This window comes from Lichenostomus cassidix, chromosome 11 (assembly GCF_008360975.1).
Source record: "Lichenostomus cassidix isolate B80296 chromosome 11, HeHo_3.0, whole genome shotgun sequence".
Taxonomy (NCBI): domain Eukaryota; kingdom Metazoa; phylum Chordata; class Aves; order Passeriformes; family Meliphagidae; genus Lichenostomus; species Lichenostomus cassidix.
In genome coordinates this window covers 14,166,753-14,276,113 of record NC_139492.1, presented here as the reverse complement: position 1 = coordinate 14,276,113, position 109,361 = coordinate 14,166,753, and the positions used below count along the sequence as shown (strand labels likewise).

The following is a 109,361-nucleotide window of genomic DNA, read 5'->3' as shown; positions in this document are numbered from 1 at the left end:
TGAGTGTGTATGTTGTTTTAAGAGGAATTCAAGTCAGTGTTGAGCTGCTTCTGTGTTTGTAATTAATTTAAAATATTTATTATAGCAGCTAGAATTTTCCCTGTTAATGGTGCTTTACTGAAATTTCATGATCTACAGCACACCCTAGTGATATCTGGAAATCATGAAGTTACACCCAGTCAATTTTATTTCCTTTGTGGTGAAGCACACCTTAGGACTCCAATAAGCAAAGTCCAGGAAAGTAAATGCCTAAATGCCTTTGTATTCAAGATAGGAAGTGGGTTCATAAAACAAAAAACAGCCTTAGAAATTGAGACTACAGGCTACTCCTCTGTGAAAAGAACATTGCACAATGAGTTCATCTGGCTTGCAATCCATAATGTTTGACATATTTAACAACATGGGGAAAAGCAGCCCAAGGTTATGTGAGAAGAGTGAGGAATGTCTGTTTTGTTCCCATTTAGACTGTAGAGAGAAACTAGATATAAATACAAGCATTGTGGAGGAAACCTGCAGGCAGATTTCATAGGTCAGAAGCACGAATGATCATTTACTGTCTTACAGCCAGAACATTAAAATTTATGCTATATATTAAATTCCTCCTTTTGCAGAATGTCAGGTCACTTGGTTTTTCAGGTGGTGCTTCCTGTATTTAGTTTTCAGTGGCCATCAGGCTCTGCATGATCCTGCAGAGGTATGTGCACCTTCCTTTCTAGGCTATCGTCCACTCAGTTTTTCCTGGATTTGTGTATTTCAGTCATTTGATTTCTTCTGATTTGTCTAAACACACAGACTGTCAAGGGTTCTGAATTGGCTGCTGTTGACCCCATCATGGGGTGAGAGGAGAAAGCAGGCTTGAGAAGGAATCTGAGAAAGAAGTGTAATTAAGTAGTCAAGAAGGAAGGCAAATATTTATCAGAGGGGAAATCAAATTGGTGACATGTGGATAATTGGTGACTGAAAGAAAGTGGAGCAAATGAGCATGAGAGAAGAGTATAGGCCCTGTAAGTTGTGGTGGTTGAAGTTAACCCTCATGTATGAATTCCCAGAGAGAAGCAGAGGGTTCATCAGAGCAAGATGAGTTAGCAATGTCTGAAGTCCCCGGAGGTGTGACAGTGCTACCAGGATCCCCTGCGGACGCTGCTGAGCACTCGAGCGGATCCTGTGAGCTCACAGGGTTGTAAAAGAGATGGTATTTGCTGTGTGTGCTCAAGCTGCAAAGAACTAAAGTATCCCAGAAGAAGCAGGTTTGGCCAGCAGACAGGCAGCACTGAGGCTGTTGTTATTTTCAGAAGCGGGCCATGAAACCCTGACAAGTACAAGACAGTCTAAACCAGTACCCTTGACCAACTTGCAGCTCCAGCTTGGCTTAACTGGAAGATCTGATCCCATATCTCTGTTTCATGTACAGAGCATTCCTTGTCTATGTAAGGCAAAGCTGAAGATGGGGTCCTGCTTTCTGGCTCTCTCACGCATGAAAAATCTGTAATACTTTAGGGAGAGACAAGTTTCCTCTCAGACCTCTGCATTTCACTCTTGTCAGGTAATCCAAACAATAATGGAAATGAGTATTTTGTTTCATGTAAATAAAAACAAAAAGTTTGCAATAATTTATGGTATTTATTTAAATGACATGCAGATTACTTTGTGAAACTTAGGGGGGAAAGCAGCACAACTGAAACAGCACAATTGTTTCCAAGAACATTCATTTCAAATCCACATACAATATTTCATTCATGCTTAATTATTTCCCCAATGCTAGTCTAAGCATTACTAGTTTCCTTTGTCTTTTTGCTTTTGCATGCAGCGTGATTAGCAAAACTGCTTGTGCTCTACCAACTCCTGCACATATGGGGTTTAGCCTCATTGTTCAAGGGGTGGAGCAACAAGCAATAGGAACACTCATGCTGCCAAATTTGGCACACGTGAGCCCTCCAAAGTATACAGATATCACCCTGTTCATTTAAATCCCTGTCTATATTTTGCATTGCTACCATAATGGCAACTCCATTGTCTGGATGTATTATTTGAAGCAGCTTTTCTCCCATTGTTTGTGCACTGTAATCCTGGAGGTTTCTGTAGTCACCGTGAGCAGCTTACGTGAAAGAAATCACTTAGCTCACAGTGATCACTCTCTCTGAACCTGCTGGCAAAGGAATGGGCCATGACTAAAGCATGAGACCTGTGATCTTTCTGAAGAAAATCTCTTCAGTAGATTGCATCATTTCTTGCTTTCATGCAACTCTGTTCTCAGGTTTGCAGTCAGTATTTTCTTTCATCACCTCTGAGGCATGATGGGAATATTGGCTAAAAAAAAGAGTAATGATACTGGCTGTGGATGTACTGTAACATTTTACACACATTTCAAATACTAGCAAAGAGACACAGCCACTGTTTGACAGAATTTAGGACAGTTGTTTATTCTAACTGCAGCAAAGTCTTGGCCTTTTATTCTTCTGTGGTATTGATTGAATTGGCACATCCTGCTGTGAGTCTTTCCAACAGATTTTGAGAACTTAATGCTTGTCTGCTTAGGGCAGAATAAAGAATTTCCTGGAACTTATCATAGAGAAAGGGCTGCACGTTCTCTCCTTTTCGAGCATTCAGTCATCTGCCTGGGCAGTGCCCTCTCCTCCAGTGGCACTTGCCTCTCACGATTGTTACTGTTGCCAGTAAAGCCACTCAGCATTAGCTGTTCTTTACACATTACGCCCATTACTGGTTTTGCATGCCCATCATTTTACTCCTGGCGCAGTCATTTGTGACATTTTTAAGGCAGTGGTTCCCAAGATGAGGGCTGCAGAAAGCTAGCAAAAGGTTCCTTTGTAGTTTGCAAAGCATTTCCAGTTAATTTTGTTTCTGAAGTCTAGCTCATGTTACAGAACAATATAAATGTTACATAAACACTGCCATACTCTTCATTTAGCTTTGTTCTTCAGACAACCGTGTTGCAGCCACAATAGGCATTATGTGATCCCAAATGGTGACACCAAAAGGTTGCAAATGACACTGAGAGGTGACCCAGGAGATAGTATTAAAATGTGCTAAACTCTGTGAGTCTGAAAATCCCATTGTAACTTAAAATTTGAGTATTTGCAGTGACTTCTGGAAGCTTCAAATCTGGTCCATCATTATACAGAGTGTGTCAAATTCACCTTTTCATCTTTTTGCCTATAACTTAGCACACGAGAAAAGAAAATCAGGTAATGTAATCCGTACAAGCTGCTCTTCCATTCTACTACCCATCTGACTGCAAGTTCCCCTCCTGCCTGCCACGTTGTCAGAACTCATATCCAGGAATGTTGGAGAGAATTTTTCTGTGCTCCTTTGTAAAACTGGGGCTCTCATTCAGCACCTGGGGTGTGGGTGTAAGGTGGGCAGTGAAGTCAGCCAAGGACCCGTGGCTCTGATGGGACTGAAATCACCTTTATGCTTACTGTGTGTCTCCAAAGTAATGTCTGCTGCGGGCCAGAATTACACACAGCTGAACACTTGTTCTCAGACTCCAGCAGCACCAGTACACATTATGCTGCACATCTCTCACACCACTGAATCGGACCAAGCATGGAAATGGATCACTGATGTTATTCCAGACACCTTCAAATGTCATCTGTCCTTGGGACTCAAATGTTTTGTTTCTTAAATGAATTTACAGTACACATTTTAGATCTGATTTTGGCATTTGTCTACTTTATGTATGTCCTGTAATTAGAGTTTTGATGAAACCTAATACGCACTATTTTAGATATATTCTCCAAAATAGTGGCTGTAGGAGATTGTCTCTTTTTTTAGCTGGGATTCTTGCAGGTATTTTGTGTAGTTTTTTTTTAACCAGGTTTTTATTTCCACGTCAGTGTTCATCCATGCTATAACATAAAAACATGTAAGCTAATTTCAGGACACTGACTTTTACAATCAGACTGCTGTAGCTTTTTTCTGAAAAGGTCACAAAATGACTGCTCTGTACCAGTAAACACAATTAGTGAATTAGGTTGCTGAGGAAGTAAAAAACTAGCATAAATGACTACTTTAAAAGTCTAAAAGAGCAGGAGATAGGTTATTCCATTTGTAGGTGAGGTTATGCCTGAAGTACCTTTAACAGTTTGCTTGGATAGCGGCAGCTAGCAATGTGTGCTCTATTCCAAAGCACCAGCCTATATTTTTGGATCATCTTTCAAGACTGAGATGATATAAGGCAATTAATGGTGTTTTGTGACCTTCTGCACTAGTAGTCCATCTTTTTGGCATTGAAACTGATTTTGCCCAACTTGGCATTTTATCACCTAGGAGTACATGGGGAGATCAAAGAGACACCTTTTACAGCAGCAGTGGAATGATTTAGTTCAGTCACACTGTTCTTCAAATTCACCATTTCTTACAAGCTGATGAGGCAAACCTTCTTTGCTTAATGTCACATAAGGTACATTGAAAGGCTGTGAAGAGGCAGATGTTCTATAGCTTCACTTCATATGCAAAAACCTGTTATTCTTTATTTGCATTCAATTAGAAGTCAGACCCCGATGAATATCTAATGTAGGAAATGGGGAAAAGATTTGCCATCAAGCATATGCTTTGCTTGTAGTGGATCTCAGTAACCTGCTATTGTGCCTTCCTGCAGTGATTCGGTCATTTCTACTGTATTTTTTACACCTTCCAGCCCAGGGGTAGAGTGTTAATAGGTGGCAACTGGAGTTACATTCCAGCTCTTAGAAACGTTGCCTTTTCTTATTCCTTTTAAAAAGCCATTCTGCAGTTGCAAAATTCCCCTTATGAAGGAACTTAGCTCTGTTAAAGGATTTAAGTGCTATAGCATTACTTTCATACTCATTTTCATTTTTTATATAGCTGTGCTTTGTTTGATCCTGTGAAGGCTCTCCTGGCAATCCTGAGTATAATATGAGGAGCTCAGAAGTTACGAAACTGTTGTGTTGTCAAGAAGGAAAGGTTCAAATGATCACTGTAATAGGAAGCAGAAGTGGAAGAGTCTGCCACTTCTGTGACCCTGTAAGAGCACACATACCAGGCAATTACAGTACCAAGGAAAAGACAGAAGATGTCTGGAGCCTGAGACATCAGACAGGGGTAAGCAAAGCAGCTTTTCATCACTGCAGCACAGGGTTGTCCAGACTTCGGAGGCAAATTAATCTCATACCCTCCTAAACTGGGATGTGATTAGAAGCTTGCCTTGTTACATCTTCCATTCTCTCCCTTCTCTTTGGACCACTCCTACCACATGTTCTGGAGAACACATGACATTTCTTCTTTTTTCCTCTTTTCTCTGCTTTAATGTAAGATTGTAAATTAAACCATCCTCGCCCATATCCAAGCAATGCATTGATATAAAAGGGAAACCTTGAAAGTATTTTTAGGTGCTTTGCAAACTTAGGCAAATAGGTCAATATTACTTCACACATGCCTCAAGTTTGGAATGGGTTTTTTGCTCTGCCATTGTTATAATAAAAAATTTAAATATTTTAAGGAAAAAAAAGAAAAGGTGCAGCTAGGTAAAATGATGAAACTAAGTCTGCTACTTACAGTTGCCTAATTCTTGTATTTTCTCTGGGAATCTCTAGCACAGAATAAAATGTAGAGAAACCTTTTTTTCTGTGCAACAAGATTAAGTGTCTCATCTTTAAAAAACAAACCAAAAAAAAAAAACCAAGCAAAAAACCCTGTCATGGTTTCCTGTGAAGGTAACAGGCATTTCAGGTAATTGGATCAGGTGTTTCTGGCCAGTTTCTCCAGACTCAGCCTGCTTCTGATGGGCATTTTCTCAAGATGCAGTAAAGGACAGGCTGAAAGCCAGAATGAATCATTGTTTTGGTAGCAACAGCCCATCTCCAGCTGAAATTGTTTGTGGTACCCTTTTGCCTATCTCTTAGTATGTCAAAAGCTGTGAAAACATGAGGCTGAGGACAGACAGAAGGGGCTTGCAGTTATTTGGGTTCTGCTGTATGTTAGGGAAGCACTTGACAGAAATCTGCCAATTGGCTCATCAGACCAGAATGCCAGTGCACCACTATGATTGGTTTCTGATGCCTGCTTTTGACACAGAATGAGGATTTTTGGGACTGAAAGAGAATGTGGTTTTTATCTTGATTTTTAAAAACATGGTGTTCCTAGTAACCTGAAGAGGAAAAATATATAAAACATCCTGATACAGGAAATGAAATAGTGAATCAATGCTGATAAAAGGGATGGGGGAAGAGCAATGACATCTAGTATTTATGAAGAGCACAGTGCTGTGAATATGGAATCACAGAATCAGATTGGAAGGGCCCACAGTGGGTCATCTGGTCCCATCTCCCTGCTCAAGCAGGGCCATCCCAGAGCACATGGCACAGCATTGTGTCCAGACAGCTCTGGAATATCCCCAGGGAGGGAGACTCCACACCCTCCCTGGGCAGCCTGTTCAGTGCTTGGTCACTGCACAGCAAAGAAATTCTTCCTCATGTTCAGGTGGAGCTTCCTGGGCATCAGTTCTGCCCATTGCCTCTTGTGCCATTGCTGAGCCCCACGGAGCAGAGCCTGCTCCATCTGACACCTCCCACTGGATACTGACAGGGATGAGGTCTCCTCTCAGTCATCTCTTCTCTAGGCTGAACAGCCCCAATTCCCTCAGCCTTTCTTCCTGAGAGATGCTCAAGTCCCTAAATATACAGAGAATGTAGTGAGATTATTGACAGGATCCGATTTGCAGCAGGACCGCCTTGAACTGCTCTCACTCCACCAGCTCCTAGAATTAAAAAGCATAATGAACGTCTGTACCCGGAGCAAAGCTGCCCCTGCCTGTGCTGAGGATGCCTTTGCCGAGGAGCAGGTGCGGAGATGCGGGTTTTCCCGACATCCATGAGAGGAGCTGCGGGCTCTCCGCGGTGCGGCCGCCGCCAGATGGAGCCGCCGGGCAGCGGGACCTGGGCGCGACAGAAACCCATCGGGGAGACCCGAAACAGCCCAAACACACCGCGGGAGAGCTGTGCTGATACACCCGCGGCGGTGGGCGCTCAGCAGGGAGAGTAACAGGCATATTCCATCAGATCCTGGCTGGGAACCACGGACAGGATCGAATATTAACCCAGCTGATGCAAGAAGCAGATTCCCGTTAGAAGCAGATTCCTGTTGACTGCAATTGAGTCAGAGTTTGTGTAAGAGTGCAGAGCGATTGCAACAGCATGTGCAGCATTAAAGCACAAACCCTGCACTATTATCTTACTTTTAGATTTTAGTAATTCCTATCATACTAAAAAATAGGCCTAATAAATACCCACTGATGTAGCCCTAATAACCCATGCCTATCTTTAACTAGAGTAGTGAGGTAATGATTCGGTTTGGCATAGTGATAAAAATTCCCTCCTTTGATGGTTGGTAGACTTCACTGCTTTTAATTTTGCCCCTTGGAAAGCTGCTTACAGCTGGAATTTGGGGTGTTACTTTTTAAAATGTGCATGGCATTTAGGTTCTTTGCTCATTTTAGGAATTGCATTTGTCTTTTACATCCAAATCATAAAAATCAAGAGTATCAGTAGACCTGTAACATTTTGAGTTGTTACACAGAGAGTTATTTTATGTGATCGTATAAAGCATGGGGAGGTTAAGAAGTCCCCAGTGCAGCCACAGGAAAGGGACAAAAATTGTGAGTTATATTTCTCCTTCGTTTTCTCATCCTACATTTTCATCTTCTGAACAAAGAGCTGACGGGAGATGGTTTATCTTAAATCAGAAATGAAATCATAATAATGGCTTAGTTTACAAAGCCAAAAACCTCTATTATTAAACCATTCTTGAGGAAATGGCAGCATTTTAAACATTAGGCAGTAACTTTTCCAAGACTGTACTGATATTATGAACCACTGTGATATTTCAGGAGCCATATGTGACACAGCTGTTTTAATGCTTGTTTGATTGCTCCTGGTGCTCTATCAGATTAGCACTCTGCATTTTACTGATCTGGTGACTGAAACAAACCTGGATGACAAGCATGCAAAAATATTCTGAGATTAAATTCTTCAGAGTAGAGCTAGGCTTGTCCTAACACTTCTATGGCAGGCAGGCCCTTTTCTCCCCCTTTATCCCAACTCAGCTGGGATTGCGATGTGCTGTTCCACAACCATGTTCCTAAAATCATGGCATAGAATGGTTCGGCTTAGAAGGAGACCTTGAGGAACATCTCATTCCAGCCCCGTGCCTTGGGCAAGGACACCTTCCACTATCCCAGGTTGTTCCAAACCCTGTCCAGCCTGCTCTTGCACACTTCCAGGGACAGGGCAGCCACAATACCTGTTCTTCCCTATTCCAATGCCTCACCACAATCAAAGAATATTTTCCTAATCTCTAATCTAAACCTACTCTGTCAGTGTGAACCCATTCCCCCTTGTCCTGTAATGAATAGTCTTGCCCCATCTCCCCATAAGTTCCCTTCATGCACTGAAAGGCCACAGTTAGGTCACCCCGAAGCTTCTCTTCTCCAGGCTGAACAATCCCCATTCTCTCCGCCTTTCCTCACCAGGAGAAGCGCTTTATCGCTCTGATCTCCTTGGTGCCTGCCCCGGGCTCGTGGCAGTGCGTGACACCCCGCACACAGCCCGGGCCGCGCCGCGCCGTTCCCAGCCGCGCTCCCGGCTGCGGGGGCGGGCGGAGGCGGTGGCACAAGGCGGCGGAGCAGGCGCGGAGGGCCCAGGCCGCGGCGGAGGCTGCAGGCCCCGCTGCCGAGGCTCCGCTGCCGAGGCTCCGCTGCCCAGGCCCAGCGCTCCGGCCGGCGGAGCTGAGGGCGGGCCGGGCCGGGCGCTGCGCGGGGCCGCCCCTTCTCCGGCGCTGCCGCTGTTTCCTGCCCGGCAGGCGGAGAGCCGGGCGCTGCCGGCAGAGGTAGGCGGGGGAAGGAGGCAGGGAGGGAAGGAAGGAAGGGCCGCGGCGGTGCCCGGCGCTGGCTCAGCCCGTGAGGGCCCCGTGCCCGCTCCGCTCCCCGGGCAGCGCCCTCGGCCCGCGGGGTTGGCGGTGCGGCCGGCGGGGCCGCGCTGGCCCGGGAGGGAGCGCCGGGGAGCCGCCCCGGTCAGTCCCTGCGGCTGGGCCTGGGGCCATCGTTCGGGTGCGGCACCAGTGTCCTTAAAGACCTTCAGTCCCGCTGAACTCCCCGTTATCTGCACAGAATCGCTAGGGTGGGAAGGGAGCTCTGGAGATACCCAGCCCAAACCTCCTGCCCGGGCAGGGTCACCCGAGCGGGTGACACAGGAACGCGGCCAGGTGGGTTTGGGGTGAACATCTGATTTCTCTTTCCCTCAAGTCACATTGCGGCTGGAGCAGTGCTTCAGCAATAGTAAGCCTGAAATTGGCAGGGAAATAAATAAAGAAATAGCTATAGCGTAATTAAATTTCGGCTCTTTGAAAGGATTTATAATTACATTTTAAGCTCAGCCTATTTTAGTCATAACATTTTTAATAAATTCTAAAACATTCAGAACATGTTGATTAATTTTAATGAGATGAAGTTTTATGTTTTTGCAGTGAGTCAGGGAAAACATCTTTAATTTTCAGGCACAGTTCAGATTTTGAAGATACCACTGCAGAGTGCTGCTCCAAGTACCTCTGTAGGGGAACAGCTCTGCTATTTGTGTTTCTGAGTGTCAGCTCTTTTCTTAACTCAAAGTCTGATTATTGGCTTCAGTGTCAGCTAGCTGATGAAAGCGAGCTGTAACTGTTGAATACAGCCCTCAAAATGGAGAAACTGGCTAGGAAATGGAAAAAAATACCCTTCGTTTATAATTAGAAGGACAGTGAGTAGGCCGATAAAAATTCAAGGGCGGAAGGAGTTATGGCCTGTCTTTCTCAGATACTTTGTAACTTAGCAGACTTGGTATACATCGTATCCTAAGTGCCTAGACAGGTTAGGTGCCAAATTTTCTTTTATCTCAGTGGCATGAGATCATTCCCATTGAATATTTACCTGCATTTTTAGGCATCTAAGAACCTTGGAAAATCAGCTTCTAGGTTCCTAGAAGTAGTCTGCTTATCTAATGAGTAAATTTGTTACCTCTTGTGTTAAAAAAACCAATTAAGTGCTTTGATTATATTACATGCTTTGATAAATACACAGAAGAGCAATGCTCTTAAGGTCTCAGTTCTTACTAAACAATATTAAAATGCTCTTTTATGCATTTAAATTGAATTCAGATTGAATACAAGAGTTTCTTACCATCTACTAATATAATTGAAACAAAAAAATCTGAATAAATATACAGTCAGTAACATATTATTACAGTAGATATTTGTAGATATAGTGAATCCTCATGGTTAGGAGACAAGAGTACTAAATGTTTAGATGAGAATGGCAGTAAGCATATTTTAATCTTTATGCCACCAAGTAGGAGTAAACCCTTTCTTAGCAAAATAAATGAAAATTATAAATGCAGAGTGACCACCTGCTTTGCAGATTTCAAGTACTAGACCAGGCTCTAAAGGTAGGATTTTCAGGAAGTGATGATTTAGGAGCACAGATGCTACTCATGCTTACAGGATGTGTATGGACCAGTGATGAGATAGTCCTCCTTTGCAGATGGGGATATTTTGAGTCCCTGTCTGTCCACCAGCTGTTATTGAAATAATTGATGAACTTCTGGCCTGTTTAATCATCAGGTGACATCTTCTTGCACACTGTTGTTTGTGAAGTCGTGTTCTTTAGTCTGTCTCAGTTGCTGACTACCCTGTGTTTGGTTTTGCTCCAGTGCTGTTCTCATATTTCTTACTAAAGGTTGCAGTACATACAGAGCTGTTGCTGCACAATTGAGACAGAAGAAATTGTCTTGGGATTTGTGCTTGCATAAATGTTTGCTGAGGTCTTGAAGTTTCAGTTTGAAGATCTACCCAGATCACTTGTATGCTTTGTAGCACTTGTATGGAGATTGTCACCTCACATTCTTGCTTATCACCATATGGTGTCCACCATGATAAAGACAGCTCCAGGTAAGGGGACTTGGCTCTATATCTTCACTGCCTGGTGGTTTTAGAATGTGTTGTGTTGGTGGCTTTTTGTGCTAGGTACATGTGCATGGCAGAGATGTTTACTCAGTTACCTCAGTGAGAAGGTGTGAGGAGCTCTGAGGGCAGCTCAGTGGTGGGCCTGGCTGCATGCTGGTGAGAATATCTCCTGTGTGGACATTTGGGAAAAGACTCATTTTTCTAGAAGTAGGACAGTGAGCCCAGGGATAGAAGGGTTTTTGCTTGTCTGAAGTCATCATTTGGTGAAGGGAGAAGTAGGGTAATGAGAGGGGAATGTTAGATTGGAAAGAGCTGAAATGAGGTTCATGCCGTAGAGTTATCTGGGGACCCTCTTCAGTTATTTGCAGTAACAGGGCTTTCAGTGAGTTGGGTACAATGTCGTTGTTTAAATTCTTTCTCTGGCATTTTTCTTCTAAAGAAAACCTGGTTTTAGGTTCAAAGTTGAGATGTTGTAACATGATGTTACCGTTCCCTTTGGACAGGGACAGCAGGAACATTGCTTACTTTGTTCCCCTGTCCCGGAATGAAAGTGAGAGAGGGAGCATTGACTAAAGTACAGAATCTAAGACTTTGGGGAGACCACAACAACACAGGGAAGGCAGCCACTGAATTGCAGTAGAACAGAAAAGTTACACAGCAAAGCTTGGTTTGTCAGTGATTTCATGTTCCAGAACATGTTCATGTTTGGCTTTGGTTTTGGTTTTTTTCTTGAGGTGCTGAAGGTTCTTGGTACCATGTGAAGTCAGTAGGAGCTGTGGGGACTCAGCACCTCTGAAAGCTGAGCACAGTTTTATGGATGTTAACATTTCTATCCCTTCATTAGACCAAATCCAGTATTTTACTATCCTGCTGTTTCCTAATGTCTGTGTGAATTCAGTAGGGAATCATTTGGTGCTAGAATCAAATTGCATTTTAAGTTACTTGTCAGTTACACAATCACAGTTTATAAGTCCTTTTGGCTATCATGTGGTTCTACCTCTAACACAGAAAGCTTACATCTCCTTCTGTGCTATTCTGGGATAGGATTCTTGCTCCCTTGTAGTACCACTGGCATTTTGCAACATGCCTGTCTTCCTATTCTGCTTGCCCAGTGATTCTGATCCGTAGGTTGATGTCAGATGCAACTTTGTACTCCACATTCTTGCAGTTGGCTTCTTACAGACCTTACCAGTCTGTGAGGTGTTAGAAGTTCGCAGCTGCAGAGCTTTGTAAGCCTTTAGTTTGACTTCCTCAGCCAGCTGACTGGCTGCTGACAGTTATTTAGTTGTTTTTTGAGGGAGGGCTACTTATCCCAATAGCAGGTTAAACTCTTTTGTGCAGTCTCTATGCTGCACCTTTTTAGAGTATTGCCAAAATTCCCTGCTGTGGTGTATGGTTAAAAAAAATACTTGTTTTGAAAATTGCCTGATCATCTTGATTCTTCATTGGAATGTGAATTTTTCCAAGGAGTTAATAATTCTATGTGCTGAATGTAGGAATCTAGGATTATTTTGTATGTTAAGACATGGTTTATATTTCACTGGCTCCCACTAGTGCTCTGTATGTACAGTTTAAAAAAAACAACTTGTATGTGCTGTGCATCCGATACTGTGTTCACTAATGTTCACTGCAGGACTTAAAATATAGTGAATATTATATGAAATCATAGAAATACTTCCAAGAGTTGAGAGAAAATGAGTGTTCCTTGTAAAATCTTTGAGAGTTTTGAGTGTGATGCTCACATCCAGAATTAAGCAGGAATGGCTCTGCTATGCCAAGAACCTTCTTCAGACAACCCAAAAATGCCCCAAAACCTGTTAATTTTGTGAGTGGAAATTTCCCTTGAGGCAGTTATAAGGGCAGTGAAACAGTAAATAATTTATAGAAAAACTACTTACAGTTTCTTGAGTTCTGGTATGTTTTTACCTTGGGGCTAATTAATAAGGAGTTACAAATATGTGTGCCAGAAATTCGTACGCCACCAGATAGCAGTGTGATTTCTATTTTCATTATGGCCTGATTTTTTTTTTTCAACTTTACATCAACTGCATTTTGAAGCCAGTCATGAAAGAGTGTTTTATTTATCCAGAGAAGCCCAGGGTAGCTTGTCACCTTTGCACTGTTTGCAGTGCTACGTAACTGTGAGGACACTTCCCAGTACTGGCTGTGTGGAGGATGAAGTAATGCAGGTGACTTTAGGCAGCAAGCTTCAAGCCACTGCAGGAGCCTGGCACTTCAGCTGAGGGTGTGTCTGCTCATAAGACATCCTTTCACATCTGTTACAGTTAGATTGGGTTAGGGCATTGTAGAGCTCCCTCTGTTTGAGGGAGGAAAAGCTGATTATGTTACTATCAATGAGAGCCGTGTGTTGTCAGCTGCCTGACTTGTGTTGTACTGCCTGTGCTGCAGAGCCTTCATACTGGAGAGCTCATTGAGACACTCACTGAATTTAGCCCAGAGAGGAAATGCAAACTGATTTCAGCACATTGGGTTAGTTGGAGGACATGCCAAGGAGGTGAAGGACAAAGACATACCAGTGTCTCAGAGAATCCTGCAGCACTTCAGACTGCTCGGGGCTGGTGTGAATGTCACTCTGAGTGGAACGCTGCTCACCTTTGCTTAGAAAGGTAAAAACAAACACTTAATTGTCTCATTTTCCATCATTCCCAGGGCTGGCAGTGGGAGCCGTACTGGTTCTGTATTTTGGGGTTTTTCCCTACTGCTCTAGGACAGACAGAGCAGCCATTTGTTCATGACTTGGAGCTTGACTTGTATTGAATGAGATAATGTGTAACTCTGGAAGCAGAGTGTGTAGCTCTGCTGTTGCTAACCAGCACGCACTGCCATTCTGAGCCACTGCTGTGTCATCAGCCTGCCAAAAACCCAAAACCAACAGTGGTAAAATTATGAACTTGGATGTTTTCTTTAGACTGGCACAAAGATGAATGAAGTAGTGAGAGAAATCAGCTATTTGATGAATTTCCTGCTGTGCCTCTTTGCAGCTATGGAGCAGATGTGGTCCCTTCCCAAAATCCAGACTTTTGCTCAGTGTCAGCAGTGCTTGGATCCTGCAGTGACATGGATGATTTGCAGTCAGCCATTTTAGTGCAAAAGAAAGCTTTCCCTGTCACAGTAGTTAATTTTTAATATGAAAAATGGTGTGATACCACTCCACTTTCACTTTGCACTGAGGAGGTATATTCGAGAAAGACTTGAAGACAGTTTGGCTTTGGCTGAGAGAGTATTGCACACACACTGGGATAAAAGGTCTTCCAGGGCCCAAAAATCAAATGCTCATCTGTTCTATAGTGCTGACATTACATGTACAACAAGAAATCTGCAACTTGTGTATATGTAATTTTATTTTTAATCCTATTGAATTTTGTTTTTTAATTATCCCTATAAGCCCTTTCCTCAGTTGGTGTGCATAGTGGGAAATACTTGCTTAATGAGCAGCAGCAGCAAGTGAATGAGGTGGAGAAGTTTTGGTCTCAGAGGGATTGTTCTCAGGGACAGGTCTGTGTCCCTTGCTGAGGACATGTGACAGCGTGTCATGGCCTGGGATTCCTGTGTCTCTGCTTCCTCCTACATGAGGCTCATCTGGCATCTGTGCTCTGAGTCCCAACTGCCTTACACAGACACCCCTGAATCTCTGATGGCCTGGCTCCAGGGCACTCCATTTATTCCCAGTACCAGCTCTCTCCTCCAACACTTCCTCAGGCTCTTCTTGGTTGCTAGAGACAGCCTCCTGTTTTCAGAAATCATCATGGAAGTGTTTAAGCATGTAACAAAACAGGGAGAAGAACTGATATGTGAAAATAATTGACTGATTTGTGGTAAAAATTAGGACAATGAGAAGATACCTGACAGATGTGTCAGTTTTAATCTGCTAGTTGTGTTAGAGTTGAAGCTCTGTCTTTTTCCTGGAGTTGTGTGATGCTGAACACACATGGGAATTGCTCAGGTCAAAAGCAATGTACTGAAGAATTAGACACTGTAGAATCTCTGAATTTGTCATAAACCCTTTTGTGGTCTACTCTGAGTTCTCATTTGCAGTTTCAGTAACCTTATGCAATTGGCTAGTAGGGTTGGAGTTCCCAGAAGTGAAAGAGAAAGCTGTTATTGTTTCCAATATCTGTTTTTGTACACTAGGGTTTTTTTTCCCCAAAAATTCATTTAGCTACTAGGTTTAGTCTCTGTTGCAGTGATCAAAAGATAACCTAAGCCATCTTTTCCAGGGTCTGGACTCGCCAAGATGCCCATCCCTGTTGATGATGTGATGCAGCTGCTCTGCCATGTCTCTGAGGCAAGGGGCATGAAAGCTGCTGTCAAACATTCTGGTCGGGGAGCACTGCTGGCAGGTGCAACAGCCTTTCTGGGAGGGCTCATGGGAGGCCCACCTGGCATCGCCGTAGGTAAGTGTGCTTCGCTTTAGGAACAAGGGGATGGTTAAATCCCTGAGTGAAGAAACAAGGAAGTCTGTCTGGGAGGTGTGGGTTGAAGGAAAGGGCATTCAGTGTTGAGATTTCCTGCTGCAGTGGGGAGTGGAGAGGGGTGAGGCAGGGGTATAGGGTGAGGGTGAATGAGTGTCAGCCTTAGCATGGGACAGGATCATCTTCCAAATGATCTTACTAGAAATGATGCTTATTTCTGTATTTTAAAAGTTCTTGTTATCCACGTCTTGATGAACTTGGTTTTTTCCTCTGGGATTCATTATTCCCTGTCACATTGCTTTTCTTCTTGTTATGGAAAGTTACAGGAAAGTCTAATAGTAAAGAGCTGTCTCTTCTTTGTAACTCTGGAATTAAGATTTGTCTAGTTTGAAAGCTGCCTTGTCACAGAAGTAATGTGGGCCCTGGCACCTGAATGTTCCTCACTCCTGGCAAGCAGTTTCATGGGCTTATTGACACGGGAGAGAATCATCTGCATGAGGTTGAGTTAAAAATGTGCCTGTGTGAAGCTGAGTTACAAAAATAAGCAAATAATATGTGAGCAGTGATAACAGAAAATGCAAAGTGAAGCTGTGTATTTATTCCTGTTTCAAGTACAAAGCTTAATTAATAGCCAGAATAGTATTTTTGACAAATACATGACAGAAGTTATTGGGAACAAAAAAAGGAAAATTAAGCTTTTGTAAGAAATTTGTAAGCTTTAAATCCAAAGTAAAGGTAATAGTGTAAATGGCCTCATTCTTGAGTGAGATGATGAGAAACACTGAAGTTATTCCTGAATGTGTTTTCTCTCTTAAGTGTTTATTTAAGCTTTCATAGTGTCTCCCAGTCAACCTCGATGTTCTTCCATATCTGTTCAGCCACTGATGAGGGCAGTGGAACAAGTATAGCTTACTTTATACTGAAAATATACAATAATAAGCATATATAATAAGAGTAATAAGTATTGACTAAACTAATAGCCATGACTCAGTTACAGTGCAACTAAATCATAACCTCCCTCATTTAACTTCTTAAATTGCAAAGGTAAATAAGCCAAATAAGTTAGGACAGTTAGTCATTTACAATGAAGTGCACTTTCACTTGCACAAACAGCCTGGATAGGTGTGGGACTAGGTGGCAGGGATTATCCCCCTTGCTGCTTTGCACCAAGACTGAGAGGATGAGTTACCTTCCATGTGCAGCATTGCTGGAGAAGTTTGCAGTCATTGTGCTTCCCAAGCACTGCCTGTTCTGAGATGAGTGGACTGTGGGTATGTTGCTTGGGGGAAAAAGTGGGATCATATAACAAATCTTATCTCAATGGACGAGGAGCTTAGACATCAATACTTTTAGTGGCTTTTGCATTAAGTGCCCCTAAATCAGATATTGATGTTCTCATAAAAGTCCCTTGAAGATGAATTCAGCCATCATGGGCTTTCAAGTATTTCTGTGGTATCATGGGAAAAATTGCTAACTGAGTAAAAGCTGCAAATTAAGAATTTTTGTCTAATGAAAAACTGCATCTCTGTGAGTGCATAAATGACTTTTTAGGAGCGGTTGTTGGGGGTGGCAGTTTTGGAGGTAGGATCAGGTCTGACAGCTCTCCACTGTGAGGGTTTCCCTTCCATCCTTCCTTCTACCCGGATGTGTGTGCTCTGGGCAAGGGTGTCAGTCCTGTGAATTGCTGTGATGCAGACTGGTGATGGAGAAGTGCCCTGTAGGGCTGCCAGGCTGATTTCTCAGCAGCCACAGTCACATCAGCTGTAGATGATCCATGCCTCTACTGTTATCTTGATAACCTGAGACCTTCTACTTACCTGAGCATGACTTGTCCAGCTGGGCTGGGTGGGCTGTGGATTTGGTCGATGGAAGCCTGAATGTGTCTAATGGGCTTGCTCTCTGAGCACCTGCAGGGTGGACTTCATGGGTGTAGGAGGCTGCACTGTGTGACTCTTCAAGAAGCAGAAAGCTTTGAGCAGTCTGGGAGTATCTAGTAAGAGATTATGTGTTAATGACACTGATAAGGCAGTTGTTGGTCTGGTGTTTTCCTTGGGCAAGGTTTTATTTAGTAAAAGAGCTTATCCTAAGAGAGTGTCCCAGGGAGTGTTTTGTTTCTGATCTCTAGCTTGAAGCTATTAGTGTTGATTGTGTAAAGGGTTTCTTTGTGATTGCTGTGGATGTAAAGAGTTTTTAAAATCCTTTTTGGTGCTTTGAATATCATGTGTAAATCTAGTTAAAGTAGACACATATACAACTGTGTGTTGATTTCTAATCAAGGTGGGAATGTTGTTGATGAAAGCTGTGGATAGAATTTCAGGCTTAAACATTAACTGGTAAAGACTAGTAACTCTCTTTTCTTTCCCAGGAGGAGCATTTGGTGGATTGCTTGGTGCCTGGATGACTTCTGGACAGTTCAAGCCAGTCCCACAGATTTTACTGGAATTGCCTCCTGTTGAGCAGCAGAAACTCTATGATGAAGCTGTGGATATTATCAGGCACTTAGACTGGACTGATGTTGCTCAGCTGACTGCTCTTGTAATGGGAAATGCTGGTCTCCAGCAGAAGCTGACAGCAGTGCTGATCAATTACCTCTCCAAGGAGCTAAGAGCACAAATAGAGTATGGAGAATAATCCTCTACAGAGCAGGCTTTTTACACTGGAATGAATTTTACTCTGACAGTTGTGAATCTTCAACACAACAATTACTAGTTATCAGTGCTAATTATAAATATAGGCCAATCTAAGCATTTTTTGGGTGTTGGGGTTTGGTGGGGGTTTTTTATTATTTTTATTATCGTTTTTGATTTGTGTGGATTTGTAAGGATAGTATTAGATTACTGCATTATCCTGACACTGACTTGCTATGTAATTTTGGATTGCTCTGCACTAGGACTAATTCAAATCACTGAAGGGAATTATGCTGCTCTTAGGCTAATGTGTGACTTGTGAAAATTTTCCAAGTAATTTTGTTTTATTTAGGGGACTTAATTCTGTTTGTGTAAGTGCTTTAATTTTTTTTTCCCTGTGAATGATGTGTAAGGTGCCAAAGTAGCTAGGGCACTTGGAAGAATTTTACCTGTTGTCTGTTTTAGCCCTGCTAAGGAAAGTTTTATAAGGAAGTGCATTATTTTACTGTGAACTCAAAGGACTCAATCCTTACTTTATTGTTTGTCACATTTTTACTGTAATTTTTGAGTTATCTTTTTATGTAAGAAGTGAAGCAAATACCTAAACAAGATTTCTAGCAACAAAACAAATCATGAACAATTTCAATCCAATTTTCACCAATTTCCTGGTGCCCTAGAATGGGAAGGTGTGGTAAGAACACTCTTAAAAAAATGGGGAGCTGAATCTGCCAGTTTTATATTAGCCCCAGGATTAGAGTTGTCATTTCAGAATTGGTTTCTTTACTGACTCTGAACAGCTGGTCCTCTGTTTTCATTAAAATACTCATAAGAAGCATCATAAGATCTGTGTGTTGCTTTAAATTAAAAGAAGTCTTTAAGAACTCAGCCAGGGCTGTACTGGGCACCCAGCAGTTGGCAGTAGCAGTGCTGGTGGGGTGGGGTGATGTGCCAGCTGCAGCTATTACTGTAAGCACCAAATGCCATGATGCTGAATGTCCCAGCCAGTTGTTCACATTGGGTTTCAGGGCACTCATAAGACAACTCTGTAGGTAGAAAAATGTGCAGGTGTACCTTCTTTTTACATAAAAAAAAGTGAAACTGCTCTGACAAGTCCATTTTTTGCCTAAAACAAAGATCTGTCTGTCTATGTACGATGAGGTTTCTGGAAGTTAAGGTTTAAATGGTAAAGCTTTAAACTCAGAAGTTGGTTGTGTAGACAGTTGATTCATTTACTTCTGCAGGTTCCATTTGCCTTTGAAAAATTCAGTGGAGTGCAGGGCAGTGATTGTTCTCAGCATTTGATAACACTTTTTCAGTGATATGAAAAGGAGGTGGAAATGAATGGTAAGTGAGCAGTCCTAACCTTGTCAGAGTTTCATAATGCCAAGCCTGAAATCAGTGGGGTTTTAGTTTCATTGACAGATTACACACACTGCAACTTTAAGATTTTAAAAACTATATATATCCATTTAAAAATACTATTTTTTATGAGTTCAGTTACTTTTACTTGCAATTTTCTGGTTATTTCACAAATTAAATTCAGTCTTTCCAAAATAACACACTGCTAGCAGTGGCAGATGATTGAATGATCCAGTAGGATGGAGCTGCCATCATAAGCTCAGCTGAATGAAGAGAGCTGATATCTGATTGCAAAGCAGGTCATAGGAAAAATGGGGGTTCCAGTTCATCTATAATAGTATTTAGTATTTAAACAGACCATTACAAGTTTCAGAGTGGTTTCAGACATCGATATCATGACCCCCATTTTACAGGTGTTCATAAATTTGGGCCCAAACGTAGGTAGTGAATTGATTTTTATCACTTGTATCAGTGTAATATATGTGGATAGAGTTTAGATGATGTTACTCTCATCCTCTGCTCTCCTGTGATACTCTGTTTCGTAGAGTATTCTTTGAAATGCTTTTTATTATACCCTTAGAAATTACAAAACAATAAAAACTACAGTCTTTTAGCCTTCACTGTAGTATAGAAGGGGCATGTGTTATATGGATGCCAACAGAAATGGGTTCCAAATAGTTCAGTTCTGTACAGACCTGTCTTATGTCAAACCCCACTGCTGCTGAGCCCCTGAGAAGCTTTATGCCACAGAGGAGCATCCTCTTAGTCATTATAATAAATTTAACATCTAGAGGTTTTCAGATGACTGAAGTAGAACCAGAAGAAGTTAATTCTGTTTGCTCTTTTATCTTTATTTACAGGTTTCATGCTCTTGGAGTTCCTTGGAAGGTGGCAGGTACCAGTTTTGAAAGTGGTAGCAATAGGTTTGCAGACTGGTCTGAAACATTTCACTGCTAGCAATGGAAGAATAGAAATGAAGTCAAGCATTCATTTCATGTGAGTTTAGACATAAGTGAATTAGGAAATGATCACTCCTGATGGTGGACACCCTGATACTCAGCTACTGAGGGAGAATGAGCATGGCACCCACAAAGGTTTTGTTGTTTGTGTTTCAGTGGTTTATGACATGTTGCTGGAAGACCAAACTGTACCTTCAGTGCTCTGACTGCAGCCCTGTGCTGTCATATCAAGGTCACCATGATATTTGGTCTATAGCCTTATGTGGGGATTTGTGCAAGTTAAAAGCACCCTTCAGCAGATTCAATCATCTGAGGGAAAAGAGCAGCTGCGTGAGAATGTTTAATATCCATCTGTTGCTGTTCTTTGGTAGAGACATGGCTGTCCACCACTGCATCCCTTGTTAGTGTTGGAAACAGCCACAGGCGGGGAATGGCATCTTCTGAAATCCATTCCAGCTGCATAATGTCCAGGCTGAGTGTGAGGCACAGCCATTGCCTAGGAAACGAGGTAAAGCAGTGCCAGCAGTTTTGGGAAGCAGCTGAAAGAGTCACTATGGGGAGATGTACATATTTATATAAAGAAACCATCTGTGATGCTGGTTATTAACCTGGTTTGGTTGTAGATGTGACAGAATTGAGCTAGGTTTTCACTGGCAGATGGTGTATTTTTAGTTAAAAATTCTTCTTTTTTTAATGTGGGTTTTTTAAAGCTTTTTGATTTCAAAATAGAAAGCGACATAAAGTGTCATGTTAGCAAGGACAGGGAATATATATGCTTTTTAAAAAGGCAATCCTGAATTCATTACTAATTGAGATGTGCCATCTAGTGGCAATTAGATTATTTCTTAAACTCAGCCTCTCGAGGTTGCCTCAGTATCTGGCTAACGCAATTAGTTACCTTTTTCCATCAAAAGTAAGGTTACATTCTTTTTTTTTGCTCTAACTCTTGTAATTTACCAGTGGGTAAATTCCTGGCTTTAGTGAATTTGTATTAGACTAAAAATATCAACCCAGCTACAGACTAGACTAGAATTTATATGCATTCCCTGCTGAAGTTGGCTCTTTGGTGATTATCATATGTGAGCTGTGACAGCACAAATATTTACTGCAGCTGCATGTCACATTTAATTATAGTGAGAAAATACAGAATCAGGCGGAGGAGGGCAGTTTACTTCTTGGTTACTGAAGGACAAGTGGATTTTGTGAGCTGAGCAGCAGCCAGTTTGCAAAGGCAGATTGTCCACAGTGGAATTGGCAAGTGAGGAGTTTGTTACTTGGAGGGCTGAGTTTCTTTGTGCCCCACAAAGGAGGGTGGCTCTTGGCTCAGCCTGTTCACATCGTGTTTGTCACATCATCTCTCACCTCTTACTCCAGTATGAAAAGTTACAGGGATTAGCAATTTTTCCAAGGACAGCCTCTCTCCTTGCAGGGCTGCACCTGCAGAAGGCTTTGCTGGGAAGAGCATTCCCAAAGGAGAGAGTCTCCTCTCAGAGAGGCTCCGGGGGGCTGCTGGCAGGAGGAGGTGCTGTGCAGCCATCTGTGCAGGGGCACAAACATGTGCCCTTGCTTGCCAGGGCAGCCTGGGCTGGGGTTCCCCCACAGGCTGCTGCTGCCCAGCTCCTGAGGCTGGAGAAGTGCTTTGCTGTTTGAGGATGTTTGTTTAAGGAGGCTCAATGTTCTCCTGCAGCAATAGTTTGCTGGGTGGCTTTGGACCCTCACACAGCTTCCCCATCAGCTGCTTTGGTGTGAGGGGCTGAGGACAGCACCCAGCTGGTGGTGGGGGCTGTGTGAGCTGGCTGACAGTAACAGTGGGCTGTGATGCTTATCAGCATGTTGTTAGTGTTTGACTATTCCTCACCACATCATTTCAGATGGCTCCAGCAGGGTGCTGTGGTCCCCTGTAGTCTGATTCCAGGCTGCTGTGCCCTGGCAGTACTGCTGCCCCTCTCATAGGTCACAGTTTACAGCTCCTGCCATATATGCTCCAGCACGAGGGGCACAGTGGGTAGAATGACAGCCATCACCTGCTCCAACTAACACTCAGCTCTTCAGGGAGGAAAGCTTGTGCTTCACAGGGCTGGGTGCACCAGGATGGCTGCTCTTTGGAGGCACAATTCTGTTTAGCACACGACATAAAGCTGTTGAGACCCAGTGTGTGTCCACGTTTCTTTCAGATGACACCCCCCTGATGATTGCAGCCCAGTGGAGATCAGCATGCCTTTTCTTACTTTGGTTGGTTTATAGGAAATTAGGGTTACAAAACTCACTGAAAGATTATTGGAAGAGGATTGTAATATTCAAAGTCATTAAGCAAATTGATTTTACACAGCCTTACTCTCATGGCATACCTGCTCACATGGTCTGGCCAGAATTGCTTGTGCACAATGTGGAAGATGAGTCAAATCCCCACTTCAGCTCCTGGGTTCTTCTTGATTGCCAATGATTAGCTAACTTTTTGGACAAATCTTTTATATCCTACTGCTCTTACCTTCCTGCTAGCCTTCCTGTGAGCCCCTTGGCCTGTTAGGCTGACAGGAGGACTGGCATATGTGGTTTGCTGGAACTTCTGCGACTCTCCTGCTGTCGGAGCAGGGTCTTGTTCAGGAGCTGCCTGTGCTAGGTTCTCACCAGTGTGGGGCCCTCTGGGGCTGGACACCAGGAAGGAATCCTCCATTTGATGGACTGACATCCCTCACTAGCCAGAGAGTCCTTTCTGTTAATGGGTCTGGTGCTTTCACATACACACACTTCCACTCATTTATTCCAATATTAATATTCCTGTTAAAATCTGTGTGGATTCCTGTGGAGATTAAATTTTTCTGTTTCTTCCTCGCAGAGTTGCAGCAGCTCCAGCAGTGCTCACTGGTGACACAGGGGCAGGCTCAGGGGTTTGATCCTGTGTAGCTGCAGTGGTAGGACCTGCTGAGCTCAGTCTTCAGCAGCAGTTTGGCAGCACTGGTGCAGCCAGAGGATGTAAAAGCAATGCATTTTTCCCCCCAACTAAAAGCTCTTTCAGAGAAAGCAATATCTTAGGCTGTCATTGCTTGATCAGCTGATGTATAACTCCAGACTAATTGAGTAGCAGACTTTCAGCTGGGTTGGAAAGCTTTTAAAAAACCAAAGGCCTTTGCATTGAAGTGAACTAAAGCTATTAGCCCCTAATTAAAACATGAGGTTTCATCTTTACCTTTCTAGAGATCACAGAAATCTATGTATTTTTCAGGCTGTAAGCCAGAAATCAAACATTCGTCATGTAATTGCAGTAAATGTGTGCTAATACTTATCATTAAGTATGATTTATGAATTCCAGAAGAACCTACGAGGTAAATATATAAAATTATTCTGAAGTCTGCAAAAAAATGAAGCTATTCATTTCTTTGGATGACTGTTCAGCAGGAAGAATTTAACATGAACATTACAGCTTTCAGCATTCAGGATAGACATTGCATTTGGACACCTGTACCTTTTCAATTCCTTCCGTGGCACTGCTGATCTTCCACCCAAGATCACCCTTCAGCTCTCAGCAGGGAAAGGAGTGTGGCTTTTAGGCAAGCCCTTTCTGCTGGGCTTCAGAAGTATCACCTTGTCTGGCTCTTCTGCTTGTTTGTTGGGTGACCTTGAGTAACTTTCCATCTAGATCCTGAATGTGTTTTTTGTTAAACACTTTGTAACCTATCAATAGGAAATGGTGTGTTACAGTAATGTGATAGCACTGTCCTGTAGTTAACCAATCTCTGATCCTGCAGTCAGTACATGAGCATCAAAGAAGGAACGTAATAAATGTTAGTAGAGGTTCACAACAATCAGGACAAAGAAGAAACTGCTAAGTTTTGAAATGTAACTACTTTCTTCGTGGCAGGGGAGTGAAAGATTTACACTGATGTTTGATCTTACTAATTAAACCCTGTACAGGAGTGTCTGACAGGATGCAAGTGTTTTGTATTCCTTCTTTCCTGCTCAGCTTCAGTGGGCAGGAGTCATTTAGGGTGAAATTAAATCTGTCCTATGCTCTGACATGGTGCTTTGGAGTAGAGCGTTCTCGGATTACTTTGTACATGTAATCTGAAGACAGAATGAAGGGTTTGTTATTTCTGTATCAGTCAGTGAGATATGATGAATAATCTTTGTAATTTGGGTCATTCTAACAAAACAAAAGTTTTGAAGGTCTTATTTTTACCTCACCCTACTGCAGCTCCTTGTGCTGAGATCTTAAGGCAAAGTAATTGGAGAATCATTGTCAGAATCAGTTCAATTACAGAGATCTGAGTGTTTGCAGTGGGAGAGATCATGGAGCCAGTGCAAGTGTCTGTTTAGCCTCAACTGTAGCTCCCCAGGTGCTGGCATTCCCCCACAGCTGGAGAAGATCTGCATCTCCTTACCAAGTGTGGCAGCCAGTGGGTAAATTCTGTCCTGAGTGCCAAAATGTAGGTAAACTCATTCTTGTGATATTTGTATAGATTTGCAAAATGATTTTTTGCTCTCACCCAGCTAACTGTCCAGTGCATGCCCTCTCCCTGGCAGACAATTTTGCTTTGATACTAATGGAAGTTTTCTGAAAGAAAGGACCCCAGGGCAACTCTGACTTTTGACTGCCATCTGCATTTACCCAAACTTCTCTGGATCTACAAATCCTACTCTTTCAGGACAAAAATGAGGGGGCCGTCTCACTTTTCTACCTTGCTCTTCCAGGTAAATTATAAGTCCTACATAAGATTTTCAAAATCCTAAGTTTAAGACTTGCTCCCTTTTAGAGCAGTGAAGGATACAAAGGACACAACAGCTGAATGTAATATTAGGGCTTGGGAGAGACGGGGTGCAAGAGCAAATGCTTTGTTACTCAGCAAAGCAGGGGACTGGGCAAAATGGTCCAGCAAATAATGCATTGAAGTGGAATACTTGCTGGAGTATAGGTAGGAATCAGCTGCCTGCTCTGTCCCTGTCTGTGAGCCACAGTTCACACAGCAGACTTTGACCAAACTGCAGTTTATTAATGGCTTATGCAGGAACAAAGTCAGTAATAAAAGGCTAACTAGGGTGCTGGGTGAGGCAGGCTCCTGGCTCTAATTTTGCTGGCTTCCATAAAAGGGGCTTGCATGCTTTTTCATAGCCATTCTCTCCAGGAATCTGTGTATAAAAATATTTGTTCCATAACCACAGTGAACAGCCTCCCATCGTCTGGCAGCCGCCTGCATACTTGAGGCTTTCCGCTGTCTCTGAAGTTAACTCTGCAGGAGCCTGTGCTGATGCTGAGTCTAATTCTAATTTTGGACTTTCATGTCCTCAACCCAGCCCCGTGGGTCTGGGGCTGCTGACAATGGCAGCAGCACATCCCTGGTGAGTGTGGGGTGAAGATTAGCCTTCACATTGTGCCGCTAATGATAAGTGGCAGCGAGGATAATAAGGAGCACTCTTGTAGTGCTTTACGTCTTCAAAGTGCTCTGCTCTTACTAACTAATTAAGCTGCCTTGTGACAAAGGTATGTATTTGTGTTGTGCCTAATGTAACTGCGCTGTATTGTTATGCAATAGACCAAAGTCAGATGGTGTCTGCAGACAGCAATCAGGAAATCAATTAACCAACTGCCTGCTCACACCCCAACAACCGAGCCAGCTTCAAAGCTGCCCCAAGCCTTTTGGTTAGCCTTGGCGCATCTTTGGGAACCTCGGATATTCATGGAAAGCAGCGCGTGCCAAGTGTTTAACGACGTGGTTGCAGTGTTTTGCAGCAGCTCAGTTTCCAGCCACACCACCTCTTAACCCTGCCCAGGGGATCTCAGTGCTACTGAGTTAAACCCAGGCACTGCTGGGCTTAGCAAAAGAGCCCCAGTTCTGTGCTGCAGGTGCTGTGTTCTCAGTACAGGCTCGTCTTGCTGTGTGCAGCTCGCAAAGAAATAAGGTCATACTGTGCTGTGCTGCCGTGGCAAGGAATAGAGTGGATGTTCTATCTGCAAGATTTCACAGCCTTCCCAGGCAGCAAAGCCACCTTCCTGCAGGACCCCAATACCTGCCAGCAGCTGCACACATTGCCATGAGCTGCAGTCAGCAGAACACTGAGTGTTGGTAAGTGCCACCAGAAGGGTAACCCTGACTATACAATGCTGGGCTCAGAGTGACCTATTTTCTCTCAGGAGAGAGCTTGAGGTTACTGGACAGATTTCTGACAGTAAAACCTCAGTGCTCAGCAGTGGGTCAGAAGGCAATGAGGAGGTTAGGGCAGATGGGAAAGGAAACCAAGAAGGAAGTGAATGTAGTTAGGTCATTGAATAAACCCAGGTAACAACCACATCGTGCATAGTCTGTGCAGCCTGATTGATCCACTCGGCTTTGTCATTTTGGAGCCAAAGAGGGTATTGCAGGGCTGTGAAGGATACAGAGAAGGGTAACACTCTATGGGAGGGCACCTGTGTGAAGAGAGATGGGCTGGTTTAAACTGTTCCACCTGGAAAAGCCACTGCTGGGAAGAGATTTGGTCACAGCTGTTAACGGCACAGAGATGAATAGGAGGAATAATACTGTGGTATAGAAGGCAGGGACTGCCCCCTGAATTGGCAGAGGTGAGGGGAAGTGCTTGTTCACACAGTGTGGCAGGGAATTGTGGAGCTAATTGGCACAGGATGCTCTAAGTGCCAAGACAAAAATGTGTGCAGAAAGTGATTAGGCAGATTGATAGCGAGGACTGGTCACACGGGACCAGGACCAACCACTGCCTCCACAAGTTTCTCACCAGGCTGACAAGAGACTAAAGCAGCAGAACTATTGCTCTGTAGGTGCCTCTTAGATGCTGTCCCTCATGACTTTGGGATAGGTTTGGCTCTGGTTTAGTAAGACTGCTTTCATGTTCTCCCAAACCCGTGCATTCCTGCAGTGTTGTGCCAACATATGAGCTACTCTGAGTAAAATATGAAGTATGAGCTGCCATAGCAATCGTGTTCTGAAAAAACCGTGGCATGTTTTGTGCTGTACAAAAGGGGTTTCCTGTGCTAGGAAAGACCTGCCTATTTGCCTTTGTGCCTTTTATTCTGCTCAGGAGTGGAGCCTTCCTCCCTGAATGCTTTCCCGTGTACAAACAAGTGATTTAGCAGAGGACCTGACCTCTCATAGTCCATCAGTTGCAAACAGTTATTTTATTATCTCAAAATTGTAATATCAACTTAAAAATTAAACCAAATGCCTTTATTTCTTGCACTACAGAGAAAATGTCTCCATGCCATCAGAATCCAAAGCACTAGGCCATATTTTTAAAGAAGGATATCTTCATTCCTACCCTTATAAACTGGAAGTTATATTAAGATATGGTCTTGCTGTTGCTCTGTTTTGCAGAAAGGAAAGTTGTTTGACAGAGAGATTACATGAATCAATTTTTTGATTAATTTTGAACGTTTAAGTATTCTTACAGAACTGATTTAAAATTTTAATATATTTTTCCTATATATTATATATAAATTTTTATATAAAAGTATATAAATATAATTATATACATATGTTTATATATTTATAGAATTATATTTATCTTATATATTCATATATTCATATATTATATTATATTATGGTTTTTATATATTTTTAAAATATATATTACATAAATACATTCCCTACACCAGCTCTATTACAGACTGTTTTTATGGAGCTAACATACCTCTAACTGCTGTGTTATAGGGAGCAGCCAGCAGTACCGTTAAGTCTTGAAGTAGCCAAGTGTGACAGTCTCCATTTGTCATCCTCCCCAGATTAACACCGTAGCTCCTTGCCAGTGGATTCTGTAGAACCTCTCATCATTAAAGCTGTTTCCTTGCAAACAGATGGCTGCGGCGTGTGACATCCCGAGTGCCTGTGGGACCCAGCGCAGACAGAGGGGCTTGCTCAGCCTGGGGGGATTGTATCTGCCTGGGACCTGGTGCTGGGGAATGAACAACTGCAGCTGCAGCCTGACACCACACAGGACGGATGTGACTGACACCAGCCTGGCTCTGCAGAGCTCTAGGGGAAGGCATCTGCCCTGTGGGAGCCTCAGCAGAAAGCTGTGCTGCAGAGTTCCCAGCGGGGTTAATTCACAGCATCACTGCTCCCCTGGGCTGTAAAGACAGCTGTGGTTGGGAGTGTGGCAGAGAGAGCAGCTGGATCCTGCTAAGCCGGTGAAAAGCAGCCTCTCCCCCCAGGCTAGACACCCCTGCAGGAGGTGTGAGGCTCCTTGCTGCCCACGGAGCTGGGCAGGGGAAGATGCTGTGGCCCCCACCCCAGAGGCTGGACTGGGGCTGGCTCTGGGTGCCTGGGGAGCAGGGCTGGCTCACAGGGTGTGAAAAGTCCTGCGGGAGCTTGTGAGAGACCTCTGGGCTATGAACACCACCTGGCTCTTAGAGGCTGCTCCAACAGGAAACAGGTGCTCAAGGACATTTTTGGGAGGTTCTAGACTCGTGGGGGTTTGTCTGGAACTTGCTGCTGCACACTCATCAAGTCAGAGGCTCTGTCGGAAGCCAGGAAGCTGTGACCTGGGTGCTGGTGGCTCTGGTTTGAGGGCTGCTTTGCTGGATCTCACCCCAGTACTGGAGCTGGTTGAGCCATCTGAGGATGACTGTGAGGGGCACTCCTGAAAACGCTCTGAAAGATCATTTTTACATGAAGCCACTAAGGCTCTGGTTTTACCTAATGGGCAACTCTTCCTGTAAAAAACACGTGATTTTTTTTCTTGTTTCTGTTAGAGGAAGAAAGACCTGTCTGGCCTTGAGTTAATGTATTTTCCTTCTCAAATCCGTTTTTTCCATAGGTTGTCACCAAAACTCATTGTGTTATGATTAAAAAAATGGAGAGGTTGGACAAAGCTCAGCAATTCCTTGCTGCACGCAGCAGTCTGGACAGCAGGATCACAGGTAGCAGGATTGCTGCAGGCAGCAAAACCTTTTATCTAGCTTCCCTCCTCCTTCTTCTGTCCCCTTCCTACACTAACAGACTGGGGAGGTTGTGTAACTTGCTCTGGGCTGTGAACTGCTCCATAAGAGCTTTACAGCAAACCTGCTTATTGCTGCTTTGCATTTCCGCCCCTTGCTGGAATTGAAGTCAAATGCCAGCTTAAGTGTTACTCAGTGTTCCCCAGCACTTCATACCACCTCTCTGCCTGCCTCCTCTCCTCCACCTGCTCACAGGACCTCAGCCCTGCCTGCATTTGGAGATTTTATGAATAAGTTCACAGGCAGGAGAGGTTCCTTCCCATACAACCTGCATGGCACTGGGGTTGTTCCTGCCTGTGACAAGTAACATAAAGCAGACCTGCAGTGCTTTACACCCTGTGCTCTCTGGGTGCCCTGGACACAATCTCCAGCATGCAGGTCTTGGGCAAGGGTGTCTTGCAGCTGTTTTGTGTCCACCATGGATGGGACAACAGTGTAACATCTCCTTCCTGCCAGCACCATTCTTAAAGGTCCATGGCCTGGGGCAGACAAAGTGAGAAACAGCAGCCTGTATTTTTACTGGAGACACATCACTTTCCAGCTCAGGAGCAGTTGGCACCATGTGTACTCCTCAATTCCTCCTCCTAATCAAAAATCCAGGCTGAGTGAGGAACATGAGAAACTGCCTTGCAGCAGTAGTGAGCTGGAAGGGGCTGTGAGCTGTGGCGGAGCCAGAACTCCAGCTTGGATATGAACGGTTTGAGTAACTGGGAGCAAGACTCAAAGCAGCTGGCTCACGTCTCCCTCCTGAGTCCTTGTGAATGCTGAGTCAGCACCGTGCTGGGAGCTGGTGTGGTGTGCCTGGGAGCTGGTGGGGTGTGCCTGGGCTGTGCTTTGGGAGAGTGCAACACATGGCTTTCCTTCAACCTCTTTGATGCTTTCAGTTTATTCACGATCTCCTCGTTGCCTTTCTTTAGGCTGTCCTAACTGGCAGCTGTACCAATGCCATCTTCTTCCTGCCCTTCCAACCAGCTTTGGAGAGCAGAAGAGGATGGTGTGCAACAGGGACAGGACACCTTCACCCTGCTGTGCCCTTTGGGCTGTGACACCTTCAGGCAGGGGCTGAGCAAGGAACCTCTTCTGGCAAATGATCCCCATACATCCTATCTGGGAGCCCTTCAGGAGGAGGATGTGACCCCCACAAACCCTCCAGTATGCAGATGTTTCCCAAGGTGAGCATTTGAGCTGCTGCTCTTCCTGGTCATGTGGGGCTGCAAACTGTACTGAATTTCTGGTAAGGGATTTATTTAGCTAAAATAGAAAGAACACAAACCATCAGGAAATGCCCTATTAATGCACTGGAGATAGCATCAGGCTGGAAAACTCCAAGCTGGACTGTAATAGCACACAGCCTGTGATTTAAAACCTATGTGTTCAGCAGGCCAGAAGCCAGGAGCCCCAGGCTCTAATCCCAGTGCTGAGCTCTGCAACAGAACTTCAGGAAGTGGGGGAGAGGCCTTGTTTGAATTTCCCCATGCTTTCCTGAGCAGGATCTTTTTACCATAGGGATTAACAGTTTAAGAACTGCTTGGTTTCTTGGGGCTTCCAGTTGGTGGAAGGTGTGTGCATTTCCCCCAAAGCCATCAACAGCATGCACCAAAAAAAGGGGCTGGGCTGTTTTTGGTGGCTTGGTTGTTTTTTTCTGATTTTTTTTCCTGCTGTGATTAAGAAATGCTCTTGCTCACCAAGAAGGCATTCATTAGAGGCATGCCTGTCCCTCATTAGAGCATAAAAGCAGTTCATAGGTCTTTCGGGGCTAGTAATAGCAAGACCTTTGAACACATGAAGCTGATCTCTAACGAAACTTAGGATTAGGCTCAAAACTGCAATACAATTCTGGAGTCAGTTACTAGGAAGAAACTGGGAATTTCACCTCAGGAGCAGGGAACTGGTATGCCAGCTATGGATGCACATTCAGCAGCTGGGCTATTTTTGGCTCATGAACCATTCAAATGGCTGTTTATTTTTAAGGTCATTTTCTGTTTGCATAGCATGTACACCCTTCTGGTGGGTGGGAGGCATTGTAAAAACAATCACTGCTGTGAAGAGTTCAGAGCTAAGCCTGGAGAGGGATGGAAAAAACAGAACTCAGTGTACTTATTGCTTTAAAGCCCAAAAACATCTGCTTAGGTCATAAGGTTTGTTGGCCCACTCTAAGCTGTGTCCCCACCGGAAAAATACCGTTCCAATTAATACAGACTACTGCAGAGGATTGCAAAAGGCTTGGGACGAGTGTGTGAGACAGTAACATGGTATAAATAGAAAGGAAGCACCAGATTTGATACCCTTACCTTCAAGCAGTAAATAGAAACCACAGCAGTCTCCCCACAGCTGAGGAGGCACAACTTCTGCTGGGCTGGCCAGGCCTGGATCCCAGCTCTGGTTAAGACTCTTGTTCAATAATAACACACTTTATTGTCCTGTTTTCCTGGCTCCTTCCTGTTGGCCATGCCTTTATTCACACACAGTCAAGTGATACAAATTCACTGGAACAGTAGCAGTTTATAAAAGACAGTAAGAATGATTATCTTGAACTGAAATTTAAAAAATCCCATGGCCATCTGTCAAGCAATGCACTGCTTGTAACAGGTCATGGTAAGGAAACATTTTAGAACATTGGCAGTGTATTCCCAGCCATGTTGCTTTTCCAGACCATAAAATACACAATACAAAAATATACTAAAAGTAATAACGGAGTTTGTAGAAATGTCTGCTGCAAAACAATTGCTGTTGTCTGATTTCCTGTATATTTATTCCCACCCTACATTATGATAGAACACCTGAATAAACACAGTTTATTTCTAACTGAATTTGAACTTCAAAGTTGATCTCTAAAGTTGATTAAGGTAACTGTAAAGTCTTTGGCTCCCATCCTTGAAGTACATAGAGGACCTTAACTTTGGACTCGTGAGACTGGTAAGGCAGGAGGTGAGCCCACAGTGAGAATCCAATGCCTTGGGCAGCAGCTCAGGAGGGAAGGGGAAGTTGAAGTGCTGTACTTCACAGGATCTTAATTTGGGGCTTTTTCCTGGATTTTCTAAGACTTTTAACAAGTCTTCCCTGGGCTGTCCTTTTACCTGATAGACTTGAGCTCTTCAAGTTTCTAGTAATCTGGTACACCTGCCTGTGTTTGAGATCTGGGCGCTGCACTTAGTTGTGTGAACTGCAGTACCTCTCTCCCTCTGTATTTCACTGCTCAGTGTAATTTTACCTGTAACTTTCACCTCTCCTTCCTCCTCCTGGCCCAGTACCACTGGCATGGCCTCTTTCCATGTGAGACAGCTGGATGCTGCAGTGCTCTGGTAGGGCTGCTCACAGTGAGCCTCACATGAGCTCCCTGCACTCCAAGTACCATTCTCTCAGTGTTTCCAGCACTGAGAGACCCAGGTGTAGGCAGGGAAGCTGGTGCTAACCTTACTGTACAGGGATAAGCAGCTATTCCCTCAGGCTGGAACACTTGCAGTAAGAATCTCAGAATACTCATGGAAAGTGGCCCTTGCCCTGACAGAGGAACACGTTGTGAGCAGGAAAGTGTGTTCAACTCCAGGACTTCTTGCTCCTTTTTCTCCCAGGAGCCAGTCTCAAAACATTAAAAAAAATTTGGTATTGCTGTGTTTTTGCAGGGAGGAAGAATAAGGCACCAGAGGGGGCACTGCTCCAGTTCTCAGTGCTCTTCACTGAGCTGCTACTCTCTGTGCTCACATCGTACGAGACGTTCGCAGAGGGGTAACCTCATCTCTGCTCAGACACCACACACAAGGGCCAAGATCCACCTTCCTAGGCATGGCCTTCAGAGGAAACATTGAGAAGGACACACATTGGAGGCCAGAGGTTGGCTTTCCAGTGTCTAAACGCCACTGACTCCCAGGGAAGTCAGCTGTGGAAAGATGACCAGGATACTTCTGAGGTATAAAACTCTGTGTCTGCTGGCCACTGCTCAGCTTTCTCATCATCAGACTTGTCACTGTCATCACCACTGGAGGGTTCGTAGCCCTGGATGGCAGAGCGGATCGGCTCCGTCGGCCTCCGATCTGCCTCTGTCTCCTTCTTCTTCTCTGCCAGCAGCTGCCTGTAGCACAGGTTGCAGACCCTCAGGGGCTTGGGGGACAGCCGGGGCATCAGGAACCTCTGCCTGGAGCAGTCTGCACACACGACGAAGCCGCACTTGCGGCAGTGGTGCCTGCGGGTGAGCGTGGAGAACTTGGTCTGCGTGCAGCGCATGCAGATGTCCGTGGCCTTGTCGGGGATCCAGGGGGCTGCGTGCTCCGTGCAGGGCTGCCTGCCTGTCTTGGTCAGCAGGTGCTTGATGCACTCCTCCAGATGGCTGATCCACTCCTTCCTCTCCGTCAGGGAGGCTGCTGAAACCACGAAGGACTTCTTGGAGGTTTTAATCATCCAACGGTTCTTCATCTGCAAGGTGTCTGGCAGCGTCTCCAGAGTGACATCTTCGAGGGGGATGATGTGCTGGGAATTGTACTTCCTTTTGTTGATGACTATGCTGCCATAGACGAGGATGTCGTTGAAAAGGAAAAATATGCGAGGCTTTGGTTTCTTGCGGCATTCTTTGGTTAAAATCCCTTCTCCCAGGAGGACCCTGCCCGGCAAGGCTAAGGGCTGTCCGGAAGCCCCAAAGCAGTTTTCCACAGCAGCAATGCGCTGGCTGTTGATCTCGGTGTTTGCAAGATGGTCCACCATCTCCAGCTCACTCTGAAGAGAGGAAAACAAAGAGGGAAGAGGTGAAGCTGCAAACATCTGCACCAGGGTGAAGGTGAGTAGCCAGTGTATGCATAGGTGAGATGCTCCTAACGCAATCTGAGGGTACAAGTAATCTCCTGGGCACTCCTCACTTCAGTTTGTTACCTTTCTAACTTAAATTTTCAACTTTTGTGACCTCATTTTGCAACAGCCCAGGCTATACTGGGATAGTTCAGTTTGCAGCAGTGGAAGCCCCTGAAGGCAGAGCCAGCTCTTCCAGTACAGATGTGCTTTTTACCAGTGTAACTGTGTGCCCACAGAAAAGAAAGCTGCTTGGTCTGAACCTGATTTTATGCAGATCCACAGATCTGCATAAAAGGGTCTTGAGAGCAAGCCTCTCATTTCTCACTGCACACCTACTTTCTCAAGGATTAGTTACAGACACACAGACTCCACAGCTCCATTTCAGGCAAGAGCTGAGACAGGAACAAAACAAAACTCTATGGTATCACTTGTTCCTGCTGGTCTTCCATGCATCACAAAAAGGGTAAAAAAAAAAAAAAGAAAAGAAAAAAGCCCTAATGATCTGAATTGAGCCACACAAGCTAAACTTTTCCTCCATTATCCCAGGGCTGATGGTGCTTCCAGATGCAAGACACATCATTCTGAAAACAGTGTGGTCTCTGCTGAAGGGGAAGTGGAATGCAGCATGCTCATCTCCCCCACACCTCTGCACCGTCCTTCTGACACCAGCTGGGGGTTTGATCGTGTGCTGGGGTTTTGTTCTAACAGGAAATGTAGGTAAGGGTAACTCTGAAGGGAAAGCAACTGCTTGCTCTTGGCAGTCTGCAGTAAGGAGGGCACTCTCAGTAAGCTGATTTTTCATTGCCCCTTGCAGGCTGGAGGGTGCTGCCCCAAGAGCAGCTGGCCATGGGAATGTGAATCATTTCCTCCTCCAGAGAGGTAGCTCAGCCATCACGAGGCAGCTCCCAGATCACAGGCACATGTGCTGTTACCCTGGTTGCTGCTAATGGCTCATAGAACCACTAATGCAGAGCTGCTCTCCACCGTTTTCCCTGTGCTCCTTGCCCAGAGTCCCTGCTGCCAAGGAGGCTGGAGGGGAAAGGGAAGAGGGGATGACAATATATCTGGGCCTGTGTGTTTGGGACATTCTACCCTTGCCCTTCAGCCCAAATCACCCCTTTGTTGTGCTGGAAGGGAAACCACAGAGCTGCTGCTGAAGGCTGCTGCACACTGAGTACCTCTCACCTGACCCATCTGGCAGACAGACCAGGCAATTCCTCAGAGGGCCCAAAACCTCCTTCTCTAGGGTGAAAAGGCACAAGGCCAAGACACATGTTTAGCCATGGGAGACCTAAATGAAGTGACCTATCCTGCAGAAATAGCTTTCACAGAGAGGCTCCTGAAGAGCTGGCTTCCTTGAGGTACCCCTGGAGCTGGAGGAAAGGATGTGTGTCCTCAGGGCCTCAAAGCACTGGAATGCACAGGATGGAGCTGGGCAGTGTTGAGCACATACACTCGTGTGGGTGGGCAGTTTACATTGAACTGAGGGCTCCAGCCAGGCCAGGCTGCAGCCAGAGGGGGAATCCAGGGGCTGACTCCAGCTGAGATCACACCCAACCAACCTGCCTCTGCACAGACATGCAGCAGCTGTGTGAAGGATTTGTTACTTGTCACCAGAGAGAAGGGAGGCTCCATTCCCCTCGTGGACCCATGCACAGAAAGGAGATGCCCTGCTGCAATAAGCACCATGTGTTTTTACCCTCTCCCTCTTAAATACACAAATCAGGCTGAAGAACAAACAGGCAGGGCAAACTGTGGTCCACAACTGCACACCAAACTCCCTGATTAGGCTTTCCCAGAGTCTCACCTATCCTGGAATGTGGTCTCTCCACAAATCCCTGGATAAGGAGCTTCTGAGTGAAAGAGCAAGATGAGCACACAAATAAAGAAAACACTCAAATTACAGCTTGGGATCTTTGGTGTGCAAAGACTGTGAATGTAATAAAATACTGTCAAAAACTTTTGGTGTCAGCAACACTAAATGGGATAAACCAAAGAAGTCCCACCGGTTTTGCTTCCTCATGCTTCTGGATTATGGAGCTCTTAGTCTGCTTCTTTTATTTTATGTAGTTCAGATGCACAGTCCAACCTCTGAAGAATGTATGGTACTTGACATGACTCTGTTTCTAGGGATCTTTGCACACCAAATCCCAGTGGAAATGAAAGTATTTTGCTAGATATAAAGACCATGCTTGCACAGAGCCAGGAAACCTGAGCTCATTTAGCTCTGCTGCTGTGAAAGTTTTGGCTGCTGCACTGATCTGAGTCCCTGCAAAGGCCAGAAAGCTCTTGGACTCACTGCATGGAGCAAAAGGAGAAAGGGCTGGACACAATCCTGCAGCATGACAGAAATGAAGGTGAGCTCTCATTACACATCACACTTACACCTGCAGGTATGTCCTTACTCCTCCACCCTCTGGTTTGCTACCTAGTTAAAATGCCAGGAGTTGACCAAACGAAAGGCAACTCTGTCATGGGAAAATCTTTTCTGCTAAGACTAAAGCTGTTGTCTGCTGTAGCCCAGGGTATTTCCTGAATTTCTCTGGGATGCAAAAGCAGAATGTTTTCCCTCCATCTCTCTCCCCTCAGGCATAAGTGACAGGAGAACAGCAACAGCACATACCCATAAAAAAAGTAAAAAAAAAAAAATAGGAGTGGGACTTATACTGCCTACCTTTAGACCTGGACAACTAACTCTATCCCTCTGTGTGCTCCCTGTTCAGGTGGGGGGAGAAACAGCCATCTGAGGGGTGACTCATCACATCCCACCACAAGCCAGATCCATCCTGCCCCGAGTTCCACACAGCACAGAGCTTGACTAACCACATAAAGCCCAATTTCATGTTAATACTGTGACTCACTGCAAATAATCCACAGTTTGGCTTTGGAATGGAAGCTCTTTGTGAATTTGGTAAATAGAGATAGCTGCTGAGTGTTACTATGGTCTCCTTTCCTGGGAGATGAGAGCCTCTCCCTTTGGAACAAAGTGAGGATATGAAGTCTAATCTATTTTATTCATTTTGGTAAATATTTTTTTTACCCGTTTGCTCATGTTTGCTGTGTCATGTCAGCAGGATCACAGTGCTTATTACCAAGTGCTACACGTGCCCATGTACCACATGCAGCAGCAGCTTACCCAGCTGAAGTGAGGGTGGCAAGATGTGCTTTGCTGGCATGCTTCTTTTCATAGAGGTTTTTGGCATGGCAAATTCTGGGGTTGTTTTTTTCATCAAGATCTGCTGGTTCTGCCTGTGATCAAATACTATGCAGTGAGTATGACTGATATTCAAAGGGGAAAAAAATACAGCTTGGCACTCCACTCCAGAAGTAAGCACGCCACCACGACACTTAACAATGAGCGCTTGTTCACTTGTGATTATAAACAGCCATGTTGATGCCTGCCAGGCACAGCATTTCAACTTAAGTTCCCGGGTCAGTGAGTCTGGGGTATGTTTTTCAAGTCTGTATGTATCTAAGGCTTAGGTGCACCAATGTAGCGAGCTGTTCTACCTGATCCTTCCATTCCTGCCATCAGGCAGAACTGACAGCCTCGGTATCCATTGCATACCTAATGCATACCATGCATGGGATGGTCCATTAGTGTCAGCACGCCGAGCTCTGACTGCTGAGGGCTGCCAGCAGAAAATGCCCTCAGCCTCATCTCTCTGCAGCTTTCCCTTACTCCCTCTTTCTGCTTTGCTCAGCTGAGAAATCCCTCCTGGAGTGAGGGCGGCAAGTAGAATGCAGCTGCCTGAGCAGGCATTTAGAGCAAGAAAAACGAAGTTCCTCTCCTTTCCCTGCCTGAGGGCATTTCAGCTTGCTTCTCCCTATTCTCCGGCATGCTGTAACTGCTGGGGTAAGGGGGGCAGGCTCTGGCAACCCCCCTCCTGCCATGCTCATGAGTAACCCAATTCAGCATATTTTGGGACTGGCTGTCACACCGGGCCTTTGAGGATGTCACCAGTCCCAGTGGGACACGGACTGACTGAGCTACCAAGCTGCTTGCCACTGCTGCTCAGAGCAAAGGGACGGCGGAGCAGCGGCTTTTGAGGAGCTCATGCTGATGCCACCAAACCCAGCTGTTGGCAGCCTGAGCTCAGTTGCGGCTCCTGCGAGTGCCAGCCAGGCTCAGAGGCGCCCCAGCAGCGGAGGGAGGGAGGGAGGGAGGAAAACACGAAACTCAAGGCAGAGCCTCACCCCCTCCGTCCCCCCACACAGCCCCGGGCACTCCGCCCGCAGCCCCCGCTCCGCCGCTCACCGGAGCCGCGACCAGCGACACAGGGCTCGCTGGCCGGGGGGAACCACCGAGGGAAGCGACAATTCCCTGTCCCTCCCAGCGCCCGAGAGCTCACGTGCCCCTCGGGAAGAGGCGCACGGTCCCAGCGGGGTTCTGCTTACAGCTCCGCTTACAGCGGGAGCAGCGTCTGGGGTTTTGGGACACGGGCGAAGTTGGTAACTTAAGAGTCCCTCTAAAAACCCCAATACACCCGCCCAGCCGAGCGGCGCTCGGGCCGCGCAGACACCGTGGGCTCCGCACACGGGTGACGGAACCCGCGGGACCCCGGGCAGGACACACGGCGGGACCCCCGGCCGAGCCCCGGCGGAGCGCATGGCCCCCTACCCCGCACCGTCCCGCAGCCGCCAGAGCGCTCCCGTCCCCCGGCTCCAGCCCGGTGGTGAAAAACCCCGTCTCTCCCGCCCTGCGCCGAAATCCCGCTCGCCCCGTACCTCCCGGCCGCCCCGACAAGCGCTCCCGCGGCCCGCGCCGGGCGGACCCGCTCCGCTGCAGGGCCGGGCCCGCTCCGCTCCGCGCCGCGCCGCTCCCCGCCCACCGCCACCGCCGGCCAATGGGCGCCCCGGGGCCCCGAGCTGCCGGGCGGCGCTGCGGGAGAGCGGGGCTGTGTGTGTGAGCGGGGCTGTGTGTCCCGTGTCTGCCTGTGTCCCACGAGTGCGTGTGTCCCTTTGCTGCATGTGCCCGACGGGCCCGTGTGCCCCCTGGCTGCGTGTCCTCGGAGGACGGTGTGCGCCCGGAGCTGTGTGTGTCCCGTAGCTGCTTGTGCCCATGGCTGCGTGTGCTCTGCTGGCATCCACCATCCTCCTGCACGCTCTCCACTTGGCCCCACAAGCATAATTCAGTGTATTCGGGTTGCTCGCAGTTTTAAGTTTCAAGTTTTAGCGTCTCCTGCTCACAGTATAATCCGTCCCGCAGAATGGTACACACGGATGACATCGTGTAAAGATTGTTTCAGTGATAAAATACCCCCAGTATTTTACGGTTAAGAAGAGGGATATAAATAGAGCTACACATTGCACCTATCCAAAACAGAAACCAGGCCTCTTCCCAAGCTTTGGATCAGATTTTCTAACCACTTTTGGGATTAAAGTTACATACTTTTGTGTAGAAAGCAAGCCATTAACACCGAAATTGAGGCTGCAAGGAACTCTTTTGCATTCCTCTCTCCCACCCACTCATCCTCCCGTGTGTCACTGTCGGGAGGGTGGTGGATGAGTGGCCAGAGGCCGTGGGTGTCCCTCAGCCCTGCCGAAGGTGCTGCAGGGCAGCTGAGCTCTGGCCCTTGCCAGGTGCAGAGGCACAACCCCAGGCCTGTGCTGATCTATAATTCAGGTGCTTGCTCGCTTTCTGTAATAGCTTTTCCATTTTTAATGGGAACTGATGGACCTGTCAAGGTATTAGAAATATTTTTTTTTCCCCAAGTTTTCATTTTCTTTGGGAATAATAATGTGGGCTGGGAAGCTCATGGTGCACTTTAGAGCTAAAGTGCTCTGGGCATGGGAGTTTCCACAAGACCTTATCTCTTCACACTTTGTGTCAGATGAGCAGGTGAATGAGGACATGGGCTAAGTTTGGTGCAGTACGTGGCTGCCTAGCAGTGATGAGGAAAGGTTATGGAGAGGGTTATCAGGTCGTTGACAAATCCCTGAAAACCTGGGAGAAGAGAGCTCAGCACAGAGGAGAGGCTGCTGGGCTGAGCACAGACTCAGGTTGTCATTAGGGCTTTAGTGTGGGGTCTCCTTCGTCCTGCTGCCTCTTCTGTGGGAGAGCAGGACAGGTCTGTCAGTGGAAGGACCATGGTCAGCCCTTGCAGAGTGGTTCTCACAACTGGGAGCTGGTTTTTGTTGAGCCTGGGTACAGCTCTCTCTGTCCCACCTGCCTTGGGAGCAGTCTGCTAACTTTGGGGAGATCTGCCCAGCTTAGAAATTCATTCTCTACAAAATGCTCAGGGGGTTTTAACATGATCTGACTGTAAATATCTGTAAACTATAAATAGACAAAGCACTGAACTAAATATGCCAGAGTTTTTCTTAGCTGCCAGACTTATTCAGGTCTAACCAGCCACAGATTATTACTCTGAAACTGTTCTGATTTTTTCTCCTGTGTGCTAAAATTATTCTGAATTTGCTCTTGTGTTACCGTAATTATAGTCTTTATTACTGAGATGTAATATTTTAGTTTATTTTTCTCGTCGTTTCTCAGTATACTCACCTGGACAACACATCAGCCAAACAAAGCATTGGGTTGGTCAAACAGTCTGGGATTTGAGGGTTTTTTGTTCTCCCTCTTCAGTCAGAAGTGGAGGTGTGTTCAGGCAGCTGTTGCATAAGGCAAGGGAAGCCCCGAGATCACTTTGGGCTTACAGTCAGCATTAAGCAGTTGCAATTGAGAGCTGACTTTCTGTTGGTATTTTGTTTATTTGTTTTGGAAGCTCTTACACACTTGTTTGAATTCCTTACTGAGATATAGACTTGGAGTTTCACCAGTAATCTTAAGAGCTGTTTGATAGGCAGGCTCAGGAGCTCTGTTTTTCCTGGCTGTAAAACAAACATTTGTGGGACCACTTGAAAAAGCTGCAGCCCAAACTACCAGCTTTTAATGCAACTAGAGCAAGGTGAAGAGACTTTATCTGATCTATTGCCTCTGGCATTTTCTCCAAAGCCACTTGTTTCTCAGTAGCAGAAATATCTTGCCCAATTGGGATGCAATAATTTCAAAGCAAGTAAAGGAAACTGCAGCTGCTCAGCTGAGTCAGCCAAAGGTAAGCTCTGCAGGGGAGAAAATGTTTTTTTATTATCTTCTAGTGGCAAAATTACTACAACAGCCTGCAGGAAAAGATTAGATTATAATAGTAACAAAAACATCTGTTAAATTCTGAGCTCAGTGTATGTTTAGTGCATGTTTGAAAAAAAAAGAAAAAACAACCCAGGCATTTGATAAAATTCTTTTGAATAAAACTCAATATTTAGATTCAGTTTGGGATGTTAGGAACCCACTGTGATCATAGGATAGACAGGGGTTTTAACTAATTGACTACATGAAATGGGCATTTCATTAGTGGACAAGAGAGCTTTTAGCAATGGAGATTTTATTGAATTGAGCTTGGAATACTATGACTTAATGAGGGAATAAGACAACTTGTGTTCATCATGCAGGTTACTTGTAGGGATGAATGACCTCTGTCCTGAGTGAGAGTGTGCTGTGTGTGGGGATGAATGTGTGTCTGATCTGGCTCCCGGGGGATTCAGCTAATCAGCCTTTCCTACAAATGTGTGACTTGCCATGATTGATTTGTGTCTCTGAAGCCCCACCAGCTTCATCTGCCTGCTTTAGAAATGAGTTGTTCCAAGACTGACAGTGCAGAAATCAGATCCCTGCTCGGCTCTGTCAGCACAGACTGGAACTTCAGAGCGCCGGTTTCCAAATCCTCGCTAGTCCACATGCTTTGAAACTGCTGCCCAGCAAAACTGTTTCAGAGGGTGCTTGTGTCTTTGGGGTATTTCCCAACCCTCATGCAGGAAATTACCCACTTCTCAAGTGTTTTGGAGAGCCTGGCTGCAAAATGATTGAGTGATAAAAATATCCCTGAAAGCAACCTTTGCTTGCTCCTCTTCCTTTTGCCTTTTGCATAAACCAGTAATCAGAGTGCTTTTGTTTTTTACAGAGGCCTTGCATGTGTGCAGCACTTTTTATTCTCAGGATCTTGAAGTGCAGCATACATTCTAATGGCTGTATGAGGGTTTGTACCCTCCTCACAGGGAGTTCCACTCCTGGAGAGTTACATTTGGTCACACGGTGCTTGGTCACCGACAGAGAACAGTGGGTTTATTGCTATTCTCTTCAGCAGCTATGGGCTCTGGCTGCGAGTGAATCACTTGGGAGCTGAGGAACAACCCCCAGGGCTCCTGACTCACAGCCCCGTGTGCCTCACCACGGGCCATGTCCCAGCTCACAAATCTCAGTAATCTTCACAAAAGCTGCTGTGTGCAAGGACCACAAAACCACTCACGCCTGCAGATTCTAAAGTTACAAGTCTGTCTTGGTGTTTGCTGTGCCCTACCCTGCTCAGACCTCAGCCCAGCTCCCAGGTCACATGTGCTGTAGAATTTGAGCTTCAGCCTTGAATAACCAATAATGATCAATAATTTCTGAGTGGATCAAGTGGGTTGGTCATGATGAGTCTCCAGGTTGCACCCAAGAGCTGCCCAGTGCAGGGACTCACAGCAGGGGAAGCTCAGAAGTTTGAGCTCTCCCGAGGAGCAGGATGGGTGAACACACACTGACAGAAAGCAGGAGCTCTGACATGCTGCCAGACCACTGTGAGTAGCATTACCCAGCAGTGGGAACAGGCTCGAGTTGAAATACAAAAGGTGAAGGTGCGAAAAAGCTGAGGTAAGAGAAAATGTAATGCCAGAACTGTGAGAAGGTGCAGGTGTTCAGTGCAGAGTGGGATGTAATATTAGAACAAAATGCATGAAATTAATGTGGGAAAAAGAGGTGTGTCTAAAAAAGCTACTCAATGCATTTTGCAGCATACTGTGAGAGAGTGCTGCACCTTCTGAGCTCAGCCTTGCTTCCACAATGCACCACTGTGTGCATGTTCTTGTGAACTTTTTTCCTACTGTTGCTATTCTGTCTGAACAGTGATCTCCTATCAAGTGTGCACTGGATAAATCAAGGTGAACAAATAATTGGTGAACAAGTGTTTCAAACACTAAACTGAGGTAGATTAGGCATTTCAAATATTGAAATAGGGAAAAAGCACGAGGAACAAGCGTGTGATAGTCACTGGTTAATGCAAAAAGATGGAAATGACTGATTGACTGATTAGTCAAATAAAAGAGTTTCATTCCTGAACCCTGCTTTGCCTATGGATATAGCTTCTATTTAGGTGAAGAACATGCTTTACTTTCTTTCCTTTTTAACTGCTACCCAGGCTGAATATGTGTGTTGCTCAGAAAGGAAAAATCCTCTCTTTGTAAGGGACCTTGCCCCACATCAGTGCCTTTTGTGCAGGAAAGCACCTGCTGCCATGGCCTGGGGAAGTTTCATGCATTGAGTGCATGTGCAGAGAGCTCTGTGATGTGGAATAAAAAAGGGAAATCTTTGTTTCCTTTTGTGTTCTTCAGATATAAGGAAAAACAGCCAGGTGGTGTGGTTTTTTTCTGAGCTGTTCTGCTGATATCCTGGAAACCAAGAGAGCAAATCTCAGCTTGGCTGAGATCTCCGTCCATTGACGTGTGGGATCTTTAAATGGAGAGGTGCTGATCTGAAGGAGGAATTGGGGATTTCTTCCGAGGTAGAAGAGGTTTATTGGCTTTTAGAGATTGTATTGCTGCCTGGGCTGTGCAGGATGTATAAGATGTGACACAGAGGATGTGTGAAGGATCACACCTTAATTTGTGAAGTGTAAAAATCATTGTCTGGTTGAGAGGCCAGAGGGATGTTGTGTAATAGGAGCAGTGTGGTTGCTGTTGAGATACATTTGAAGGAGGAGTTGAGGGTTCTGTTCTGTACCTTAGCTCAAGCTGTGCAAAAATTGTGCATGTCCAGGTGGTACCATGCTGCCTTTTGGGGAAAGTTTTGCAAGAGTTAATGTTTTCCTAAGATTTCTCTCTTACTGGTGTACTGAAATGCAGGAAGCTTTGTTTTTGGTTTGGGTTTTTTTTTGGGGGGGGGGGGGTTGTTTTGTTTTGTTTTTGTTGTTGTTGTTGTTTTCTTTTTCTTATTTTTTTGTGGATTTTTTTTTGTTGTTTGGTTTTGTTGGGTTTTTTTCTTTGTTTGGTTTTGGTTTTTTTTGGTTTTGTTTTTGTTTTATCTGTTCACAGGATGAAATATTTAATCTTTAACCCTTGAAGAGCCGCTGGGGGAGGCAGGGGAAGGCACTGCAGGTTGGCTCTGTACCATTTGGGTTGTTTGATTTCATTAACTTGGGAGCCCTCACAAATGCCTCAGGCCATGCACCTCCTCATAGACCCAACTTGGGAGAATCTCTTGCTGCTACCGCATGCATTAGCCTTCATTAATACAATTAGCATAATAGCGATTAGGATTCATTATTCCCAACAAAAAGATAAAGCCCATAATACGTATCTCTGAATCAAATTCCTTGGTGCCTTGTCTTGGGATTGCTTTATTTTGGAGCTGTTTGCTCTTTATATCCTTCCATCTTCTAGGAAAAAAAGAAAGCCAGTTAATTGTAAAACTGTTTGGGTCAAAGCAATGCCCCGAGATGATCTTTCACGCATGCTAAATAGGTGAAGTGATCTATGGGACCCACACAGCTCACACAGCCACTCAACAGTCGAAATGCAAACTTCATCTTCTTCAAGCACAAAAGCTACTTAGTTTCCCCATGTTGAAGACTTTTTATAATAGCAATAAGACAACTCTGGAGAGAACCATCTAATATTAACTCCAGGGAGTAATCATCTAATCACAATCTGGGGGTGATTTGAAGCACTCATCTGGACCAAATGCCTCACAACACCCCAGGAGTGGTTTTATTGCACGATAGCAGTACCCCATTGAGCCTTATTGCTTAATTAAAAACAAATTCCCAAGTAATTTTTTTGCCTTTCCATAAAAACACAGTAGTACATAGCATGTATAAAACATCCATTAAATGATGGTAGATGCAAATTTACATTGTGAGATACAATCCGTTTCTTTACCACTTGGGGTTGAAGTTAAATGTAAAACCATTTCCTATAATCTGTGCACTGCTGTGTTTAGAGAGGAATAAATATGGGAAAGAGAGGTTCATTGTAGGATGCCTTGTTTTTATTAAGTGATATGTTTGGTCCCTTACAAAGGAATTCAAATTCTCATCCATCTTGCAGATGCAGGAGTCAGTCATCAGTGTGGCCTTTTCTGCTTGCTCCTCGAGGTTTCCTCAGCTTGCTGCATTTCAGGGCAGCACTTCCCAGGAATGCTGTCCCTGTGTGTGGGACTGCCACAGCTCTTGGAGCAGAGAGAGCACGAGCAGTGCTGTGTTTGGGATCATGCAGCACACTGAACAGGTGGTGCCCACGTGTCCTCGGTGGGTTCTGCAGTCTGATACACATTGAGCCTGGTTGGTGCACGGTTCATCCACTTTTGAGGGTGCTGACCACAGCTGACCTCAGCCTGCGCTGGCTGAGATGTCTCCTGGTCCTGCTGTTTCCCTGGGAAAACTGCTGCAGCTGTGGCTGCTCTGCAAGGGACCCCGACAGCTCATGGGAAGAGTGTGAAAGTCCTTCTCGTTTCTGTGGAGAGATCCCTGGGCTCCCCACACCTCCACAGAGTTCTTTCATAGCCCCAAGGACTCTGAGTTGTTTACATGTGAAGGAAATAAGATGAATGTCTCTTTACAAGCAGACCGTGAGAATCTGCTTGGAGATAGGGCCAGGGACTTGCAGACAGGGGAGGAAACCATCAGTTCTAGAAAATGTTACTAATTGGCACGGATTGCTGCCCAGCCAAGGCCGTGTTAAATTCCTGAACCTAGAGAAAAAAAATAAAGGTGTAATAGAATTATGAATAGTGTTTTATTATAAAAGAAAAAAAGTAAAGGGGCTGCATACTAGGGGGCAGAGAGTAGGTGATTTAAGGGATGTCTGTACCTTCCGAGTACCTCAGCCTGTGGGGAAGGAACAGGGTGATGTGGCTGGGAAATTATGATAAAAAGGGGGCTGTGTCCCCCAACAGTTTGAGAGACCCCATGGGAAATGCCCAATGGCATCTCCCTTTGTTTGAATAAAGCTACAGTACTCCTCTGTCTCCTTTTCGGACACAAACCTCCAGTGATTTTTTTGTGAATTTTTCCACACACATGTTACAGGCAGAGGAAGCAAATTCAAGTTTTTAAATGTTTATCCAAAAATCATACAGGGAGTAATGGAGCCACTGCTCAGAAGTCCTGGCAGCCAAAGCTGTAATTGGGTTTTCGGCCACAGCACTGAAATAAGTGGGGGCAAAAAGGGTTGATAGGACATTTTCTTCAGATTTGTTGCTTGGGTTGCCTTTAATTTGATGGAGATAATCTTGCAAGGACAAATTTTTAAATAAAAGATCTGAATTAGAGGTAACTCTTACTCTGGTAGTTCCAGATGCTGGAACTTGTGCTACCTACAAGCTCTGGATAGAGGATGACTCTTGTGTCAGTCTCTCCCACTGTGGGTTCCACTGAGTGTTGTGCACATTCTTCTGATTTTCCCCATAAAATTGTGTTTTCCCAAGGAAGCAATGTGTGAATATCTACTGCTGATAAGTTGCAGCATTCAGGGGTATAGAGGCACCATGCTTTACTTAGATTTTGTAAAAAAGAGTGTTGAGGGTTCTTTTTTTGTGAACACTTTGACAGAATGCTTCGCTGACTTCATTTTTAATGTCCCGTTAGAGAGATGTTAAATGTTGTGGTGGAGGATTTGTTGTAAAGAAGTTACAGCGTTGTACTGAGAAAATGGATGAGAGTAAACTATTGCCTGCTTCTGCTACCTGAGAATGGTCTGAAAGAGCAGCTAAAAAAATAATTAAACCTGTGTACTTAAAACTGTTCTGTAGTAACCTGGGACGTTGCCAAGTCAGGAAAGGACATGAAAGGATCTGACAGTGTTCTTGAACAATAAACATTTTTACCTGAAAGATCTCTGCTGGCATTATTAGGAATGCCATTATCTTGCTTTGATCTGACTCTCTAGGACTGGCTGCTCATACAGCTGACACAGAGCAAGCAGCCAACAAAGAAAAGCCCTAATGGCCTTTAATACCTTTAGTGAAGGGTTCCTCTTCCCATCAGATGTGTGTCATTTTACAAAGGCTCCTTTCATCTTCATGTGCATGGTGGAAATGGCTGGCAGCAGTGGGACCAGCACAGCCCTTGGCTAAGGGCAGGGTTTAGCAGAGTTTAGCAGGGTTTATCTCTCCCTTGTCCAGCCCTGTCCCCCCTGTCCAGCTCAGGATGGAGCTGCCAGGGGCCAGCAATGCTCCTTGGATGCTCTGTCCGTGCAGCAGCTGCCACTGACACTGCTACAGCCTGGATCATCTTCAGGGCAGTGGATGGCTTCTGCTTCAAAACCTACTTGCAGAAAAAATCCCAAATAGATAGTGGGAGATGCCCTACCATGGCTTTTTTTTAGGTGTTTTCTTTGGTTTGGTTTTTTTTTTTCTTCGGTTTGTTTTTTGGTTGTTGGTTTTGGTTGGTTTTTTTTTTGGCAGGTATGTTTTGAAGCAGAACCAGGGGTAAATTAGCCTGCTGGGGTGGGCAAAGTCACGCCTCTGTCACATCAAATACCTGCCTTACTCTGACTGCTGCAGTGCTGAAAGGGTTGGCAGAGCACAAGCCTAGCTTGTTCTCTCATCTGAGCACATATCTAAGCTTTAAGACACAGAATAAAAATGATATCTGCCTTTATTTGGCCTTTTAAGATGAGGAGTTAGGAGTCTTATATTGATGGTTCTGGGATATGGAATATGACTCCCTTTAAGAGTATATCCTTCCATTGAGGAAATGAAAAGTGTGATATTTTAGCCGTTGGAAATGTCTGGCTTAGTTTGGTTCTGTTTCCTGATTTCATTTTGACGTGGTAAGCAATTCAGAAAATATATTTGCAGCAAGGAAAATGGAGTTGTTATGGAAACATCTGAGCGAGGCAGCTGACACGGGGTAAGGCAGGCACAGATTCGCTGTACACACAGACACACTAAAACAGCAAGTTCATGTAAGGTAAGGGAGCAGTTTCTAGGCACTGTCTGCTTCATGGGTGGGTTTTCTGGCGCAAGAGAGGAAATAAACCACTTTAAAACTGTGAGCATGTGGCTCCATCTTCTGGTACCAAAGCAAAGTGTGATGCTCTGGATATAGACAGAGGTGAGATTTCTGTATAATTTTTATGCTAGTTTCAACAAAAGCAACAACAAAACCACCAGCAACAATAATAATTATAAATTAAAACATCTGTGCCCTAGAGCAAAGCTACAAGTTATTAGTGTAGATTTCCTGAAACTGCAAACTATTCTGCTGCATGGCAAGAAAACCGCCTTTTGAAAGATTCTCTCAGATGTTTAGCCCCCAAAGTGGCTTGTCTTCTAAAGCGTGACACTGCTCTGCTACATGAAAACAGTGTTTGCTCAGAGTGAGGGCTCTCCCAGTGAAGCTTCATGCCTGTGGAGGTGCTGCTCCTGTCTCCTGATTAGAGCTGTAGGCTGTATTTCTTTGTTTCCAAAGATGCAACAACATCTCTGGTAAAGTAGCTAAAATTCATGATGCATCCTCATGGAAATACTGCCTGGGTAGAAGCAGGAATGAATGGCTCTTGGAGGTAGACTGCCACAAGTCAAAAGAAAATGAAGCTGTTTTATGACTTCACCAAACAGTGAATGTTGTTACAGTGCATATTGCGCATGCTTAATTGAGCTTGATTACTCAATCTGTTCACCTTAGTAACTCATTTTGGTTTAATCAGAAGTAAGTCATTGTTCAAAACCAGGAGGTGTTATCATTTGCTGGGTAAACATTGGATTTTCTAAGTAATCCTAAAAAATTGCCCCAACTTTGTCGCTTTAGAAAAACACTCAACACAACAAATCAGAACAAAAGGTAATTATCTTGAAGCAGTGCTGTCCTAAAGCTGTTGTTTGCAAGTCATGGCATTTAGGAGGTACTGCTCTATAGATGCAAAATTAAAAATTTGGACCTTCTGTTTTACTTATTTTACTTCTGTGTGGTAAGATAGGAAAAGGCTGCGAGCAGCCTAGACCTAAATAAGCTTCAGCTGTGCCCCTAAACAGGCGAGATAAACACCTTTGTTAGAGAATGAAGCAGAGAATGCAGACGTGTATGACTAATTAGAAAAGGCACCTGTGGATAGTTTACTGACCAACGGTAATGTAATAAGGAACACCTGTTATGCATGTGAAGAAAGCCTATAAAAAGGTGTACGAGGGGATAATAAACTGCTAATGCCTGCTACCATTTTGTGTGTCAGCTTTTGAGTCCATTGTTGCTTCTGTGTACATAGGTAAGTATCTTCTTTTTTTCTTTTCCCTGGATAGTAAGCCTAGGATAAAAGGACCCCAAATTATTTGTGTAAAGCAGTAGTTTTCAGTCCAAACTATTTTATGGCTGAGCTGTGACAGTTAAGGTGAAGGAATATAAATTTAATAGCCCCACTGCTTCTGCCTCTACTTGTGCGAGTCTAACATCATTAACACGAGTGATGAGTTATTTGCATGCAGCATTTGTCCATGTAGAGGGTTGTGTGGAGCCCTACTTGGAAAGAGTGCATTCATGTCAGTCCAGGTCCTGGATGGTAGGGAATCATATCACAAAAATCATTCTGGAAGTAAGCACTAGCCAAGGCTTCCCATCACAGCCTCAGCAGCAAGGCTCTGGATCAAAACTAGAGGCAGAACCAGTCTTTACCCTTCAGTGTGGTGCTTTGAAGGCCCCACATGGATGGAATCCTTTTAAATGGCCACAAGCTGTGCTGATAAAATACAATTGCAATCTCCATCGATGGCATTTAGTGTTTCTAACCTGTCCCTGAAGCTGAGGTACATTGGACTGCCCCTTGGCACTACCTGAGGTTTTCTCTTGAGGCTGCCTCCAATTCCTACAATCTTTTTTTCCCCCTCTCCCTATATTTAACCTTCAGCATCATCCTGTTTCATTGGTAATTCCAAGCTCTGATTTCCAGGGTCTATGTCTCTCTCCATATCCCGTGGGTTATTCAAAAGGGATCTACTCACCTTTCTGAAAAATGTCACAAGGGTAGCTCCTTGCACTGATCCTACCAGTAAATAAGTACTACAGACCTCTTTTATTAGGTAGTACAAGCCCACAACAAATCCTACCCAGAGTGTGTTTGATAAATCAGATCTTTTGCAGACATCTGGAGATTGCGTTTGTAAATCCCCAGCCAGCTTGTTTTGTAGTCATTGTTACCATAATTCAGGTTAATGTTGTTGCCACTTTTTACTTCCTAAAACACATGTGGTGTTTTATTGCTGGAAAAGAAAAAAGTGGCTGCCTTGGAACAGAAGTTCTTTTAAAACCCTTCCTGAAAGTTTGCTATTTGGATTAACAAATGTCAAATCAATTGTCCTATCTTTGAATTGCTGTTCTGAAAATGAAAGCTGTGAAAAGAGATTACTTGGGTTCTGCGACGGGGAGAGTGTAAGAATCTAGATTGAGAATTATGTACCAATAGAGACCTAAAATAACAAGTGGAACAAGTAAACTTTTAGCTTTTCTTGTAAAGATTTGCTTAAAAAATATTAGATCCCAAGTGAAAATGCTCATGCCAAGTTTTAAATCTCATTTGAATTTTTATAGCTGTTATAATCTCTGATATACAACCTTGGAAATAGGGTCTCGTAACAGAAATGCCGAGTCCCCTGACTATTGCCTCGCAAAAAGGAGTTGCTGTAATAGGCTGCGATTCTGAAACAAGTTTGCAAGGCTGGCTTATGTCTGCATCTCATCATTCAAATGGCTCTAAGCTGGGCTCTTCACATTATTTGAGGTTATTTGTGTGTACGTGATCAGCCGCGTGCAGCTGCTCCAGTAATGTCAGCCTTCTAAGTATAACAGGCACAATCCAGCATAGCCGTAGCCACGGAAATGTTGCCACAGGGAGAGGCTTGGAGCTTGGACATGCTGTCAGCAAAAGTAAAGAGCAGCTTATTTGCTGTTTTTCTGTCCTTATTCTTCTGTATTTCTGCACAGAAGAAATGGAGGTTCCCAAGGAGCCAAAAGGATTCCACATGCCTGTGCTCTTCTCCCTCTCATTATCATACGCTTGCAATCAAACTCTAATTTTTGAAATAAAAAACCTGCAGGATTCTTTATTGGGACTATTAAACCTTCAATCTTCATTATTTAGGACGGCTACTTACCTTTTACTCAATGAAGCCATAATGCAACTGCTCCTATAAAAACTATCGAAATGGCTACTGTGGCAGTGAGTAGATTTTCCTCCGTGTAAAATAATCTTCTGTGAGTAAGACATAACTATCATTCACATTAATTAGGCAGCCATATAATGGGGTGTTCAATAGCTATTACATCATTTAAATTCTTCAGTGAGCACCTCAGCCACCCAAGAACTATCCAGCTGAACATTTCTGAGTCCATAATTTTGAAATAATCCTGCAGAGGAAGAATGTGCATGGCAGAACGTTGCAGACAATTTCACCAAGAAAATTAATTTTATTCAGATTTATGGAATTATTTTAACATTTACAAGAAGTGCATAATCCTATTCTTCCCTCCCTCCCAGAATAATGGTGCTACAAAGTGGAGGCTATTTTGGGTCTGTACTGTGTGTGCACTAGGGAATGTCCAAGGAGCTTGTTTGTAGTCGGAGGCCAGTGATGGCAGCAGGACACACACACCCCACAAGCACATTTCCCTCATTATTGTTATAAACCGGGAGCCCCAGAGCCACAAGGCTCAGCTGAAAAGCCCTGACCCACAGAAAAGCAAGCACAGTCATGTTTGAGATGTTGGCTTTGAAGTCTTTTGCCTTTAACAAGCAGATGAGCCCTTAAGCATTTATATTCAATTTTGGTTGTTGATTTAAAAATTTTGAGGTGAAGCCAAAGTCCTTTGATTTGAATATTAGCTCATTCTCTATTTTTTTGTCTTTTAAAATTAGTTCCTCAGTCAAAAGTATGTCTATATGCCATGGGAGTAGGAGTTTATCCTGAGAGTTGAAAGAAATAAGGCTGTATTTATTAACTAATACAGCAGGAAGAGGTTTCTGTTAACAGGCCTGTGTGCAGATCTTTACCATGCTGTTCAGGTGCCTGTAGAAGAAGGGGATGATTATTAGAAGATTGGTCAATGCCTGAAAATACATGAAAATAGCATGTTTTAAGTCTGGGTGGTTTGGCAATATGAGAATAGTTCCTAGCAGAATGAAAAAGAAGGAATGGCTTAAAAATAGGCTGTTAATTCAGTATTAAATGTTGCTGGGCTCTCTGTAGTTTTCCATGATCCCTATCCAACAGGCAGACCCTGCAGAGTAGGTGTCAAAACCCATCTGCAGGTAGTGTCAGGTGCTGTTTGTTCTGCAGCCCAGGAGGTTTGTGTTTGCCAGATGTAACTGCTCCTCTCAGCAGCAGATCCTCTATTTTATAGATCCTCCATTTTTCACATTTGCCCATTGATTTAATTAAACCAGAACGCTGAGGGAAATTTCTGCCTCACCAAAATAATACGTTTTCATCACACACTGTAGGGATAGTGACTTAGAATAGGAATGACAAAATTAAGGAAGGGGAGCATGAGACAAAGGCAGGTCAAACCTCTGTGAAATTCCATGGAATCAGCTGTTGTGTAACTGGACTTGGTATGTGGGACCATGGGTTGGTGAATGCTGTAGCATGACAGGCTTGGTTGGATTTTACCTTTGTCCAACAGCAGGAATGAAGGTGATAATTTGTTATGAGGAATAGGCACATGGAACTGTTCTGGTAAGGGGCTGAGCGATTGCCTTGATCAGAAAAATCAGGGCCACCTGGTTTTGAGAAAATACTGCTGCTGTTTCCTGAAAGCATGGTCTGGATCAGAATTTTATGCTCTCACACTTCTCTAAAATACTGAAAGGATTGAATATATAGAGTTAACATCAGGTGCATGCTGTTGTTATTTCAGTGATTTAATATGCGTTTCTCAAAGAGAGTCACAAAAGGTTTTGGGGGGGTTTCCACTGTATTGCTCTCTAATCCATCTTTTAGAGGAAGTCCCTCTCAAGGAGAATATTCTGTGTGTTTTCTTGGATGTGACTTGGCTTTAATTTCAAACATTTCCCACAATGAAGTACTTTGAGGTTTCAAACAGAAGTGATGAGACTTTTGTTTTTCTATTCTTGCTTGAGTGTTCAAAATGCAGTACCTGAATTGCTTACAATTGTTTTTAGTTCATATTAGTTATAAATACACATACACAGTAATAGGAAAGCAGAAATGTGTGTAAGGTAGTGAGACATTGCTCATTGCTGTTCACTATTCCCTGGTTAGTGAGAGTTTAGGTGTAAAAATCATTACAAAAGACATGTCTCTGCTGAGTGCAATCCAGAGCTGAACATATGAAGGACAAAGCATATTAGAAGCAGCTGTGATTAGTTCTCCAATTTTCCAGTATTAAATCCATTATTTACTGTCTCAGCTAATGAGGAGATGGGGAATGGCCATGAATGGGCGGGGAAGGACTGGTGAGCTGTCATTTTCACATTTCCCAGCTTCTAAGGTAGTTCCTTGACAAGCACGGGGGGATTAATGTGTTCTAGGGAAAGTGACCACAGAGCGGTGCTGGTGGGATGGGGGTTGGTTGATTTGCTGGTGTGGGCAGTGATGCCAGCTCTGCGGGTTGGTTCAGCTGGAGTGAGTTATGGGGCTCTTTGGAACACCTGGAGGCATTGCAGAAAGGCCTCTGCAGGTGATTTACCAGCTGCAGTAAAGGATCCTGAATGAGTGGGCTGTTCAGCTCTTGTTATTATTCATTTGTCACCTGTCTCTCTGAGCCACTAGCCTGGGATTACTTTGAGGAGCCTTTGACATCTCCTGGGCATCCTTCACCATAAATGATGACAGCCTTGCTCTTACCAAGGCATTGCCAAGCAGTGTTTGTTTTTGTGGTTGCTGAAATAGTTTAAAAACTGGAAGTGCCAGTAGCTATGGGAAGTTGAATCATGTTCATCTATGGTAGAACATGTTATGTCCTTCACAGCACAATGAGACATGATTGTGCCTAATTCCAATTTGTATGGCATCTCCATTAATGTCTCTTTAAGCCCTCCATTAAAGGCCCTTAATGTTAATTAACTGGACTATGCCAATAAAGTTCTATTAGCTTCCCCCTATTAATTTAATATTATAGGCATTTAACAGATGTCTTAATTAGATGTTACACTGAAGGCTGTGAGCAAAATTAAACTAGGTCATTGTCCTGAAAGTTTCTGCTATGATTTATGCTTTCTACAGCTTTGTTTGTTTTTCCTTCTGACCTCTTCCAGGAAACTGAGATATGATTTTAGAGAATGTTGAAAGGAGTAATGGATGCAAAGCAGAATAACTTATGTCTAACACCACATATTGTTCTTACTTCACTGATTAAAAATTCTCATTGGTGTGAAATTACTATTTCCCCATATAAAATATCTGTCTCTAGCAAAACCACCATTTTCCCCATCTCCAAGAGCAATACTTCATATAATGGCAACAAAGATTTTTATTTCTGTACCAACTGCTTCTATTTCCTGATTCCAAAGGGTCTGCTCTTGAAAACCAGTATTGCCCACACTGTGACTTCATTCATTCAAGGATGGTGACTGGTTTTTGTCTGAGGGCTTGTGTCAGGGAGATGCAGCTCTCCTGTGACCTCTCCCAGCAACAGGTCCAGAAAGAAAGTGGGAACTTTGGAAGCCAGTTAAGTGTTTTTGTAGGACTGGGGCTGGATGTGGTGATGAGCTCTGGCTCTCTCCTGGCTCATGTCCCCTGCAGTGCAGGTAAGAGCTTGGACTGCCCTCCCAACCCGTTACTTGGCTTTGGGCTGTGATTAGGTGAGGAAAAGCTGTGTGAAAGAAATGACCCTGGTTGGCTACTCATGTTTGAATGGTGACAGGGAAAAACTTTTCCTAGGTACAAGTCTTTCATTTGATATTGAAATTGATTAAAAGCTTCTGAAAAATTACATTTGTAACAAAACCACCACAGAAGCCCTTTTATAACAGAAAAATGTTAAGTGAGATAAATACAGGGGTCATTTCCACCTCCCAAACACATCAAACTTGCCTAGTCAATGAGAGATTGCAATCTGGCAATCAAAAATGAAGTATACAGTAAAAAATATAAAAAGGGCTGAGGATACGTGAAGCAAAATTGCTCTGTGGACAGAGGTTAAATATTCATAAGGCAATTCTGTGGGTAATTGAAAAACAAGATTGAATGGGGGTCACTTCCATCTCAGAATTTCTAACTTCAAGTGTTTCCCTCTTAGGTGCTGCACTGTGTTCCCTGCACTCTGCCATGACAATGTGCACTTACTCAAACAGACATATCTGATTTAACCTGAAAGTAACAGGGTGCTAGTGAGCACTGGAGAGCAGAGATCTTGCAGGGCTGCATGACATTTGCTGTGTTCACATTCCACACACCTGGTATCTGTAACAGCATCAACCACAACAAGGAGATACTCAAGGTAAAAGCTGGCAGCTGAAACGATTTACTTGCATGTGCCTGCAGCAAAGATGCTGATGTTGGCCCAGGAGCAATGATTATAAAGAGCAGTTGCCATCACCTGCAGCCTCACTGCCAGCACATAACAGACAGCTAAAGTCCAATTTATACAGAAGGCAACAATAACATTTATTACAGAGTTTAAAAAACAGAATTTTCATTGTACAAATTTACAATTGCAAACTGAAACAGCAAGTAATTAATGCTAATCATATAACTTTAATAAAAGTCAGTATATACAAGTAAAAAAACAGATACAACCAATTTCAACAGTCTGAGAGACTGCTTAAAGACAGCAGATACTGCTCGTTCTTCAGTATGAAGAAAGGCTTTATAAATATTTCACGTGGCTGTTGCTTTTTCAATCTGCCAGAAAACCTGTTCTTTGAACTGCAGGAAAACAGCAGACATTTCTGTGAGTGCTTCTGACTTTCCACAAAATCATAGGTCAATAGTTCCTTTCAACTTGAATTTTTTTGCAGATCGCTCACTTGCTCTGAGCAGGAACTTGCTTCCATAGATGTAGGAAATGAATCCATCAAGCTCCAAGCTAAATACGTTGTTAAGTTTGGGAACAACTGAAAATACAAAAGAACACAAACTAACCAAAGTGCACTAATGTATGGAAAATATACTGATGTACCAGGGGATGTTACTCACCTGTAGATTTCAGCTTTGCCACATTTCAACGTTTTTATACTTTAGCAAGAAAAGAAAAATAATCCAAACCTCCAAATTTAACTGGAATTACCAAAGTTAGTCCTCTTGCAGGAGCATACAGTTAAGTGTTGAACTTTAATACTGCTCATTTCTAATGAGATGTCTTTTTGGTAAGATATTGGCCTGTTAGGTAGTAAGTGATTTCTGCCACTCTATGCAAATAACCAATAGCACTGGTATAAACCAATGTATTCAGAGGTGCAAACTGAAGTGTGTTTTTTTTTTTTTAATTGTTCAAGTCATGAAAAGAGCCAAAAAAAGTCTTATATACCTTTTAATTTGTCCTCTTTAGTGATAATTTTGAAGACATGTTTAAATTCCTGTAGAATGATTCCTGTTATCCCAACATAAGATGGGCACTTTGATTTTGTAACTGAAAGAACAGAAGCATGTATTAGAAAATCTCAGATGCACTTTATTTGCTCTTCTGTTGCCTCACGATTTTAAAAATTAGTCTGCAATATTCTAAAGTAATGCAGTTATAGTGATCACTAGTAAAATCTGCAGTTAACATTTGCAACCAACAACATGGTTTTCAAGAGCAATTGCTTTACAGTTGTAAAGCAATTAGCATTTTAAGGAGCAAAAAACCCATCAACATTTGATGTCAACTGCGTAATTCTAGAGTTAATGATGCTGAAATGAATTTAAAAATAAGCACCTGATCTACAGGAGCATCTACTTAACTTCAGGTGATGCTATAAAAGCAAACAAATGGAATACCTGTTACAAGAGCTCCATGGAGATCAGCTTTTAGCAGCTTGCCCTGAATCACATGGGGTTGCCTTGAAGAAGAGAGTGGTATCAGAGAGGAGGGAAAAAAATCATATGAACTGTCAGGTTTAGAAAATGTGACCATGACTATTATAATCATGATCAAAGCTTACAGAAATAGTACCATATCCTTATCCATTAACTACAGAGTTTCAAGCAGTAACTCAATAAAACTGGAAGTATCTACTATATAAAAACCAGACTAAATTTAAAATGTGTCAACATACGTGTCGGGCTTGAGCCCATGGCACAGGTCTCTGATGTACTGCTTCCAGAGCTCATGGAGTGGGAGGAAGATGGCATATCTGCAGTAAAAAGGACAAAAAGTGTTAAAAAAAATCCATTGGTTGATTACTGAAGTAATTTGCATTTCCAGACTGACATAAGTTACATAAACTGCTCTTAAGTTACCCTGCAAGGTGGCTCATTCCCAACAGCTGGGTTACTTTACAAAACATGAAGTATGCTGCTCTCTATCAAGCAAAACAGTGATGTGCTTTGGAGAGTCATGCTATGCCAAAGACTGAAGAGAGTTTATCTCCCTTCTTACTCTGTTAGCAAAGCAGGGTCTTCATTCAACATGCACCAGTTTGAAGGATCTTACGCAGAATTTTGACTCTCTGGTCACACACAGTCCATCTTTAAAAACTGAAACCAGAGGTGATTTTCTTTGGGTTTGATTTCCTGTCATAATAAGGTATACAAAATGAAATAAACGGAAATTAATCTTGTGCCTGTACAGACAAAAGAACTCTTCTCACAGTGAAATGCCACAAGTAGTGTCTCAGACTGACTTTACATACTGAAGGGTTCCTTCATGCTGAAGGGTTCCACATGCATGTGCTGCTGCTTTTACCTACTTTTGATGTACTTCCACTTTACTACACAAAGAAGGCATTTAAGATGTTACCTTTGCTGTTCAGGTTCAATTTCAAACAGACGCAGCTCTCTCCTCTGCTTGGCAGTAAAACCTTTTGTCTTCCTCCTCTTTTGCTTGGCCTTTTTTTTGGGATAATGCTCAAGAACTACAGCTTTCCGAGTTAACATATCCTGGATAGCTTCATCTTTCATTCTGGGCATGCTGCGCTTCAGGAAGGCATGTACAAATGTCTTGGCTTTTTCTGAGTCCTGGGGCTAAAGACATGTGAAAGGACACTTTCAAATAGTACATTTTAATTAAATTAGAACTCGCTGCTGACCAGTGGTTTTATCAAGATGGCAAAAACTCCAGGGGAATGGGAGATCTTCCTGTCAGAGCAAAGAAGGGAGATGGTCCCATGAGGAAGCCCTTGAGCGTGGGCACACCCCATCCCTCGTGTCCGTCCCGGAGATGGACTCACGGGTCCGTTTTGGAGGAAAAGCCCATTTCTGCGTTACACTGAAACGGCACGTTCCGAGGAGGACTCACAGGGGAACCCAGGCACGCGACCCACCCTGTCCCTTGGGTGCCTAACGGGGTTTATAACACCGTGTAAGGGCGGCAATGGCCAGGCAGCTCCGGGTCCTGCGGGCCGGGGCTGGTCCGTACCTGCAGGCGCAGCTCCCCGGACTCTTCGGGCGGCAGCCGGCGGTACAGCGGCCCTGCAAGGCACGGAGCGGGGGTCGGCCGGGGCGGAGCTTACCCAGCCCTCACCCCGCCTCGCTCACCCCGCGTCCCTCATCGCCCAGCGGCGCCCGCCCCGCATCCCTCACCCTGCACCCAGCCCTGATCCTCCATCGCCCAGCGGCGCCCGCCCTCCATCCCTCACCCTGCACCCAGCCCTCATCCTCCATCGCCCAGCGGCGCCCGCCCCCCATCCCTCACCCTGCACCCAGCCCTCATCCTCCATCGCCCAGCGGCGCCCGCCCTCCACCGCTCTCCCCTCACCCTCCATCCCTCTCCCCATCCCTCTCTCCCCTCACCCTCCATGCTGTCGCGGCGCTGCCGGCGCGGGCCGATGACGTTCGGGCGCGCGTGCGCACAGCTGCGCTCCCCGGGCTGGCCACTAGGCGGCGCCGCGGTCCGCGGACCCGGCGGGCTGAGGGAGGCTGTCACAGTGACCTGGTTATTATTGTACTGGTAAATTCTCTGAAATGAGAGACACTGAGCAGCAGTTACTGCATTTAATATCATGGGGGAATTTATTTCTAAAAAGCCGTGTCCATCACACTTTGTGTAACCCAGGCCCCCTCATTTCTGTAGCTATCACCGCTTGAGTATCCGCATGGACACCCGGAGTACCGTAGTGTGTTATTGGAGTATCGGTGTGTCACTGACCCTGCCGCAGTGACAGCACAGCCTGGACAGGCCACTGCTCACTTCTCTCTCGTCCTGCCGTCACTCCCACCACACATGCTAGGATATACATTCCCACCTTTCCATCCTGCAGTCTCCTCACCTCCCACTTTTATTGTCTCATTTGCTCTGGAGCTCTTCCCAGCCAGGATTTACAAATGTGGTGCTGGGGCTGCCCAAGCTCCGGGGCCACGGCCAGCCCTGCCAAAGTTCTGCCACCCCACTTCTCTCGGTAGGAGAGAGAAGCTTTTTCCTAGTCCCATCCAGTCCTCCAAGGCTCTCCAGCCGCAGCCCTGGCTGCTGCTGCAGGCACTGCCTGGCTCTGTTCTCAGCAGTTAACAGTGTCGGATCTGTTCTTGGAACTGCATATCCAGCAACATGAGATCTTTGGTTAAAATCAGCCCTTAGGTTTCTAGCAATCGAGGTCAAAACATAGAAAGATGCCCCTCACTGTGAGGTTTACATGCTCTGACACATCAGGGCTTCTTTCCTCCCAGGACAAGACAAAGTCCTGCTCATGGAAATATCTTGAAACCAGAGTGGCCAATTCATTTTCCTTGCCAGCCCAGGCCCAACTCCTGCAGTCCTCTGCTCAGGCATGACTGTTTCCAAGTACAGAAGAGATTTATATTCTTGTCACATGGTGATATTGGCGTAGCAGATAATTAAGCACTGCTTGGTAAAGGATATCTGGGGAGGGAGTTATTGAGGCAGGGTATAGAAAACACGATGATTTTGTTGAGTGCTGCTGTGGGGCACAAAGGTACTAAAGTGATCCCTAACAGGGGATGAAATAGTAGATCTCTCTGGATGTGTGTAAAGGAGAAAGGGCTGGTCTTTGCAGAGTATTAAGCATGAACAGCAGCTGGTTTGTATCACAGACTTCCTGGCAGTTAAGTACATTAGCACAGCAAGTGGATCTCTTGGTTTTACAAAACATGGACTCCTTGAGTTGTCATTGCTACTATGAGAAGATCAATTTTCATGAATGGAGTACCAGGATAAGTGCTATGGGTCTTTAGGGCCATATGAGTGCTCCTTCACTGGATTTATGCTGCAATTCTTAGGGCACTTCAGGGATTAATAGTCAAATCAGTGTTGGCGGTGCTGGTGTTGTAAATCCAATGATCCAGGCTAAACTGGTGCCTGGGGAAACCAGTCCCTTCAACAGCTCTACATCTTCATTTCCCAATTTATCTTCAGATATAATGTCTGAGGGAGCGGGATCAGCGTGTTAGTGTATGTCTCAGTAAGAATGCTCTGTGTCAGGTGTCGAGACTCACATCAAATAAACATGAAAAAGAATAGGTGAAGAAACCGAGAAACCGCAGAATAGGCAAAGGCAGTTTGTAGATAAGAAAAAGAAGGCTCAGAGAAATGAGGAAAGATGGGTAAGATGTGAATATAAAGTGATGTGGAAATATGCCAACAAAATAAGTGTGATGCATGTTTTGGGATGTGCAGCATCCTGTCTTGGTGTCTTAGAGTTTTGAAGCTTTTTACTTTGTCAGTCACCTTGGAAAGGTTTGTAGTGATAAAATTCCCTGATATATATTATTAATACCATGTTATAGAAGCCAGCATTGGTGTTTCTTACCCAGTTAAATCTATGTAGCCATTTTTATTGCTCTCCAAAAATAATAAATGCCCCCACCTATGCACACCCCCTCCATGGACACAATCTTCCTGTGTGCCCTAGGGGAGGATACTGCTGTACCTTTTGGGGCTGCTGAACCGCAGGGATGGGCAAGAACCGTGTGCAGGCCAGGCTGGGGAACAGCAGTGTCCTGGGAGAGCTGGGTAGCTGTGGAGCAATTACAGAATGAGCTTTATGATGACAGTCACAGTAAGCTAAAACTTGAGATGTGGAGTGACCAAAGGCAGCAACAAAAAATATTAAGACTAGAATAGCAGATCAGTGATTTTTTAAAAAAAGAGTAATTATGAACTGAAGCGAGAGATGAGCGTGAAGTTAACTGGTGTGTGCAAAAAGCCACTGAGCTGTAATCACTGTTACGCTTTTGCTTACTGTCAGTAATGCAGGAAATAAATAGTGTAATTCTCTAGAAGGACTGTCTCAGCAAGCATTTGAGCTCTCAAGATCAATATAGTTTATTCCTCTTGGCCAAATTGTATTAGCAGCTGAATTTTGTCCCTAGGGACAGCTGTACTGGTGAAAATAATTTCCCTTTAAAGCCCTCTGATCTGATTTCCTCTATCCAGATAATAACAATTCCCACCCCCTTCCCATGGCTGACTGAAGCAGCATCCATCCACTCTGTCAGCCCTGCCACCATCCCACCAGCTCCTGCCTGTGCCTGGCCATGGCATCCTGCTCTTGGCATTTCCTTTGGGCCTGGAGGAGCTCTGTGCCAGCAGTTTTAGGGCCCCTTGGCTGACCATACCCAACACACCTGTTGCCTCCCAGCACTGCCTGTGCAGGAAGGACCTTTGCAGGGAGTCAGTACTCAGGGTTCCCTGGAAAAACCTCTCTAGGAATATCTGGGGGTGGAGGGTGGGTGGGCAGGGTCAAATCTGCTGTCCAGCCTGGTGGCTTCATGGAGTGATTGACATGAGTAGCCTGAATTTTTGTCTCGTGTCAGTGTAGGTTTGCTAGGAGAAGGTTTGCAACATTTGTGTGTGTAAGCCCAGGCTCTTGCATTAGGGGCTTGGTTGACTGATTTTAGATTGCTGTGGCTGACTGATGAGCATCGTCTATTGAAATACCCTGTATCCCTCAAATGTTTCTCTTCCATATATTTTTCCATTAATTTTTCTGCTTTGTCAGCTCGCCCTTAACTCATGGCTTGTCACTGTGTTCTGCCCCCGCCCCAAGCTGATAAACTGTCCTTCCCAGCTGAAGGTTCATTATTTCCTTGCAGTCCTGGTGCCTTCTCATCTCGAATCACAGCTGCCGCTTCAGGGCACAGACAAAAGACTGGCCTGTCTGTGCCTGACAGAAACTTGAAAGCGCTTAGAAACATAGTCCAAATAGATCTCAGTGGCACAGAAATCAGAAGCAGATAATAATCCAAAGATGTTTTCAGAAAGTCCCAATGATTTAAAAGCTGGGTTTTAAAAAGCAAACTGAAACAAGGCAGGTTTTTGGCAGGCTGTGCCCTGTCTTCACAGCTGCTCACACTAGAGGGCAGCCCAAGACTGTCTGTACAGTGCTGTTGGACTTCAGCTTACTGTTTCAGAGTAAAAAAATAAATAAAACAAAGTTTACAAATTGTTTCCTCTTTTGAAAGAAATGTGCCTGTTTGCAGCTTGGTTTAGCATACAGTACTCCAGTTCCCCCATACACCAACCTCTTCTGCATCACAGTAACCCTACCAGTGAATAGAGGATTTTGAAGGAATTCAATTTCACCACAAGTTGAGGCCACTTTTTAAACACCATTATATTCTTACATCAAAATAAGAAGCTATATCTGTCTTACAATACTTAAAATATGGGCAACCCTAGAATAACTGCAGATAACTACTGCAAACTACAACTACCCAGCCTTGCCTCACAGAGCAGCACTAAAATAGCAACACTTGCTCCCCAAAACAGTAATGAGCAGTCAGAAAAGCTGAGGCTTTGGCAGCTGACATTTGGTTTCCCTGCATGCTGGGATCACGTATGATCCAAACACACATCAGCATGACAGGCACCACTTCTGCTCCTGAACAGCTTGTATTTACTAATTAATACCACCATTCAGCATTCATGTATTATTTCATGACAGTCTGTCTCACAGTCATTAGTTTTGGTATGCTATGAGTCTCATTTAGATATTGTTGAATATTCTATTTTAAAACTTAATTAACATTAGCTCATGTGTAATAGGGAGGTATGATGCAAAAATGAGTATTAGGAATAATAAATTACAAAGCAGTAATAGTCATTGGAGTTATAGCAGATTGACTAATGTATTTCATTTGGTTTTGGTCAAACTACATAAAATTCACATAATTCATTAAAAATTGAATTTAATACACGTTTATTGAAAATAAAAGGTGTATATTAAAATAATTTGTGCTTCACTGAAGCATCTTTTGCTGCGTTTCCCAGCAGGTGCTTGGGTCAGAGGCAGGGGGAGAACACCCTGCAGCTCAGGGGGCTCTGGCTGGGATCATGGGCTGCCCCTGACACCCTGACCCATGAGGGAGCAGGAGGCTCCAGCCACGCAGGGCTGTCCACAGCACAGCCACCTCCTGCACAGCTTCCAGCCAGCAGGTGCTTCCTGCCAAACAGCCAGCGTGCCTGGATTTACAATTGCTGTGAAATCCCAAGAAAGTTGAGAAGCTTCATTAACATTAATTGAACAGGTACGAATTTCTCATTTTTCCTCTGTAATGAGGCATCTTTCTCAAAGTCATCACTCAGCAGAGCCCTGTTCCTGCCAGACTCTTTGGAATCAGCGTGCTGAGGCAGTCAGGAGTGAGCCATTCCTTTTAAAAAAGCAAATCGACTCGTGCACCTCCAAAGGATGCAATTGCTGAGTCCACACGGGAAGAGCTCCTCTGCAGCACGCAGCTTCTAGTCCCGCTGGTTTGAATGTTTCTGTCACAACACGCCAGCTCACAAGAGTCCTGCCCAGGGGACCTGTGTGTCTCAGGCAGTGTAACCGATACAAAAAGAAGTGGGAGCTATTTGTCTGTTGAAACTGGGCTGAGTGAGCCCCATTTCCACAGTCAGCATCTGTACTAGCAGGGTCCTGAGCTGCTGCCTGAGGCAATCTGAGAGGAGAGCTGCGATTCCCAGCTGTTACTGAGTGGTGCATGCTCACACAGGGTACTGATAACCCATAACGCTGCCTGGGACTGTGCTGGTAATGCATGGAGGCAGCATTACTTTTATAATGTTCCTTGTATCTACATTAGTGTTTTATCAACCAGTTATAGAGGCATCAGTGACTGTATAAAGTGTGACCCAAACCATCAAGAAGAATTCAGCTAAATCCCCCTCACTGGGCTGCAGTGGAGGGCACTGAGCTGTGCTCAGGACTGTCTCAGCTTTTCCACTTGAAGTTTTTATCCATGGGAGTGTGAAAAGCAGTCACAGCATCTGAGGGCTTGGACTCCCACTGCAGGCAGGATCTTTATGAGCAGTGGTCAGCTGCTTGTACAGAGCTGGTGATGAGGCTTTCAGCTCCCTGGCTGTAATCCCATTTCTTCAGAACTGCTGTAGTGTGGTGGGGCAGTGAGAGGGTTAACGCTGCAGCAGTCCTTTGATAATTGAAAAAGAAGAAAGCCTATCCAAAGCTAACCACAACAACCCCCTGTTTGAGGTCAGTGCTCTAATAAGTGCCTTTTAAAGAAACAATAAACTGGTGCAATAGAAAATATTCTGTCCCTCTCTTCAGTAGAAATCTGATAAACCATGGAGAGAGGCAGGTGTCCAAGGAGATAAAAGTAATAAATGTGGCTGCAGTTCGGGAGTGAGTTAGCCTGTCAGGCTGGTAATCAAATGAAAGCCCTCTCAGGAAATGCTGGAAGCTAATAGATATACACGGAGATGCCAATTCATTTGCCTCAGCACTATATGTTAATTTTAGCATGGGATTAATTTATACATTTTGCAATGGGACAAAATGGCAAGGTTGGGAGGGGGAGAGCTTTCATCCTGACAGTGATTATTTCAGGTGGTAGATATTATTAAGCACCTTATACTTCTTAAAAACAGAACAGTGTGTGAAAACGGGAGAGAGAAAATGTTTAAATACATTTTCTAAACAGAATGAACTAATCACAGGCTTATACCTGACCCAAAGCACACTTGCAGACAGCTGCCAGGGGCCCCTTGGCTTTGCCACAGCTCAGTAAGTACAGAGCCCTAGTTAGCAGGTAGCTCCAGTTGCTCTGTGTTGCTGTGGTTTAAAGGGTTTCTGAGAGTTACATGAGTGTGAAATGAGGAGTGCTGCAGGGGTGGATCCTGCTACAGGAAGAACAGCAGTTTTTTGGGACTACAGTAAGCTCAAGGATGGATACTTTGGCAAGTGTACAGAGGAGCTGCAGGAAAGGACAAACTTGTATGTAAAAGCACACTGGTAATCACCAAGAGAGGTGGTGATCACCAGCAGAGCTGGTCATCTTCAGCAAAGCTGGTAGGCACCAACAGAGCTGTGCATGCCATGCAGGCTCGGGGCAGTGAGCAAGTCCCTGCTCAGGACCTGTCAGCTTTAGCCATGTGGCACACACTGGCCACAGAGCTGCCCAGCTCCTTCTGGTTTGTGGTTGTCCTGTTCTGGAAGAAAACTAACTTCGAGACCAGGTAGACGTTGAAGTGGGGCAGATGTTGTCCTGCAGTGGAAGGCAGTGAGGGGGCTGTGACCCCACTGTGCACTCAGGATGTTTGTGGCTTACTCTCCCTGTCTGAGGTAATTTTTGAACCTTGCATTGCTTCAGTGCTGTTTGTCACAGGCACTGAGCTCTCATGCACCATTCCTGTGGCTCTCAGGTGCACAGCTGCCTGCATTAGAGGACAGACATGCTGCCCCCAGGGCACACTCGGGCCGTGGTGAGTCTGGAGCTGCCAGTGCCTGTGTGGTGTCTGCCGGGGCCCTCTGCTGCTTGCAGCACCAGGTGCTGCTGGGGACATGAAGCGAAGCTCTGATTTACATGTCCAAGTGTGGCATTAAGGGCTTGACTACGGGCATTTCAGCACTGAAACACACTGCAGCACAGCAGGCTTCTTTCTAAAAAAAGCCCTCTGATCTGTAAAATTATCAGCATTGAGGCAGCAAAAGCAAAGCAGATTTTCCTCTATTTTCTTCTGCCTTAGAGGAGGAATACTCACTTGCCCTTCAATATGATTACAGCCCATTTACCAACACTTCCTTTTTTTTGAATTTCAGACCTATGTTTTGGAACAGTCACAAGGAAGACGTGTTTCTTTTCAGAGCCTGGAGCAGTCAGCACAAGGGTAAAGTTTATTTAACAAAAAGAATAGTTCCAGTGAATACGTGCTGTGAAATTACAGGTCCATTTAAAGCAAAATAGAAATGGTTGTGGGTCAGGGTCAGGGGAGGAAGATCATGGCATCTGCTGCAAAGTGCATCCAACAGCTGTCTTCAGATTTAAAGTTTTTTATAATAGGATGTTTTTTCTTTGTGTAATTATGCAAAATAGTAGAACTAAAAAAAAATGTTCTAAATGCTGAAAGCAAGGTTGAGGCTTGCTCAGGGATTGCAAGTAGAGGCATTATAAGTGGTGTCTCAAACGCTGACTGATTTCAGAGCTATAAGGTTCTGTCTTTCCAGGATGGAGGTCTGTGTCTTTCCTGCCTGCACACGTGTCCCTAAGGGATATCCTCCCCGGCTGGCCAGGGCAAGACCCTGTGGGAGTGTGATCCCCATGAGGGCTGGCCCTGGCTGCACATGCCTTGCTTTACAGCCATTGCCCCGATCCCACAGAAGTCACCTCAATCCCTTTTGTTCTAGACTATAGCTGTCAAAATCCACACTTTTCATGAGAAAGAATCTTATTAACCCACTTTTGATAATGGTACTTTTAATTTGCTCTTGCTACACAGCTTGGCTGCTGTGGCTCCTCTCAGGCACTGCTGTAGTGTCCTTCTGCCCCTGCTCCAAGGGCTCTCAGTGTTTCCATAACACCGGGAGGTGAGCTAGGAACAAAGCCAGGAATATCCTGGTGATCCTACCAACATCAGCCCTGTGTGTTTGCCTGTGAGAGCTGTGGGAGACATGGAGGAGTCAGGAGAGCTCACATCATTACAGGTGGGGCTTCCATGCCAAGGAGATCACCTTAATGAAGCCCTCCCTATAACCTGAGGAGTGACTTCCAGGGATTTTAAAGGACTGTGGGGCATGTCTTAGTATGTCTTTGTCTTGACACTACTAAATCATACAGAGCCCTTCCATAACCCTGGCTTTTAAACATATGTTGTGTGTTGTCCTCTTCTTATGAATTAAAACAACAAAAAGAAGGTAGAAGTAATAATTTCTCTCATTGACTTGCATGTAAAAATACCAAACTCCACAGCTGAGACATTTTGGTGCCCACACAGTTATACAGCACTGGTTCTGGGGGTAGAAAACAGGAATGATCCAGTTGCCAATGATCCAGTAGATACAACTGTAGATTCCCTACAACTCAGATTCTGCTGTCTCTGGGAAGCAGCAAGAAATTTCCCATCTTTGGACAGACGTGATGACTGAGCAAAGCAGCTGGAGCCCTCGTTCTCCCTGAGTGTCAGAGGAGGTGTTTCCAGAGCCCAGCACATCTCCAGGTGCAGCACAACAGCTCTGCTCCCAGGTGCTGCTGCTGCCACGAGTTGGGCTTTAAAACCAGCTGAGCCTCCCACATGGCAGCGTGATTTACTAAACCACTAAGATATTGGGTCAGCCTTGTAAATCATTTTAATTATTTCACTAAACAGGTTGTGGAAATAGATCAATAGAAAATATGGCATTTAGGCTTACAGTGCTGTGCATTCATTATGGGAAAGGAATTATATTAACTGATTTAGGAGCTAATAATAACTGAAAATAACAATTTAATGGAAGCCTTCCAATCCTGCACTTTCAAAGCAGGATACAGCTATATGCAGTCTACTCATTTTAATCTCAGTCAAGTATACAGAGCAATCTTTTGACTCTCAGAGAAATGTCAGTCAAGTACAAGTACTTGCAGACTTTCAGCATCCCATAAATTACATTATAATAAAACCAAAACAAAGAAACTGTCAACAACCATTTTTACATACTGGCAGGGTCACACGAACCTGGCACATGAAAAATAAGAAAATATATTGCAATCTAACAAAATGAAAGGGTTGCACAGCAGGGCCTATTTTCCACTTGTAATTTGTATTTCTGTGAGGCCATAGTTTGCGCTGCTGAGTTTGAAGGACACTTGTCTCTCTAAAATATTGGGGTTTTATCTCAAACATCTGAATACTCAATATATGCTATATTTATGTGAATATACACTGTAGATATGTGATTTATATACACAAGGAGACAGGGAGAAAAACAAACAAAAAACCCCCCTAATCTCGCCTGTGCAGCAAAAGCCAAGTCTCACCATTCAGTAGTTGGGGTCAGCATTGCTCTATTACAATTATTTTACTGTAGCTGAACTTAATTTGGTATGCTGTGTCCTGGTTTTCTTAATGCATGCATGACAGTCACCTGTGCCGCTAAAATATTTCCTCCTGAAATAAGCTATACATTGTGATTCTTTAATGCCTTATTGGCCATCGAGTAACTGCTGAACCCAGCAGCGGGACTGTGGGCAGAATTGGAGCTGCAATCAGATAGTGCCCCTGTGTCAGGCTGGTTTGAAAGCCTGCAGCCTCTTGATAGGCAGTTGTCACACCAGCTATCTCCACTCTGCTTTGCAGGCAGGGTTAAGCTTTTCTTTAAGCCCTCAGGCTAGATAGCTCTGGAATTATGCACTTCATCACACGCCAATTAGCTAGGGATGCATGACAAAAACCGTTATCAGTTTGTTTAGTTGGGAAAACACCTTATTTGCTTCTTGGTTCAGCACGTGAAGAAAAAACACACACCCTTTTTCTCCACCGAGAAAAGCAAGTTTTAGAGCAGACTGAAACTTTGAGCTGTGTCAAATCATGCTGCTCCTGCTTATTTACCTGTGTCCTTGAGCTCCATCCGGCTGTTTTGGGAGTGCTAAGTGTTGCTAAAATAAAAATAAATGGCTTCTCCGTGACCGCAGAACTTGCTGAGCACATTCACCGTGCAGCACGTGAGCCCCCAGGGCAGGTGAGATTGTTTCCCCAGGTAAATATCCCCAGGGCTTCCCAATCGGCCTCCCCCGTCACCATTTTGCAGTTGCACTCCGGGCTGTAAACAACAAACTGGACGGATGTTTTTCCCAAGCCCTATAAATGCCAGCAGCAACAGATGAGCACTGAAAGAAGGGAAACGTGCTGGCTGAACACATGGCATTTTCATGGGCTTTCTCTGGTGCTGCTGTGCTCCAAAAAACCTGCAGTGGCAAGGTTTGAATTACCCGGGGTAATGAGCCTAAACTGGGTTGACTTTTCCATGTACATATACAAGAAAGTTGACAAACACTTTCTGAACCCAGCAAAACTCCTTGCATTTGCTTCTGAGATGGTTTTCTTTAGTGAAATGCTTTAGTCTAGCATAAGTAGTGTAAGACCTTTCTGGTCATTAAATAATTAGCCCAGGTTCATAACAGGAGTATATTTCTTAAAAGATATTGCAAAAAGTTCAACTACTCGCATTTGACACTGTGGCAAGCTGGATTTAGTTCCTTTTTTTCAGCCTTGTTTATTAAGTCATGTTACAGTTCCAGTTGTGACAGGTGCCTGGTGTGGTTGCTGACTGCTCTGTGCTGGGGCTGGAGCCCCCAGTCCTGAGGGCAGAGCCCCCCTTTTGTCTCTCCATAGTGCTGGGGAACTGCAAGGGGGCCACAGATCCCCCCAGGACAGAAGCACTGGTAGGTACTCAATTTTGGTCTCCCTGTCTTGTCAGACTCTGCCTGCTTCTCGAGAGACTGAAATGCCAGGGTTATTAATTATTAAAAGATGTCATAAGGAGTCTGACTGCGTGGTTCTTGGCTAGCTTGGGTGCAAAGTCATTATCAGTGACTTAACCATAAATGGAGGTTCATTCTAACCAGGATTGCAATTAGCACCTTGCTGTGCATTTAACTAACTTGAGACTTTCATACCACTATACTATAAAAGTTGAAATTATATCCAGACACTCTGTAAATGGATTACACTATTATCATTATTTGTAGTACTGAATGATTGTACTTTTACTATCTTGCACTGAATTAGCATAAATGAATAACAAACACAAGCGTATATGGTAAAGACCATAAAGTAACTGATGTTTCCTTAATCAGACTGTAAATTTTCATTGTCTCATTTGATTTTGTTGCCTTTAGCTTCTCTTGTGGACTTTCTCAAGTGCTGCATTCCCTTCAGGGTATCACTGACAGACAAGGTTCAGCCTAGATCATCACTTGGTGCAGTTATTCCTTGGCCTGATGTGGATTTAGATGAGAACACTGTGTCTTTGTCTGAAGGTTTATCAACATTCCCAAGCGAGTGCAGCTCTGGAGCTCACGCACTGCTTGGCTCAGTCAGAGTAAGCCACACTGGGTAGGCACCGGTGGCTTCCCAGGGCAGTGTAAATTCATTATAGCACTGGGGGGTGTTTCAGCAGCATTCTAAATCCTGTCAGAGACACAGGATGACTTTATCTGGGGAAAACAGGCTTTGAAGTCATGAGGTCCCTTCAGAAGCTTTTCCTTGTGCTCCCACTGTCCCTGCCTGCTCAGAGCAGTGGGAGCAGCAGTGGCTGTTCTGCCAGACCAGAGTGTGAGGCTGTGCACTGGGACACAGGGCAAGAGCTTTTCTGAGCTGCAATGGCCTCTTAGTTCTCAGATCCTTGGCTGAGATCTGGCCAAGCTGCTCCTCTCTCAGTCACAGCCACCACCACGATGCTCTTGTGAGGGACAGATGAGGCAAAGCCAAGAGGGTGGCAGTCCTGGCATTGACCTTCCTCACACCCAGCCTAAGAGCACAGCCACTCTCTCTGTGAGGCTGGTGACACATCTGTAAAACTGCACAGACAGTTGATTAATGACATACTGACAGGCATCCATCACTTGCATCAACTCTGACAACTCTGGAAGCACTGAAATGCAACTTTCCAGAGCAGTAAGTAAATAAATTATAGCATAGACATTAAAAAGAGGCTCTGCCATGGGACTTTAGAGCTAAATCTCATGTTTAATGTAGACTGTTAATACAGAAGGACTGTGTTAGAAAAAAACCAAAAAGAAATTAGAAGCTATTATAAAACACAGCACTTGCAAATCAGAAATATGCTACTAATTTTTGCCGGTCAGTTGACTTTTACTGTCAGCCTAAATATCAACACCTGCCAAGGTACTATGTTGAACACCCTAAAACCCCAGATGAGTCATGATACTCACTGGATTGTCAGAGCAACTTAAAAGCCTGAAAAATATTTAGTAATGAAGAATTCATACTTTAGTTTATTAATAGAAATCAATTACTTCAGATTTCCAAGCAAAATGACAATAAATAAGAGCCCATTTTATGCGGTCATCTGTTTTTTCATCCTGTATAATACTCCCAAAGATTTAACCTGTTGCTTCCTCTTTCAAGGATAATACTAACACAGAGGTGAATTAAAGTTTTTGAGAGATCTAGTAATGGAATAGAAAAAAAAGGAACGCCCCCTTTCCCATCTACCCCAGAGTAAATTCCAAAAATTTCCTATTGGAAAAGTATAATGTTCAATTGAACTGTAAACATTTTGAATTATTTATGAAGATCTTGGTAATTTAGTTTGTATTACACTACAGATAATTTTCCATATGAGATTTAAGAAACAGTTCAATAATAATGGGAAAGGAAATCTATATGCAACAAATAGGGAAATCCATTAACTAACTCTGCATCACAGTCCTCTTCGATTCAACTCTTAATGTAACTGTGTTTCACTTGGAATGTCCATAATTGCTATAATTAGAAGGCGGCCAGTCACCAGAGGAGAAACAGGAGATTTCAATCAACTCATTGGCATTAGCAGAGATCCTGAAGAAAAGCCACCTAGCTCAGTGCTAAATTTTGGATTGTCATTGTTGCAGCTCTGAAACACATATTTTCCGAACTGGTTTAATTTATAATATTACCCATCTCTGCTCAGCAGAGGTTGCTGGGTTTTATAAACATGGTCTAAACAAAGCAACAAACCCCCACCCCACCTTCCCTCCCTCTTCTCCATCCCTGTCACACACAGCTGCTGCTGCTCTGGGGCAGGACAGGCTGATGCAGCATTCCCTCACAGCCTGCCTTGCTGGGATTCTTCAGCTTGTTCCCTTTGTGTTAAGACCTGCTGATTTTCCTGTGGAATAATTGTAGCTGCTCCTCCATGAACAGAACCCAAACCTGGTCCCTGTGTGCCCCTAGCAAAGCCCCCATTGCAGCAGAGGATCTGCAGCACTGCACAGAAATGCCACAAAAGCCCAGAAACAACAGAAAAGAAAAAAATCCCGCATCTTTACTGTGCTGTAAGTGGATGCTTTACCATTTACACGCTGTCTTTTTATCCATCAGCAGCAGTAATTCGCACACGCTGGTATTTCAGTGCTCCGCCATGGCTTGCAGCACTGGTTTTCCCTGCCCTGGAGGCACAGAGCCCCGGGGTGACACAGGTGGTGTCCCACAGGCCCACAGCTGATGGTGCTGCAGGGACAGCTCCGTGGGCAGCGCTGGCAGAGCCCTCCCCCTGCCCAGCGACACCAGCCAGACATTCGCTTGCTGCACATTAATATGCTCACAACAACCCCCCTCCAATCAGTCTTTGCTAAAAGCATTAATTAAGACTTTAACATTTCTGATCCCATCAATTTTCTGTTCTCTTCTTATTAAAGAGATGTACTAGGGGAGTTTGAATAATAACTGCCCAAAGTTTGGGGATAATGAATAAATGAACTTTGCCAGCCTCTGGCTAAGCATGAAATTTGCTGTGGAGTAACAAATGCAACGGAGGCAGCTCATACATTAACCAACCTAGTTTTGACACACAAGTTTGGGAGCACATTATTTACTTGCTTACTAATTCTAAGCGAGACTAGGCTCCAAAATGTTTTATGCAGGAAATGACAAATGACATGTTCAGACAGTCTTTCACACTCTCCATCACAGCGTGAAGCTGCTCACTCACCCATCTTCCTTCAGTGGGTCTAGCCCTCTTGCCATGCACAGCAAGGCTTCAGCACTGCAGGCTCCATTTTCCTCGGGAACTTTGCCAGCAAAGGCGCACACCACAAACTAGGTAATTTTGTTTTTCACTCGCTAGGTCTTGGCACTTTGAAGGTCACCTGTGTGCTATCAAACTACTTTTGTTCCATGTATTTTTACATGTGCATGGCTCTAGCAGCAGCTCTGTTACACAGCTGTAAATCCATTCGTTTTTGTGGAAATCCATTAACTCGCAGTGAATTTATGGCAGTATAACTGTGAGCGAGCTGCAGCTGATGGCGCAGACTGGAAATATTACAAGGAAAAGTGCAAAGTTCTATTGATTTTCTCTCAGGAAAAATGTGTGTTTCCTTATGATTATATTACAGATGACTCAGCTCTGGCCCCCAACAGCCATCCCTCATGTTTCCCTGCTTGCTGGCTGTGCAAGGAGCCTGTGCTGTCCCCAGTGCAGGGACCCGGGGCTGCCTCACTGGGCACCACCAGCCGTGCTGGGGACTCTGTGCCCAGCTAGTGGAGCACTGCAGGAGCCACAGCACCCTCCCACTCGGGCTCTGCAGCCCAGGCACTTACTCCTAATCGATTCTGACAGCAGACACCACGAGGAATGCTGAGATTTATGAAAGAGCAAGATTTGCCACTAGCCTCTGTCCATTAAGGGTATGGCAAAACCTCGCTTTGCCCTTTGTAAATACAATCAGCAGAAGTGAGGCAGTTGCCCTTTTCAGAAGAAAGAGCACTCTCAAAGGACGGATGTTTTAGCAAAAGTTCTCCCCACACTCACAAGCAATAAGGCTCCAAATTCTTTACCATTTTTCTTCAAAATGTTTCTCATTCCTTTAAGTGCTTTTAAAAGACTAAATACTGTACTGAAAGCTGCAGTCTCCTCTTTAGCCAGTTATTTCCCCTGCATTACAGGAATGTGGGGCCAATTATAGGCTGTGTATTTTACTAAAAAAAAGCTGCCCTGAATGTGGAAACCATGGCTCCAAAATCTGAAGGACTTATTTTGCACATTTTAAAGGCAGAAATATAGTGAAGATAAAGGTAAAGCCAGGTTATCTTGGCAATCTGTTCACTTGTTTAAGTTATCCTGTGTGCTAGGAATGAGTTCCCTGCCTCTGTGCAGGTATTTACTGGAAAGAAAAGATGCCCGTTACTCTTGCTAGAAGACATTTTTTCACCAAACTCGCAGGTTATTGTTTAGTATTTCTGAGGTTTTATGGTGAATTGGAATATAAGAATTGTTATTCCTACTGTGGCACACTTAATTCTGATCTCAGAACGGATAAAAAAGTTATTTTTAGTTGCAGATTTAATATTTTTTCACCTTTAATGTGACTGTAGTCTAGAAGACCTTGATAATTCTACTCCTGTCACTGCACACAAAACTTGCTGCCACATCCCTTTGCAAAAAAAGGAAGGGAAGGACAAACTCGATTGATGTATTTTCTCCAAACCACACAGTCTGTAATTCAAGACACACTGTACTCTGTAAGTGATGAAACACAAGTATCAGAGCAAAGCAGATACCTGTTTACTTGGAGACCAGCTGAGGTAAGGCTGAAGTTGAAATAGAAGCATAATCACTCCTAGATAGACATGCTTCACTGCTTCAAGCCTCAGCTATTTATTTAGATCAATTTAGGCAGATTTTCTTCTTCCTCTTGTGGAAAAATTTTAGTTCTCTCCCTCAGAAGAAAGCTGAGGCCCTGAGAAATATTCCGTGCCCTGGAGAAAACAGCAGGAGCCATGAAGAGCTGGCCAGAGGACCTCCAGTCCAAACACAGGCAGGTTTCACTTGCATGACCAGCCCTTGGTTGAAGGGGTGGAGCTCTCCTGACATTGCAGACTGCACACACACCTCTGCTGGAGCAACTGTCCTTGAGCAAATTCCCAGACAGGAGTGCCAGTACTAGTTTAGACATGGTCCAACATGCAAAGCTTTTTTCCACCTATCTGTTCTTTCCAGGTTTCAAAGCCCTCTGTGTGCACAAGGACTGCATTCTTCAGTATCTCGGATGCACTTCAGGCTTGTGGCAACCACCTCCTCCGAGTTCTTCCAAAGAGCAGTTTGGCTTTTTGTGGGATGATTATGGATTGTCCCCCAATCCACAGGATCCTACAGCTGGCAGTAATGGGATGAACATCACTGCAACATTTTACCACCTTTGGATCCCCATGGTGAGTCTGCCCCAGTAGAAGAGGCTTTAATTACCATAATGCAGTAGGAGGTCTCAAACCAGATGTGCTTTGGTCTCAAACCTAATGAGTGCAAGTGGCACAAATCCCTCACTGTCACTGGCAGCCCTAGAAAAAGGAAATCCTGACCATCTAAAAAAATGACAATCTCTTCCTGCCCTCCTAGAAAAGGACTTGGGTATGAGGTGAGGCAGTGGCATGTCCTGTGTTTGCTCTGCAGCTCCTGCAGGCAGAGACCTGCTGCCACTGGAGCTGTCATTCCATCTTTCCCACAAGGAAGCTCCTCTCTAAAATGCCACGCAAACGACAGGGTAAGAGTCATAGTCAGACATAGGAAATTTCAAGGTACTTTGTGTTTCTTTACCAAGTCATCCTACTGGCTCACTTGAAAAACAAGCATTTTGGAACAGAAAAAGAACTGCTCTATTTACTGTAAAAAAGCTTCATTAGAGAAATCTCACCTGGATAAGAAAACTGATGCAATTGTGCATTTTTAAAAATCTGAATATATTTTAAACAAATATTGGAACCAGGGAATACAACATCCCAGGCTGATTTAATTTTCATTTTCCACTGCTTGATTCACCTTTTTTCAGAGCAGCCTGGAGCAAACCAAAGCATCTTACACTGAATGCCCCACACTGTCCCACTGTCCACCTAGCAGATCGTGCTCTGACTGCCCAGATAACTGGTGTCACCAAGGAAAAGCTGCAGCCTGTCATTGGCTGCCTGCATGTTCTGCTGTGGGCTTTGGCATCAGGTGAGGGTGTCTGAAAAATAACTGGTTTCAATTTTATTTTGTTTGTGCTGCATCCTTCAAGTCTCTGTGCTGTCAGAAGGCAGGGAACACATGTTGCCATCAACTCTTCTCAGGGATATTCAGGACACAGGGAAAGGCACACACATCTGTAAAAACTTTATTTCAAAATCTTTTTATTCAACTGTTATTCAGCAATATACAATACAGTTTATAAACAATGTCTTACCTTGTTTCCAATCTTCATTTAAAAATAAATATTATTGACAGTGAATATTAATTATGGTAAGATGTACCTTTTTAATGTCTCCAAAAGAAATAATTTAATTAAAAAAGAAAAAGGAAATCCCAAAAAAACCTAAACACAAGAATCTACTAAAAATATTTCCTTTCTTAGGAAGGGTTTGACCCAACATCTTTACATATTGTCATAAAGATAACTGCTCAACAGTTCGTGCAAAATGAAGAGTCAGAGGAAAGGTTTAGAAAAGAAAAAATATTACATTAAAATAGAGAAATTATAAGTGCCATGCACAGAGCAGGGCTTTACACCATAGAATCTGGAAACTAGATGCATTATTCTAGGTGGTTTACTTTTCTGTGGCATCCCCAAAAATATGTTTTTCCCCCCATGTAGAATTTATCATGCTTCTTTCAGTCTCTTTCTGTCCATCTTTAAAACTGTAGGGATTTCTTTGTCAGGGGTTTTGTTCGTTATTAAATAGGTTCCTTTCTGTTTGGCTGAGGAGAAGTGGAGGAAGCAGTCCGTCAGTGGTTTACTAATAAATGTACAAGCTTATGCAGTATTAACAGGGACATGTATAGGAGTGGGTCTGTAGCATAAATAGGTCCTGTACCTAGAAAAGAAAGAGACAAGGGAGAGAAGGAGATTTGATTTTTTATCTTTTCCAATATAGAAGATTAAATGCAGAAGAGAAATATAGTAAGATTCATTTTTATCACTTCAGTGCCAGGGGTCAGAAGCTTAATTTTAATAGTAAAACAGCATCCTCAAGCTATCCAACTCAAATAGCTTTTTCCTCCCCCTCCCAAATCTAACTCCACTTAGGTCATTTCATTATGTGTTACTAATGGTATGCCTAAACTTGGCTTCAGCCAAGTTACCAGCAATTGAGATTTCTATAAATACACCATAATCTGGTATATAGTTTCTTGAGAAATGACAGGTATCAACCACCCATTACTTTAAAGGGAAATGACAAATGCTGCGGCTGTACTTCTTGATTAACAGGACATGAACCCATTTCATTTGGAATGGGAACAGCAAGACCTTGACATCTTCTTTACCTTTTATAGGAAAGAGCAGAATTTTAAATTAAAAATGTGCTCAGGAGCTATAGAAAAACAGAGGTCAGGTGTGGAACACATCTGTTACCGTCATTCTGTCCCAAGGAGAGCAGGACAGCTCCTGCTGCAATGAGGTAACTCCTGGGGCAGGACACAGGGCTGGGGGGACAGTGGGACACAGGGCTGGGGGGACGGGGGGACAGTGGGACATGGGGCTGGGGGGACAGCTGGACACGTGCTGGGGCAGGACAAAGGTGCCCATGCCCTGAGAGCTGCCGACAGACACCAGAGTGTTTGCTCACAGCAAGAAGGGGCAGCCACGTCTGTGCTGCAGCTACCAAGGCTGTCCCTGCCTCACATCCATTTACACCAAGATGCTTGCTCAGGTCTTTTATTTTCTAGTGATGTGGGCTGAGAGACACAAAAAGCTGTTTGCTGTGTGCACTGTGGTGTGGGAGGGCTGAGCCGTGGCACCTGGGGAGAGGCCTCATCTCTGCTGAACACCCGACCTACAGGGTTGGTTAATCAATGCCCAAAATATTGACTACCACCCAGGCTGTTAGAGATGCTTTGCAAAGCATGAAGACATTAAAAATAAGTTTTCTGTGTTCAGTATCTCTGGAAAAGTAATCAGGGTACTTCTATTTAGTAAACTCACTTCAGGCACCCTAATGTGAATACTGTAGTCTTGGTCTCTAGGACATGTGAGTGTCTCCCAGCTGTGGCATGATCAAAGGAAATGCCTCAAACAGTGCCTGAGCAAAGCACTGCTCTTGGGCTCATAATCTATATACACCTTGCCAGCAATGCTGGAGTACGATTACCCAGTATCAAAAATAGTACATAGCAATGTGGTGTGCAATTGAGGAACTCAAGAAATGTCCCCACAGTGCTATCTCACAGGCGCCCAGACTGTGTGGTGATTATTTAGTTATTAAGGTTTTAATTAAATCCCTGCATGCACAAACATGTGCTAAGGACTGCCTACATAGCAACAGCAAGGTATTAAGATGGATACAGGATTTTTGTTTTGAAAGCTGAAAAGTCATTAACACAATTAACTCCAGCAACCAAAGGAGTTAGTTGCAACTCATTGCAAAGACACTAGAAGTGTGTGCAGGGAAGTGCACAGCAGCTGCCAAAGTTTCTCAGCCAGCACGTGGACAATCACCAACTCCAAACACAGCAAGGCAGGAGAGCACAAATCATCTACATCAGCAAGAGAAAAGAGCTGACTGGGAAGGCTGGAGGGAGTCCTGCTGTGTGTCTGTCTCTGAGCCTGACCTGCCGTGAGGTACCTGAACACAGATACTTATCCACAAACTGCACTCCCAGGCCCAATGGACCCACACGTCCATCAGCACAGCCCTGTTCCCAAGCTGTCAGATGGCTTCTTCCCTTTTGGGACATGGCACAGCTGCAAGAAGGCCAGCCCAGGACAGTCCCCACGTGCTGTCACTGTCCCCTGTGCCTGGCGATGGCAGGGGCAGCCTGGCAGCAGCCAACACTCCTGGCAGCTGCACACAGCTCAACAGTGCCAAATTTGTGCCAATTCCACACCTACCCAGCATTGCAGGGAATAGCTGGCCTTGGATATTTATTATGCTCAAACCTGAGGGTAGTGAGAACCCATTTTTACCCTGCTAGGGCTGAACTTGTTCTTGCAATGAACAGGACTTGAGTCTGAGATGCAGCCAGTTACTCAGACAGCAAGATGTGCTTTTGTGAGGAGGAATTCCCCTGGAAACACTGGGAAACTCAACCTGGAGAAATGGGCTCTTGAAGCTCAAGTGCTCTTATAACTATGGTACTGAAGGGCTGCCAGGAACACCAGGTTAGGATAATTTCTGCCTTGAATGGAAAGCAGTATTAGTCACAACTCCTTGCACTACCTGTGTGCCTGCTTACCAAAATCATTCCTATGTTGGTTTTACCTTTAGGTACTAGTTTTAGTTTAAATTTCAATGCAGAACTGTGAATACAACAGTCCAAATTTGTCTCTTCCTTCTGTAGAAAAAGCTGTTGTTTTTAGTCTATATTCTCAGTCTTCTTTGACAGTGAGTTCAGAGTCTGTTGACAGAATCTCAGCAGTTAAATGAAACATATTTAAAAAAATAATTTGAAAGCAACTATTCTTACTGAACAACAAATATAAGCTCCTTTTTTCATACTAATTCAGTGTTGCTCTGCTCTAAGACTTCAGGCAGTATCGGACACACTGAACTTCAGAATTCTCCTCCCTCTGAATATAAGTAGACCAGAAAAATAATTTCCAGTACTTTCTCCCTGATTAGTTAACCCAAACCATTCATTATAGGTAGTATTGTTTATAAATAAACTGAACTTAGTGTCCTTCATTCTGCTGTTACTGGAGTAGTGGAAGTCTTGACTTTTAGTTAATAAATTGCTAGATCTGTAGATATAAACAAACAAAATGTGGGCTTGAGGACGAGGATCTGGACATAATTGATCCAAGGGTGAGAACAGAGTTTTTATCCAGACACCTTTAATCAGGGGCACCCAGTTACTTGTAAACTACAGACACTTGCAAGAAAACCTTCCATTGATATTTTGAATATTCATTTGATGTTCTGTTATTGCAAGCTTATTTATCGCTATACAGACTTACAACGTTGCTGTTAAAATATTTATATGCTCATGGCCAAAAGGGAAAGTCTAACACCATGCAGAACAAGAACAAATTGTTCTCCTCATGTATGGTGAATTGCTCTCTGGCATCACTCATCCTTCTTTTCGATTTATGACATAATAGTGTTTTACTGCAATTTTCTATTTAATAATATTTTTTACACCAGAATTAATCACAGTTTGACTCAAAACACTTCAATCGAAAACAAACATTAATTAACCAAGTGACTTGTGACACACAGAAAAAATGGGATGATTCTTTTACAAGCTATATTTAACCAATGGTCAAAACCCACAGTTTCCAGCAGTCACCTATTTTTCTTACTAGAAAGAATCTGAAAAGTGCTTTCATGTCTCTTTCTGAGATAGTGGTAAAATGCAGTGGCCCATATAATAAAAAGCTGAAAGACATCAGTAGCCTATTTTCCCTGAAAGATGAGATAACACCTAAAATCTGACTGCCTATTGATGATGGAGCTGGGGCCCTGGTTGGCAGTGTCACGAGACATTTCTCTGTACTGCCTTTTATGCAGTGACCTGTTAGCCTTGGCCTATTTCCTTACAGAACAATGCCCAATTAAAGCCCTCAAACCTGGCATTTCATTAAGAGGTGAGGGATCAAACTGACCATATAGATCTATTCTCTCAGTCCAGAAACTTTAGACTGCGCTTGATGCATGTTCTTGTTCTGGTATCTATGGAAAAAATGGAGTTTTACATGGGTTGTTGGTCAAGGATCATTACAAGCAATAACCTCCCAGATAAAAGAAATTCTCACTCACTGACATACATTTGGAGCACTTGCCCTGAATTGAAAGGAATTTACCCAACTTCAGATCTAAGCTTCTTAGAAGTTTTTAATTGAAAAGACACCATTACTAAAGTCACTATGCACCTACTGAACCAAAGAGATAATAAGCTACACCCCATTAGAACTATTCCACAGTTTGAGACAAGATGTTGTAAGCTGTCTATACCCTTCCACTCTTAAGTACTTCCAGCACAATCCACATGCTGCATTTTCGCTATCTTTTTTTAATTTTTTTTTTGCACCCAGTGCCTTAAACTTCCCACTCCTCTCCAAGAGCTAATTCTCCAGGATGCTGAGCAGAAGTGCATGCAGAGCTTGTGCTGACTTTAGCAGACTCTCCCAGCTCAACCCTAGAGCACTGCACGGAACAAGAGGTGTTCTTGTTCAAAGAAGTATTGGTCCAATAGAATAAAACCCCTAAACAGTGGTGTCCCCATTGCTCCTGGCTGGCTGTGGATTATCATGCCCAGGCACAACCAGAAACAGCTCCTCAGCTGCCTTTTGGTGTAGCTAATTTCTGCAGTGGTGACTTCCCACATATTTATGAGCAACTGCATGGGGTCTGCTCGCCACTGAACCTGCCTAGAAGGCATGATGACAAAATTAGTTTTCTATCCACTACACGTTTTTATTTATGATTCACTGAGTTTTGGAACAGCTTTCCATAACTCATCTCAAAAAAATGCCTCATAGAAGTAAGCATATGTTTTTATTTCTACACAACCATGCAGGTAGAAGCTTGTGATTCTGCTTTGCTCCTTCATCCGTGACATCGAGGTTTTTAAGGTCAAGAGTAAATCTTCTCACGGAGGTGGGTGAAACTATCAGCATTGCCCTCCACACCTTTCATGAAAATGCCAACATTTCACTTTCCTTATCCACACCACAGCCTCAAACTCTCCAGGAGGCTGAATGCAATTTTACTGGCCAGAAGACGCTGACCAGAGTTTTGTAAAACTGTGTCATCATTTTACATCTTCAGAAATACACCTGAGTTTCACTGTTTGTTTACCTTCTCTATCAAGATATCCACTGCAATATTCAGGCCTATAGTTAGAGGTGAGTTGACAAAACACCAAGTTACAAGAGTAACTGGAAGCCTCTCCTGTCCTAATTTTGGAAACTCAACAGGTTTTAGTATTTCAAATAAGATTCCATTTGCATTGGGAGTATTTAGCACTCCTAAAATGAACAAGTTTTACTTGCCCACACCTGTATCTAATTATTTGTTGGGCTAAACTCACCTGAAAACAATGAGGTGAGGCAGAATTTAAGGCTCGGTGACTCTACAGAATCTGCATACAGGGCTGCAAGTGCAAACTTCCAGAATAGGTAGAAAAATAAATACGTGTATTTGAGAAAAAGCTAATTCCTTGTAGCAGCCTGATCCTTAATTTTGACTGTTCTTGATGTGAGAACCCAAAAACCCACCTAGAACAGAAGACTGGTGTTTTAGTGGTCTGGTGTTTTAGACTTTGGTGTTTTAGCACAGTAGCAGGAAGGGTACAGATTAGAAAACAAATAAATTGGATGGCAATGAGAGAGGGGTGTAATCATGCAAGGAAATGATGCAGAAATGAAAGTTTGGTTCTGATAAGAAGCTAAGAAAAGAAAAATATTCCTTCTGCAGTATTGATTTTCTAAAGCACTGCAGTGCTTTGCTGCAAGTCAATGTGTGAGTGCCTGTGGGACAGGACAGATGCAGGTGTTGCATGAGGAGTTGAGAGGTGTTTCTTAAGGCACCTGCAATTATTGAGGTGGATTTTGATCTCAAGAAAGCTCATTTTAACTGAGACTCATTAAGGCCAAATTGCTCTTAAAATACTAGTGCTGACAATCCCTTCCAAACATGCTCTTGGTACCCAGACCAGCCAAGTGCTCCACTATCCTCTACAGAGGCTCCTCCCCTCTCCCAGATTGTGAGCACACCATTAGACATAAGGTACAGGATTAAATGGACAATTGATCTGACCCACTTCCACAGCTGCTGCAGGTCTGCAGGACATTACACTTTTGTATCAAACACAGCTACCACAGAGGGGCTGTTGAGCTAATGGGTTTGATGAATGTATGGAAATGCATATTTGCTATGCAGCAAGAAGTACTTCCCCCTTTATACAGAAATATTTCTACTTTTGATGTTCCCAGAGAAATATGCAGTTTAATTGCCAACAGACTGGCAAAAAATCACCTCCCACTAAAGTTACAAGAAATAGGGGTGCACAATAGGGGAAACAGGTGGTACATTTTCCCTCAATATCCCCACTCCCCTTCAGTGGCAGCCAAAAGTGTCCAGAAAAATCAGCACTCTTAGAAAAGCCTCTCTGTGCTTCTTCAAACACTAAATCTACCTATGAACACCTCTGTGCTGAGGGCAGGCAGTGCCCACGACAGCCCAGCAGAGCAGCAGCTGAGCTGAGGGAGCCAGGCCCTTGAGGGGCTGCTCTTGAGATCTCTTCTACACTGGAGACAGCCAGACAAACCACTCAACCATTCCAAATATCCACTCATGGAGAAATTAAGGATAACTTCAAGACAACACCAGGAATAATTTATAAAAAGCACCAGAAGGAAACACTGCTATAGATGGTGTCAGTGGAGAACAGAAACGCATCCTGAATGCTTAAAAAGGAGTAATTCATTCTATATAGATTACACGGTTTAAATACTTTCTATAGGTTTGCATTTAAATGAGCCAGTAACTTTTCTCTTTTGAGACTTGCAGCTGGTCTCTACTTTGTATTACCTTCACATAAACAGATTTGTGCTTTGGTATCTGTGAGATGATCTCTCCTCACCAAACATCTTATTAAGATACTCAAACTATGCAACTATGAATTTGCTTTAAGTTCCAGAATTTTCTGTGGTTCTATGATCTAAAATTAATTTAACAAAACCAAGAATCTTGAAAGAACCTTAATTCATCCCTTGAAAGCTGAATAATGAGAGATACAAAATTCTTGGTAATGAGATTTGGTGGAAAATGAATTTTAAACTGAAACAAAAAGAAACAATAACTAACTGCATTAGTGGTAGTTCAGGTGGTAAACAGGCAGCCAACCTACACTTCCTTCTTCATGATGTGAGAAACTCCAGAGCATATTCATTCACACAAGTAGCAAAAGCACAACTCAAACTACCCAGCTCATGAGGCAATGAAGAACAGTGGGAACTGGTTTCAGTTAGTAAGCTCTGAAACAAGTCTGGACCATATTCTTGGGTTTTTCATAGTAAGTATTGAAAAAAAAACAAACCATACTGCAGAAAAGCAGGCAAGCTAGATATGGTCACACAATTCCACAGGCTGGCACTTTATGAAAAGACTGGCAGTAAGAGTCATGTTGGACTGAACCACGGATTTCACATTCTGTAATTGATACAAAGTGCAAATATTTGCAACCCAGAAATAAAGATGATGACACTAGTTCTCACTTCACTGTCTTTTAGAGTATTTTTTACTCTGTCAGGATTAGGAGCAAGCTGCCAATGTAGCTGTAATTATCACTCCAATCAGAATTACTAAACTTAATCAGATGCAAGTGCAGATTAAGGATTTTTTTGAAAAATCACCTAATCCTGTCCATACTTAAAGAACAGAGCTAAGTGCATTAGCAGAATACATGATAACATGTGAAAAATGGGTGTATTGAGAGCATGTGCCTGAAAAAAACCAGAGCCTGTGATTTCCATAAAGAAGGAATCACCTTTTTGCTGTAAATGAACAGTGGCATTTTGGGACTGACCCACAAATACACAGACCCTCCAAACCTTTCCAATGATTGATATTTGCTAGATATTACTTCACTAAGACTTTGCTATGCCCTAGATGTAAGGGAGGCCAAACTTTGCAGAAAAAGCCAGCAAGGACTTACGTGACAAAACTGTGGATATGGAATATTCCTCAATAACCTCTATACATGTGAAATCTCCAGCTCCTCAGCATGAGAGGGGTTCAGATTAGCACAGCAATTAACAAAATTATAGGAAAGTATTTCTAATTATGTTAGTATGGTGAATTTTACCTATAGAATCACAGAACTGGTGAGGCTAAAAAAAGACGTCTAAGATCACCAAGTCCAACCATGAACTCAGCACCACCACACTGTCCAGCACTAAGCATTGTCCTCAGGTGCCACATCCCCATGTTTCCTGCACATGATAACAGAACGACACGCATGTCCATGAGTGACCTCCCTGGGCTCTGCTTGCTTTGGCAGTCAGCAGCCTCTCCCTGCACACCCAGGGATGCTCTGCTGCGCAGCCACAGGCAGGTGAGAGCAGATATTCTGGGAAATGCTCGGTGTCCTGCGTTTGCTCTGCGAGCACAGCTCCCTCCTCCAGCCTCGTGCTGGCTTGCACAGACCCCTCCACTGAGCACGGCTGCTGCTCTGCCAAACTGCTCCTCTTTCCAGCTAATAAAATTGCCTCCCAGCTGATAACAGCCTAGCAATATAAAGTACTCGGTTGTTAGCTGCTGTTGTGACAAATAATACCATTCTGCTGACAACCCCATTTTTTCCAATACAAACCTACTTGAACTGTTTATTATTGACATATGGGACTGCTCTACCATTATCTAATTTTAAAAAACACATAGTAAACAGCAATAGTGAGCCTGACAGCATTCTTACTGCTTTAGCAAAGCTAAATCAAAAGGCAAAGCAACCCCCTTTTATTACCAGCACAGTCCTGTCAAGCTCTCTTAAGTAAAAAAGAAACACCTACACAGGACTACTGTAAGATTCATTTCCTGGCAGAGGCCACTTTATGTTTGCTTTCCAACTACAGCCCACACTACTAAAAGCCTTCTCAAAACCAGTACCAGTAAGGCTGTCTGGGCATTTCTTTGTGCCACAACTGCTAAGTTTTAAAGTATTACGGACCTGTATAAATCGACAACATAGTTCAAGCATTAGTTTATAGGTCACTAAAGCAGAGGTGGGGAGTGTGTAACAATTACTGCCTCTCGTAAAAGATACAAAGTTAGCTGGTTCTGCAAACTAAGATTCCATTTTGCAAAGTATATATTGAAACTGTGTATAAAGAACCAGCCGTATATGCATATACCTGCCCAAAATGCTGGTTGCTCATGCAAAAACACGTGGGTGCACTGAGCCTTTCTTCATATAAATTTCTAATTTATAACTCACTAATGGATCCATCTTATATAGAGATCCAGACCAGTGTTAGATACACCTTCCACATTCATTAAGAAGACCTGGAATACCCCCTTCATTGTGCTCAGTAATATTTTTAGAAGACTTTTTCATCTATAACTTGAAGATATCAAAAAAATTCAAATAATATTCAGATTTCTTGGAGGGCACGGCACAGGCTTGAGTAGAATAGGTTAGTACAGTTTTGTCTGTCCGCTGGGGAACAAGCGAGAACTGCTGAAAGGAGGTTACTCAAATAAATTGCATTTCCACAGTACAAAAACACCCAGGCATAGCTTGTTTCTGCCCTAGATAATGAGGTGACACAGTACAGCAGTTAGTGCTTTTGTCCAGTTCGAGAATTAATCCATATTACACAGACACAAAAGAAGATATTTGACCTCACTTGTCCCCAAAGCATCTAATTTGCCTAGATATTAAAGTGCTAGTGATGTGTATTTAATGAGAATTCTTTTTGCATGTTTATTATCCAGTGACATTTAGGAGGTCAGCCTGATAATTCAGTTATGGCCTGTGTCTTGCTACTTTATTTAATGTAAAGGAAAATGTGGTGTGACCCAGGTTGCATTTAACTACAAGTAACAACAGAATTGAGCTCATACATGGTCTCATAAAAAGCACAGGGGGAGTGGAGTAGACCCAGACATTACTGAGTGGGAAAGGCAGGGAGCCTGAGCTGAGCAGCCTCACAGATTTTCCTTTCTTGCTATTTCATGAAATGTTCATCTATCAAGCATAAACGAGCTCCACAGGCTGTTTCTCAAGCTACCACAGAGTCATTCAAGCTCTGACAAAGCCAGGAGAGCCCTGAACTCAAACCCTTACCCAGAGTTAGTCCAATCCCAACCACAGCCCTTCCAAACAGAGTCCCCTGACCAGCCACAGCTCAGCACACTCAGTACAACACTCTGCTCCTTTCTCTCCTGTCTCTAAGCTTCAAAGATAGGCCTCCTGCTTCCCTGTGCACCACAGAGATCTGAGTGTCTCCCCCTGATCTCCCACTTCGAGGTGGGCTGGCTGTGCATGTCCTGCTCTGCTGAGCACCCCTGGGAGCTGCACGGGCAGAGGCTGCAGCACTGGGACCTGCTGCTTTATCTTGGGCCATGGAGCCCAGGAGCAGAGCTCCTTCTGCCTCAGGCATAAAAGGCTTTGAGGAAGGGAGGGACAGGCATGAAGTGAAGACTTACGTTCTTCCTTGCCGTGACCACTTCATCTCTGCATAACACCTGAGCCTGTGTCCCTGCTAGAGCACTCTGAGCATAATGAAGTGCAGCTTCTTGTTTCACACTCCCATCTTTGTTTATTTTATTTAAAGCTTTCACTTCTGAGCTTTGAGGCTAGAGATCAAACAAATAAAAGGGAATTTGGAAACTGCAATGTCTGATCTACATTCTGCTCAGAAGTTAAACTGAAAATTGCCCCCAAGCCAATACACAGACACTCATTTTGGAGACCATTTGGTAGGATATAATACAGTCAATTTCCCTCCCAGGAGGTCAGTATGAAGAGCTTTGTTTATTACTTCACTATCAGATGACAAAGTTAGTCTCACGACTAAGGCACTGGACTTAAATTTAGAAGATCAGAAATTAAGTTTTCATATTCAATTTCACAGCTGTCACACGACTCAACAAAGTCAGTAATTGTTCTTATGTCATTTATCTGTCTCATCCCACTTGGACTACAAACTTCCTGAGACAGAGACACTGCGTGTTTCACTCAGTGATGCTCCTGTATCCCCCTACTCTACGCAGTAAAAACTAGGAGAACTTCCAAACAGTAACAACTCTCCACATTTTCACTTGCTCACCCCAATTTTTTTCCTACAGCATAAGATTCCATTTGTGCACAAGCATTTAAACCAAAAGGTCAGTATTATTTCATTTAGAACCACGTGGACGACTGCTTCTCTGATAGTATTAAAAATGGTCTTGCCAGCAGATCTTTGTCTCCTCACAGCCCAAATCCCATTTTCTAGGTTCCCACTTCAGTCCATCTTGCTGGCAGACAAGCGGTAACCTTCCTGAGTCAGGAGACCACAGCACCAAGCTTTTATATGGTTGTTTAAACATCACAAATAAAATTCTGTGTAAGTAGCTAATATTTGTGGCATATTGGTCAATTTTCTGTTAAACTGGATCTACTGCCTTAAATACCATAATGCTGATCACAAACTTCCACCAAATACCATTTCTGATGACATGTCCAAAACAATGGATTTTCTATTTATATCCAGTTTGTCAGCAGAGTAGCAGACACATTTATTATAATAAATTCATGTTTCAGTTCACTTAGATGATGTACAGAATCACACTTTTCCTCGGTGCATGACTGGGACAGCAGCTGAAATCAACAAGAGCCCTGCAGGCACATCCCAACATAGCACTTGATCTATAATCACGTTTATTGGAATCCAAGTACATAAAAGCCCTCTATTACTACACTGAAAGCATTGGGAAGATTTCTATTGCAAGGAAAATAGGATTAGAGGCCAATTCATGCAGGACACTGTAGCTAGTGCCATGCCATCAGCTCTTAGGCAGAGCTCTCCAGTGTCTTAAATGAGCGTGTTTCTTAATCGCTGATGGCAAATCCATTGTTCGACCACATTTCTGCTTTTATACAGAGGAAATATCCCTGTGTACAATGAAAAGACTTAGAAATGTTAAATACTTTAAATGTATTACACTATTCAATATTGCACACAGATTTGGTGCAAGTACTTATCTGTATGTGTTACGGAGCTCAAAATAGGATAATGAAGGGTATGTATTATGCTGTTATGCAGATGTAACTCATACAGCAACACAAGGTTAGGTCCTGCAGTCTTAAACACCACATGAACATAGATTTAGTTGGATTTGTTAGCCCTGCTGTGTGGAAAACCAGTTATGACACTGCCTCAAAAGGGTGGACTCTAAACAGGGCTTCTAGCTCCCAGGAGTAAAAAAAAAGGGGCAAACCCCCATTTCCTATAAAGCAACTGCCTTCTTTATGGAGAACAATAATCCTGTACCTAACACAGCTCTAAAGAACACCACTTTAACATACAAACGGGAAACTCTGAAGGTCATTTTGCTTTTAAGACATTTTGAAGAATGTTTAGTGCTTATCCAACCGGAGTGGCAGCACTGGAGACTCCAGTCTTCCATTTCCTCACAAAAGCAGGTGATAGCCCTGCAAGCCCTCATCACACTGACTGCCATATTAGTATTTTATCTAGGTTTTTATGCAACACTCATGTCTAGGGAAGACTTCTTGCCTCTACCTCAAGTTGTCTCTGCTTCAAACCATGTCCCTGGCCCAGACAGCCTTGCTGAAACACACACGAGATGGGGACTGGGACAGCAGCAATCTGCTTCACAGAACCAACCAAAGAGACATCTCATGGTAACAAGACTCAGACAGTCCTGGTCCAGAAAGCACCTAAATCAGGAATTTTTGAGGGCCAAGTCCCTCAGGTGCAAATCTCCTAAGCCATGCTGTGATTGATGTTCTATTGATCCATGATTATAGGCAGCTTCAAACTACCACAGGTACAGAAATTACAACAAACCAGGGAAAAGCCTGTTATTCAGGAAAGTCTTGATTCAAGCAGAGTAAAATGACATTATTTATGCAAAAGGACTGTACCAAGGATTACAAGATTAATTACCTCCCTCTTCTGGGGACAAAAGCAGGTGCTGGTTTACACCTTATTAAGTCAGTACTAGGAACAGGAACAGTCTGACTTGGTTTTCTCCAGCACTGGAGCTGCCACGGAGTGGCACTGTTCACAGAGACCAGTGTGCCCAGCAGGGAGCTCGCAGCACCAAATTCTGCTTTAGCCCATTCTGTAGCCCTTAGCATCGGTCTCCATCTGGAGAACCCCCACTAAATGTTTTACTGTATTCTGCTACCTTTTTGACTGATTTAAATGATTCCACTACCTCCACTGCTGGCCACAATGCTACTAGTTTATTTTCAGAATTTAATGCAGCCTAGAAATGCTGCAGAAGTGCCATATCCCCAAACCACAGACATGTAAAAAATCGGGACAGACAGCAGTTTAGCTGATCTGGGCAGGAGGTCTTGCCCTAACAGGCATATGTGACATGCTGTCTTGGCGGCACTCGCTCGTATCCATCTGTTGACGTGGAACTGAGCCCACTGCACTTCCACCGTCCTGCTTTTAGCTCATATGCACCACAGAAGCTCTGGGTTCAGCAGGCAGGGTGCACAGTGCTGCAAGTCCTAAACCCAGCCTCTGCTGGCAGCATGGAAAACACTGCAAGAGTTCTCACAGTCATGGAGTGGAGAGGAAACACAAAAACAACCCTCAGACCTGGGGTCCTGGGAGGAAAGCAGATCTTTCCAAACACAAAACAATAGATCATAAGCATTACAGTGTCTTGTTTAATGTCTTGGGGTCAGTGAATTCAGCAAAAGCAAAACGAGCTTTTTAAATGCCCACAAGCACCTGTAGTTAGATCTCAGAAATTATCACCTTCTTTTCCACTAGATACTAATGAACACCAGCTTTGTCTTGGGAATGACAAGGAGTAAAATCCAACTTTCCCATGTATTTCTACATGAGAAAGAAACTAAATTATTCAGAAAATAGGAAAAGGTAGTAGCCAGATAAAACACAGCACCTGTAAAGCACAAGCAGGTCACAATGACCCATACAGGAATGATTTGCATTACTGTGAGCCAAAACCTGCAACTGTTTGCCCACAAAGTGTGAAGAGGTATCAGGAAGAAGCGTGAACTTCCCTGCATGAAGATTATGAATCTGCGTCAGAAGAGACTGAGCAGAGAGGGGAGCTCAGGGCCTTCCCTGCACAGCCAGTAGCATAAAATTGTTTCCCTTCTTCCACAGATAACTTGGCAGGGACATTTGTTCAACATTAGCTAAATGACAGTGGCTGAGAGGGGAGCTGAAGACCAGCCAGAGCAGCACCACACCTCTGAAGCTTCAAACATTTTTGCAATGCAGATTTAAAACTGTGTTCTTTGTCCCAGACATTCCTGTCATTAGATAAATAAAGGTTTATAACTGCCTTCTCTGGCAAGCCTCAATATGGAAATGTGGCATTAATACAGTATTAACTGATAGACAATCAGTATTAGCATGATGTTTACATTTCAAAACATTATAGAGCACTGTATCTCCAATTCTTATCCTGCCATTAATTCAACTGTGGAGCTCATTACACCGCAATGGACATTTCCCTTCTGAATCCACATCCCGCTCTGCACAGGCCCCGCATCTGCCTGGGACAACCAGCCCTGTAAGCCCCTCACTGATCTAAATTCTCTGCAGAACATGCGTGGCCCACCTGAGGCTGCAGCTACCATTTCAAACACTGCACCCGGAAAGCTGCAAGGGGTTCTGAAGGTGGGCCCTCCCCGGGCACCTCCCAAAGGGACGCGGGTGCCAGCCCTGCGCTCAGACCCTTCTCCCAGCCCCGGCCTGGGCTCGCTCCTGGCCAGGCTGGGCAAGGCACCAGTCCCGGCCTTTGGGACAACCTAAGGACACTTTGCCAACAGACTCGGGTGCGATTCCCGTTTCAGTGTCGCAGCGAAAGTGTCTCCATCGCACAGGGGTCTCACTGCCCGACCCACGAGCGAGCGGCGCTCCCGGCCGTGCGGGAACACGGCTCCCCTCCCGGCCCCGCCCTACCTGACCCGTGCTGCTGGCGGAGGATGGCAGCCTGCCCGGGCGGCGGCGAGGCCGAGGAGGCTGCGGCGGCGGCCGTCGAGGCGGTGGCGGTGGCGGCGGTGGCAGCGGCGGTGCCCGCCGGGGCGGGGGCCGGGGCCGGCGGCGGGCGCTTGCCGGGCCCGGGCGGCGGCGTGGGCCGGGCGGCGGGGCCGTGGCGGCGCGGGGCAACCCCGCTCTGGATGTGCGACACGGCCTCCGCGGCCTGCACGTCGGGCGGGGCGAAGCGCGACAGGACGCGCAGCAGCGCCTGAGCCTTGTGCTCCTGCGTCTCGTCGTCGCTGTAGTCCGACACGCGGCACTGGTAGACGCCCTCGTCCTGCCGCCGCACGCCCGAGAGCCGCAGGCGGTGCGAGATGTCGTTGCCCTGGACGCGGACGGTCTGCAAGAGAGCGCACGGCCGGCGCGGCCTCAGCGGCGGGCAGCGACCCTGCCTGCGCCCCGCGGCCTCCGCCCCGCCGCCCTGCCCCAGCTGGGCCGCTAACTGCCCCGAGCCGGCGGGCCCCGAGCCCGGCTCCGCGGGGCTGTCCGGAGCCACACGCTGTCCCCACCGCTCCCACGCCATCACCCCCCGCGGGTGTCCTCTCGCCCCCCGGCCGGCCCCAGCCCCGGGCAGCCCCCCAGCCCGCACGAACCGCCCCGAGCCCGCCCTGGGGAAAGCGCTGCCCTCGGCGGTCACCCCGCGGCCGCTGCAGGCAGCCGAGCCCGGCCGGGCGCCCTGTCCCCGCTCCGGGCCGGGGAGCTGCCCTGTGTGAGCACCGCGGAGAGGGGCAGCGGCTCCTCGGGCCGCAGCAAAGGGCATGTTTCCTGCAGGACAGCCACAGAAAAGTGGTCACCTCAGGGGACTGAGGGCTGCGGAGGGCTGGGGAAAAAAGCAAGATTCTCTCCTGATCTGGCCCAAAGTCCTTTTCCAGCGTGGCTAAGGAAGGGCTATGAGGCAAGCGTCACCTCCTCTGGATTTGCAAGGAATGAGACGTGACTGCAAAACCAGCAACAGATGGTAACAACGTCTTGAGCCGCGGCACAGTGAGGAGGGGAAACGTGCCACACTCCCGCCGGCGTGCAGGAGCGCGGCTGCCAGTGAGACCAGCTGCATTGTGTGTCAGGAAGTGAGGGGGGCATGCAGTAAATCCCACGCGCACGGGAGGAGGGCTGCGCACCCATCTCGAGCTGCACTTACGCTGATTTTGGTTGCATCCTTATTTGCTACCTAAAAGAACAGAAAAAAAGGGCAGTTAGACGCAGCACTGCCAACACAGCAACAGGATGCTCATATTCCCACCCCAGTGGAAGGACAAGGCATGGATAGATGCAACTTTCTGCACTTGCCATTCACACAGCCTGTGTGTGGCTCAAGGGAGTTCCCCAGGTGATGGGGAAGGCAGCAAACCAGGGCTCAGCTGGGGGGACTGTTTTGGTAAAGTTCCCATGGCGCCCCACAAAAGCGCTGCCTTCCCCAAGGGTGTGAACAGCAGCCAAAGAAATGCTTGTTGCATGCTCTGCTGCTCACAGTCACTGACAAACACTGGGGAAGATGCTTTACCAGCAGCACAGCAGTGAAGAGCTTGGGCAAGCTGGATCCTGCATTGCTCAGGGCAGAGCTTCAGTCCTCAAACACCCTGGGAGCAGGTATCATGCAGCAGGTTTCATAATTGGTTATGTTTTTGTCTCCAGCCAACCAGTGTAAACCTAACTGATGCCTCAGACCTCACTGATACGCCTCTCGGGGAGACGGTCATCATTCTCCAGGCTTGCTCTGTCATCATTTATTGTAAAAGCAGCTCACAGTTTTTATGTAAGGTTAAAGAAGACATTTAAATCCAAGCGATTTATTTCCCAGTCTGACAACTGACTTACACTTTCCTCAGCTAGGCGGCATCGCATTAGCTCAGTGTCTATATGCTTTGCATCTCTATTTGAGCTCTGCAGGAAAACAAGCGTGCCACAGAGAGGGGAGCTGGCACAGGCACAGAGGCTGCCGCGGGCCACCCTGCTGGCGCAGAGCACGGGGGCTGGAGAGGATGACATGTCCTGCACAGCAGGGCAACACAGCCTCGATGTCCTGCTTCACCCCACTCCTTGTACAGCCCCCTTTGGCACCTGCAAGTTGTCTTGCTCTGGGGGAAGCTGTAGAATGAACTGGCTTATGCTGGGGAAATGCAGCTGAAAAACTAAGACTAAAGCCTACCCTCACACCAAGCGGCTTCCTAGGGGGAGGGGAAAAGGCACGCAAGATTTAACTCTGCTTCATGCATTTCAATTACTACATCTGACTGAAAACGTCTTGCTGAGCTTCAGATATGGACACGAGTGTGTACGACAAGTAACTGTGCAGTTGTAGATGCAGACTGATACCACATTAATGTGCCAACAGAGAGGTGTATCCCTCATGCCTCTTTCTGCACTATCAGTGAGCAGAGGCTCTCCCACCTTTTGCAGGGATTCCTAGCTCAGTCTACAGAAGCACTGGTTTTTGCTTGTCCACACTTCATACTACAGCTATTTTCACTGCCTTTCTTGGGACCTCACTGCTGATTTTGCAGTGGAACATTTATCATTTTCTGTTTACAGTCCAGAAAGCACTGATGCTTTTTCTTGCCATGAAGTCCCCCATGGTGCATGCCCTGCACTCCTGCATTCCACAAAGGGCCTGGGCACACTGATGCTTCCTGCTGGCTGGCACTGGGCAGAGAAAGCACTCTGGGAATGCTGAGTTTATTCACTGCCTAAGCATGTTACATTTGATGAAGACACATATCTCCATAGCAATGTATTACCTTGCTCCTGCTGCCAGGGACACTGATGGCTAATTCGTGTGCAAGTTCTCTGGCTGGTTCTTTAAGGTACCACCACTGGATTTCCAAGGAGTAAGAAGTGGATCCGCTGGCTCGGAAAGCACAAGGCATCTCAATATCATCTCCCTCCCTAACAGTCACATCTTTGGGAACTTCAGTAAAGGTAGCTGGGAGGGGAAGATAGAGTTACAAGGGCTGGTTAACAAGAGAGATTACAAGACAGGATCAATCCTCTTCAGTCTAACGTGAGCTGCTTCAGCTCAAGGGCTAAGCACTGACCGCGACACAGGTATCTGGAGCCCGGGGACCACAGGGTAAGCAGAGCATCCAGGACTGCGCGCCCGGGGCAGGGCAGGGCCAAGCCGGCCCCCGCCACCCTGCAGCCGCGGCTCCAGCGGAAAGTTTGAAGAGGACCTTAAACCCCCTCGTCCTCCAAAGACAGCCCTCGGTGTTCCCCTGTCCCCTCCCGCCGAGCGGCGCGGGCACTGTCCCGGGCTGCGCGCCCGCCGCACCCGCTCCGTTCCGCTGCGCGCTGCCGGCAGCTGCGGCCCAACAGTGCCACCTTGTTCTGGCAGAGCCCGCCCGGGCTGCTCCCTGCCCCCAGCCCCGCGCTGGGGACGCGCCGGGGAGGCCGGGCCTGGCAGCAGCAGCCGGCGGCAGCGGAGCGGCCCCGCAGCCCCGACGGCCCCGCAGCCCGGCCGCCCGCCAGCAAGTTGTGCCCGGAGCGGCAGAGCGCCGCGGGAAGAGGCCGAAGTTTCCTACTCACCGGTGACGATGAACAGCAGAGGAGCGTTGAACATCAGGTAACAAAGGGTGCAGAACAGCCCCCGACTTTCCATCGCATCTATGTGGGCTGCGGGCGGGGACCTGGCTGGGGCGCAGCCGGGCACGCCTCAATCCATCGCACACAGCGCGCCGGGGCAGGGCTCCTTCCCAAAAAGCCAAAGCCTCCCGGCTAACCTCGGTTTGTGGAGAAGCAAATATAAAATCCACAGCCGGCTGCTCAAACTCGCTGGCAGGTGGAAGCGACGTTTCTGGGAATGCAGCAATAAATCGTCCCGCTCCTTCGCTCCGCCGCGGGCGGGATTCACCTGCCCTGCGCTGCCTGGGGGCTCCCGCAGCCCGACAGGGAGGAGGCGACGCCGGGCGCCTCTCCGAGCCCCATCCCACGGAGCGCTCCGCGCCCGGAGCTCGCCGCGCGGTCCAGCGAGGCGGCGTTGGGGACGAGCCTCCCGTTCCCTCCCTCCCTTTCTTCCTTCCCTCCCCGCGCCCGGGCAGCGCCCGCCGTGCGCCCGTCGCGGGCTCTGCCCCTGCGCGGCGGAGGCGGCGGCACCCCGAGCCCGCCTCTCCCCGCCCGGCCGATGCGCGGCCCCGGCCGCAGCTGCCCCTCGGGCTCGGCCCCCGCCCGCGGCCGCGCCCCGCACCGCCCCCCGCCAGGCCCCGCCCGGCACCGCCCGCAGCCCCGCCGAGCCGCTGGGCTCGCCCGCCGCCCGGCCCGCTCCGCCCGAGCTCCCGCCTGCCGCTGCAAGTACCTGCGAAGCAGCCGAGCGACGAGCCCGCTGCCGTTTGCGGCATCCCCATCCACGGCCGGGGCTCCTCCGGCGCTGCGTGCCCGCGGCGGATCGCTCGGCTGCTGTCAGGCCGCCAACTCACTGGGTTTGGTACTTGTTAAAATACATTAAGGAAAAACGCCTCCCGCTCCTATTGAATTAGAAAACAGTATCAAAAAACCCCCAAACGTTTCCATAGACCAGCTGTTTCTCAGGCAAATGTCTGAATTAAAAAATAACGGTGCTCAAAAGTCATCAGTAAAGTCATTACAGTGAGTAACAGTCCCAAGCAGTTTGATTTTTGCAGTAAGTAATGTAAGGGAGCTGTATTTTGATAAATTTGAGCTGCCTTTCTAAAATATTTGCTCTTTTGGCCGCCCAAATTCCATGAAAAGGCATGATTTTGTTCAGCCACGACTTCATCTAATCACTGGGATGGCCTGGGAAGTGTGTTTTACAATCTGCAGACAATTTCCTTTATATTTGTAATAGTTTCATTCTGAACCATTAAAAAATGCTGGATACATGAAGATTTCTATGGACAAAATATTTAGAAACACTTACTTTTTTAATAACTAAATCAGCTTTGATCTAGTCTCTAGATCCCCAGCTACATCCCTGTCTGGTCAGAAAAATCTCTGGAGTTTGTACTGTGCCAGCTGCTGGCTCCCTGCTAGGAAACCCCACCTGCAAGTTTTCCATCAAGAAGTTTCAGTAAAATTCACACAGTCCTGAAGGATACTGAAACTGCATCAAATCAATATTTCTTGCTGGAAAAATTTTTCTTCAGAGCATTTTCAGCCATTCCTACTGATCATGCCATGACTTAAATCCCGTGACAGTCCTCTGGCAGGTCTATGACAATTTGCCTGAAGAGCAATTTGCCTTTCTCCAGATTGGTTACTGGCAGCTAGGCAGGGCCCAGTTCCCCAGGAAGGTGGAGTCAACCCCTGACAACCATAAAAACTTATTGTAGTAACTAGTAAACACCATTTAATTAAATAGTCTAATAATCACTGATGGTTTGCTTTTTCACCCAAAAGCTCAGTGCGCTTCATCCAGCATATTTTCTTTTTTCACATGTGGCCTCAGGCCACTCACCACAGTGAGGTTTATTGTCACCTTGCCAGAGTCCCCACATAGTGCTTCACCTACCAGGACATGGAGAAGGCAGGGAAAGGCAGTAAATCCAGCAGCCACTCTGCTCAGCAGCACAAATCAAAATCCCAGGAATGGGTTAACTTGGTCTTCTACTAGAGGCAATTCCACAACTTTGTGCCCTCCACACAAGGATTGATTAGAAAACTCCTACTGGATAAACAGAATCCAAACAGAAGTAATTTTTATATCAAATTACCAATGACAAATCATGTTTTAAACACTTTTACTCAAGTTTTTATTAAAATTGATGTTTAAAAATTTCTTCTGAGATTGCAACGTTGTGAAAATTTACAACAGCTGGGAAAGTGAAAATACCCAGTTTATGTTAAGTGAGTTTTGTTTCTTAGAGATAAATAAATAAGTAATAAAAATGAAAAGGAAAGGCAAATGCATTTGAACTTAGTTCTATTTTAATAAATTTAAGGTTGTTATTGTAGTAGTAGTGTTGGTGAAGACAACTCTATCTTGAATGGTTCTCTCAATTTATAACCCTAAGCCTTCAGTTCTGCTGTATTTACTACCCTCCAAGTTTGATTTTATATGTAGCAGCTGACAGTGAAGTGCTGATATCTTTGTGTTCAATTAAAGTAAGGAATTAGAAACACAAGAATGTTTTTTTCGCAGTCTTAAGAGTAATTCAAGACTCTTTTTATGTTCTCCTGTTCTACTAAAACTATAATGAGGGACTATTGTGCTCTGCACTCACTAGTAAGTACTCTGGGCAAATCATCTTCTCCTAGGATCATAACAACTTTTGAAGTCATTTATTGATTCAATCCTGCCAGCAAAAGGGACTTCTACAGCAAAAGCTATCACCTGCCTGCACTCTTACCCCAAAGAGGTGATGAATGGCAGGAATGTCATAGGGACAACCCTCCTTTGCCATTGCTGATCCTGCAGCATCATCTACATCAGCAATTCTCAGAAATCAGGGAAACTATTCAGGTGCTTAAAGGCTGTGTTTAGTTAATGACCTTATCTTTTTGCTGTCATTCTGATATTACATTAAGCTGTATGGCAGACAGTAACAATACTTTACACTTGGGCAAACTGAAGTTGGTTGTTTTAATGGAGATACCCTATGGCATTTCCATACTTTTTCACTTTCAAATCAGATTTTAGTAGAAATTATTCTCTCTACTGTAGGATAAGCCAAAACACAGGAGCATTTGTTCTGGTAACAGGACTCTCTGTCACTTTATACAAGTGGCTTCATCCCTAAGGGGGATCCTTGAGGGGATGGTGGCAGGGGAAGCTCAGAAGTTCCCTTCCTGACTCCTGAGCACCTTTGCAGGGAAGCCAGAAGGAGTCTGAAGGGACCATTGGATGAAACCAGCAGAATTGCTCCTGAAGGGATAGTCATCTCTGTCATCTGAGTCCCATCCTCATACTCCACTATTAAATCCCACTACTCCAAATCCCTCTTGATGAAATGCAGGAGCAGCACTGAGCCCAGGAGGGCATGGATGGTGAGTGGTGGATGAGTGCCTGGTGCTGCACCACGTTTTATAGCCACTCATGAATTCCAGTGATTCCAGTGCTGTGTAGCTGATTACATTTAAGAATGGATGTAAATTCTCCCTGTAGTATTTTTAAGTAACTAGCAGCTCCACTCTTTGAATGACCAAAATACTTTCTAATGGCTGCTTGAGGAGCCTCTACTCCTGTTTGGAGTTAATCCACTCAGAAATTAGGACAGTGCAGATTACCTTTGGAAAGCAGAAAGCTGCAAAAATATCTAAATTTACACACACAAAGCATGTATGATGAGAAATAATTTGAGCTGGTGTAAAAACACTGTAACATACTTGATGTGACATAGTATTCCTACCATATTTAAGTAATATTCATCTCTTCCTTTAATCCTCTGGCAGAAATAAGTCCTGTTCAACACTCTATTCTTAGATTTTTGTCAATATTTTTTCCTTCTCGTTTTTTCTCATTAGACTGACATGTTTTCTTAGTCACAGGGGCCAGTTTTCCCTCTAGTCACAGCAAGTAAATGCTTTTGCACGTAACCCCTATGGGCATGGAGGGCTGGAGCAGTTCCAGCACACTCTGGGGCTCAGGGTGCCTTCCTGGGAACCTGGATATGCTGATGGCATGCTGAAGGGCTTCTGTAAACTGCATTTTCTTTAGAAAATAGGTGAGGGGCAGAAGGGAATATTGGATGTAAATAGACCCACAAGAGCAAAAAGAGAGAGATGCTAAAATGTTCCTATCTCTGCTTCCAGCACAGTGACCTTCACTGTGGAGCTTCTCTCTCTGAGTAGCTCATAACAACAGGCTGGCAACTGCCACCCTGGTTGCCTTTAAAATGTCACTGGTTTAATATCAAATCAAGAGGTATAATTGCCTTGTTTCTTCCTTCTCCCACTCCCCAAATTCCAGTTCTGATCAGGCCAAAACAAGCCAACAACATATTTGTGTTCCTGGAAGAAGTTTGTAAAAGGTCATAAAAACTGCGGGTTCAAAGGCTGGATTGTTTTCAATATAGATGATGACTTTCCTATTTCCCATCTTCAAGGAGGGCCTGCACTGCCTTGAAGTTATTCCAGGATCCAGGTGATAGTCAGAAGTCTAACACATTGTCTGAGAAAGAACTCATTGGTGTCATTTGAGGAAATTTGGGGTTAAAACTGGCATACTGTGCTATGTGTCTTTGGTTTATTCATCCTTACTCTGGACAAGTGACATTTCCATCACAAAGCTTCATTTTACTTTCCATGAAACTGATTAAGGTCGGAAGCATGCTTCTGCATTCTGGCCAGGCATGGTTCTCACTTTATGCAGCAAATGCATTTTTAATTAACTTTAGTTTCTACTTTTGCATTCTTATCTGACATTCTTTGTTAAATGATCTAACAGGATGAGACACTTGTGCAGGAACATATGGAAAGAGAAGGCAGCATATTCATAATAATGCAACAAAATCTCACATTCTAGTATACCATGCTTACAATAAAATAAAAGACAGTCAGAACGTCAGGTTATTCCTGACTGTATACACTGCAAAATTTATCTGAAATTTATGGCATATAGCCTGTTTTAATAAAAGACATGATGCTGGCTGCCTAACAGACAGGAGTATAAGATGGCATGAGAAGAAAACATATAAAAATTGTCATCTGTCAGGTCCATCAGCATGTGGGGTTGGCATTTGGCAGCTCAGCCTGCAGCAGATGGGAGCTGCTGCTCCTCCACTGCTCAGTGCAACCCCTGCATACGAAAGGGATCGAGTAAATTTATTGGGAAAAGATGGAATGAAGTGGATCACCCAGGGGCAGAGAGCAGAGGAAAAGCCAACTCAGCTCAGTCTTGGGAATTATAAAAAACACTCTGCTCTGCAGAAGTGTGCTAAATACAGGATGGCAGCCAAAATCCCACCTTACCACGAGAAGCTCTGACTGAGATGTCCCAGCAGTGCCCAACAGCATGAAGGTGAATATTTCTACTCTGAAATGTCTCTACATACACATTGTAGTTACTTCCCTTGAGTAACATGTTTGTGTTAACTTACACCAGGATCTTTATAAACTATATCAGATCACCATATCTAAGTCCAAGAGAGAAGATCACTGAGGTAGGCAAGACCTCATGTTTCCCTATGGGCTCTCAGAAATTAACATTTCCCACACAGAAAACCAACACATATTCGATCTCTAAAAAACTCCCAGCGCCTCATATGGAAAGAAATCCATGTAAGAAAACAACAGCTCAGACAAGATCTGCAGCAAGCTCTTAAAGACTTAGGTCTCAGATCTGCAAGTGTTTCTGTGACCTGCAATATAAATGAATCAACAATCTCCAGATGCAAAAGGTGAGGAGATGTATATGCTGTGCAATATTATAAAGAAGAATATATGTTTTCCCATGTGCAAAACCAGGGACTTTGCTTTACTTTTAAAAAAGCTAAGACTCTTTCCCCTTTCCTATACATTATTTGCAGTGCCAGGATCACATCATGTTGGGCTCCCCACTAGTATGGAGCTAGAAAATCTAAAGGATTAGAAATTCAAGTCACATCTATCCAGTTCTTTGAGATAGATTCAATGAATGACTGGACAATTAGTATAATTACTGCAACATCCCAGGTACTAAGCAAATAAAGCCTGATTAAGTAGAGGTGGGGAAGTGAGTTTTATTTCCTTAGGATGCATGATTTTTTTTCTTTCCTTTTTTTTTTTTTTTTTTTTTTTTTTAAAGAAATGCTTGATAAACAATTGGAAAGAAAACAGTTGCCATTAGAAAGTCATCTCTTGCAACCCTCTGGTCAAGAGCTGAAGCTAAAGTTGGTAGCAAAGCTTTTTGGTTAAACGTGGTTGCATTAGGTTTCCCGAGGTGGCTGCCAGGTAGCTCAGAAATGAACCACTGTGGTGAGAGGAAGCTGCTCCTGCAGAAGGCAGGGAGAAAGCTGAGCCAGCAGAACCTGCAGCATCCTCTGCAGCATGATGGCCTCTGAGTCCTGGCCTCACCCAGGTACAGGGGGAAGCTTCCTGTGCTCACCTGTGGGCCTTTCACCAGCACAGATTGGTTTAAAATCTGTTTAACACACAGTACATTTTATTTTATGTAGATATACATTTATATATATAGGCAAAGTGTCTATATATAGATAGGTGGTATTCAGAGTTGTTGTGCTTTAAATGATTTATAAGATTTTCTATATTAAATACCTTTAAAAATGCCACTTAAGCTGTGAAAACATAAGGGAATACTCCAAATGCATGTGAATTACTGCAGCTGGCAGTTTGGGGTTTAAGTCCATAGCATGTGCCATGTCTTTGAATCATGGGTTAGTGAAACAGCAAGAGAAAAAGTATTGACAATGTGAATCTAATGATTTGGTAAAGCCAAAACCATGACCTTTGTTAAATCAGTGTAATCAGGAAATGTACAGAAATCCCATCTTTCCAATTAATCCTAGAGCACAAAAGATCAGAGTGCAAGTAGAACAAGAATCTTATAATACATATAAAACACATACAGCATGGAAAATCATATTGGGTGCAAACATATAGACTGATGCACGGAAAGGCTTCTAGGTATTAAATTAATTTTCCTTTACATATCAAGAATCTATTTTTATTTTTAAGGAACTGTCTGCAGCTGCTCTCTGCCTAAACCACAAAAACCTATCCACTTAATAAAAGAATGCAACACAACTCATTGAAGCCAACAGTTCCAAAAAGCATCCATTAATTTTGGATGCTTCTGGTTTTAGATGTCTCTCTTAATGAGCTTGAATGTAAACATGCTCTTAATAATTCTGCCAAAACTGAGCTAATAAGTTGATGTCTTCGTTTATCAACTGAAACACCTGACCTCATGCTGTACAGATGAATCAGATGCTCTGACTTTAAAATTTATATTCCTTTTCATTATATGAAATAAAAAGAAACTTTGGGCCTGATTCCCTATTCTGTTCCCATTCCTCTCTGCAGTCCTGGCACTGGGACAAAGCAGCCTGGATGGAGCAGTCTGACTGAGAGGGGTCCTTCCACAGCCCTCCCATCGAGAAGGGAGTTTGGGAGGATGTCTGTTTTCTGGTTTGCAGATAACCCTGCTGCTGATAATGTACCTCTTCAGTCTGTTTTAGAAGGAAAGAAGATGGAAACTAAAAGGCAGATTGTTCTCGATTCCACATCCTTCATGTGCAGACTCTGGTGTTTTTCTCGGAGTTCTCAGGGAAATTAGATTAAAGATAATTATTTCTCACCCTCCTTATCCCAAGATCTGAACTGGTTAACTTCTGACAGGTCATCCTTTTGTAAAGACTCTAATAAGAAACACCAAAACCTAATCTCAGCAGCACATTTGGTAGGTGTGGATTAGAAACTGTGCATTGCAGAGTGGTAACTAATACTTTTCATCAGACAAGAGTTTGTTAGGTGTACAAAGGGTGGGCAGAAAATAATGGCTGGGGAAAAAGCCCAGTAACTCAGAAGGAATATTTAACATATGGGAAGATTGATTCAAGCACATGCTCAGAAGAGTCTGACTTTTACAAAATTTTAAATAAGGTTTTGGTAGCTTGAAATAATAATGACCACTGCAGAAAATCACAAGTCCTAGCAATTAATCTACAAAAACATCCTCGAAAAGTCTGAGACAAAATATCTCCATGAAATGAATCTTTAAAAGTGAGCAAATAGTTCTAACAAAGTATTTCATGGACAAATAATTCTATTTGCAGACTTTTAGAAAAAAACTGCACCACATGCTTGTTCAAAGTGGCTGCGGCTAGGGATAGCATGTGTCTGACTTGAGATGCTCCTCTATGTAAGCTCTATTGTCAGGAGGCTCATTTAGGTGATAACACATAGATAACAAAACTCAGACTCATCAATATGTTTCTCCCTTCCTTGTCTCTTATGTGGGTGAGAGACTTGATGCTTAGATGTGACTTTGCTCTGATTTAGACCTTCTACACAGTGACAAATGTTGAGCAGAATGCTTTTTCTCCAGCTTCACTTCAGTCATGTCCAGTTCCCTGCAGGCAGTCATTCCAGTGTGGATACAGCAGGTATCCAGGAGAATTGGGAAGGACAGGCTTCATAGAATGCTGGGCATTCATCTGGTTTCTGGGGCTCAGGCTGTTTGGGGACATCTGTGAGGCATTGCAGGGCAGTGGTCACAGCCCTGGGGTCTGCAGCTCCAGCCCAGCTGTGCCAGGCCTGTCCTGCCCAGCCCAGGACCCAGAGCCTGCCCAGGTCCTCCCCTGCCTTCAGTGCATTGCAGCCACAGCCAGGAGATAAAGGTTTCATGAGCAGAAAGGTATTTGAAGCAAACAGTAACAACTTTGTAAGAATTCTAGAATTCAGATGTTTACAGATGCTTAAATATTAAGGCTTTCATGTCACTAATCCGAGATTAATCTCCCATGTAAAAATCGACATTTGTTTAAAATAAATTGACCACGCTGCCAGTTAGAGATACAGATTTGTATTGTTCAGAAGGTCTGCCTTATTTTGATCTTTTTAGGAGTTAATTCTCATAATCCTGTATAAGTTGACCGTAATATGTGTTCCCTCCTAGAGCTCTTTTCATTCAGCACCAATCCTGCCACCACTCACTAGTTTTGGCTACTGTGGAGTTCAGGTTTCCAGGAGGAAACTGGGGAGAAGTTATGAAGATGTTAACTTGTGGTGATAACCAGAGTAAATTCAGCCACAATACTGTTAGCAGATGAACACTGCAAGGAAAACCCTAAGCACTGATTGAGTTTTCCATCCTAGCAAAAATCAGTATTTTTCTCAGAGCTGGGTGTCCATTTATAGTCTATTCCACTGCTCCCAACTTAGCCCACCACATGTGGAAGCTCAGTCTGTTTCCCCAGCATTATTATTCTGTGTATGAAAGCTCTACGTGTGACGTTTTCCGCTTATCTATTTTTATTGCCTCTTCCTCACAATAAAGCCTCTCGAGCTGTGCTTTACACCACGGAACAAGTCCATGGGCCAGATGGTTGCTGTAACAAACGGGGAGAGATGTCAGCAGTGCTTCGGCATTGCTGGCCACTGAGGCGAGCAGTGCTGCCCTCGCAGGGGCACAGGGGCTGAGCACACCTCACCCCAGCACGGGGACAAAGAACACCCCCTGGGGACAGTCCCTGTGCTGGAGAGGGGCTGCCCTGCCTCAGCTATCCACCTGTGCCTCTGCGACCAGCTCCTGAAAGTCAGAACCTCACCACAATGTTTGCTGCCTTTTCTCCCTGGATGGCACAAATGGCTTCTGCTGGAAACACTACCCCCAGTATTTCAAAAAAAGCTTTGCATGGGATACTCCTAGCTGGATTTCAAATCATAACCTCACCATGCTTCATCTGATCCTGATTACCAGGATTACATTTTCTGCTTGATAGAGTATCCTTTGATCTTATGGGTGATGATTCCTCACTGCTGCCTACGATTTTGTACAAAATCATAACCTTTTCAGAAAAGGTGTCTTTCAAAGTCCAACTCCATGGCCTTGTTTTGTGAATTGGAAAAGCCAAGTCAAACAGGCAGGACTGGTTGGCTGATGAGACTCTGGTGAAGTTCATAGCAGTGAATCACATAAACTAATTACTATTGAAAATTCTGATAAAAACCAGCAATATTTTTTCGCATTAGGAAGCTCTTCTGTTGTCTGTAGGTTCTCTGTCATGAAGCCTCCAAAATATCTCATCTTTTCAGGGTTAAAGTTAATAACCAGAGAATGACTAAAAAAGCAGGTTGGCTTCTCCTCCACAGCAAGTACTGTAACGATTTTAGTTTTTAAGATACTCTCATATGGACTTAGTTTTTCTTCCAAGATACTTTTTGTTGTTTTAGCTGTACTTGGATCAACCTATATATCCAGCAAGAGCTGCTGGCAGTTATGGCAGTTATTTTTGACCTTTTCCTGAGAAAGAGCTGATAGCTTTCCAGGCTCTTTGTCTAATGGTAGAGGTTAAGCTAAGACTAAAATGTTCACTTGAATTGCACTTGAACCTGGGGCTTACTCAGGTAGAAAAAACAAGCTGCACTTTTGGCAGAGACCTGCATCCAAAAATATTGAGCAAGCACTTGGGCTACAACTTTCTGTTATTGGGTTGTGTTGCACAGAAAATTTGACGCAATATTCCACACACACTGAAAACAACCTTTGTAGTTGATGAAATGTTAATACCATAGCATGAAATTTCTGTAAGTGCATGATAAGAAATTATAGCCCATGGGAAAAGTCTTATTTATAAAGTTAAATTTGTTAAAATACCTAATGATTCACCTTCTAGTCTACAAGTATACTCATTATCTATAATTTTTTAAAAATGCTCCGAGGTTATTGACAGGCTTTAGTATAACCTGGATAATATATGAGGGCGCTTTACACAAGTGAATATTTTGGATGTAGTGAATCCACTGTTAATTATAGAAATGTCTACTTACAAATCTAGGATACCACCTGTCCTAAAACTATCCTTTATCCAGCTCTCTGCCTACATTCTGTGCATCTGTACTTTGCCATTGCACTCAAAATAAATAGGAGTGTGCTGCAGTACAAGTTAATGAATAAATGACGAATTACTAAAACTGTCTGACCAAATTATTCAATCTCTTCATCATGAGTCAGAAATTCTACTTATGTTTCTTCATCATCTGCATTTGCTTGTGTGTGCTCCCTCAAAGCATGCTTTTTAGTTATCACTGTTATTACACACTTTAATGGTGGGTTAGATTTGTCAGATTTTTGCAAATTCAATGAAATGCCAAACAGAGAAAGCACATGAAACACAGGGTTGTTTCTACTGAAGAATTAATTTTTCCCCACATTTGATTTGTGCTGGTGTTTAGAGACAGAGGGAAGAAGGTGTTCCTGATACCACATGCTAATGCTGCCAAACTGAATGCCAAGAACCTTTTCTGTCTTGGACTCAGCAATGGCTTTGGTTTTATCCCTGTCTTTGGACTTTTTGTGAAGTCAAGTTTAGCAATCTCTGTAAAGAGACTGTACCTTATCTCCAGGACACAGAACCACATAAACCTTTGGTTTAGTTTAACAGTAGTGGTGGGGATCCCTTCTTTGATGGGGACATTATGGAAATACCAGCTTGCAGTGGCAGGCAGAGTGTTTTATTTTCCCCCAGCTGCTCATTGTCATTAGTCACCCCTCATGGCTGATTATCTGGAATTCTCTGGCAGGTGCTTGATGGGCACTATAGCATTTGTGCTTGAAAAACCTGTCTTGCTTGTGCCCACGATTAATTATTTCTAGACCTTTGGTGATGCTTCTCCCCTCAACCCAAGAAGTAAATTTTTCTTCCATTCCTGAAAGAAACCCTGATTACATTTTATATGGATGTCATTATTGACATTTGTTATGACTGATAAATGCAGAGGATGGCCTGCTCACGGAATTGAATGGCTCCTTTACCCAACCATCTTAGCAGGAAAAGGTTTCCAGGGCTCCAGATATTGGCTAACTCCCACTAGGGCCTTCTTCCAAGTCAGGATGAGTCAGAAATTCACACAGATGCACGTGTGGAGCTGCAGCCCCTGCAGCACTGAGGGCCAACACACCCAGGGTACCTGCGTGGGTGGGACACAGCAGGTTGGGGCAGAAAGATTTGGGTCATTTCTTCCAAGGTGTTAAACTCAAATGATGTATTTTTAAGCAGTGCTTTAGATTCTGTGGAATCACCCACAGCAGGTAGCTAACAATCTCCATCCTCAGGGAACAAAAAGGGAAAAGCCCCTGTGATGGAGAACTTCAAAGTCTTCATTTCAGCTCCTTCATCTTCTGCTCCTTTTCACCTAACAGTATCTAATCACAGCACATCTGAATCAGTTCTGCCTCGGGGTCATTGTTTCCTCTGTTCTCTGACCCTCAGCAGATGAGAGCCTTTGCAGGTGGTCACACCTGCCTAGGGATGGATGCTGCTCCCTGGTGCTGCTCAAGGCAGAATGGACCTTGCTGGTCTCATGCTGGCTCCCCTTTCCCATGGTCATCAGCTGAGGGCATTTTATACCTCATTGAAATGCACAAAAATGCACTGTCCAATTTGACAAAACTTCCAACTAATTACAAAGTACTTTTTGCAATTTCCTATATAATATCCTTTTGAAAGTTGTCCTGTTTTCTTTCTCTTTGAATGCGTATTCAGAGCAGGCAGATTTGTAGGCACACAATAAGGAGTTGATTTTGAAAAGAGGTAAATAAATTGCACTGGCTGGAAAAGGGTTTCTTGCTGCCCTTTTATTATGATGTGCACACAACTTGCTACAAATTCTTTACTTTGCATTTCTATCACAAAGATAAATGAAATTGTCAATCCTGTTCACATTTCCTTTTGATGGCTATATAAAAGTAATAGCCAGGGTGCCAAAAAAAGCTTTCATTAATTCTTCTATTTATTAAGGTGAAAGGAGGACTGTTTTGCAAACAAAGAGGAATAAACAGACTATGGTGAATGTCTGCTCCTTTTCCAGAGAATATACCTTCTTTATTCCTAACTTTAGGATGACTTTGAGCAGTTCTTAAAATAGATAAAAAACTTCTTGATTTCAGATTTCTTAGCTTTATCTCAGTATTCACCACTGCAACACTACACAGGGTAAGTAAAATGCGGTATGGTAGTGTTGAAATTTAATCCAGGGAATAAGACCACACTTTAAAAACAGAGAAAAGAAAATAAAAATTCTGCACTTGTTTCACAGAGATGTATAATAATAAGGAAAAAAAATCAAAGAAAAACTAAACAAAAAACCATCCTACACTGCTTTTTATATGTGATAGATAGAGATATCAGCGTCATTTCTTCAAAACTGTCTTGGGAAAAGATGCCCTCATAAATCATATTTATTAGGAGTAGTCTGGAGCAGAACAAGCCCTGTGTGCTGCCACGGAGCTGACACTGAGTCTGCCTGAGCTGCCTCTCCCTTGGCAGCTCCCCAGAGCTCCGGGACAGTGGGATCTTCTCCAGGGCCAGCAAGGTGCAGCAGAGCAGGAGATTTGTCCCCACTGCAGCTGCCAGGGATGGAAATTCTGATCCCTTGTGGCTGGGGAGGGGTGGGCAGGAGCTGGAGGAGGAACGGGGAGGGTAGAAAGCAATGGGAGGCAGCAGAAAGGGGAAAGCTGGACATCAGGGGGAAGGCCATGGGGAAGAGAGACACAGGCATGGAACACCTGCCTGGAAAATATTTGAGCAGAGAGTTTGTAAATGCTTAGGTGAGGAAGAAGTCTCATCTTCTGAGGGACAGAGTAAGGGCAATACTTCCCTGAACTCCATGAAACAGGATCAAGACTAATTTACCACACCAAAGTTATCTTTGTCCTTCCTGTGAGCTGCAAAAGGTCTCAAGACAATTAGTCTGGTCTTTTTTATTGTTTTAGTGTGGAGTTTAAAACCCCTGACCTTTTATCACATCTATTTAGTTCCATATCCATGGCTCAGGAAAAAATTAAAAATGAGATGCATATTCTGTGTTTGGCAGAGAAATGCAGCACTAATTCATTTTCTGGCTACAACAGTCCAACTGTGTTTAGTTTTTCCGTCCTGCATTGACATCTAAATCTACCTCCTCTCTTCCACTGCTCTTTATGCACATTAGCATCTCTGAGTGTTTATGTGTCGGTGTAAATCTTCAGAGTCATTTTTTACTACAGTCCTTATTAGTACAGAATAT

General features: G+C 44.5%; 5 protein-coding genes across 8 annotated transcripts; 2 read left to right on the top strand and 3 right to left on the bottom strand.

Moving 5' to 3' along the window:
• Positions 1–8,638: 8,638 nt before the first annotated feature.
• Positions 8,639–18,869, top strand: C11H19orf12 (chromosome 11 C19orf12 homolog). 3 transcript variants are annotated; one of them, XM_085071947.1, is made up of 3 exons: positions 8,639–8,862; positions 15,207–15,383; positions 17,767–18,869. In XM_085071947.1, the coding sequence occupies exons 2-3, from the start codon at positions 15,224–15,226 to the stop codon at positions 18,030–18,032; spliced, it is 426 nt and encodes a 141-aa protein (XP_084928073.1). In that variant the 5' UTR covers positions 8,639–8,862; positions 15,207–15,223; the 3' UTR covers positions 18,033–18,869. The 3 variants fall into 3 exon arrangements, with proteins under 3 accessions (XP_084928073.1, XP_084928074.1, XP_084928072.1); XM_085071948.1 differs by lacking the exon at positions 8,639–8,862 and adding an exon at positions 8,895–9,237; XM_085071946.1 differs by lacking the exon at positions 8,639–8,862 and adding an exon at positions 10,817–10,953.
• A 12,829-nt stretch (positions 18,870–31,698) lies between these two features.
• Positions 31,699–33,982, bottom strand: PLEKHF1 (pleckstrin homology and FYVE domain containing 1). Its single transcript, XM_085071950.1, has one exon. The coding sequence runs from the start codon at positions 33,980–33,982 to the stop codon at positions 33,161–33,163; it is 822 nt and encodes a 273-aa protein (XP_084928076.1). The 3' UTR covers positions 31,699–33,160.
• LOC146432354 (uncharacterized) lies at positions 33,924–88,106 on the top strand. Its single transcript, XM_085071949.1, has 6 exons — positions 33,924–34,055; positions 34,613–36,423; positions 75,074–75,285; positions 75,900–76,063; positions 77,378–77,502; positions 87,984–88,106. Exons 2-5 carry the CDS (start codon positions 36,369–36,371, stop codon positions 77,499–77,501), a joined length of 555 nt encoding a protein of 184 aa, XP_084928075.1. The 5' UTR covers positions 33,924–34,055; positions 34,613–36,368; the 3' UTR covers position 77,502; positions 87,984–88,106.
• On the bottom strand, positions 55,683–59,019 carry POP4 (POP4 ribonuclease P/MRP subunit). The gene is made up of 7 exons (XM_085071942.1): positions 58,980–59,019; positions 58,606–58,658; positions 57,988–58,211; positions 57,305–57,382; positions 57,027–57,088; positions 56,575–56,676; positions 55,683–56,161 (listed from the first exon to the last, which is right to left on the bottom strand). Exons 1-7 carry the CDS (start codon positions 58,984–58,986, stop codon positions 56,025–56,027), a joined length of 663 nt encoding a protein of 220 aa, XP_084928068.1. The 5' UTR covers positions 58,987–59,019; the 3' UTR covers positions 55,683–56,024.
• Positions 76,206–97,355, bottom strand: VSTM2B (V-set and transmembrane domain containing 2B). 2 transcript variants are annotated; one of them, XM_085071943.1, is made up of 7 exons: positions 97,207–97,355; positions 96,034–96,202; positions 95,268–95,535; positions 94,484–94,668; positions 92,887–92,916; positions 91,671–92,088; positions 76,206–76,917 (listed from the first exon to the last, which is right to left on the bottom strand). In XM_085071943.1, the coding sequence occupies exons 3-7, from the start codon at positions 95,338–95,340 to the stop codon at positions 76,829–76,831; spliced, it is 795 nt and encodes a 264-aa protein (XP_084928069.1). In that variant the 5' UTR covers positions 95,341–95,535; positions 96,034–96,202; positions 97,207–97,355; the 3' UTR covers positions 76,206–76,828. The 2 variants fall into 2 exon arrangements, with proteins under 2 accessions (XP_084928069.1, XP_084928070.1); XM_085071944.1 differs by having other exon boundaries at positions 95,268–95,456; positions 96,034–97,355.
• Between the last annotated feature and the right edge of the window lie 12,006 nt (positions 97,356–109,361).

Excerpts from the sequence above, each read along its gene's own strand:
- POP4 (XM_085071942.1), bottom strand. Across the intron at positions 57,383-57,987 it reads ATTGAACCTGAACAGCAAAG|ATATGCCATCTTCCTCCCAC; the intron begins GTAACATCTTAA and ends TTTTTACTGCAG. Across the intron at positions 56,162-56,574 it reads TAAAGAGGACAAATTAAAAG|TTGTTCCCAAACTTAACAAC; the intron begins GTATATAAGACT and ends TTGTATTTTCAG.
- VSTM2B (XM_085071944.1), bottom strand. The coding sequence starts at position 95,340 with ATGGAAAGTCGGGGGCTGTTCTGCACCCTTTGTTACCTGATGTTCAAC. Across the intron at positions 94,669-95,267 it reads TCTGCTGTTCATCGTCACCG|CTACCTTTACTGAAGTTCCC; the intron begins GTGAGTAGGAAA and ends TTCCCCTCCCAG. Across the intron at positions 92,917-94,483 it reads TCCCTGGCAGCAGGAGCAAG|GTAGCAAATAAGGATGCAAC; the intron begins GTAATACATTGC and ends CTGTTCTTTTAG.
- PLEKHF1 (XM_085071950.1), bottom strand. The coding sequence starts at position 33,982 with ATGGTGGACCATCTTGCAAACACCGAGATCAACAGCCAGCGCATTGCT.
- LOC146432354 (XM_085071949.1), top strand. The coding sequence starts at position 36,369 with ATGGAGCAAAAGGAGAAAGGGCTGGACACAATCCTGCAGCATGACAGA. Across the intron at positions 75,286-75,899 it reads ACCACCTTTGGATCCCCATG|AGCAGCCTGGAGCAAACCAA; the intron begins GTGAGTCTGCCC and ends ACCTTTTTTCAG. Across the intron at positions 76,064-77,377 it reads GCTGTGGGCTTTGGCATCAG|GAAAGAGCAGAATTTTAAAT; the intron begins GTGAGGGTGTCT and ends TACCTTTTATAG.
- C11H19orf12 (XM_085071946.1), top strand. The coding sequence starts at position 10,923 with ATGGTGTCCACCATGATAAAGACAGCTCCAG. Across the intron at positions 10,954-15,206 it reads CATGATAAAGACAGCTCCAG|GGTCTGGACTCGCCAAGATG; the intron begins GTAAGGGGACTT and ends CATCTTTTCCAG. Across the intron at positions 15,384-17,766 it reads CCCACCTGGCATCGCCGTAG|GAGGAGCATTTGGTGGATTG; the intron begins GTAAGTGTGCTT and ends TTTCTTTCCCAG.